Here is a 144179-nt window from a genome sequence, read left to right as displayed (position 1 = left end):
TGTAGACATAGATTTAATTTTGAGATTTGTTCTCCACTTTTTAATACAGTGTCTTTATTCTATTTTTCATCGTACAAAAACAAAATAAAAAAATATTTTATATTAAAATAAAAAAGCTCTTAAAATTGAATCAACAACCACCACTCAATTAGACACGTCCATACATTAACAATAACAAGAATGACATCACATGACATCCGTTCTATATAATTTATTAAATATATCTTAATATATTAAATATACACATATATATATATATATATATAACGGTTTTTGGGGGGAACGTTAAGCTGTCAGACCTCACTGTTCTAATGTACACAATCTCATAATGGATTGGTTGGTACATGTATATATGTCTAAAAGGTACATACATAATTACGTAACTTAGGGATAAAGCTATATGTATATCTCAAAGGAAATATCAAATATGTTAGATTTAGCAAGAATTATTTTTAATTTTGTAAATAATAATCCAAATAAATTAAATAATATATATTACTTATTATTATTTATAGTTACAATTATATTGATTTAGTTTAAAGCTATTTTTTCAGCTTCACGCTAAAGCATGCTAGGTAGAGATAGACGCAGTAAGAAGCATAGTAGGTGTTAACACTAGAAGTGCCGAAGATTGAGACCCCCCTTAAACCGCCGTCGTGACAAATTTGTCCCATTCTACTTATTATGTAGATTTTTGGTATAATACAAAAAAAATATTATTAAAATAATTCGTAAAATATGTAGATCATCTTTAATAATCAATTTTTGTTCTTTAACACACATAAAAGTACCAAAAACCCAAACACAGAGAAAGAATCAAATATTTCAAATATGTTCTAAGGTCGTGACAACTAACTGAATAACTCTTACAAAATTATAAGTTATTGAAATTAGTTAATATTATTATTAGGCCAAGTAATGCATTAATATATTCTTCATCAGTGATACATCACAGATGATTTATAACATTGCATAGTAATGGCTCCAGAATTCGGCGGAAAATGCCAGCGGAGTGCATAGCACTAGGTTCCCAGGTTCCCTATACCTACCTTACAATTGCCCACATTTGGTATCGAATGTTTTTCTAAAATTCAAGCCTAGCTTAGTCATCCTTTCATCTGATATCTCACTTGAACTAGCGGCAAAATTTAGTATTGACACCAATTTTACCCCACTTTTCAGGCTATTATTTTTTAAGATTTATGCATAAATGTATAGTTTTCAGATTTTTTCCTGTACTAGTACTACATGTAGATGCTAACTGCCAAATTTCATAATTCTAAGTTAACTGAAAGTACCTTATTAATTTGATTCCCTTTATAGTGTCGAAATACACGTTTTTTACTATATAAATGGTCATATCTTTTTTTAAGGGTGCTTTTTCAGGAAATCAAGGGACTGTAGATCGTCATATAGTTGATATTCATATACTCATATGAATATCAACTCGATTTCTCCAAGCGTTCCTGAGATAAAGGCAAAGACAGCCGGATGGACAAAAAATGATTTTATAAGGGTTTTTTTTCCCTTAAAAGGTACAGAACCCTAAAAACTTAGGTATTGACTGCTAAACCTACTATTAATTTTTTTTCCGCCCCCGCATCGTCCTTTCACCTCCACCTCGTCCCCGAGGCATGAAAATATGTCAAATTATACCCTCAAATAATAAAATAATAATGGCGGGACAAAAATGACCCAGCGGCAGTTCTAGGTAAATCTCATTTTTTTTCAAAAAGTATGACTGCTATAATTTTTTTTATATTTTTAATTAAATAAAGGTGTAAAATTGGTAATAGTCAAAAAGTTTCATCTACATACATTACCAAACAAAAAAGTTATAAACAATCAACCTTGCGTTTGGGACAAAAATGGGACGGCGGCGCTTCTAGTGTTAAGACACTCCACTCTCTATTTTTTTCTTTTTTTCGTGTTGAGTGGCGGAATTCGAGGCCGCGATTGTAAAGCAATTTTTTATGTTGTTTTATTTTTGCCTATACTACATTATACTTAATATATGTAACATTTTACTCATAGTGTAATCGTATAAGCCAAATTTGGAACTTTTCTGAACCAAAAATGTATAATTATTTCATTTAAAAAATACATATAATACAAAAATATTAACATTTCTTTTTCTTTTATTTATTTTTGTCCATTTGATCTAGTTTTAATATCTAGATTCAATCCTAGGCATAAAAATATTATAATCTATTGTAACTTCTTGGAATACGAAGCTCTCATTGCCAGAGCCATCGCTGTGAATGAATTTTTCCACACAAAAGATCTTGTCACCAAAGGAACCCGTATCACGGACACGTCAAAATGTCTTTCAGAAACTTATACGCCATATTTACTTTTATTACATAGTAAATAAATTCTATTTATTGATGTTTTTTGTTATGTTTATATTATATATTTTTGTTATGTTTTAAAATTTATAATGTGTTATTAAAACGTATAAAGATTTGAACGTCCGTACGGATTTGAAGCCAACGTATGGCTTAGTTGTTTGGCGCGGGTTCAAATCCCGCTGCCTTAAAATTTTTATACGTTTTCTTCATAAGTATTAAAAAAATTACTTGAAAAAAAATATTACTTGACTGCGGCGAAGGTGTTCCTTTGTTTACTTGTCAATAATAAGCCAATAAACCAATTTTGATAAATTATACTTTGTTTTGATGGCAACAGTATATATTCGATATATTACTTTAGTTTATGTAGTTTTCTTTATAATTCACTTGTTTCATATATGTATTTCATATATATATACCCACCTACACGAAAGCGCGTAGGATTCGTACATTGCAGATTTAAAAAAAGGATCGAGCTCATTTGTTTTTGCCTCATAAATCAACACATTTCCCTGAAAGCCTATAGTCGATATCTCACGAGTATTAACAACACCCGCGTAAAAGAAGTACAAAAATCTCATTTTGATATACGAAAATGTTTCAATTTCTTTTAAGCTATTTATTGAAATTTTATTATTGAAAATAAAACTTGATTTCGCCATCCCAATTTCAATAAATATATTATTTTACATTTATTACAAACGTCATTCGTAACGAGTTTTCACTTCTGTAAGATGTGATTATTGTCATAACATTTAGCAGTTATACGTAGTTGAAGTGACAATATCCAAAACCTTAATAGTGAAATTCTTTAGAGGTTTCTAGTGAACCCTTGAAGGTGAAGCTTATGTCATCATTTATATTTTCAAGCACCTTCTTTTGTAATCGTATGGCTTAGTATAGAAAAGTGTGTTTCTTAGTTTTTTTTGGAACCTGAGACCTACCTAAGGTTAAGACCCGAATTCTAGAACAGAGTTGCGAAACTCAGCAACGCGCTTTGCCTTGTTACCAGAGCGAGAAAATTATAATATTAAATATTTTATTTCCTCGAATGGAATTTTATTTCCACAACCTGTCACACGTGTGCGTCCCTAGGCCACGGCTGGCCTCATATACATACACACATATATTGTACATCAAATTAAAAAAAAATCTTTATTCTAACAATGTATTTTATATACTACTTTACGTATATAAGTTGCAAAACCGCAATATAGCCGCAAAGTACCTGCCAGTATGCCAGTCGGAATGGAAAAAAAGTTACTGTGAAACTTGTATAAGCGGAAGTAGAGACGATTGTGTCCGTACACGTCCATAGACGTCCGACAAGAAACAGTATAAAGTAGAGCTTCGAGAATACATTTCTACATAATATATGTATGTAGAAATTATTATAAGAATTTAGTTAGTTTTTTCTTGAATTTTATTTTATTATTATATTCTATAAATTGGAATATTTACTTATTACAAAAAATAAGTTTGTAGACGTAATATTTATTATTAAAATATTTTGATATTAGTTAATTTCTAAAGAATTTATATTCTATATTAGTTTTTTAATACAGATCCGTTTGTATTCGTGACAATTATAAAAGAAAGTAATAGCCCGCATTGCGATACTTTGCTGGTACTAAAAAAGATAGAGACAACAAATATACAGAAGATAAAGAAGATATAATATAAATCCATTAAATAGTATGTTTTTATACACAAGTTTTCTCACAAAGTAAATATAATTTTTCTAATGGATTTTTATTTACAATAAGGTATTGTCAACATTTATAACAATACAATCAATTATTTTAAATATTAATGTTCAATACATTAAAAAACCATTTCTTAACTTCAATATTGTCATATTTCATACATACATTCTTAATTTTTCATACATTACAGTCTCACAATCTAGTTATAATGCCACCATTTGAAAAAGGCAAAAGAATCCTAGGAAAGTCAAGTATTTGATGTATTATCTAATATAACTGATTTATAGGCATGGCGCAATGTAAATTCTTGGTCAAGTAATGATTCATTTTTAAAAGAAAATCGTAGTTCAGAAAAAATACATAATATATTATTATTGAGTTTAGTTTAACTGTATATTATTATTGAGTGTAGTGTAACTTTTGTTACTAAATATGTAGAGATTTTTTTCTAGAAATTGTGAAAAAATCTCAATTTTCTTATCTGATGAGAATCTTGCCTTACAATGCCACAATTGAAATGAAAAGTTATCTTAGATTCGTTCTACCTTTGGTAGGTAGAAAGTGTTAAAGAGAGAATGTGAAAGAGTTTAAAATCCGGAAGTCGCAAACATATAAAAAATATATTTTATACAAACTTAAAAATATTTTCTTAATAATATATCTAATTATATTACGAGGATTCAAAATTAAAATACTCATCTACATGTTAAAAGAGCTATAATTACATTATGCAATGCATGTCCAACGACACGATAAGCTATGGACATGTCACGACAAGTTATGCCACTTTACAGTATAAATTAATTAAAATTTTATCCTTATATGCCTTAAATGTATATAACGTATAGCATATTGGTATTCTATATGTAAATATAAGTATTTGTAGCTAGTGAGCTTAGTTGAAATATAAATGTAATACAAGAGAATTTCTAGTAAAGTAGAGTAAGGAGTTCACACATTACTTTTATACTTTTAAGAATAACTAAGACGTTCCGTGCTCTCATTAATTATTTTAAAGGTATTGGGATTATTTATTTAAAAAAACAGCTTAATCTGTATCCCTCATATGGCAACGTAGACGGGAAGCCTAGTGTTAAGATACTCCACTTGCCGCCTAATTCTGTAGAGATCGCGTAGAGGCACTCAATGACGTGCCTTGTGTTGATACTAAAGAAAAGCGAGCTACAGTAAGCAAATGAATATAATTCATTCCTACGAGTGGGAATCGAAACTACAACCGTTACGGTTTAACATATGAATGCCGCTGCGCCACGATGGTCTTAAACAGAGAAATTTAACGATGCCTTTTGTAAATACCTAAAAATACCATGAATCAAAAAAATCCTAACTGCACCCCGACGAATCAAGAAACTTTTACCTAAGACTAATTAATAAGGCTGAACTAAATTTAGATTATATGTTATTACCCAAGTTAATTACTAATGAAGAAATAACGATTTGTTTCTCATTTATAAAAATAACTTTAACGCAACTCTGAAGCTGCACTTAATTAAAGCGTCGTAATGAAGTTTTCATAAGTTGAGTACGTTTCCAATATTTGAAACTTTATTCGATTTTACAGTATTGATTATCATGGCGCGGGGGCACAAAGGGGGCTGTGAACGTAAACGCCACTGGTTGTGGATTCGGTTCCACTCGAGGAAATAAAATATTAAAATTAATTTTGTGAAGCTGATTTAATTTATTTTAAAATAATATTCAACAAGTGTGTTTCAATCTCCCTGCTCATTCACAAAACTAATAAAAAAAACTTTAAAATGGTTTCCTGATGTTTAAATAAAATAAATATTTGAAATGTAATTTCATCTAATGATCAAAAATCTGTATTATACAAACTCTTCAATTATTTAGTCACAAGCAAGAACAGACGAAACGACTGAACTTAGAAAATTGACGCTTGGCTTTTAAGTAGGTTAGGAGTGTATGAGTGCTTCCCACTAAGAGAGGATCTCTTGAAATTCCTATGGGAACGGGAAAACATGGGGTTTTCAAATTAACGTCAGTTCACACAAACAAAGTTGCGGGCAACCAATAACTTAAAAATAAAGAGGTAGAGGGAGAGGCAGAGGGAACCCAGTGTTAAAACACTCCATTTCCCACTTTCCGCCGAATTCTGGAGGCATTGTTCAGGGGCGGAAGTCGACGCCGCCATTTGCTTTGACACCAGATCGAAGAAATGGAAATATAAATTTAAATAAATATTTTATTTCCTCGAGTGAGGATCGAACCCACAATCAGTCAGCTTACAGGCACACTTTGTGCCCCTGCGCCACGACTGGCATCAAATAAAGATGCTAACAGGAAAAATCAAAGTAATTTAAATATAACATTTCCTCCAAATAACTTTCGGACCCACGATCATCACGTTTATAATCAGTATTAACTACTTGCTATTTTGTTTGATTATGTAAGCTTTACACGCAAGTAACCTTTAATAGTATTTTAAAAGTTAGTTTAGGGTAAGGTTGAGAGTATAACAATAATCACACTGGATCTGCAAAATTACTTGATACAGAGTTAAAGTTTGGTATAAGTAGATATGGTAAATTATAAGCCTTTTAAGCCAAATTTATTAAAAGTAAAAAAAAATGCAAAATTTTAATGCTTTTAAAGTATGTCATAAGTATTAATTGTAAAAACAAAAAGAAATGGTTTAATGAAATCCTTATATAATAGTAATTCAGGGATATGGACTTGAGAGAGTTCTTAGATACCAGATAATATATTAATTATTATAATTAGTATTAATTATGATATTTAATATAAAAAAACTGTCATAAAAAAATTAAAACCAAACCAAATTACATTTGAATGTCACGAACCTTATTTTAAGCTTCGTAAGCACATACAACTATAGTATACTATATCTATAATTGTGGATAGGCATTGTAAAATGAGGCCTTTGTGCTATAGTAATAGCTAAAGTTCTAACTATTATATCTTATAAGTGCTTCTTTGTATTCTGATTACGAGTATTACTTGACATAAGAATAAATAAAAATAAGGTAGGTTTTTCTTTTGGGGTATTCTTTGTTAGTATATCGAAGTAAACTCTGTTTACTAGTCCAAAAATAAATGAAACGAAAAAACAAATATAAAACCTTATTTGTCTTTGTGTCATAAAATACATAAAATCCGAAGTAGTAATTCGATCAATTTACTTTTTTTTTTTTGAAGCCATTGTTTTTAATTGAAAAAAGAATAAATACTAAAATTGAATAATTATCTACTTGTTTATCAATTTAAATATCTATTCATTAAATATTACGTAATAATTTTAATATTTTATCATTATGGAAATCATATACTTATGTAGATACGTATCATTATTTTAATTATATTATTTAACGCATATTAGCTTAAAAATGTTAAATACTAAATAAAATAAATGGTATGGTGTAAAAAAAATCACTGAATATCCATAGAGATTAACTAAAACGAGGAAACATTTTGACGTTAAAAGCTAACTAAGAATGGGGCTAAAATAGCCTGACGTTATCTTAACACACCATTAGACTCAAACGCTTTACCGTCGAAAAAAAGGAAATAAAACTGTGGGCACTGCTTAGTAATTTGCGGCTCACTTTTTATACTCTCCCGATTTACCTGAGCTAAGAGATAATTAAATCTTTACATATATATTTTTATATATCGAATATATAATTATATTTTTAATTAAAGCAAACACAGTCTAGCACAGCACGGACACTTATATTTTCAACGAACACGACTTCTACGTTCTACGCTCAAACACGGGTGCTACGGGCGTAGCACGTCCTCGTAACGCACGTCTGACCCGCTACGACGTCGCGGTGGTACTGCCTACGGAGTGCTACAATACGGTGCCACATTTTAGATTACTCGCTGTACAGATTTTACAATCAATAGATATTCAATTTAAATGGTATTTTGTTGAATTGTATTTTACATTTTAATTAATTTATTGTTTTACCACAATTCTTTGTAGTATATGTTAGTAAAATATTTATTGCTATATATAAAATGTATGATATTTAATAATATAAAGGCAATATCTACTACTATTTATACTGTATATATGTAATGCTACTAAATATTTTTGTTAGGTAGACATAAAATGAGCAGAAAGTAAGATGACAGGCAGGTGTTTAGACATCGCACCTTCTCATGACCGACAGCAAATCTAAAGCCCGTCAGATTCTTTCTTATATTAAATATATGATATTATTGAGATATAATACAAATGTTATATATGTAATTGTTGTTCCCGATTGTCGCTACCTGTACGAGTACCTGCAGGTATAACAAAGAGTTCGTCCCGACTGTCGTGTTTTGTGCAACTACCTCGATCTGAAATATACACTCGTGTTAAATTAAACTGTTGTGTCGCTTTCATTGAAAGTATCCGGCGGTTGCGTATGCATTGACAGATAGAACTTCTCAGAGATTTAGAGTACAATAGTATTGCATGGCATCTAAATATATAGCTCTAATAGTACAATATATTTTATTTTCATTTTATTATATACTAGCGACCCTTTTGCGGCTTCGCCCGCTTTTACTACTGGATTATTCATATAATGTATGTTTGCAAAGCACTTCAGATAATGTGAAAATTAATTAAACCCTAATGCAACCCGCATTTTCGTAGTTTCAATAAGGATTTTCCAAGAATTTTTTAGTAGGTACCGTAATTTTAAATCTGTGCTACTAATCTTTTCAAGTACTTACTAAAATATATTTAAATGATTATTATTAGATAGTTAAATGACTATTTTTAAACGGAAGAAATTATAAACAAAAACTTTAGGTAAGTACTAATAAATACTATAAAAAATATGAAACCAAATATATCGCGCTGAAATAATACATTTAACTCCAATTATCCAATACGTGCAAACGCATCTGAATCTTCGTAGCTATAAAGGCAGGCGGGTTTTTTTTTCGAGCTTGTGGTTGATGCTGAAGAGGGTATTCTGTCCCTGATGAAAAGCAAGCACTACGTGGCTGCCTGTAAGGAAAATTAAATAGAATGCATCGGCCGGGAATCGAACCCGGGCCGCCCGCGTTGCAGGCGCGCATTCTACCACTGAACCACCGATGCGTGTAAGGCAGGCGGGCGTGGCGGACGCATGGCGAGTGGCGAGCCGTTTCGCAGCAAGGATTTTTTGATATTGTAACAACTTCTAAAGTACTAATTAAAATGAAAAACAGTAAAAGACAGTTTTGATCTACATTAAATGGCAAACGTAACTAATATACTTATTTATATGCTGAGAGTAAGGGTAAGGGGTAACTTGAGTAACATACAGCTGATGTGTCAATGGCGGGATGTGTCAACAATTAAATGCATTTTTCTGTAAAACTATTCGCAATTTCAAAATAGTGTAAAAAGCAAATTTTATTTTCGTTTAACGTGGAAAATTAATAAAGTATTTTAAAGGATAAGGATTAATACCATTATGGAAAAATATAACTCACAATAAAAAATATATTGAAATTATTATTTTTAGACAGAAATATGATCACTACACGTTATTCTTAAAAGATACGAATATGCCGTCGGGGACTTTTTTGTAGATCTTATTAAGAGGAACAATACTCCAGTACATTATTTTCATGTAGTACTTACCATTAAAGCAGCGCATGTGCGAAAGTGTCTCAACGGGTAGGACTTTATACACATTTATCGTATTTATGTTAATTTACATAAAAATGTACAAATAATAAACTATATATAAACCTTCTATGAAAAATACTCGACCTAATGGTGAAAACCGCATCAAAATCCGTTGGGTGGTTTAGAAGAAGAAGAGTTAGAAACAACAGACAGACACGAAAAGCGACTTTGTTTTATAAGATATAGGATTTTATATATATAGAAATATACCCATATTTATCTATATATATAAAATCGAGAGGTCACTCACTCATCACGAAATCTCAGAAACTACATGTCTCAGGAATCTCAAATTTTGCATAGGAGTTACTTATAGGACGTAGGTGCTCGCTAAGACGGGAATTTGCAATATTCGACTTCTAAGGGGTTGTTTTTGGGGTCGAAAGTTTGTATGAAACTTCGTTACTACAAATGCTAGGAGTCTCAAATTTTGCATAGACGTCACTAGGACATAGTCATGGAGACAGAAATTAATGATAACATAGTTCACGCGGGTGAAACCGCGAGCGGGCTGCTAGTATATATATAAAATCGAAAGGTCACTCACTCATCACGAAATCTCAGAAACTACAAGTGCTAGGAATCTCAAATTTTGCATAGAAGTTACTTATAGGACGTAGGTGCTCGCTAAGACGGGAATTTGCAATATTCGACTTCTAAGGGGTTGTTTTTGGGGACGAAAGTTTGTATGAAACTTCGTTACTACAAATGCTACGAGTCTCAAATTTTGCATAGACGTCACTAGGACGTAGTCATGGAGACAGAAATTAATGATAACATAGTTCACGCGGGTGAAACCGCGAGCGGGCTGCTAGTATATATATAAAATCGAAAGGTCACTCACTCATCACGAAATCTCAGAAACTACAAGTGCTAGGAATCTCAAATTTTGCATAGGAGTTACTTATAGGACGTAGGTGCTCGCTAAGACGGGAATTTGCAATATTCGACTTCTAAGGGGTTGTTTTTGGGGACGAAAGTTTGTATGAAACTTCGTTACTACAAATGCTACGAGTCTCAAATTTTGCATAGACGTCACTAGGACGTAGTCATGGAGACAGAAATTAATGATAACATAGTTAGTTAGATACCGCGAGCGGGCTGCTAGTATACGTATATATTGGAATGTTTATATTTTAATATTGATGTATGTATCATAAGCTGTAAATCATTAACACGCACATGATATAATGAGAATAGACTTATAGGTATCCGTTTTTACATATTCATTTAGTATTGTAAAATATTTGTTAATTTCAGTTAGGTAAGTTCTACTTTAAACATGAGATCTCTCGGAGGGGCAGCGATCGGGAAGCTACGACAGATCTTCGCATCTAAAAGAACTCAGTTGTCTCAAGACGAAAGTCTTCCATTGTGTGTTGCAAGTGATAAAAATTCGGATATGGCCGCAAAATATATGTCTCGACATACTGGCACCGACTTCAAAAATAACTATTTTAAATAGTAAATACTATATAGGTATATAACTATCAGCAATATCGTTAGTTGGTCTTTAAATTACTCTACTTTGAAATAATTAAAAAAATATTTTCTACTTTTTAGTTTTAGTTCGTCCATAATATAAATATTATTACATACAGTAGCTAGTATTATCAAATCTCTTTATTATATTTTAATTAATTTCCCATAATATCTAGAAAATAATGGAACAATAGCATTTAAACCAGGTCACGATTATATAAAGAAGGCAAAATATACTAAAATCCGCTGAAACCCCTAACGTTCCATAGCAGTATTGAATTGCTAATGGCAATTCAAAAATAATTAACCCAATTGACAGTCGAGAGTGCATCAAATACAAAGTAGTTTCAAGATCCTTTATCATTTGTATTGAACTTATCTGATGGGATGTAAGGTACTCTATGTTGGGTAGCTAAGTACATCATTATTTATGTAGTGCAACAGTGGTTCCAGGTTTGATTTTTATGTAAAATTCGGATGGATTATTTTTAATTAATGAATGAAAAGATCTACAATTATAAGTTTATCAAATACCCATAAATTTTAATTTTTAAAATATTAGATAATATATTTTTTAACCGATTAAATAATCTAATTATATTCATTATAAATATATTTGGCCATCACAATCACGAAAGCGAAGAGCCGTGGTGTATTTATATAAATAAATATGTTTGTTTTCGAAGTCCTCGCTGATATCTTAATACCACAAGCTCGAATACAAATAGATTTCGTAATGGAAATGGCGTCCGAATAATTTTTATTCATGAAAAAGTTAGTTTTTTCCCCCAAGTATGAATTTAAATAATATTACTTCATCGAGTGGAAAACCAAAGTCAAGGAAATAAGTAAAATCAATTTCAAACTGGCTAACAAAAGAAAGTAAGTCTATTTTCAATTTAATATTAAGTTTTCAATTTCTCCGGTCTCCTATTTCAATCAGTCATTACATAGATACGTACCGACTAATAATATATGAAGTTTTGTTACTTTTATAATCATAATGAATAAATTAAATACTTCACAAGAGTACAAATTATTGCTAGGAATATACGTTTATAAAATGTAATATTAATATGTAATATTAAGTAAATTAATAATCCTATAATTCAGTTGTTGTTGTTGTTCTTTAATTATGGCGATAAACCTATAATTCAGACTAGACGTGAAAAGCCGCGGGCAGGCCTTATATAGTATATATTAACATACATAATATCACATTCAGAACAATGACATTGTAAGTATTCTGGACCACAAATAAATATTATACATTTTTTGCGTCACGCTGTATCCTGCAGCAGTAGCATAGGAGGGAACCTGGTAACCTAGTATTAGGACATTCCGTTACCATTACGCCACTTAAGTTTCCCACTTTCCGCCATGCCTATTGAGTGGCGGAACTCAACGCCGCAATATGCCTAGTCACCGAAATGAAAAAATGAAAATATTAAATATGTCATTACCCCAAGTAGAAAGTGAACCCACAACTGTCATCTTTTAATTTATTTGAATGGTAAAGAATACAGCAAGTGGGCTGTCCGATTAAAGCGAAATTCAATAAGATCCTGAGAGGTTTCTTTAAATATTTTCAGCCGAATATGTAAATGAGTGGGAAGTTATAATCTGTTCTTAAATAATGAAATTTTATGGAAACCTTATAACTTTTTCCCGTTTTAATTTTTTTTTAATTATAAATTGTATAAAGTTTTATTATTTTTTAATTTAGGATTGCGTGATTAACTAAAAGATGTAATGGTTATGGTTTTAAGTGATAATCTTTATAATATAACAAAAAGATAAAAAAAAGATTATATGTAACAAAATTTAGCCTTCAAGTCGTTATTTAGTTGCTTTCTGCGAAATTTCAGTTTTCTACGCATTTCTCTCTAGTTCTCTTTATCAACCAGACCAATTGTGTTTTTAATTATGTATTACCATCCAGTTTCATGAGGTTTGCCATTCCATTGCACTCTTGTTTCATAAATATTTTTTCCGTTCTTTCTTTTCTCGTTTTCTCGACGTGCCTAAACCATCTCACATCCTTCTATATTCTCACAGTGACATACTCGCTTGTCATATGTATGTATGCATTGGCTAAATGGTATAAGGTGCCTTTTTATTTATACATCAATAATAATAATAAAACCTTTATTAACAATCTAAATAATCATAATACAGAGTTTATATTGACACCGGTGAAGATTGTTTTGCCTTAGCATAGGCCTCCCCCAAAGCGTTCCACCTGTTCCTGTCGTAGGTTTTCCTCATCCACAATGTACCCGCAGTTAATTTTAGGTCCTCATCCCATCTTTTCGGAGGTCTACATACCTATCAATAATAATATAGAATTATAATAACTTGCCAAGTAACATGAATGGAAATTAATTGAACATAAAATCTCCAGATAGCTTGTGTAAAGTCATTGGATTGGGCTATGATTGATGTGTTATTTGCGAACAAAGTGAAAATGTCGCTTCTGTACGAGTCATTTACCCCCCGAGGTAGCGGCCTTAATTTTACTCTTTACGTGAATAGTATAATATAAGGAGGTGATTTATTTAATATAAAAGGACAAATTCGTGTTTACGCAGTTAATATGGGAAAGTAAAACTGGGATAGATGTCCCATTAAAATAGACGCCCAATACAACGCCCATTGTAAAGGACGCCCATCAAACCTAATGACTTTTTAGGGTTCCATGTCTCAAAAGGTAAACACGAAACCCTCGTAAGATCATTTTGATTATTTTTAAGTCGCATGACAGTATTAAGCTACAATTTGTATTAAATATTAAGGTCTACGGTCCCTTAGATCACAGAAAAAGCTTCAAATTAGGCTTCTAAGTCAAAGAAATCCAAACATATGAACAAGAATATATGCATCGATTTTTCGGCATTTTGAATGAAATTCCTCTGAATCTACTAATCTATGAAATCAGTTAAATTTGGTACGAAGTGAGAACTTATAATACGAATAAAAGGAAAAAATCAAGTTAGTAGCTTATATGATACAAAATGAGAGCATAAGCTCGCAAACTAAAATTTGTCTAATTTTATAAATTGTACTTTTCGTTGACCTATAATCCTGAAATTGATATGAAAGCCTCGTTGGGCGAGTCCGACTTGCAATGAACAGTTCTGTTTATTTATAATACTAATTTTTATATATGCACCTTTTAATCATATACTCAATTATTTCATTAATTACTACTGCCCCAATATTCCAAAACTAGAATAGAATAATTCCACTACCACTCCGTATAATCATAAAATAATGACAATAGAAATATAAACTACTACGGAAATGCCTTTGAATATTATCATAAGTACTAATATAATAGAGCGCACTGATTGAATTAATTACGGTATCAACTTGTTAGGTTTCTTTAATATAGTAATAAGATTTTATTGATATTATACTAATATTGAAAATTATATTATAGGTTCTTGACGTTTTGTAGCTTGTAATAATTGTTTCATGGAAAACTTCTGATATTTAATAAAAATCAGACTGCCTCTATAGCAGGAGCATTTTTGAAACACACAATATCTACCAAAGGAGGGAAATGAAAATAATTTAAAGAATAGATAGAAAGTGTACCGACTGTCGTCTTAAATTAAATATATAATACTACCATTTTTTTGTCAAATTAACAAATAGAAACGTTGATTGATTGCTCAATTGATATTATCTGCCAATAAAACCCACATCAAAAATAATAATAATAAAATATTATCGTCGAATACATTGAAATATATTCTAATTGTAACACTATCGTCAATTGCAAGGTGCAAGAGCTGAGAGTAAATTTCATCTCCTGTCTAAGCCTGTCGAACAGTTTTCGATGGAAATCCAGTTGAAGTTAAAGCAAGTCTATACTAAATGTTTAGGTCCGTGATTGGGTCCAGCTTAATGGAACTTCAAAGCGATGTTCGCTTTGTATGTACAAATTATAAAATGGATAATTTTAGCATTTATACTATAATTCTGGCAAGGAAAAGTAGTTATTCCTTGAATCTATGCATTAAAGTACAAATAAAGAAATCCAAGATCGTATGTTAAATGAATGTGCATCATCTTATTTTTAGTAGGATTTTTTGACATTGCCTGTTGATTGGTGTAACTTAACGCCGCTCTTTCACAATTGTTATCACGAACCTACGACCATTGTATTACAGTCTAACTGTTACAGTCAAAATATTCCACTGCGCCACAAGTCTTGACTAATATTATATTGCAGTCATAGTCTTTACTCTATTTCGCTTATTAATAGGACCTCTGCCCTATTGATAAATGATATTCGAACATATTATTTAGTTGATTTGTAGTTCCATGTAGTACGTGCCTAAAAATACATGAAAAAGTTATAAAAAATTCAATAAAACTTTCACTGTGGTCGGGCGCGAATTCAGTGGATCCTGCGAATTCAAACCTTGTTACGTACAAAAAATTTTTACGAAAAAAAAATTAAAAAATATATATACAAGGTTTTTATATATTGGAGAAATATTTAGAATAGAAATAAATAATAAATATTTTGCGATTGTTTGTAATGCAAACGATGTGCATTTGACTATAACTGCATTCGCTTTTGATTCAATTTTTATAAATTAGACATGTCCACTCTGGCACGACAAAACGCGGCGTTGAGTTCAGTGTCTCGAATTCACGTGAAAAGTAGAGAACGAAGTGACTTGACACTAGGTTCTTTCTGCTTACTCTACTATATGTGAAAAAGCGTGAAGCTCTTTTTATAAAAATACATTTTAAATAATTCCTTTAAAGTAACAAATCACTATAAATAGAAGTAGTAATTTCTAAGTATTTTAACGTGTGACCGTTTTGTTAGAAATTCGCGTGAGTAAAAACCGTAAAAATAATTCATGTGCTAATTTTGTACTGGCAACTAGCTATTATAATATTAAGCATTGAACTACTTAATCAGAAAGGACTTAATCAGAAAGGAATTATAAATATAAATAATATAATTTAGAAATAAAAGAAGCATAAGGTCGATTGGTTTTAAGCGACTTCAAAAAGGAGTACCACCAGCCTAAGGAGACACCAGAGTGAAGAAATGAAAATATAAAATATTTAATTTTCTCGAGTGAGTATATTTGGAATTTAATGTAAAATTTTGAAAATTATATTTATGTATTGAAAACATTTTTTCTCAAAAATTTATTTTATAAAACTCATAGAAACTCGTCTGATACAAAACTCGTTCCTTTCAAAGCGGTATAAGAAACTTGGCGAACAGCTGGTTGCTTCTTGGCGAGTAATTATCGGTATTTCACTGGTGCACGCCTTAAAAGTACACTGAAGTTTGCTACGGACAGTTCACACAAATGAAATTAGTTGCGAGGAATTGTAACATATCATTGTTTTATAACAGATATGGAACCTAACTATGTCACGAAATATAATAATTATTAAAAACTCTACTTAAAGTCTTAGACTTATAAAATAAGGTTTTTAAAAAAAGGAATAAGTATTTTTTTAATTTAATTTATTATTATACTGTATATAAAAGAAGTGGGTACTTACAAAATATGCTTGAAATCGTCACTTCTATAATTTTCTAGCAAATTAATATTAAAAATAATTATAATATTCTCCTACTGCTCAAATAATCTGAAATAAACATTCTATAGAATGTTTTTTTTTCTTTCTGCGAACCGGATCAACGATTTAAAAAAAGCGACTTATTTTGAAACTTTTACAAATCTGCTCTGGAAAGTTGTTCCTTTTTCATAAAAACTTCCATTCGTTTGTCTGCTTTGACCCAGATAGCTTACTAATTAGAAATATATTCAGTTTAAAATCTTGTCATTGATATTGTCATGTAAGCGCTTTAACATGAAGCTTAATGACGCAAATTCTTTTCATGTAAAAAGTTAAAATTAACCAAAAATTCCTAAAGGAAAAAAGAACTTTAATTAGCAAAGAATCCTTAATTACTTAATTTTTACGTGTTTTTAAGCTTCTCGTATTGCGAATAACGTATTTAATCTTAAATTATTAATTAAACCTGTTAACTAATGTAATAGATTGTACCATTGATTTTGAAAAGAGCAACTGTTGAGTTTCTTGCCGGCTCTTCTCAGCAGAACTGCCTTCCGAACCGGTGGTAGCTTTTTGTACATATGTTCATTCGACGATTCAAAAGTGCTTATAATAAGTTTATTTGAATAAAGAAAACTTTTAATTTGAATTTTAATTTGAAACTTATATCCTTTCTTTTACTTAAGTTATAATTAATACATATAAGTTAGTAAAGGACGAAGCTACAACACTCAAAGGAGATCTTGGAGATATTTTTTTATTTATTATGTTGGCAACAAGCCACTAGCATTTGCTCATTGTGTTCTGTTCTTAGTTGAATTCGCCGTCAAAGGGTACAAGTTTTATTTTAAGTTTCAAATTAGACTTTTCTTGAAGATTTTTCTTTACTAGACAATGGAAAATGTCAATTTTTGTTTAATTTGGAAAATGCGTAGAAGTCGAAATAAAAAAATCTCTTAAATTTCCCAGTAATCTCTATATAAGTATAATAAAACAGTAAAAATATTTTGTCTGTACATTCCGTATTTTTGACTAAAATGGATAGAGGGACACTTAAAAAGTATAATGGAAAGCAAAAATATTTTTTTTAAATTTCTTGTTTGTCTGTCTGTCCGTCCGTATGTATGGTGACGCTAATCTCCGAAAGTACTGAACCGATTTACTTCAAACTTTCACCATTGCTTTGTTTTAACTCAACTTAACATCTAAAGTTTGTTTCATCAAAATCGGTTCAATAAAAAAAGTTATCGGCTTTTGAATGAACTGAGACTTGAGAGTTTGCCTGCACTCGGCGTTAAGTTCCGCCGCTAAACACGTAACGTCTGGAAAAAATAGACAGAGAATGAGGTACATTGTTAACACTTACCACACAACCTCCCTCCGTCTGCTATAGAACGCATTTTTATAAATAAATTGTTTACGATTTTTCGTTATTTATTTCATTCGTTTCTTACCGTCGCTTCTATTTAGTTATAGAAAAATATTACTAAACATATTTTGATATATTGGGCAACACTTTCATGTTAATTTGAATATTCCTCAGTTTCATTCTCCATTTCCATGAATTATTAGATACGGGCGCAGATGTTTCGTAAGTAAATAATTTACGTTTCCATAAAGATATTTTCAATTAACATGTTATGTTTTTTCAGTGTTGAATACATATAGATCTAATTTTCAATTTCATTTTCACGTTCTCGTTTACGAAGTAAATATAAATTGAATTTGGTGCTTATTCAATAAATTCATTTAAAATTCTATTTATTTTTATAGCAATTTAATTTGGATTTAAAATTAATTATTATAAAACAAAGAATTACAAGAAAATAAGATAATATAGAGGCCGTTGTGGCCCAGTAGTACATGCATGTGACTGTAAACATGACTGATGTGGGTTCAACTCCCCCTCGAGAAAGAAAGCTATTTTATTAAAGAAATAATATAAACAGCACCTAATGATAATTGCCCCAGACTGTAACCGTGATGATTGTGGGTTTGATTCGCACTTGAGGGAATAATGTCATTATTATTATTTTTATTTCCTCTGTAGGTATATGCCGAAAAAGGGAGCTAAAAAATACATTTTGAAATTTGATGAAGTTTCTCTCTCTCTCTCTTTTGATCTTTATTATTATCTAACTTGATAGTGCAGTATAATTATAAAAAAATATATATTTTTTAATTTTTATTTTATTTACAAAAATCGCATACTTCCTATTCATCTTAATATAAGGTAACACGGTAACAGGTTAGTGTTAGATTAGAAATAAGGCACTAATAATATATAACTAATCCTAGTTTAAATCAAGAACTCCCATTATAAAGGAATGAAGCAAAACTGAAGATTTGATGACATGCACGTCTATTCACTCTGCAATATGAAAAGGAAATTGACCCGTTCTCGGAACGCACTGAACATACTAATGCTGGTATCTGGGTTACGAAAATTTCAACAAAGTTTCTCTTAATATCTAATATATATATATAATATATATATATAATATATATATATCTATGTATTTAAATAAAATTGAAGTATCTGTCTGTATTGTTTAACAACGAATAAGTGTATTTTACTAGCTTTATTGTTATTTAGACGATACTAAAACACTAAAAAGGGATTTCAAAATGTTTGTCTATCTTTCCCATCTTTCTATTTGTATGTATGTTTGTATGGGCTCGGATCGATCGGACTCGGAGATCGGGACTAGTATAAGATAACAAAGAAAACATTTTTTCATAAATAAACTTAAAAAAGATCACTTCTCACTACAGTTATGCAATATGTCGGATCTGACGGAAATAGAAAACAGAGTGTCTCGACTTAAAGCTAAGCTAAGCAAATAACCAAGATGCAATTAGGGTAAAATCTATTATTTAACAAAAAATGACATTCGTTTTACTAAAGTTAAAATTATATATATTTTTTAAAGAAACAACTCATAAAACATTGTAAAACTTTACCAAAAAGTTCCAATTTAGGAATGGAAAAATATCCATTTTAATTAAATTGAGACTTTCGCAATATTTGATAATTGAGTTAGACAATCCATGTTTTTACGTATTTCTCTGTTAAAAGGCACTTTGTTTGATGAAACGTAAAAATTGCATTTGATTTATATATGTTTTTTTTATTCCAAAGTTATTAATCGTAAATTTTTTAAATTTAAATTTATAGCCTACTTATCTGCCTGTTAAAGTAAGAACGCCGGTAAATTGTAATATCATAGGTAGTACTAGTAGTAGTCACTAGTAACGCGCCCGCAACTTCGTTTGTTTGAACTATATGATTATTTATTTAATAAACTAATTTTCGTTAAAGCTTTAATATACAGGGAAATTGGTTAATTGATTAACAAATACAGCATGATCTGAAATTTTACAGTTTTGGAGATATTCGCGACTAAATAATTTGTGTTCTTTTGGTTTATTAGGTGATAAAGTTTGAAAGTAGTAGTAGTTTTCAATTCATGTTTTCTCAAAATTTTATATAAATTTGGCACCAAACATCTGATAATCAACCACAACAGTGCAGCTAAACTATAAGATAAGAATAATGAAATGTCGCCTTAATGTGTTAAACAATTTAAATAGACATATAAAAATTAAAGATCTGGAATTTGTGATGAAGAACTATAATAACCAAGCTAAATTATAAGAAATATTAAAATAACGCCACGCTTTGCCTCGTCCCCAGAGCGAGGAAATAAAAATATTAAATATTGTTATTATAGTATTTATGGAATCGATTCCACATTCAACCGACGGCCTCAAATCACATCCTTTTTTCCATATAAACATTTCTACGAATGGGTATCAAACCCTGAACCATCGCGTTTATAGTCAAACGCAACACAGCGCAAGGACGGCATCAGTTTCCATTAGTATTATGAAATATTAATTATTCTCCAAATACAACCAACCAGTATACAACAGTTCTCCTAGTATATGTATTGATAATTCAATTCCCATGGGAGTGTTCAAAATGGAAGAGGTCTCAGAATAAATATGACAAGAAAATAGACGTTATTGTCGACCCATTTTCTTTCGTACGACGAAATCGCAACGATGCAAGAATTTCTTCAATAATAGTCACTATAAATTCAGTTCTTTATCAACATCTGTTCTATGTCATTTACTATCTAAATAACTCGGTTGACTTCTTTGTAAGGAGCGGCATAAATATATGGGAATATTTTAAAACTGCTAAAAATGTTTTTAAATATATTAATTTCAATATACAGACAAAATATCTTTACTGTTTTATTATATATAAAATAAGATAAAGAAATATATTTGTATATGTATCTATCTACATATCAGTTGTATACGATAACTACTTATAATATACAAGATGTAGCTTAATGTAGCCTATATGTTCAAAGATAAACTTATAAAAATAGATGACACTTTAAAATAATAGCTTTACACAGTAAAAAAACAATATATTACGAAGTTGATAAAACACACAGTTGACTTAAATAATAATCCCAATAAAAAAACTTGACGAAGTCGTTAAACAAAAAATATTTCAAAGCATTGTTAACAACGAAAAGTAGATGATATTTTATTTATTTCGAAAGAAGTGACTTTGCTCTTTACAAAGAAGTTTGTTTGAAAAGATGTTGGTATTTTATTTTTTAACCAACTTCACGAGGAGAAGGTTTACGATTAGAATCTTTTTCCTTTTTGGGCCTGTCATATCTGATCTTTCCTTGAAAGAAGAATGCTTGTACGTTATGCGGTTCTTTTGTAAATGAGGTAGATTTTCTTTATCATCTTAGTAATTGTACCGGAGTACCATTTAAATGTATAGACATTTAAGTGGTACTCTGGTACAATTACTACACTACCACAAAAAAAGAACAATCAGAAATGGAAGAAAAATATAGATAGTATCAACAAAATGTTTATGATAATTATAATTATTTTAAAAACAAATAAATTAATATTCGTATAATTTTTTTTTGGTGTTGGTTTAAAAAAACAAGAGACAATTTTATTCAGCTTCACGCTATATCCCGCACACAGCAGGATAAAGTGTTGAGACACTCCATTCCCCATTTTCCGCCGAATTCTGGAGACATTGCGTGTTGAGTGGAGAAACTCAACCTCACGCTTTGCCTCTACACTATAGCGAGGAAATGATTTTGATTTAGTTGGTATTAAAAAAAGAAATATAGATTTTTTTGGTAATTTTCCATAAGTAAATTGAATGGAAGAAAGAAAAAGAATTGAAAGCATAATAGCGAAAGTTTCGTCCAGTAATATTTCTAGTAGTATATGCTTGAAAGGGTGTTACATTAAATCAAACAATAAAAATCAACTGTAGGACCAACTTAGTTGCTCTGGCACGAAAGAGAAAATCACTTCGCAACGAAGTTAGCGGCGCGAATAGCACCGGTGGACCGCGAAATTAGTTTTAACTTTTCCTATACGAGTAAACGTATGAATTGTGAACTTGGTTGGCTTTTTGAATTTAGAAAGGTTAGGCTATTGATAAATTTACATAGTAACTAAATCTACATTAAATAATAAATTAAAATGCTATTTTTCAGTTTCGGTTATAGATACACTAAGTAAATTCACGTCCCATCAAAAATATTAAATGAGAGCCAAGTTAAATGTTGAGTAATGCATCAATTTCCAATTCACTGACAAAAGAATGGGAGATTTATTTTTGTAATTTTTAGTTCTGTAATTTTTTAAAAATATCCCTTGACTTCTAATCCTTGGAAAGCTACATTTCCTGTCATTATCACAGCTCAAGCAATATCATCAGGGGCAGGAATACAAGAAATAAATATCTGATTATTATATGAAATTATATGAAACATAGTATTTAATTATAAAAAGTTTCCTCTATATTTCTGGGCTTCCATAATTAGAAATTGACCTGGTGAGGAAAAAGTAAAAATAAATCGGTTCACAAAACGGACAAATCGATGGTCACGCAAAAAAAAATAGTTATCGAATATCTCCTCTTAGATAAAAAAAATCAGTTTAAAAATTAAACTATAGGTCAAAACAAAACAAAAAGAATATTTCCTAAGAACCTGAAGAAGAAGTAGTAGCATATTTTAATCTTAGTAAACATATAACAGAGAATCTTATTTAAGCCATCAGGTGTATTCATTTCTCGCATGAATCTAGCACGATATTTTAAAAAGAAAAATTGTGTTTCAGTGTAACCTGACACGAAGGCTTGAACTATTACTCAAGATGTCATCTCGTTTCGGAAAACACAGGAGGAAGGCTCGATAGAATAAGTGTATGTTATAGGAGATTAACGATATATTATATATTTTTGGTAATTTTAAATATTCTTGAGGGCGTCGTGGTGCAGACGTAGGGTGTGTAGTGTAACACGACGATTGTTGATTCGTTTCTCACTCTGAGGAATTAATTATAATTTTATGATTATTTTCATATCTCTGGCCCTAAGGCAAAAGCTCGTCGTTAAATTGCGCAACTCCACACGCAATGCCTCGAAAAATTCGGTGGAATGTGGGGAACAGAGTGCCTTAACACTAGGTTTCCTCTGACTTGGTTAAGAAACAAATATCCTAATTAATTAACGCGTTTTAAACAACACCTCTCTTTTCACGATATATTTTTAAAGATACAAAGTTGTACGCTCATTTGACTAGCAAAAGTCTATTTGAATAAAGATATTTTGAAATCAAATACGAATATTTAGATTTTGAATTTTTATAATTTGTGATAAGCTTATTAGTTCTATCACAAAGCATTTGCAAAACCAACGGTTGGTTATTGTAGTGTGAATTTTATATAAACTGGCGAAAGCTTTATTAAGGGAACACCTGTTTTGACTACACTCGCGTAAAAAATCCTATTAGAGTATTACAGTACATGTTAACATTACATTTTGGAACAAAATTATAGTATTTTAAATAGTTTCAGAGATGTAATATTATAAAATATTATAATCTTTATGAATTTTATTAATTGTAATTATCATTGTATATTGATTTAGATATCGAGGCATATGTTATTGAACAGATGTTGTAGATTCAATTTTTACTCGAAGTTAAGTACTATTTACATTTATAAAGGCCTTTCCTTTGTCCACCCATTTACCAATGTCACTAAATTAGACATAAATAGAGGACGATGTAACTTATTGTCAAGTTTTCCTAATTACCATAAAATAGGAGCAATAAATTATTTTTTTTATGCTAAATAAAGATCTTGATGATCTTAATTATTTTGACATATTTCCTGTTATAGTAATATTGTGATAAAAACCTACGAACTCTCAAATTTTAATTGAATCTTTAAACTAAAGGCAGCAGTTCCAATGGTGCATTCGGACATTTTAAATTTTAGAGAAGAAATGCATTCTTGCAAAGTGTTGAGAATTTCCCAATCGAATTGCAAATGAGATCTGTCAACAAAAGAATGCTCTTAGTAGCCGATCGGGCTCCAAATAATCGGAAACGGACCAATGAAATGATGAATTCCAAGTTCGTTTGATTCATCCATTCAATGAATAGTAGAAAATGAAAGTGAAAAATTGCATTTTATTATATCTATTCAGTATTTCTTTTATGTTTTTTTTTTTGAGATTGGTGCTTGATCGACAGTATAATATGGTTATGGGGACCTCACTATCTATGCATTTTATCCTCCTCGTACCTACATATATCTGTAATTTTCAATGGTTCAGCAGATTTTAGAGAATTTGTAATTTCTTTAAAAAAAACCAATTCTTGAATTTCTTTAAAAAATTGTAAAATATGGACTGTTGGGTCTTCCTCCTCGTGAATTTTCAGGCCAGTCATGGCGCAGGTGTGACTGTAAATTCGATTGGTTGCGGGTTCGATCCCCACTCGAGGAAATGAAATATTTAGTTAAGTTTTTATATATTTATAAATATTTTAAATTATCTTATTCATCATCCATATTTACCTATACTTTGTATATTATTTCATATCACCTAATATAACGTGTCAAGTCAAACGTACGTGTTTCTACATAAGTTAGCATATTACGAACTGGAACACTAATCAAATTGCCATATGACATGGCGCCCGTCACTCCCCCCACTGACAGACGGACGTATCAGCAGAAACAGAATGTTGGCACGGCTGAGTTCAATTTAGTTCTGTTGATAACTATTATTTTAGAACTCTTCATAGTATCTATTTATGAATATATTGTGGTAGCTTGTGAGGCCAGTGTGACACTGTGACAGCGTCAGATAAATGTCATGGTGGGGGGCAGATTCTGATTATCAGAAGCTTTCCTTCATGTCTTCTCCATACAACGTGACAGTGACGAAGTGAGATGTGCTCAACTGGCACGCTCGGAACGCCAGATTTAAAGAACCACCACCAACAGAAAAAGCCAGTCGCGGCGCAGGAAATTAAATATTTAAAATTTTCATTCCTTTCCTCTAGTGCCGAGGCAAAGCGCGGTGTTGAGCTCCGCCACTCAGCACGCAATGCCTCCAGAATTCGGCGGAAAGTGGGGAACAGAAGTGTCGTAATGGGAACGGAGTCTCTTAACACTAGATTGCCTATGCTCCTTGCTGAAACTAAAAAAATATACGAGATATAATAATATACGAGATAATTATAAATTCTAATTTTAATGTAACGTTAACAGTTATAAATAAGTCGCTATAGTGGCATGGCAGATGGACATGCCAACCACTAATGGTGCTAAATTCGATCGGATAATAATTATATTATTAGAATTGCCTTTCATTATAAATTCAATTGCAAAAAGATTATTTTTAGAATTACTTACTTAACTCTATTTATATTTTTGATCTAGTGCAACGTTTTTGCTATTCATCATCAGGCACCCCCCACACAGAAGAGGCAGAGGGAGTGTTAGACACTCCGTTCTCCACTTTCTGCCGCATTCTTTTGAGTATTTTAAATAGTCACTTTTCAAACAGTATTACGATTTTATATAATCTCTAAAGATAAAGATATTATTTTCTATAATTTTAATAATTTACAACTTAAAGATCTCAACTTATTCATTTTGAAAAATACGATAAAACTATACTTATAAAAACGATTATAAATTTTCGTCGCAACACTAAATATACTTTATATTCACGAAGCAACTGCAGCAAGATGCGTTTAAACTTAAAATGTGATACACGTACAAGCAGACACTGCACTCGGGAGTCCATTTCAACAAATTCCAAAAACAATATTCTCTTGGAATTGTAATTATTGTTTATTATAGCAAAAAGTATAATCTTTTCATCCGACTTGGTTTCCAAACTTGAGGAGGTAGGAGGTGAAAATTCATATTACAATTTTAATAAAACTATATCAAAATTGCTTTACGCGGCTTGTTTCATATATATTTCAGCTTCGACCATCTCAAGAGCGTTGAATAAGCATAATTTTAAATGTATTAAATGTTAAATAATATATGGAAAAATACAATAAGCAGCCTTATCGTTCAGAGAACAATTGATTAACCTTTGAGTGGAAAAGAAAACCGGCGGTAGAAGAAAGTCATGGCTAAGGAACATCAAGGAATGGACTGGAATTAAAAACGCTGTAGATTTGATTCATTTGGCTAGGGACAGGACTAAGTAAGCGAAGTTGACTGCCAACCTTCACTAGTTGGAGAGGCACATTAAGAAGAAGAAGAGAAAATAAGAGATATTTATATAAATAAACATATTTAAACTTACGTATTTAGTAATTTTAGTTCTTCTATTCTCTTCTTTGATACTTAACAAAACCCATACATTTAGTTACTTAAACCTGAAACTGAACTGAACTTGTATATTAGGTGGTTCAAGAATAGAAAGTCATCATCTGAAGGCAGACATTCTGAGAATACACTTACTTTGAAGGCCCGAGATTGCAGCTAAAGATATAAGTGTTTGAATAACCTTGCCAACTCTTACCATGTATAAAACTGACCGTCCACAATGTGTTACAAAAGGATCGCTTATAAAATGGCATTTGTATTACAGTCAAAACTGTAATAAAAGTACACTATGATAAAATTATAAATGAGGCCAGTCGTGGTGCAGGGGCACAAGCGCGTGACTGAAAACGTGACAGGTTGTGGCTTCGATTCTCACTTGAGGAAATGAAATATTTAATATTTTTATTTCTTCGTTCTGGTGTCGAGGCAAAAGTGTGGTGTTAAATTCCGCCACTTGACACACGATGCCTCTAAAATTAGGCGAAAAGTGAGGAGCGGAGTATAAACATATCATGCTCCCTCAGCCTACCCTGCTACATGCAGGATACAGGGTGAAACTGAAAAAATAATCATTTAGACTTATGAGGGCACTTAGTATATCATAATTAATAAAAATTAATTTTTAACAAAAAGAAAAACCGACTTCTAACAAGGAACTAAAAAGTGAAAAATAATTTTACAAAGATTTTATAATTTTGAAGTCGGTGCCAAGTAAAACAAACAGGCTTAGTAATTAGATATTGTAGTAAGGGTGTTGTAGCATTAGTTTGAAAAAAAATTGTCAAAATCGGTCCACCCAGTTAAAAGTTATGAGGTAACAAACATAGAAAAAAAAAATACAGTCGAATTGATAACCTCCTTTTCTTACAGAAGTCGGTTAAAAATAGATTTTAACTATAAAAATATAATAAAATTTAAAGATGACAATATTATAACTTTCTTTCTACATAATATTATATTTAATTGTTTGTTATATTTATTTAATTGTAACAAAAATTGTGGCTTTTCTCCATCGCCCATTTATAAACTGAATCTATAAAAGAAAATCCACGGGGATGAATTCCGCTGTAGCGATATAATAAACTTTACTTTGTGAAATAAAAAATAATAATACATATTATTGCTATAATTCCAGTGGGCTCCCAGCTTTAGGCTAACATGCGCACTATTTCGTCTATCTCTATTCAAATTCGACATTTTAAAAGATGTCCAAGTCAAGGACCTTAATATAAGACATTTTTAATGAAAATCTAAATTAAATGTCAATATAGACGAATATTTATCGAATGTAATAGGAATTTTAAGTACTAAAACTTCTTTTTCTACTTATTTTTTTTTTAATGAATCAATCTCCAAAGGCATTTTGTCTCTTTTTCTTTACAAATTAAGCACTTTCATTTGATACATTCATTGTCATCAAAATTGAATTCGTAATCCAAATCTCAGGTTAGTCGGATACTGAAAAATGGGAAAATTGAGGTAGTAAGATTTCTAGAATAACTAAAAGTATTTAACTTTTAAAGCTTGTAACAATAATATAAATTATATCTTAAACAAACATAAATCAGTAAAAACCGAATTGGACATCATTTATCCAAACGAAAGTCCGTTTATATCATAAATTGTCAAACTTTCATCGTTTCCTAACATGATGGCTGCAAATTTGTGTTTCCCTTTCATAATTCTGTTCTTCATGAGCCGGTTTTTTTTTCTAATTAGAAAAGTAAGACCAATTAAAACTTTCATAATTGTCGAGATGGGGGATTGCTAAATTTTATTTCACAATGAACAATGAACAGAGACAATAAAAAAGGGAGATTGAGAACTTTCTCAATTAGACACTGAAGTAAGCTTAAAAACATAAAGACCAGTGTATTTGTTAACAGCTTCCGGCTTCGGGAAGAAATCGGTGAAAAAAATCAAGTATTTAACTTGGAGCCAGTCATGTTGCATGGGCACAAGCGTGTAATTGTAAGCGTGAAAGATTGTGGGCTCGAGTAAATAAAATATTTAATATTTTCATTTTTTCGTCAGGACGCCATTCAACACGCAATGCCTCCAGAATTCGGCAGAAAATGGGGAACGGAGTGTCTTAACACTAGGTTCCCTCTGCCTACCCTGCTGTGTGCGGGATACAGCGTGAAATGTGTAAATTCCACATTTAACAGGGCATTAAGACTTTCCCGATAAATTCTCGGGACATTGTGCCCCTGCTCTATTACGGCCTCATATTTAGCAAATAATAAAAATGAAACTATAAATTATTCTGAATAAGTAATTATATGTTTAATCTTAAAAACTACTATAATACTTGAAATTTAAACCCACAAGGTCGAAACTCTCGACAGTCGACTATATGACGTAAAAATCTACGAATATAATAAAAAAAAAAGTGAAAGATATCAAACATAAATCAGGTGAGTAAATGAGAATAAAACGGAAAAATATCCATTAGAGCAGAGAGCAAGTCACACGGAAGATCAGTAAGGTTTGATTCATGAATTCATTTCGCCTCCCGTTCATATAATTATACGGAAGTTATTGCTAATTCTATTGCAACGACTTTATAATGAATGACAATTATTCTATATTATTTCTGTATAAAGTAAATTGGAATTGTCTTTAAAGAACCAAATTAGTGCGATACTTTTTTATGTTTTAGATGTAAAATTGAGGCTAATGTGACGCAGTGACATGAGCTTGTGATGGTTGTGGGGTCGAATCTCGCTCAGGGGAATGAAATATTTATTATTTTAATTTCCTCGCTCTAGCAACAAGGCAAAGCACGGAATAAACACAAGGTTCCTCTGCCTATCCTGCTATTTGGGAGACACAGTACGAATCTAAAAAAAAATATTTATGTCATCCTGAACTCATAATATGAGTAAAAAAGTCAAATCAGGCTTCATGCTATATCCCGCACACAGCAGCGTAGGCAGAGGGAACCTAGTGTTAACTCGGTGTGTGTTGCTTCGACACCAGAGCCAAAAAATAAAAATATTAAATACATCATTTCCTCGAGTAGGGATCAAACCCATAACCCTTCACCACGATTGGCCTCCATTAATTAGTTCACTTACTAAAACTACAAATAATCCACAAATACTTTTAAAACGCTTTAATTACAACATTCGCTACAAATACTATTTACAAAGTAACAAGTGAAAGTAACCTAGGAAACGCTACTTCGTATAGCAAATATTCGTTATTCAGTATTCGTACGCGTATCTCATTTGATAATGAGACCTTCTCCAGTTTCTCCGACCTTCATTTACATAATTGTTCAAACATCATGTTTAATTATATTATCCAGTACCAGATAAGTCCCAGGTTGAGAGAATTTGCTTTGATTATTTTATGTTATAATTAAGTCATTTGAGAAATGAAGTTTAATTGTAGGAGTTCATATGTATATGTAGAGAAATATGTGTATTTTGTGTATTATACTGTACCTATAGGGGAGATGGAGAAAAGGCCGCAGTATTTATTTAAAATAAAGTATTTTAGGCTTAGCTGAGATACGATTGACGGTTTAATCTTACGAATATAGATATATAAATATAGTATTTTCAACTTAATTTCTTTTCTAATAATAGTGAGAGATTTCTCCGAACGGAAATAGAAATGACGACTTTCGAGCGACAGTCAGATAAGATCCCACTGTGTTGCAATGGGCTTAGAATAAATGTTTTGATGTAACGGGCCAAGAGTTTATATGTACTTTACTCTGACTAATTCAATATCTCTATAAATACTTATAAATTTAAAAACATTTTTCTTATAAAAAAATTAAGACAAGGATCGTACTACAAACACTTTGAACTTGCTCTACAATTAAAAATATTAAATAAAAAAATACTTAAAAGTACTAAATGTAGACAATAGGACAATCTCACGTGTAATTCACGGGACTGTTATTATTTTTTCTTGTTAATAATCATGGAACAATAGGCGCATTGTCTCTACCGTGCAAGAAGTGACCTGAGTAAGCTTTGTTTGGAAGAGGTCACCAAAAGAAATCCAGAGAAATAAAATATATCTATATAATATATATATACGAAGTCAGTTATACATTTATTTCTGAAAATACGGGGGTATTTCTGTTTAAAAAGTCAATTCACAATTAACTTTTTTAATAATAGAGTCCCATTCCACCTTGGGTACGGAACCCTAAAAAACCTCTCCAATCGGTGCCATAACAGTGCCCTTAACATATTCTTAAAGTTCTAAAGTTCCCCACTGAAAAGATAGAGAACGATGATGGCATCCTTTTGCGATCCTTAAGATTCACTTCAAAAAAAAAACGAATGAAAAGGAGAGCTGTCTCATTAAAAACAGCTATGCAGGGCTGTAATTTGGTCGCATAAAAGCAAATGGTGTTATTTCGGCTTATAAAATATGAGATATATGTGAAAACGTCATAATTCGAATCCTTCCTTTGAATTTTCTCCTACATGCGATGGGTTGGGTGTTTGAGTACCATTCGTGCTATTTTTTAAATGAAATATTATCGAAAAGACATTTTCAAAACTGATTATCACGCTTTTAAATGTAAATCTATATCAATAATAATTATTTAGCTCTAGAGTTTGTTTCATAGAATACACAAATATTAGGCACCAGTAGGGTTCAGAATTAGTTTTTGGCTAGTCCATCTAGGAAAAAAGGCTATAGTTACAGCATATTAATCGTTAGCGTATATTCTGTACCTGCTATCAGAATTACCTCGTACCATGGACTAATCGAGGACGCAAAAGACCGTGCAAAGTGGAGTAGGTTGAGTAGGAAGGCAGACCCTGGCAATAGCCGGGATTGTTGCCAGGAAGATGAAGAAGAATTAGAGTATGTCGTGTGTGATCCCGGGGGCGGAGCCGTAAGTGCCTTACTCGTATAAGTGTTCGCTAGATGCTTATAAATGCATTAAAAATAGATATTTTATTCGCTTGAAATATTAAAATATTCATCGACTACTGTAGTCGAACTAATGATATAGAACACGAAATCAATTCGATTTATTTAATAAATAATAAATACTCATGTACTTTATTTGCATAAGGCCGCAGGCGGATCACTAGTATAATATAATACCCGTATATATGAGCTTTTTCAACAAAAAATAAAAAAAATCAGCTCCACACTGTATCCTACACACAGCAGGGTAGGCAGAAGGCCTTTAGTGATAAGACGCTCTGTTCCCCAGTTTCCACTGAAATCTGGAGACATTGCGTGTGGAGTGGCAGAACTCAACGCCGCGCTTTGCCTCGACACCTCATTTCCTCGAGTGAAGGATCGAGATCCGAGGGAACCTCGTGCTAAATCACACTAGGCAGTATTTTAAAGGATTTTTCCCTTTCTCTCGAAGGATAATTCTCATAGACGCTTTTTCTTAACTCAAATTTAGAACCTTCAAAATAAATAGAGTTACTTCTTTCGTAACATTGATCTTGAAGGCCCATAATAAAGTCTAATGTTATTTCCTTTTTTTAATTGTGAAAGTTTTGGAAGCGGCCTTTTTTATTGCCGCTATTCATTGCGCGTTGTGAAGCAAATTTTGGCAATTCGCATCTCGACAATTATAAAAGTTTTAATTGTTTGTACTTTTCTAATTATAAAAAAAAGGTCTTATTAATATCGAACGGAACTGAATATATAAATTTAATCGTTGATTTTGGCAAATATTGGATTAATTTAAAATGTTAAATTTCAATTATTACATATTATACGTAATGGGATTTTAAAATTTTTGATATGAGTATGATAAAATTATTGCCTTTATTATTACTCTCAATCCTTTAAAAACTAGGGTTGCATTAATCTATACTAATATAATGAAGCGGAAGAGTTTGTTTATTTGTTTGTTTGAACGCTAAGATTTCTGGATCTACCGGTCCGATTTATATTGTTTTTGTTTTGTATGAAAGCTGCATTCTTCAGAAGTGCTATAGGCTATATAACATTACATTACACATATATACTAATAAATTAAAATACTTTCTAATTTGACATGCGGTTTATTCTGCCATGTTAATAACAACCGTCGTTGCTAAGCAACGGTTTGCACGTCACCCAAAATGAACTAATATTTTGATATTCATCCTTATGAAAATAAATGTAATAGTCACTTTTAGCGTTTTATCTAGATTGAAATTATAGTTTACTATATAACATTCTAATAAATAATTAAGCAGATGTCATTGATTCGAAATGACCTAGCCTTCGGGCGGCACAGTATGAGTATGACCGACGCGAAAATATTCTTATAGTTCAAGCAGGCGTAGCCGCGTCCGGGTCCACTAGTCTATATTAAAAAAGAGTCAAGTGTTATTGCATATCTAATATTTGGCATACAAAGGAATGTGTCCCTTTGCGAAAAAAATCATTATAAAAGTTCCAGAACGATTAAAACATTACAACTGCATTCTAATTACATTAATATTTCATTTAAACAAGGAAAATTATCTTTAATTACTAGAAAATGTTCTCACAAGTCCTAAATCTAGAATTCACTAATTCAACTCGTTGCCATAAACTTCTGTGAACATTTATCTAGGTGCTGCTCCGCTCGCTGACATCTTGGCAAAGAAGACTTTGAAATACCTGCTGCAGTAATTAAGAATAAATTTGATAGTAATTTCCGGTAATTTGATGAATTTTGAATGTTTACTATGGGTGAAGGTTACTAAAACTGTAATTATTATATTTCTGTAATAGACAAATGTAAATACGGATTTAGATTTTAGCATTACGTGTTGAGCGACGTAACTCAACGCCACGTTTTTTCTTGTTACCAAAGCAGGGATATAAATATATGAGAAATTTCTTTCCCCCAAATGGGAATCAAAGCTAAAACCGTTGCGTTACCGTCATACTTTTGTAAGGCAGGTTTTAATAATAAAAGAAACTGTTGCCATTCGTTTCTGTCACTTTAATCTATTCTGTTCTAAAATATTCTATTTGAAAATATCATAAGGCGTTCCCCTAACGTTTAACAACAAGAACAAAGTTTAATTTTTAGTTCTTCCTTGTTATAATAAAATATTTTTGCAACTTACCGCGTATACGCTGAATGCCAACTTTTAATTCGATAAGTACTATAATATCTTCAAAGTTTACTCCATACAAAGTAATTTGGTACAACGTAGAGTGACAGCACTTATAGCCGGTAATAAATCACAGCACTGACATTTTAATACAATTACACGAGTTGCGGCAAAATATTCCGCTTTGAGAAAATGTTTGTTTCATTTCTGTTTAAATGGAGATTGTGTTTTTCCATTAGTTAAATATTATTTTAGCTTGTGGTGCATTTTTTACATGATATTTAACTTTATATATATATATATATATATATATATATATATATATATATATATATATAATAAATTTGAATTTTGTTATTTTTCAGTTATAATACATGATCAAATTGATAAAATTCGATCATTAATATAATTAGGCTCGTAACTGTAGACGCTAGAGTTTGTAGGTTCTATTGAAAGTTCGAGGAAGTGAAATATTTTATATTCTAATTTATTAACTCTGGTGTCGAGGTGAAGCGCGTCGTTGAGTTCCGCCACTCAACACGCAGTGCCTCCAGAATCTGACGGAATATGAGCAACTGTCTTGACACTAGGTTCCCTTTGCCTACGCTGCTGTGTGCGTATGCAACGTTACGCTTAAAAATATATACGAGTAAGAGTCTTAACTCATTACCCTCCAAGACTAAGTTCACAATTTTAAAATATCACAAATCGAGGGTGGTTATAAAACAATTATTAGTTTTCTCTACCTATACAATTCTTTCACTATTCGAATAGTTATAACTATAAAAATATTATAACTTAACATCACGCTGTATCCCTTGCGAGGTAGTCAGAGAGAAGGGAGTGCCAAACACTACGGTCTATATATACATATTTCTTATTTATCTCATTTATCTACAATTTCTTATAATTTTTTCTTACATGAAATAACTAAAAATATCAAAATGATATTACTGCTGAAAGGTAAATAGAATTTTGTTTCAACCAAATTGTAAGGAAGGAATTTTATACTTTTAAATGCTACAAGTTCTACAACCATTTTAATACACTTACTACTGGTTGTCATTTACTCTAAAATGTCGCTTGGAAACCTCTTGGTCCAATGTGTAACTTGAAATTTAAAACCTTAAGCCTTTGAAACTTGGCTCGTACACATTTTTAGCTTGGATATTTTTATTTGAAATAGTTTGAAGTAAAAATATTTATATAAATTGTTTTTAAACATCTGTTTTACTTTATTTTAGATTACATAATATACATAGTAGGGTAGGTAGAGGAAACCTAGTGTTAAAACACTCCGTTCCCGTTAAGACACTTCCGTTCTTTACTTTTTAACGTATGAGATATTAAAATAATATATAAAATTAAAAAAAAACCAATTTCAATTCAATTCATCACCAAAAATAGTTAAGTACTATTTCTATTTTTCTTCTTCCTTTCTACGGCCGACATCAGATTCACACTGACGCAATATCCTTTGTATCATTCAATGTTCCAGTTACTTTGTTATCTTCAAACGGTACAGTCATGTGAGATTTTATGTAGAAAAAGGTTTTCGCCCGATCCATTATTAATACAGCCTTTTGGACGTCAAATGCACGTGTGGTGCCGATATATATTTTTTCTGTATATGGAGAATAAACATTTATAATAAATGATCGGAATTGGCGTTGGGTAGATAAATAATAAATAGACTGTCTTCTTATATATGAAAGTCAATTGAGATTTATTTAAATTAGTATGCAATGTTTTTTCTTCATAGATTTGGTTAATTTATACCTAAGTGTCTTTGAGGTGAAGAGACACAAGAGCACGACTTATGTGGGTTCGATTCCCACTCGATCAAATGAAATATATTTCTTTTTCATTTCTTCGCCCAGACGACAATACACGGCGTTGAAATCCGCCATTGAATGCCTTCAGAATTCGGCGAAAAGTGGGAAGTGGAAGTATCTTAATGGGAACGGAGTGTCTAAAATCTGGGGTTCTACTCTCTGCCGTTTTTTTTTTTTTTTTTTTTAATATGGAATAGGCTTGCGTTTGACCGCATCAAGTCTGGTGAGCATTGATGCGGTCTACGGTGGCCTAGAAGATACCTATTCACCCTATCTTTGAAAACCCCCACATTGTTTGTCACAGGAAATACAGATGCCAGATGCCTACACTGTTATGTGTGAAATCAGCGTGAAGCTATTAAAAAAAGTATTATCTTAGTGGACTTACGTAAAAAAGTGGTAGGTAAATAAATAATATTAATTCATGCGTTTAGCTATAGAGGTACATTGACAAAATATTATATGTATAGATATATTCTGTGAACCTCTTTACAATTTTCTCCAATTACAAATATATATATAGTTTTAAAATCGTACTCTCAAAAGATGATTCAGTGCAGACATAAGAATTTAACTGCCTAAGTTTAGAACATTACTCTAGATATCACTATATCTTAGAATTATATATATGAATTACGGTATTTCATGCATAAATTAATGGATTTCACCTAAACGTAAGGGATGCGAGAAATGGGTTAATTGAGTTTCAAATGATTTTATGTATGTAGTAAATTTCATATTGTTTAGAGGTGATTTAATGCCTAAGATTTATATAATTACTTTCAAGAAAAACTAATACGTGATAAAATTGTGAAATATATTTCTTTTTTCGTATATTAAGATCAGGCAAACGAGCTTAAAAGGCACATGATGAACACTTAGTTGCAGCCCATGAATATTGACAATTCCAAAAATACTATCAATTCCGAGTTTTAAGGATTTTTTTTGATCCCCCCATTAAAAGGTTCAATATCTATGATATTGATGACTGGTATGAAGGTAACGGAGGTAATGTAGAATGAAAATAATTAAATATAATCATTCTCATGAATCAAAGCCACAACTATCGCATTTACTACCAGATGCTGCTCTACTGCACCGCAACGCCTTATAACACATAATTAAATACTGTCATACAGTTAAATGCTAAATTAAGGCATAATAAATCAGAAATGTATAAAAACATCCCCCATTTTCCATCACTCAAAAAAAAATTAGGACCATACAAAAGCAATTCAAATCAACGTTAATGAAGGCGTGTGACAAATTGAATTTGTAGGGCAAACTCAATTGGGCTCAAGATTGACTCTAGAATGGGGGACAAGACGTAAAAAAGAGCAATAGTAATTTTAATCAAAAACAATGATATAAATCGCGACGTAAATAGGTCCTTTATATGAGCGGCACGTTGACTATATAGATGTAATGTTGATGAAAGTATTTTATATAAACGCAAACGTAAATTTTACTTATAAATATATGCATACCTATGTAGGGCAATAAGAAATATATATTTTTTTAATCCCCACAATTAAAAAAACCATTTAAAAAATATAAGTATTTTACGACAGTGAGGAAATGAAAATATTAGATATTTCATTTCTGCTTGCAAACTTGTTGCATCTGTAGAGTTGTGACTGTAACGCGACGGTCGTAGGTTCGATCGCCACTCGAATGATTTAATTATTATTTATTTATACTATTCATATCATCGCTCTCCCTGGCATCAACGCAAATAAGCCTGGCGTTAAGTTCCGTCATTCAACACGCCGAGAAAAATTTAGCGGAAAGTCACCCTCGCGAAAATTTACCCTCTGTCTACCCTAGTATATCCATGATACAGCGTGAAGCATATATTAGCATTGTGCTCTCCTTCTTTATATTAAACTATAGCTTAATCTGTAAGATTATAAAATAATAATTTTATTGTATACAACTATAAGAAAATCTAACATTAATAGCGAAAAGTACAAACAAACAGAAAAGTTTATCAAAGATGAAATGATTAATTTTAGTTTCGATATCAAGTGAGCTTTTCAGCGATACGAAATTACTTCATCGCCTTCCGACGAGGATCCCCATTCGAGGGTCAATAAGTTTCTTATAAAAAATCTAAACGGAACTTGGCACCAACTCAATCTGTAAATTTTGTTGCTATTTCTGTTGAAGTAAAATATTGGAGCTATATTTCGTAGTCATTATTGTTATTATTGTTTCTAGCTTTTTAGCATATAGCACGGTAGGCAGAAGGAACCTTAAATAACTACTCAATTTTGGCGATACATTTCTTAGAGAGCAGGGAGATAAAAAAAATCCTCCATGGGAATTGAACCCAAACCCAAAAAGCAAAACTTATTATATTAAGAATATCATAATTGTGCCAATTTATTGCTAGTGTAAATAGAAATATATGTATGTTTTTACTTTTCGTTTTCTCCTAAACTAATTTAAGTTTATTTATTTAAAAACGTGACTACGACACTGGTACTATTTGAAATATAGCAGGAGGGGTGGTTTACAAAATCAACACTTAAATAAATAGTGACCCCTAACTATTGAATAAATAAATAGACCACAGCAATGAAAAAGTAGAGAAGTGATATCGGTAACATAAAAGTGTTTATATAAAACGCGGATTCGTCCGTTTTGACAATACAATTATATATTTTCTCACATTTTCATTCGGACAAAAATAAAAAAATAATATTTTAGAGTCTATTATATTAATAAATGCTCTTGATAATAGATTTTCTTATGTAGATTCTATGCACAGACAGCGATGAGTTACAATTTTATTATATGTATTGATATAATTTTTCGCTATTTGAACATTACCTACGTAATTATGCGTAGAGTATTAAATTTCAATATTCAGTACGAAAAGTAAGAAAAGTTCATATTCAACTAGTTTAGCTCTTTAAATACGGCGCTTCGAGCGTGCCGGTTCAGCACAAAATGCATATTCAATCACAGTTTTAATTGGTTTCTAGACCTTCGGATGGTATAGCAAATGTGCTCTGTGCTGTGCCATTTCTAAAAAAAATTTTTTTTCTTCTAACCCATGTATCGACATTGAACTTTGTCTGTGTAAATAAAGTTGATATTGAAGAAAATAGATTGCTTGTGAGACGGTTGAGGACGGGGGTAGAGTTTTTTCACTTATTTTCTTGTTTACCCTCGAGACTGACCTGTGACTGGAGACGTTTAAACTAGCTTTGTATAGCTTTTGCGTAGAATTAATGAATGATCTTTATTTTAAAAGCTCTATTGAATTTAGTTTAGAGGCCAGTCGTGACTGTAAACGCGACTAGTTGTGGGTTCGATTCCCACTCGAGGTAATATTTTTTTTATTTAAATGTATATTTTCATTTCTTCGCTCTAGTGTCAAGGCGAAACGACTCCAAAATAAGAAAGTGGGAAACGGAGTGTTTTAACACGTGGTTTCTTTTGACTTCCTCATTTAATATTTGGGATACAGCGTGAAAGTAAAAAATAAAAATAATAATAAAAGTCTTTGTATATTTCATAAAAGTCGTTCTTTATAAATTGTTACTATGGCAACATTCCACTGTCCTATAAAATTAATATATTCTGAACAAAATTTAAATTTTCTTGACGCGTTATTGTTTTATTATTCACCTTAATTTTAACAGGCTCATCTCGTCCTATTCATTTTTCGCGTTGACGCATCACACTGTGAGGTTGGGGGAAATTTATGAAAATGTGACAGGAATATGTAATATGGTATCATAATTTCGAGGTTAAACACGCTTAAAGCCGCCTTAGACTTTTATTTAAAAGTTAATTGTAATTTATTATATGTATGTATTGCGGCGTTGAGTTCCGCCACTCCTTCGGTGGGAAGTGGGGAACATATGTTCCTCAATGGCAACACAGTGTTTTAATTATAGTATTCCAGATGCTATGTGCGGAAGCGTAAAGCTAAAAGCTAAACGCATAAAGATTGTCAGAGGATGTGTTAACCGAGATTAAACGGATGTGTCGATTTTGATCTAACTCTAGCGATTAAAAAAAATGCCAATACCATATTCTGGAAAATCTTTTTAGCTGCTTTTCCATTTTAAGAAAGGATTGAGCGACCTTCTAAGATATGATCGATTCGATGTCCCGTCGCTTTAACAATATTGCTACGAGTAAACGGTACCGGCATGTGGTAACCTTGAACTGTACGAGTACTGCAGTATCATTTAGTATCCAGGAGATACCAAATTCTTTACAGACGAATAAATGAGCATGTAGCAAGTTTTTATATTTTAAATAAATTTCGACTGATGAAGCCTAAACACATATTCATTTTTTTATATATTATTACATTTTACTTATGTGTAATATACAAATGTTTAGTACAAATTTTTAATCAACTATCTTTTCTTAAGAGAAAAAAATATATCAAGAAATCCGTAGTATTAAGTTAAATGGCTCCCTAATGCGATTTGATTCCGTAAGAATCCTGCTAATGTTAAAAGGAATCTGCACAATCAGATTGCTTCAATAACTTTAGAACAGTTTCTTTCACGCTTTAATACTTTGAAATACTTTACCCTTCTCTTTCTTTGTCACTATATTACGAGTGTTTCTACATTTTAAGTTTTTAGAAAGTTATTCTTATCATACTAGAATTGTAATGTAAATATATATATTTGTGGCGGTCACATCCATAGACGGCCAGTTAGTCAGTGTCTGTCTGTAAACGTGAAGTTGTGGGTTCGAGCCCCGCCCAAGAAAATTAATTAAAATATTTTTATTTCTTTTGTCTAACAGACAAAACGCTGTGTTTAGTTTTGCTAGTCAACACTTATGTGTTGACATTATTGTCTCAAAAATTTCAAGTTGAACTCAAATGTGAACTGAACTCAAAATGAACTGAAAAAGCTTAAAAAAATTAAAGATGAACAGATCTACAGGATCTACACCAGTGTCAAAGATATATATTTAAGACAATGACCAAATTGTTACAGAGAAACATTCTGAACAAATAGCAGTCATCAGTTGTGGTGGCGCGTACGTTCCGCTAACTGAAGAACTCGTTTGTATTTCACCGTGTTAATATGGAATGTACCTATACTATATACATATATAATAATATGTATTTAAAATATTTATTTAAAGATGTAAATATATTTATTTTTACTTTCATAATTATCATGTAATTGTTTTATTTGTAAATAATAGAAAACATATTTTATTCGGGCACGTCATATATAGAGATATTTGATCGCTTCTACATACCTCCCTTATTAAATAAATAATTATAGAAAAAAAATTAACAACTAACATGATTTTTAACTTTCATTAGCATTGTTAAGGTCAGTTGTGACGCAGCGGTACAAGTGTGTGACTGTAAAAGCGACTGGTTGCTCACGACGGTTGGTTCGATCCCATTCGAAGAAATGAACTATTTACTTAAATGTATATTTTAATTTCTTCACTCCACTCCAGTTCCATTCTACACGCAATGCATCCAGGTCCATAAAAAGGGGAACAGAGTGTCATAACACTAGATTCCCTCTGCCTTCCTTGCCTGAAGCTGATTTAATTAGCATTATAATTATTTGCCCAAAGTTTAAAGGTTACGATAGTCACTGAACCATTAACATTATGTAAACAAAGTTGCTATTTACTTTATTTGGTTTGAATTTTATTGATGTAAAGTTTGTTGGGTAATTTTGGATAAATAATTTCGATCTGATATCCGTGTTTACTTTACCGGCGCTTTCGTTAGCAGTACTAACTTCCCTTAACTTTTGTTGCAAATAATAATATTATGCCTACTAAATAAGTACATTAAAATTCATAATTTATTTAGAAATTCGTTTCATATTTGTAAGTAATATAAAAATTTCAAATTGTAAAATGTGTTCAGTGGCTACCGTTCCCCATTGTCCGTCAAATTCTCGAGGAATTGCGTGTTGACTGGTGAAACTCAACGCTGCTCTTTGCCTTCACAGATCATATCTGTTAATGAACCATTTCTTCGCCAGAATATACCATAACATATATGCCATAATTATTATATGTAATTTTCCAATTCAATACATAATTGCAACACAATAACCTTATTGGGTACATCAGCTTTATGTACCCTTCAAGTTCTACGATGAGAGCCCGTCTGTCACCGTCGCCTTTGATATCGAACGCTATCTTGTAATTTGATTAATTGCAAACGTCATTGTAGATGTGCATATTCTAACCTATTCTATGATACATCCGATAGGAATTTCTATTTTAGGGCTGTATTAAGTAATTGGGTGCATTAGCTAGCAGTTTCACGCCTTGAACGTTGTGGAAAATATTTCAATTCTCAATTTAGAGGAACTGACGAACTGACAGCCATCGATTGCAATGAAATCTACATAATGCATAATAGTGATATTTTTTTCATCAAGAACAAAGATTAACTTTAGGAAACAATTACAATGAAATAGTAAACATTGAAGTCATAGTGGCATGGTTCTTGTATACAGGCGAAAGGAAACCTCCAGAATTCGGTGAAAAATGGGAAATGGAGTGTACTAACAATAGCCAGCTGAAAAAACCTATACCTATCTACAGTCAATCAGCCACTTAATTAAACGACGACACAAAGAAAACTAAACAAAAAACAAGAACTAAGCAATTTACTAAAACACTAACACTAAAGCAATTCAAACGTATGAGCAAACATCAATAAAATTAACAAGATAACGGCAATAATTTGTTACCTTCTAATTACATTACCATTTGAGTTCGCAGGGCACGCTAATTGCTACCAGAATTTTCTACAAACCTTGTATTCAGATCACGTTTCCGTATAAACTACTGGAAGCATTTAGTTGTACGCGTTTCGCCTCCGAATGATGTTCAGAAATGTGAGCTAAGATGGCAGCACTCAGATTTATTCTCTAGTAATTGTGGTATCGCCTATCCTAGGCTTGTCTTTATCAAGCTTTGTGATAATGGAAAACGATTATGGTAACGTGGTCTCTGCTTTTGTCTGTTTTGGTTTGTTTAGATTTTGCTCTATTGTAATGAAAATCTAAGATTACTGTTCAGTAAAGTATAGTATTTCTTTTTTTGTTCTATAATTTCAATTTCAGTGTTATCCTACATTTCACGAGATAGATGTAAAGGCAAAAAATGTTGGCTTACTCTTAATAGAATCTGCTTATAAATATGTTGTCGTGCGTGTCTTAAAGCGGCCCCTGCGCGGCTTCTCCCCCTTGAACTACAAAAATATGTATTTAATATTATTGAAAAGTATTTAGAGAAAATTGGTTAATTGTTTTGGTATAATTGAAAACTTTGCTAAAATAACATAGGTCTGGAGGTCCTGGGATCTTCAATAGGTAATAGATACGCACGCACGACAAACTTGGTTTTTTCTGCGGAAACATCGATCCCGTGGGAATTTCAGTACTTCAATTTTATTTATATGAATAATCAAATAATTCTGGTATTTATTTAATAATTCAATTACATTTGAAAAACTATTCGAAGTCAAAATATAAAGTATGTGTGAATAATATTTTATAAAATATTTAACATATAAATTAAAACCTATTCGTATAGTGTTTTTGATAAAATGTAAATTGAATTTTCATTCGCAAATAGTCGAATCGGACTTGAATAACGAAACAATTGTGACGCACAAGCGGACAAACCGAATGGACCGTTACTCTTGGAATGTTAATGGAATCACCGAAAAACTGTTACATTGGAATTTCACGAATTCCAAAAGTTATTGAAACGGCTACGTGGAACAACGAATTTAGATGTTTTCAGTATTTACACTTTCATTTTGCACTATTTACTTATGTTTTTACAATAGAAAGAATTTCTGGTAGTAACAAATTTCAAATATTAAGATAAATAAGGCCACATTTTTGCATGTGCCCTGTTCCACTGGGGCACGATGGGGGTTTCACGAGGATTTCGTAAATATAAAAAAAAAAAAAAAATTACAGCAAACATAGAAGCGAAGAAAATAAAACAATAGAAATTTTAAATTATACACCTACCTAGACCATCAAGACCTACTCGTACATACATCCGGAAGATTTACTTCTGCTTTAAAATATTAGTTGACAATGATCCATTCTCGTGCGTATTTCCACAGGGTAGAGCAGGGACCGTGACGCAGTTACGAGGCAACCACAGCTATTAGAGTACACACAATTAAGTCTCCTAGACTTCTGTTGGTTGTATTACAATTTTCATATATGTATATATTTTTATATGTATATATCTTTTGAATTATTGTGTGAGATTGACTGTTGTGGAGAGAAAATGGCGAACGGAGTGTCTTACCACTAGGTTCCCTCTGCCTAACCTGCTGTGTACGACACACAACTTGAAGCTGAAAAAAAAGTTTTTGTGTACTTTGTAAAAGCCTCTTCTGGTATTTTAAAAATTATGACTAACAAAATACTACCTTATTTAATAATTTTAGCCAAAATATAAAAAACAACTTCATTAGAATTATTCCATTTCACATTAGACTACAAAATAAATAAAAAACAGCCTACAATAAATATTCCTATCCAGTATTTTTGTAATTTGAGGCCAGTGTTTTATTTGTCCTATGCAAATACTCGTAAATTACTCTAGTCCAATTAAAGAAGGAAAATGTCCATCACAGTATTCCCCATTCCTTTTAGTCTTAGGCCGTTGGGACAAATAAACAAATATGTGTGTCCTGCCTATCCTTGAATAGGCAAACTGAAAATATTATTCAACCCCTAACCTTTGACTTTTAAAACATAAATAAATTAATTTTGTTCACATCAGCGTATTTATTTAGTCAATCGTTAATTAAATAAACTATTCAACTGTTTCGGTAGAATTTGGCTTTTAAAATTATTATGAAATATTTGTTGGGTATTTACTTTTTAGGGATATAACTATTACAGCGACAGCGGTAGACTGCTTTTGAAAAATCACAATTTCATATTGACTTAGTAACATAGAAAATGTTACACAATTTACATTATAAGTTTCTTGAAACTTGAACTTGAACTACATTTGACGATAACCTCCTTAATATATTGTGTTTATTGTCAAGGCAAAGCGCGGCGTTGAGTTCTGCCACTCAACTCGCAATGAATTCGGCAGAAAGTGGGGAACAGAGTGTCTTAACACTAAATATTTTTCTATAAATATAAATCTATAAATACCATATTTTCTCAGAGCAATATCAAATAAAGTCCTAAAAGATTAAAATTACGATTTCTTAAGTGTATAACAACGGTATAGATAACCAAAAAGAGATAACCAACTATTCTTCCCTAAATACACTTAAATAAAATAAAATAAAAAGTAACGGGCGATGCCGCGTAGGGCCAAAACTTCTGCACACCAAGAAATTTAAAAACGTCTAATGGCGACTCGCGCGCTTAGTTTTTTTTATTGAAGACGACATAGCAAAAAAAATCGTTGTTGGCTAACTAACATCGATGTTTTTCTTTCAATTTTTATCGAACATCGATGAATTTCTAACATCAGGCATCCCTAAAACAGTTCACTCCTTCAAATAGTCGTGAACGATATCAACTACAATACAATACAATATACTTTATTGCACAAAAAAACAAAGTTTTACACAATTTATATGCAAAATTAATAAAAACAACACGTACAATAAGGCGGCCTTATCGCTTGAAGCGATCTCTTCCAGGCAACCTTTGGTTGTTGGAATTGTATAAAAAAAGGTGGTGGGTGCAATAAATTATAATTATAAGGAATTTAATAACAATAATAATACAAATAAATAATTATATATAACTAATATACACTAAAATACACTCAATAAATAACATATACATACATATACGTAGACTAATATACAGTAAAATACACATAATAAACAATTAAAATTAAAATACATAAATAAATAATACATACAGTATTTAAACATTTGTAAAGTTACTAATTCAAAGTTTTTTTACAGCATATCTATGAAGATAGCTGTTAATTCAAAAATAAATATTTTAATTTCCTCGCTCTTTAGGTAAGACAAAGCAACATAACGGCCAAAATCCACGAATAATATGCATCGATATGAACGTAACGATAGCGCGATCTAACTTCGTCCAACGCCATCTATATTACAATTGGCGAAACTTAATGACGCGCTCTACCTTATCAAAGCGGTGAGACGAAAATATCTTAAACTGTTATTTTATCATATATTTTTACAAATTATGACATATTTACTAATTAATTACATATTTCACAATTCAGATGTTGATTTAACTGTTCTATACTTGGTTATTTCTTTCTAAAACATTTACAAGCTTGCATGCGGTAGAAACAACATGAAGTAGAAAAAAAATACCTAAAATATATTAAAATATATAAGCAACAAATACTTGAAGTTATTTTTAAAAATCACCAGAAAATTCAATACACCTCAAATATAATAAATGATGGACCTCGTACACTGTTCCTGTAGGACCGTTTATCTAATTATGCAAAACAAGCGAGAGTTTGTACGTAGTTAACTTAAAGTGTACCGTCCGAAACGAGCAACAACCGTGAAATAATAAACGAAAATCCCAACTGCGAAAACGGTGGAAATTTTAAGATCACAATCAATGAATATTAATGCATCTAAATTTATTTAAAACACCCTCGACCCTAACTTGTTTGAACAAGCACTTCAAATACTTATCTGAATAGTTTATGAATTGAAGTGCTATTAAATAAGCACTTTATGTTTAAATAATATGGTCATGCTAAAATAGAAGCATCACTAGTGATGTACTTATCATCATAATCATAGAGATGTACTCATCACGTTTATAAAAATAGCTCGTGGGTTCTAGCATCATATATTTGCATTTTGTAGTAATCATATGAATATTAGGCTAATAATTCTTAACAACTGGAAGTTAAAAAAATGTTTTAAAAATTATAATCAGCTTCACGTTTCTACACACAGTAGGTTACGCAGAGGGAACCTAGTGTTAAGAGACTCCATTCCCCACTTTCCGATATAAAAATATCTCTGTTATTTTGTTCTTGCCCATATAGTATCAGTCAGTTCGTAAACAGAACAGAATAACAGAAATTTATATAAAGCGCCAAAAATAGAAGTAATTCTGAAGTCCTCTGAGGCTCTGAAGGAGCAGCAAACAATATTTCGTATATCTTTTTTATACACTAAATATGTTTATTCTTATTAAAATTCTAGAACTAAAAGAAAAATATATAAGCAACAATAGGCCATGAAACTAGAACGAGTAGTAATTGGACAAATCCCTGGTTAATACGGCATATAGATTGTTTTACAAATGACGTCTGATACTGTACCTAACTTTGTTACAAAATGACTTTTATCTACATATATATTAAGACTAAAATCGACTGTGTTTGGGTAGTTATTTTTAAAGTAATATAAGTTAGCTTGTAAGATGCTTGCTTTCTGTTTGTTCTATGAAACATTATAATGTAATGTAGGTCACCTGGTGTGTCATTATTTGACTTGGCCACTTCTTCCCTATTGTATTCTGCATGTCACTGTATGCGCAGTGAGATATTTGGAATATATTTGGAGGACCAGGATCCAGGACTGGATTGGAAGATATAGATTGAAATCAGCTTCACGCTGTATCCCGCATGAAGCAGGGTAGGCAGAGGAAACCAAGTGTTAAGACATTCCGTTCTCCACTTTCTGTCAAATTCTTGAGGCATTACGTGTTGAGTGGCAGAACTCAATAGAAATATAAACGTCAATAAATATTTCACTTCCTCGAGTGGAGATCGAACCCATAACCGTCGCGTTAAGTCACACCCTTGTGCCGCTTCGCTACGAACGGCCTCAATTTATACCTTGAAAGAATTTTTATATTTATATAATAACGATAAGTGAAGTTAATACTTATAACAAAACAATGAATAGATGGGTACGTTTATTCTGCTGAAACGACTGTTTCTTAAATTGATTATGAAATGAACTAGGCCACAATTAATTCATCTATTTTAGGTGACTGACAGAGAAAATAATTATGTTTATTTTATTATGTTAAAATTCTATACTAGGTACCTCTCCAATCGACGTAGCTGGTGGTGCAGGCGTCAACGATTTAGAATGAATTAGTTTTATTTTCCCCTTATGATAAGAGCATGGCAAATTGGTCGGAGTGTCTTAACACTAAAAATATTATATTACCTTTTGATTATAACCCTACAAAACTGTAGATTATCAGTATAGTAAATCTTTTACTCTCGACTGTAAGCAAGGTCCGAGGTTATACTCTTACATCCTTATTTTTATCCCATGATTGATGACGTAAATTTATCATCTTATCAATCAATATGAACAGTTTTATATATTTTATCCCAGATTTTACCTGTGTAGAAACTACTTTTACTTTTACCAGTTTTAATTATATCGGCCGATAGTTCTTTCTACAAATAGCGCTTTATGCTTAAATACTTTCGATTCTATCGAATAAATAGATAGATATCTTTTGTTCGAATCTTATACGTTCTTGGTAGTTTTTAGATAAAAACTATATATTAAATAGTCATATACATAATAACATATTCTTTACATACTGTAAATTATTCTATTTATCGTTGTTAAATACATTGATTATTAAAGTCCAACCAATCTATATGCGGACGTTGATTTAGTAAATAAATGTAAGCATTTTTAAAACAGAAATTTGGAACCATTATCTTCAACACCCGTAGTAATAAGAAACTCTTTCAAATACAACTCTTTTTACCCTACTTTACCATTTCATCGCCCAAATCTTTTTATATAAAATAGATTTTATAAAGAAAAAGCTAACATTTAGTAAATACTTAACTAAGATTTTCTTAACCCTTAACTACCGAGGTGGTTTTTTTGAAACATTGGCACCGGACATGGGTTTGAGAAGACGTTTATATAACACTAAATTTTATAGATAAAATATTTGATTTGATATTGGAATTACTAAATTATTACTACAAAATTTATTAACATAGGCACAACTACACTCACAGCTTTATAAGTATGGGTATCACCTACCCCGAAAGGGTTAAATCTAAGAACTTGTCAGCCGGTTGCGGCCTAACAGGCCTTACCTCGGCATATGACGGTTAAAATAACATTTTAATCCTATTATATGAGTTTCCATAACTATAGGACCGAAACCTTTCAGCTTAAGGGTATTTTTATCATGAAACGATTGTATCTGTAGTTACCTTCCATAAAAATTGACCCAGCCGGGATTATATTCGATAAGCATCTATATCAAAGCAATTTTATGACAAAAACCATACATTGATACTATAAAGATAAACGCAAGTACGCATGACAGAATTTTCATTATGTAAGTATTTTTCATAGAATTACATCTTAATTTTATGCTTTTTATCCACTGCTTCTTTTGCTATTTGTACCTAAAATATTCCAATATGTATAGTAAATAAGGGTTTTTATTTATTTTTCGGGTTTTGTTAATTTAAGATTATCAACTTGTATAAATTGTATTTTCCTTTGACCTGCAATCCTGAAATTGATACAAAATCCTCGGTGGGCGAGTTTCCGACTTTATTACTTTATCTGTTTTTTAATTAAAATAATAAAAAAAAACTGTTTAATGCGACAAATACAAAAGAATAAATATAAGATAAATTATTATTTGTTTCACAGCGTAGATAATGTGGTGTGTTATAAAAATTATCTTATAAGGAATAAATAATTAATGATATTACAAATAAAAAAGGAGTAATTAGTCACTTACTTCTATTTAATTATAGTACAAAATAGTGACTTAATTATACATAGGTACAGCAATATAAAAAAATAAGGATTTTTTTATGTTGTCTTACTGTCTGTCAGGGTTAAACGTATGTGGAAATATATTCATGTAAAAACGCCGTCTAAAGCCGCTTCAGTCGCGATGACATGGCAATATAAATCGTGTAAGCGTCAGAGCAAATCAAAATGGATGTGTAAAATAAAATACATATTACATAAGGAACTATTTTTATATAGGAGTGTATGACATTTATTTTTGCTAAAATAATGAATAATATGAATGCTAGTCGTAGTCCGCAACTTTGTTTGTGTAGAGTTTAAGATGTAAAATAGAAATTTTATTATATAATATTTATAGATGAAAACGACATCTCAAAATAGATTGCAGACTTGAGATGGGTTCATAAATACTGGCCTTAATAATAAAACAAATAAGTATGATTTCTTTCCCAATTGTATTAATTGAAAAAAAAGTAGTAAAGTTATATTTCAAAATTCTAAAGAAACCTCGTTACCGATATATTTTATTCATCAGAATTTTATACATCTTAGTATTACATAACATACTTTTTTACTCCCCTTCCGATTTCTAAACGTCACAATTATATTAATACTGGAATTTTTATGTTATTAAAAGAAATATAAGGATTGAGATATTCACAAAGCGATTTAACAACTAGAAAGATTTTAACATTTATTCTCTTAATTTATTTATATTGTAATTAAAAAAAGAATATTAACACTTCAAGAATACATATAAAATTCTTAAAACGAAGCAATATAGAAAAGCACTACCTGTTCCAGAACACGGCCACTTCAAAGTTCAAACACAATATCGCGAGTGCGACTTCGTTCTTTCATGAATTGCAATGCACTGGCTCGACTTATTTATTTGAGGAAGAGGTTAAAATTTGACAGACGAAAAAAAAAATATTTTAGACATTTTAAAATTATCGGTTTTACTTGTGCTTTTTAAACTTATTTATTTTAAAATGTTTTTTTTTTATTTTGTTACGTACCTTATTATTTTTTTTTTTTATGGATGTCAATAAGAAGGTGTAATTATAGGAAATACGTATATGTAAGTTCTGCCAGTTTAGTCTGCTCAGCAGTAGAAATCGTTAAAGCGAAAGAATTCTATGCATATTATACTAGCGTACCACATAATATAAATAAAAAAATACAAAGAAAAATTTATTAAATAAAATTAAAATTCAGTTTAAAAATTTAAATCTTACATCTCTATCACAAAGCTGTAACAATTTAATTAAATGTTCCTCCAAAACCAGATATTACTTCTAACATATAATATATACCTAATATAAAGTCTTTTAAGCCGAACTAAGTGAACGTAAGGACACGGAATTACGTACAAATTTATAGCTTAAATTAGCTGAACGTGTATAACAATAATTTACATGATATTATATCATAAAATAGGGTCCTTCAAATTTACATTTATAATTAAATTTCGATTTTATATAGGCGGGTTTTACTTGAAATGTTGACTTCGGTAACCGCAGTAACAGCTGGAAGTCGTAATATTGATTCATTGTTAGGTATAGAAAATAGTACATATATTAATATATCGGCAAGTTTCACGCCATTACCAATTTTTTGTTTTATTTAATTAATAAAACACTTAATTCTAACATTTGTTAAAAAAAATCTAAAGTACTAGAAAATAACATAAAAATATTCCCATAGTTTATACCCATACATTGAGGCCGGTCGCGGCACAGAAGCACCATAGTGCGACTGTGAACGCGACGATTGTAGGTTTGATTCCTTTCAGGTGTATAGTATATTAAATATTTTCATTTCCGGGAAGTAAAAATGAATTCTTTATAGGTTCACTATGTTGTCTATCTGTCAAGGCCATTTATTGCAAGATCCAGATCGAGTAGAGGCGATCAATCTTTAAAGATTATTTTTACAGATAATCTTTCAGGTAATCTTTACATATAATATAATCTTATATAATCTAACTTCTATCTTTACAATCATAATCTTATAATCTTTACAGATTATATTTATTACTAAAATATCAAGCTGAAATTAATATCAGATGTTATTCAGGTCTAAAATCATTTCAATTTGTTAACTTATTGTACTTACGTATTGTTTTTTTTATATTAATATGAATATAAAATATTTATTTTTATCTACTGCCAAATAGAATATTTAATTTAATTTTGCATAAATTTATAGAAATTGCTATGTGGTTGGCAAATTTGATGAATATTTATATACGTTGCATAAATAGATTCGCACATCAGCTATAGAAGTTAAAGTTAAAAATCAATATATCCGAAATAGCATTTAAATTGATGGCCTATAATAATATGATATTCATAGCTTAATACTTTAAAAACTTTGAATAATTTATAAAAAAGAATTTACTCATAACTTTAAAGTATTTTTCGATATACATATGTGTATTTAGACACTATCAGTAAATATTGTAATGTGAATAACATTAAAGATTCTGCAATAGTTTTGGGCTTGATGAGCGATGAGCATATTTAAATTATTTTCATTTTCTAGCTTTCGTAAATAAAATTTGGCATTGTATTCCAACAGCCAAAGACAGTAAAGAAGATCGTGTCCCTAGGTTTCATTTAAAAAAATATAATTTTGATTAATTAAAAAAAACAAAAAAGCAGATACCTCGATCTCTACATCATCATCTATATATATAAAAGGACTTGTCCTCACTGACTGAGGTAAGACGCACGCACAGCCTTAACCGCTGATGGTGGAAATGTGGAATTTGGACAGATGTTTACTTTCGTAATCTGGACATCCACTAAGAAGGGATTTTGAAAAATTTTAACCTTAAAGGGGTGAAATAGGGGTTAAAAGTTTGTATGGAAAAAAAAATTAATCGGCTCGGGATTTTTGTAAAATTTTAAATTTAGATTTTTAAAAATATTTAATTGAACACGTGTTTCATGGTTTTCTAGAATTCTTCCCCTAAGGGTGCAAATAAGGGGTTGAAAGTTTGTATGGAAAAATCTTTAAAACGCCACCGATTATTATAAAATTTGAAATTTAGACTCTTAAAAATATTTAATTGAACATGTGTTACATAGTGTTCTAGAATTCACCCCCTAAAGGTGCAAATAAGGGGTTGAAAGTTGATATGGAAAAATCTTTAAATTCCCACCGATTTTTATAATATTTGAAATTTAGACTTTTAAAAATATTTCACTGAACACATGTTTCGTGGTTTATACCCCCTACCTACCTACCTTCGCTTGCCTATTCACCCCTAAATAGGCAAGCGAAGCTGCGCGCGTCCGCTAGTCATATATATAAGAACTAGAACAACATAAAAGTTGTTACACTGGCCGCGTAGAACTGACTGCCAATAGAGAATTAACTCGGGCAAAACTCGGCTTAAGCCTAGTTTACTTTATTGTGTAACGAGTTGTTAAGCCGACTAAACGGATCCGAGCGCCGCGTAACATCTTAATTAACGGGAAAATCATACAAATTGACTAGTGTTTGTTTCTGTTATCAACATTTTGTGTACTAAAATATTATTGTTATATTTTATACTGTAATTCACAGTTTAAATTTATTATAGCTAAATATTTCAGATATACTTTTCTATTAGCTAACTAATGTATTCATCATATCCGCCTTACTTTAATGGATATCCCATTGGTGGACTTTGACCTCCGTCAAGGATCTCCATGCCGCCCGGTCCTGTGCTGCATCCGGCAGGTTCTCGTGACCTTCACCACGTCGGTCCACCTGGTGGAGATCCTAACCTACCATACGTCGTCTGGTTCGCACCCATCGCTCGATTGCCTTTCCGCCCCCATGGTTTATTCAATTCTAACTAAACGTGTTCTTCACTACTGATTCCCTCTCCAATATAGATTATTCGATACTCTTAAGTAATTTAAGTCGCTATGTATGTAAGTATGCTATTTTTCCATTACATGAACATGGCTTATTCAACTTCCACATTGAAATTTAAGCCTTTTATCTGAATTACAGAGAAGTAATTAACTTTTCAAAGGGTACTATTAAAGTTAGTTTCAAACATAAAGTCGGTGCTCATTAACTAGCGTTTTAAATACTAGTTGACATTTTCATGTGAATTAGCAAAATACCGAGCCTGGCTTCATTTGGGGTTAATTATTATCTTGGTAAATGTAGATTTACAGAGAATCCTTTAGAAACGATTTTATTTAATACAATTTTAATAGAAAGGTTGAATAGTACAACTTTGGTATTTCATTTCCGTAGTGATTATAATTTAATTTATATTAAGAATACTAAAGCTATATTTACATTATTAGATTTATTATTTAAGGAAATGAAAACATGAGCTTAGGCTTGCGAGTCTCGTTCCGGTCCTTTTTAACAGCCTTATGTACTTGAAAATGTCTATTTAAATAAAAAAGAAAGAATTAATTTTAGAAATAAAATTAAACTTAAAACTTTTTTATTAAAAAAAACTAGGTAATCAGTTTTAACCAAATCTAAACAAGAATAATCTAAATCTTTGGCACGACCACGACCACCACTCACAGTCACAAAGTACACCATTTACGCTTCAATTTACGTTGTCAGCCGTAAATAAACTGTTAAAAGAAAATACAGGGGTGTATTTGAATTTATTTAGTGGTTTTCATGTCGCATGCTAGAGTCGTATTTTGCTAAGAGCGGGCATCGTGCCAATATTTTAATTACTCACCAACTGAGACATATGTTGAAAACTTTGTAATAACTTCATTTTGTTTCGCCATTCGTTAGTTTCCTTTGATATTTGAATAATTATTATTTAATAGAAACTTCTATCTATCTATCTTTTCAATGACACTGAGGAGTCAAGAGTAAAATATTTCATAGAAATCGGTTATGCAAATAACGTATAACTAAAACAATACAGTTTTCGTATCTATTGGGGTAGGTTTTAGGATATAAAATTCAATTTAGTTCTATTCTTTTAAGCATTTCTTGGAAGCTATCAGGATAAATATAAATAGCAACATTACCGCTCGGTTGTTTCTTTATTCGTTACTTAATAATTAAATAACCAAAATCACACCTACCTATACTAAAAACAATTCTTAATCTTCATATGCTGCAAATAACAGAGGAGACAGAGAAAAACTATTAGTAAAACCTTTTTATACTTAAAAAAATCCAGATATTTGTCTACTTTAACTGTAAAAAATATAATATTCCAAACATCTCCAACTGAAAATCGAATCTCTAGTCCTCGTATACATTCAGACAATGAGATTTCCACGATGGTATATCAATTTGTCTAAAGAAACAAATAATTATGTATAAACAACTGTAAAGTACAAAGTTTCTAACGTATTATAATTCGGCTGGATTACGAATCATGTCTAATAGCATTTCGCTGTTCTATTATATAGAATGGAAATTAGATGGATTCGTTCTATTTAACTTCATTAAGTTTATGTCATTGATATCGAGGCGGTAGTGGCGCAGTGGGGCAGAGTCTAACGATATCATCATTAGATGATTATGAGTTCAATCCACATTCTTGGGAATGAATCAAAAAATGCAAGATAAAATGATTTTCACTTCGAAACACGCAATGTGTTAAATAAAAAATCAAATCGGAGTAGTTATTATAGATATTGATATTGTAAATATAGATATTGACGAAATGACGCGTATAAAACTCGTTGCCTTAGCTAAGAGTATGTAACAAACATATAGCAGTGTGTATAATTTTTATTCCTCCGTCCACACAATTTTCGTAAAAATATTAATAATTTAATGTTATTTAATCTTTGTATGGTATCCACTATGACCCATGAGAATATACATACGTTCTTTTAGATAATTTTTGTAATGGAAGCGAAATATCATAATTATTAATTAAAAATGTTGCTCTTATCGAATGAAGTGTTTATAACATATTCATTACAAAAAATATAATTTTATTTGCAATTTTTAAAATGATCTATGCGTTGGCCCTTAAGTTTTATATTTTTTTTTAATAAAATTACTAAAGAAACAAAAATTCAACAACATTCAAATTTTTCTTGAACCCATGACATCTTCCATAAAATGTATGACACATAAACATTATGTCATCCGTATATTATAATAATTTATAGCGCAAAACAGTCGCCTTCTTGAGACTCACATTTTTCCTTGTGAGAGCACGTGTATACAAATTACTTAGTTTAAATTGCATATATGATTACTACGAGGTTCCCTCTGCCTACCCTGCTGTGCGTGAAACTGAACTGAGACGGGAATTTGCAATATTCGACTTCTAAGGGGTTGTTTTTGGGGTTGAAAGTTTGTATGAAACTTCGTTACTACAAATGCTAGGAGTCTCAAATTTAACATGGACGTCACTTTTAGGACGTAGTTACTCATTTACAGAAATTAATAATAGACAGAAATTAATAATAACGTACTTCACGCAGGCGAAGCCGCCGAAAGCCGCCGAAGCGGGCCGATAGTTCTTCATATAAATAAAAACAGCTGACATAGAAATCATTGCCTTTATATTACAACACTTATATACTTCGTCCGCAACTTCTAAACGTATAACATCAATTACAAACGCCAATTATAACTTTGTAAATAAGATATATTGAGTAGATTCATAATCTTCAACTTTCTTGACATTATATTCCAAACAATATTTACTCATATTTCTATAGTAATATAGTTTATATTTGTACGGCCGTTAGTAAAGAGACAATCGATCGTTGATAATTTCTTAATTATATATGAAGGTTTCGTGTAAGCGACACGTAGTAATCCATTAGATGTGGGATAGAAACTATACACATTAGTGTAATTAGATGTCGTTAAAATCTCCTTTGAGCAACGATATATTTGTTTTTTTCAGTTTCACGCTGCATCCCACATGTAGCAGGATAGACAGGGTTAGTGTAGTGTTAAGACACTCAATGAAGACTAATAATAATTTTACTAAATAATTTTCTCTCACTCAAACTCTCACATGTAACTGTCAAATGTCCGTGGTACTTAATTGTGAAATAAAATTAATAATTGCAAACATTGTAAAAAAAAATCTAAATGATGTAATTCTTTATTAGAAAGAAAAATCAACCATCCTTTTTGTTCCATGGCTAGTAATTGTAAAACCTCTCGCTTAAAAGCTTAAAAAATACAATTTTAAATTAATTAAAAAATGAGGCAGAATATACAATTTCAATCATTGAACTTTTCATTTAACATTTTCTTTGGCAAAATATAAAAACCAAAATGTTTATTTTACACTCCCTAAAGAGTTAATTTTTTTATATTTTATTTTTAAAACATTTTTAAACAATAACGATATAGAATTTTTTTCACCAAATTCACCTTTTCTCAACCTCAGAACCAGGCTCAGGTACAAAAACCAAAACGAACCCTTTTAACTTATATCGTAATTAAGCTTTTAGGAACTTTTGGTTAAGTCGAATGCTGACCACATACAAGCTTCAGGAACTTACGTGTTTACTACAAACTAAGATACGACTTAAACTTGACTAGAGCTCGCCTAAAGTCTAACTTGCTTTATTGTGTAATTAGGGAACTACTGCGGAGAAATTAATGAATTAGAACTTAAACTTTATACAATTGCCTTAAATTATTTTATTTAATAGACTAACACAAAAGATAAATTATTTGTCATACTTATTATATCCATAAAATATATATTTAGCTCCAGAACATGCTATATCTCTCACCTTAATTTTGCGCCCGTTCCATTTGGTACACTTTAACAGTATTTGAACCTTTATCGTCTTCCAAGCTGTTAGAGTTATATAAGAAATCTGACTCAAATTTAAATAAATGGAATTAGCTTTATAAATAAACGGAAGGATGAACTGGAAAGTTCTCGACCTTAACTTGAAGATGGCAGTACTCCTAAATAAAAACAAAGTTTCCTTGTTCATCTGTTGATGACTCAATCATGATGAACTCACTCACTCATCAAAGTTTCGCGCATTTTGGACGTGCAGTTGTTACAGTCGTTAATATGAGTCAAAGAGAATGTTTTTCAAAAAAAAAATGGACAAAAACGATAATCTCTCCTTAAATACCCGTATAAATGATTCAGTATGTGCAATTTCACAGCTTATTAAAATGTTAATATCATTTAACAAATTCTGCATATAAAAATGAATATCAAATAAACCAGCATCCAGGACGTCTAGCTCTAACAATGGGATTCAGCTAGTAGAGTGGACTCAAGGAGTTTCTCGGTGCGAAATTTAATAAGCTTTATTAAACTTAGTTGAATGCTACTCGCTCACCAGTTATACTGTATTGTACTATAATATAATATAATACAATACAATGACAAAGTAAAGGATTAGTTGCAGGTTTGAATTAAATTTTCTATGGATATAATGAATAGAAATGGAAGTCATATATAATTTTTGGTAGAGCAGATTTGATTTCTGTCTTTCAATGGTATTAGGTACGTCCTAGTGTTTTCGTCATCGTTTCATGGTGAAATTTTGGACTACGTAACCTTAGAAGGAGCGAACGTCGTAGTTGATTTTGTACATTGCAAATGCACGGTATATGACTAGAAAATGCACGGAATAACTGATTATATATGGGGAAATATTCTAAATATTTATTTTTATTCATATAAAAATTAATAATAATTTGAAAAATGCCAATGTACCGTTTTTAACGAGAACGTTCGATGTTGAATTAGAAGTTGTGCAATTAGTACCCATTACCTCACACGTAAAATAAAAGGGGATCTCTGTGACAATAATTTCTTTGGTAAATTTTGATAAGCAAGTTTTTTTATTTATTTATTTACATGGAGTACTTTATTAATGCAGATATTCTACTTATACTAAATATTATAATTTCAACAAAAAATTAGCAAAATTTACTTATTTAATAAAAAAAATGAAACCCGGCTAACGTTAAAGCGTCATGTAACAGTTATACCTGTCTATATAAACGAGTAAATTGGACTTTAACCGAGTTCCTCCCAGTTTAATCCCCATGTCTTTGTCCGTCGCTGAGAAGTTTCTAGCATTTGGTCGTGTGGTCAACTAAGCGCACAACTTTGTTGAAACTTCCAAGAATGTTACTTTATTCAAAAGTTAATATCTTTTTACATTTTCTTTTATGTTAGCTGTAATAAGAAAAGTAGTTTCGAGAACTTTCTACTTATGCATGTACATAATATATTATATATATTTGTGCATGGGGAGACCGTTGTGCCCAACAAGCGTGCAACTGTAAACACGGCAATTGTGGGTTCGATTTTCAGGGGGAATGAAATATTTAATACTAGCGACACGCGTTCGTAATATAAGTTAATGCTTAACTAATGAACTAGGAATAAATATCAAAAATTAGATAAACCTAACAAATAAAGTAATTTTATACTGTTCAGTACAGTTGCATTATATGTGATTTTAGTTACAATAAAATTAATGGATAAATAGAAAATTAAAATTGTAAATCTAAACAGACATTCAATACAAAATACAGTGCACAATGGATAAAGTTTTGATTCATTTGATATTTAACAAATTGTTGGAAGTGTTGTAATGATTTCACTACAGTACTTCTAGTAAGTTAATAGATTTGTAAACTTAACTTCTATAAATTATAATACTGGTGCAAAGTTTGCATTTTCTCATTTAATTTATGTAGTTATGTTTTAAGATAGTAAAATAGCATGAAAATTATATAAAGAATTTTGAGTTTTTCCATTTGTGTAAGTCCTGTTATTATATTTATTAAGACGGAAGTCCAAAGTCTATGTCATCTAGACAGGAACCATTTAAATGATACAAAAATAGTTAAAAATAGTTGCCATAAATAAAGAACCGAACCGAACCAAAAATAGTAATGGGTTCAATTAATTATCAGTTGAAAGAATAATTTCAATTGTCTTTACCATCTTCTTTTTACCGTTACACCAAGTGACACATTATATGTATGCATGGTTTACGTCTAACATGCATGCATCAGGATCATTGATTCGTACGTTTATGCAAATTGTGTGATAATCTACTTGAGTCATCGCGGCGTTAAGTTCCGCTACTCAGCACTTTACGAAGCACTGCCTCAAAAGTTCGGCGGAAAAGTGAGGCACAGACTGTCTTAATACAAGGTTCCCTCTACCTACTACTATAAATGTAACCTAAATATAAATTACTTAAATACAAAAAACGGTAAACAATACCGCGTAATGGTAAAATAGCGACGCACAATAAATTTCACAATAAAATAGATCAAAAGGAAGTACAAGTTGTTAATTATAGTCGATAGAGGCGTCACTTAGCAACGGTTGCTAATTAATTTATAGCTCGTAATAACACTTAGATTGGACTAAGGACAAGCCAATTTAATTTCATTGTTTGACCAAACATCAAAGACGGTATGAATCTTTCTAAATTATAATGAAAAAGCTATTTATTTTTGCGATATGAATAAAACATTTAAAAATAATAAGTAAAAAAATTATTAGTGAACTTTAACTATTTAATAAATGATAATTAGAGACGGAATGTCTTAACTCTACGTTCACTGTGACTGTACTGTTATTGATGAAACATTTTTGTCAGCTACACGTTGTATCCCGTACATAGCTTATAGCGTTACATCACCTTATTTAAACGAATCATTAAATGTAACGCGTCCGTCTCACAAAATCAAATAAAAATAATAATTTTGAAGAATATAATCATACCAGTCTGACCGCATACGCAAAACATTCATTCGAGGTACTCCTGACTCCGTGACATAGCACATAAGCCCTAGAGCATCACCTAAGATGGAACGAAGTCGCGGGAAGGCCTAGGAACTATGTCGAATGGAAGTGCCTTGCTATGTGAGCCCTGGAGTGAGATCTCCCGGACTCACTCGTTGGATATCGTGATGAAGAACGTGAAAGCCCGTGGATTAACCACCGAGGTTGTTAAAGAAAAGTGCTAAGTAGCGTAGGCTAAGAAGAAGGCAGATCCTGGCAAAATACGCTGGGATTAACGCCATAAGGAAGAAGAAGTCAAATCTAAACTACAGTAAGTTGTTCGAAGATTTATTTTATAAATTATGTAGTATTAATATTTTAATAGATACAATCTCGACTAATGTTTTAGTTATTCATTTTAAAAATATATTCATCAGAAAAGCTATCTAGCACTTAAGAAAACATGAATATGTAAACTGTATTTTAAGTAGAAATATGACTAGCGTTTGAATAATAAAAACAAATAAGTCATAATATAGAGTAACAATACAATGCTTCTAAGTTATTAGTATTTAAGATTTTATAAAAATACTTTTCAGAAGATATCGCGGCGTAATTTATTTTTGTAATCCGCACATAGTAGGGTGGTCAGAAGGAGCCTGGGAACATAGTGTTAAGACACTCCGTTCCCCACTTCCGAAATTCTGAAAGCATTACGTGTTTAGACATATGTAAGGGAAATAAAATTCTTAATATTAGAAAAGCACCTGAGTAATTGAATTTAACAAACAAAATAAGTAAAAGTAACTAAAAAAAATTTAAATAATGAGGCAGACAGACAGAGTTACTTTAGAATTTATAATATAAGTATAAATTGTTGCTGAAATAGAAACTTTTAATAAATATAATTATATTGTTTTTATTTTTCTTGCATTGAAATTTAGTTCTTCCCAGTTCATATCCCATAATATCTCATTATACTATAATTATGTACAGAAATATAAAGTTATTCTTTTTAAACGGTTTTATTTAGCTCACCCCGTTTGTTTATTTATTTGTTTGTTTGGGTCAAATTTAGTAATTGAAATTTAACCCTCTTCCCGTTAACCGATTGATCTGAAATTTGGTATACGCCTTTGATTCTGGTGACAATACAATTATCCATATTCAATATTATTGTGAATCCAAGATGGCCGCCGCTACAAGATGGCGGACAACTTAGTTTTTTTCAATCCCATCAATATGGATATCAAATGAAAGGGCTTGTCAAGTAGAATTCAGTGGACTATACAAAATCAAAATCCAAGATGGCCGCCACTATAAGATGGCGGACAAGTTAGTTTTTTTCAATCCTATCAATACGGGTATCAAATGAAAGGGCTTGTCAAGCAGAATTCAGTGGACTATACAAAATCAAAATCCAAGATGGCCGCCGCTACAAGATGGCGTACAAGTTAGTTTTTTCGATCCCATCAATATGGGTATCAAATGAAAGGGCTTGTCAAGTAGAATTCAGTGCACTATACAAAATCAAAATCAAAGATGGCCACTGCTACAAAATGGCGGATAATGTAGTTTTCAATCCCATCAATATGGGTATCAAAATAAAGGGCTTGGTAAGTATAATACAGTATACTATACACAATTACAATATGAATCTCCCACCTAAGTCAAAATCTGGTATCCTGTCGAGGACTGTGTGGCTATAGGGTGCCTAAAAATGATACGTCGCTAGGGGTACCACCCAAGGTAAAAGGTAAAAGCGCGCCGAGAACTGTATGGCACTAGGTGGATAAAAATGATATGTCGTTAGCGTTTTCCCCTCAAGATTCAGGCACATCTTGTTGTACATAGCCTTGTCCCTCTATTGGACCTCTGGGGGGGTCGTTCGTAACATTCTCCATTAACCTTGCAATAATGAGACATCGAGCCTCATTTCAACGAATTGAATAGCATGAGAAATAAAAACTAAAAACTTAAAAATAAAAAAGTAAAAAAAAAATTTTAAGTTAAACGGTTTTATATTGCAGATAAATGTACTAAAAGTTAAAAAATAATTTCATAGAAATTATGATTACTAAAATAAAATCGTGGGGACACTTGCTACTTACCACTAGGTGGGTGAAGTCTCACGCTATGTCTTTCAATTGTAGATATTGGACGTGCCCCACGATTAAATTTTAGTAATCATAATTTCTATGAAATTATTTTTTAGCTTTTAGTACATTTATCTGCAATATAAAACCGTTTAACTTAAAATTTTTTTTTTACTTTTTTTCAAAGTGAATTTACGTTCTGTTCATATACTTGATTTAAATATTTCCTCTTGGCAAGAAGCCTGCTCGAGTTAGTCACAGCATCACAGGAATACCAGACGTTGTTAACTTGCTTCTATAACTACAACTGCTGCATTGAAATTGCATAAAGGATTTTTTTATTTTCTCAAAAATATTTAAATAAATAAATAAGTTCTTGAAAAAAAAAATCTTAAAACTTTTTTTAGTGGTAATAAATATATTTCTTTATCTTACTCTACAATATTAGCACTACATAAATTTCAAATGTAATATTGTTTAATAACGTATTGTACTTGGAAGATATATAAGAAAAACTGTTATTGGTGGCATAATTTTATTCACGCTTATCTCAAAAACGACTTAACCGATTAATTACAATTTTTCCTAATGTACCCATTGGAATATATTTTGGCAACATTCCCTTAACAAATAGCGTTTTTTTATTTCCATAGCTTTGGTCCTCAAAATGTAAGCTATGCTAAAAAGGCGTAGTTCTGGGGGGCCTGGGACCTCAATCTATCATAATAATTTATTCTATACTTTAATTGCTATAGTAGAGCTGTTTCTTAACATGTTGCAACTTGTGTCACTATTTCAAAGCTGGTACTCAGTTGTAAATTCCATATAGGTTCTCACTTGGCAACGAGCCTACTAGTTAAGATAGTCTACTTAAGGGGCTTTATAGGATGGGAGACAGGCGGGGTAAATTTTATTAAGAAAATAGAATGTGAACATGTTATATGAAAACGAATTTCTTCAAGTAATTATATTAGTATCTGAGTGGTTTAGAGTGTATCCTATATACAGGCTTTATGAGATACTTTATATGTAAATATATGTATGTGCTTCTAGGTACTTAAAAATTTAAATTGAGTGGGAAATGAAAATTCTTATTTTACCTCCTTTAAGCTTAAAGTTTATGATTTAGTTTTCTGCTAACTATACCAGGTATTCTAAATATTATTTAAAGATTAAGATTTATAACAAAAAATATTTTTATTCTCACGTTTATTTAACGAATACGTATATATAACAAGATAACTTAAAGCTTGTTATTGATTGATTTTTTGACATAGTGTTATGACATTCTGTTCACCTTTTTCAGCGAATTCTGCTTTAATAAATATTTTATTGTGGAACTCAACGCGAAAACCAGAAGTAAGAAATGAAAATAATAAATATTTTATTCCGTCGAACCCGCAACCTGTTGCATTTACAATCACACTTTGTACCGCTGCACAACTGGCTTCTATAGCTGTTGTTATTTCATAAGCCAAAATATACATACAAAAATAAATCTAAGTAAAATCTGCAATACTTTGCCTTCCTGGTACAATATTTTCAAGATTGTTTGTCAGCACTTTGTTAGATTGAACTGGAGTTGTATGAAAGTATACTTTCACTCCATCTTATATACAGAATGCTTAGAGATGAAATGCAATCACTCTTTACTTTTTATTTTTTTTATGTGCTAGTCGCACACTAAATGAACAAAAATATATAAAAATAAATAATCTCAAATCGCTATTAAATATATTATACATTTCTAAATATGTTGAGAAAATGAATATATTAAATACTTCATTCCCGAGTGAGAATTGAACACACAACCGTCACGTTTACAGTCCCACGGTTGTGCCCCTGCGCCGCGACTGTCACCTCCAGTTTTGTGTTTCAGAATAAAAACAGAACGGCGTTAAGTTCTGCACCTCGACACACATATTCAGCGTAAAGCGAACTACGGAGTGCCTAAAAAGCATGAAGCAAAAAAAAATATAAACTTATATGCTGTATTTTCAACTTAAATATAATTTATTCGCACGCATGTATGTAATAAATACAAATTACGAAACTATAACCTAGCTAATTGAATTACTGCAATCAATATACAACCATACATACGATAAATTCAAAGATTAACGTAACCGAACACCATTCGCTTTTGTGTTACACTACTGATAAATCACTATTCGGTGGATGTATTGGGGTTTCCAATGGATTTGCCGCTTAACAGAATAGTCAAATATTATATTATAGCTTATATAGTGCAGTGGATCAATATCTGAATGGAAATGGTAGTTGGAAGTTCAATCATGCAGGAGAATAAAAAGTACAGCATTAGTTTCAAGTACAAAACTCATATTGTCTTCATGTTTCATTTTCATGTTCATCATGCCGTCGTAGCCCGATGGCACAAGGGTGTGGCTGTAAACGAGATGGTTGAGGGCCCGATGTCCACTTGGGGAAATTAAATATTTTCATTATTTCGTTCTGGTAACGAATCAAAACACGGCGTTAAGTTTCGCCACTCAACACGCATCACATCAATTTGAAAGTGGGAACAGAAAAGTCTTGGTGGGAACGAAGATTTAGGATTACTTTCATAGGTTCTATCTACCTACTCTGCTATGTGCAGGATACAGAGTGAAGCTTAAAAAAACTAGACGTACATGTTTCTTATGAGATGAGACTCAAACCCAATACCTCAAAAGCTTATAAATTATCTTACATATACATAAATGGACATTTACTCTTAATAGAAAACTAATTTCAATGAATTTAAAATCAATATAAAATACGATTTAGTTCCATTATTAACACGCTGTAGTCAAGCACTCAATGGAGCACGATTTTCACGATTTTCTCAACTGACGCTAATAGCGAATGTCATTAATGCTTTATCACTTCCGGGGAAGTTCCACTTCCTGTATCTAATTCGAATTCCATGCTAAATTAGTCATAAAGGAAATGCCCGTTTATAATCTAACGTTGCCATTTTTCGTTAAATTGCTTTATCGATCGACTAGCGGACGCGCGCAGCTTCGCTAGCTTATTTAAGGTTAAATTATAATAAACCACGAAAAGTGTTCATTGAAATATTTTTAAGTGTCTAAATTTCAAATTTTATAAGAATCGGTGGCGTTTTAAAGATTTTTCCATACAAACTTTCAACCCTTTATTTGCATCCTTAGGGGGAGAATTCTAGAAAACTATGAAACACGTGTTCAATTAAATACTTTTAAAAATCTAAATTTTAAATTTTATAGAAATCGGTGCCGATTTGATTTTTTTTCCATACAAACTTTCAACCACTATTTCGTCCCTTTAGGGTTAAAATTTTTCAAAATCCCTTCTTAGTGGATGTCCAGATTACGAAAGTAAACATCTGTCCAAATTCCACGTTTCTACGCACAGCGGTTACGGCTGTGCGTGCTTCTTACCTCAGTCAGTGAGGACAAGTCCTTTTATATATATAGATTATAAATAATATAGTCTTTTTACCAGCTTGATCCTTGTATCCCGCACATAGTAGGGTAGGCAGAGATAACATAATGTTAAGACACTTCTTTCCGTCGAATTCTAGAGGCATTGGCAGAACATAACGCCACCCTTAAACTCGACTCCAGAGCGAATAAATAATTTATTTACTCAAATGGGGATCGAATCTACAACCATTCGCGTTTAAATTCACACACTTGTACACCTGCGCCACTATTGGGTTTAATTATCAGTATTATCAAATAAATTACATAAAATTAAAATAACTATGAAATATTTGAGATAGTATTTTTTTTTAATACAAACGGAGTGTCTTAACTCTAGATTCCCAAATTCCCTCTGCCGACAGTGATTTGTGCGGAATACAGCGTGAAGCATCTAAGATAGGAAATTAAATATTACCCTTTTGATTCAATTATAAGTTAATGTAACTTATAATTGAATCAAAAATGGTCTGTCGTATATTATAAGATTTGCTAACAAAATTATTTAGGCGTTAACAAAATGAAAAATAATGCCTCCAGAATTCGATGGATTATGGGGAACGGAGTGTTTTAACACTAGTTACCTCTATCTTTGCTTACACTGCTGTGTGTGGAATAAATCGAGAAGCTGATATTTATTTTTCTGCCACGTTTGAATAGTGTAAAGGATATTATGACGTCCTATTTTATATTATATTTTATCGTTCGAGTTCAAATATACACAATGAACTATAATTATGTTAACAAGATATTTATATTAATATATAATTAAGATACTTATTACTTTTTTTTTCTATTATTGCTATATTTACTTTAACATCAATATTATGTTAATTATTAACATACTCATGTCAAGACTTTTAGATATACGACTTCAAATCACAAATTTTGACCTTAACCTCGAGCCGTAAGGTGTGACAAGCAGGTTTAAAAGAAAGCTGTTTTAACGGTTTTACTATGGTATTTATTTTTCCATAGTAAATATCATCACTTTTTGACATGCATTCTAATTTTGCCTCAGTCACTGTCAAGAATCTCTTCCTACATGCCTGATGATGATCATGCCTTTTACGTGACCTTGAAATGTCAATCGTAGTTCCCCCTGCCTCTCTTATCACTCACTCTCTCTTCATAAAACTTTTTTGCCATTCTTTTATCATTCATTTTCTCAATGTGCCATATCAATATAGGTTATATTTTCTTACTGGAATTATGGTAATGTTACATACAAATAACACATATCATATTAGAAATAACCTCAAGAACGCTGCCAACATAAATTAGAACGAGAACATAAATCAGTGTATTTAAATAAATAATCTTGTAATCAAAGCGGGCGAAGCCTACTATTTCTCCGTTGATCTAGATTAAATTGTAAAAAAAAAATTGGTAAAAAAAATGGGTCAGTTGCGAGTATTTTAAAAATATCTCAAGCAAGTAATAAATATTAGTGTGTTATCGTTAGACTAACCATGTTATTTTTAAATATAAGGTGAAGAAAACCGCTATGTACTCAGACAAATTTATATATCCTAAAGAACTAAACTACCAGTACTGCCAGTAAACAAATGAGTCTTTAAATTATATGAAGCTTCATTTAGCTAGAAATTTTAAACTATGAAATAATCGTTTGTATTTCTGTTCAGTTCACTAAAATTAGATATGTTTTTAATATTTTTTTATTATATTCACATTTAAAAAAACAAAAATCCCGAAGAAAATAAACAAGCCCAATAGTTTATTCGGATTAACAGTCGAATATAATAACTTACTTTAAAATAGGTTAACTATTTTATTTACCAGTAGATAAAACTAGTATCATAATCATAATGACAATATGTTAAAGTACCTACATATATCTTATCAAATGAAATTAGGGTAATAAAATCTAGGAGTGTTTGCAAGGAAGAGGTGTGTAATGGAAATGATAAGAAAAGTGTGCAATTTTTATTGATTTTACGTTTTGATAACAAACTTTTTACTAACTTATCTTAAAATGTTAACTTTCGTGAATACGGTCATAAAATGACCCTAATAAAAAAACTTATACAAATATATTATGAAAATGATTCATGCAGTCAAAGTGTGAGTCCAGAAAAATAGATTATAATAAATAAATATCGTAAAATAATTCTACTAATAAAAATAGACCGGATACCCTTTATGATGTTTAAATAAACAATTAATATGGAATCTATAAGCTATAAATATTTATTCTGGACTTCCGGCGTAGCTGTCAGTGTCGTCACACGAAAGTAAGTTAAATTTAATGTTTTCTCTCAGAAATCGAACGTCTAAAAGTTTATTTTCACCATGCGTCTGCCATACGAATCAATTATTCTTCTCGTTAATAAAATAGAAGAGTTCCACGAGTTTCAAAGTTTCTAAATCAATGAGTCGCTCTTATTTAATTCTAATGTACACGCTTAGATAATTCTTATGACCGTTTTGGAAGGTTTTCTATTTGCGAATTAAATATTCTATGAAGTTTGTCACGTAGTGTAATATTTTAAAATAGTATAGTGTCAATAATATTTTAGAGATATATTTATATGTTATATTGGTACCTGTCGTATTGTATGTTAAAGTAGTAAGATATTCCATATTATGCTGCCTTATTATATAATATGTATGTATGAAATAAAAATAGTATGTTCTTTTTTAAAATATATTTAAAAATTTTTATAATATTCATGGTGTTTTTTAAATTACTTGAGATAAATTTCAACATATTCGTTGTCATATTGAATCAGAATCTGTCGTTCAAATGAAATTCGAGGCCTGTCATTTCTGTAAACAAGAAAAGTTGTGGATTCGATCCCCACGCGAGAATGTATATTATTTTATACATTTATTTTCTTCGCTCTAGTGGCTCAAGGCAAATCTCGACGTTGAGTTCCGCCACTCAACACGCAAAACTTCTAGAACTCCGCGAATAATGTGCGGATGGAAGGAACGGAGTGTCTTAACACTAGATTACAACATGACACAAAAAAAATCAATCTGTCATTCAAAATAAAAATAATATGATCCCAAATTCGTAGTGAAATATAAGTAGATATTTGTATAAGCTTAGCTTACATTAACAGATATGGAAAATGAGACTACAAGAGGCCAAAAATGGTTAGCGTTAGCCTATTTAAAACATCTGCTGTCCATGAATGAATACGAAGAAATGATAAGTAGCGGAAGTTATTTATTAGTTCTACTGAATTAGCTGTCATTGTGAAATATGATAGATATACCTACCTGAATGGGGATTTTTAAAGGATTTTAATATAAGTATTGATTTTAAAAATATTTTTTTTTCACGCAAAGTAACCCTATGATTTGACTTTTATATGTATACTAGTGGGCCCGGACGCGGCTACGCCCGCGAAAATATAAGCCTAAATAATTAAAATAAGTTAAAAAATAATAATAAGTGGAGATTTATTATTAAAAAAAATATCTGAGTAACCGAAATGAACAAACAAAAGAAGTAAAAGTAACAAAAGGAAATTCTTAATATTAGAAAAAGTACCTAAAGTTTGCCGTGCGCGCGTACTAAACATTTTTCTATATTATATAATTATTAATTTTTGCGAACATTATTAAATAAAATCTCAAATGATTAAAATTACGACATTTTAAGTATACGAGTATAACATCGGTATAGATAACCGAACTGAGATAAATTAATTATAAGCAGCAAATAATTACATTAAAAATAATAGTAATTCGAAAATATATAAAAATTTACAAAACCATCAAAGTCATCTGCCCGTTCGCGTCGGTCATACTATACCACTCGTAGGCTAGGTCATTTGGAATCAGTGACATCTTAATTATTTATTAGAATGTTACACAGTAAACTATGATTTCCATCAAGATGAAATGCTAAAAGTGACTATTATATTTATTTTCATAAGGATGAATATCAGATTATAGAAATCATCTAATTTTTATTAATGTATACAAATCTATATCGGCGCGCGCCATGTATGCATTAAGCAAACTCACTTTGGGTGACGTTTTCTTAAAACAACAAACTTTGCAAGCCGTTGCTTAGCAACGCGTAGCGACGATTGTTATTAACATGGCGGAATAAATTGCTTGTCAAATTAATTATTTTAATATATTGGTATATATCGAAAATATTACAAATATGAGAAAAAAAAAGTATCCTATGTTCATCCCGAGACCCTCAAGTATCTCTATATGAGTATTTTATCATAATTAAATTGGCAGTTTGGCCCTGATTGCGTAAAAGACAGACAGACAGACAGACAGACAGACAGAGTTACTTTCGAATTTATAATATAGGTATGGATTATGAATATTTTTTTTATAATTAAAAATAAAATAAATTAATAAATAAATCAGCTTCACGTTGTATCCTGCACTTAGTAGGCAGGGGGGGGGGGGGGGGAGGAACCTATTGTTAAGGTACTCCTTTACCGACTTTCCGCCGAATTTTTCGAGGCCTTACGTGTTGAGTGGCGGAACTCAAGGGCAGCAGGACGTGGAGGATGATATAACAGTTTTCAAAACGGAAATTAATGTAAAGACTAACCACTTGTAATAATTATATCATCTAGAAGTCTAACAGCTATAAATGTGTAACTAAGGGGAAAATAAAATAATATGGTACGTATATTTAGAAGTTTCAAGTTTAGTCATATTGGAATAAGAGATTTAATTTTTTTTTCATACTTTATATCTAATTTTTCTATAGTAGGCCTACACTTAGAATCATCGTTAACATGCCAAACGAAAAATAAATGTGTTCGTATTACCTCACCTGGCTCTACAATGTATTTTATGGGACTACGTGACCGTTTCAACAACAAGTTGAAAATGGTTTCGGAAAATTGCAAAGTTCTAAACTCAACTAAGCTTTTTGAGTACACAGTGTGATGTACGAGCTATTTCTAATACATATATATTAAAGAATAAAGTAGACTTGCGTATGTTTATGTTTTCGCATTTACTTTGTTTAATTTCTTTATATTTACTATAGTAAACAGTTATTATTTATTTCCATTTAGAGATAATTTAGATATATGTGATATATGTCACTCCTATATTATATATATTTTTCAATAATAGAGAATATCTTTTACTAAAAATTCTACTGAGTGCTGCTTGTCTCCTTTATATTGTTGTACTCCTTGGGCAGAAATAAGGATAATTGTTTAATTTTCCATATTACTGCCCAAGGGCTATAATATTGTAGAGATATATAAAATATTCGTATAGTGTAATTGCTCCAATTACTATAAATATAGTAGAAATTAACTTACTATAAAAAAAATCTATGCAGCGCAGTTGCTCAGAATAATCGGAGAAATGTTTATAAAATTATAATTCGTTTTAAACGTATTATTATTCCTCTAGTTTCCAGGTCTTTTCTCCATATGTTATAATAGGTAAATAGGTTTGTAAAAGAACATTGTCCTTAGGCTTTTTGGTATCGGTAAGGAAGAGACTTGATAAAGTTGCCTATATGGTGCCCAACCAAGCTGTATTCCTAATATGAGTTTATTGGTCTGTTTTATTATATAAACAACAAAAAAAATGTCGTCTAAGTAATAAAATCTTAGTATGAACATAAACCTTCGAATTTATGAATGTTACACCTCAAATACAAAGCTATTTTATTTCTAGCAGCTACTCTATTAATTCATATCTTATTTAATAATATAACTTGAGAAACAAGGTGTAAAACTTGTTGTAATTCATATGCAAAACCTCAAAGCCAATTTACAAGAGACTCAACAACCTTGTCGTATTGGGATATTTTAGTGAAAATGCTATGGTTAATGCAATAGGTACCCCACTCGGGTAAAAGCCAAGGCGCGGCGTTGAGTTACCAATCAACACGCAATGTCTTAAAGCTCGTTGTTTTCTCCACGTGAAAAATAAAAGAACTCAGAATTTTAAATTAGATCTCTCTCTCTGCTTTCTCTCTCGCTGGATACACCAAATTGATTATGCACAACAGACAAATAGACAGAAAATTAATATAAAATATAATGAACTTGATATTATGTCAGTAAATGAAAAATAATTTTACTTATTAAGCTACGAGCACTCTAATAAATTCATATTTTGATTAAAAAAAATTACTAAGTAGTTAGAATGTTTTCAATATAAATCTGTATTTGCAGCTTGCTCTTAATAAAATGTTTTCAAGGTTAGTGTTGTGGCAGCTTGGGCTGGAACAATGCAGTTTGCCCACGCTTTTGTTTCGCTAAAGGTAGATACGTACTATTAGCCTGATTAAACTGAGTCTATACATTTTTTTTATTTATTATTACTACTACTACTAGTACTATTAATCTCTATAAACTTATTTTATGAGAATATTTATTTTTAATTGTACATGCTGATGGTTTTAATGAAATATATATATTTTTTTCAATTAGACACCTTTGAATCAAGTTATTTAAAAGTGTCAGTAGTGTGAGTTCTATAGTATAAATACAGAATTGTTTTCTCGACAAATAGGAAGGAAAATGGAGAACGGTAGTGTCTTAACAGTATATTCCCAAGATTCTTCTAAGACGGGAAATTTGCAATATTCGACTTCTAAGGGGTTGTTTTTGGGGTTGAAAGTTTGTATGAAACTTCGTTACTACAAATGCTAGGAGACTCAAATTTTGCATGGACGTCACTTATAGGACGTAGGTACTCATGGAGACAGAAATTAATAATAACGTAGATCACGCAGGCGAAGCCGCGGGCGGGCCGCTAGTATAAAATATATAAATATAAGTACTAGCTAACTTCCCGTTATTAATTTACTATATTTATTCTTAAAATCCAGTCTAAGCATTAATAACAAAATGTACAACATACAGACGTACTACATACTCGTATTATCTCATCGGATGCTGGAGTTGCAAATAATTTGTTGAATCGTCGTCCGTAACTCCAGTTTTCATACAAACTCTGGCTGCTGACTAATTTAATATTAAAATATCTGCTCCAAAAGTTATATATTTCGTTTAATTACTTCGAATAAATATCGTTAATTTCTCTTTTATTAAAGTTGGCAAATAACGTTTTATTTATTTATTACTTGGCTAAGTATCTTGTATGGTATAGATAGGTCATTGTATCTAATTAACAATTTTATTCTATTTTAGATTAAATTTAGCATGACCGACGGCGTTGAGTTTCACTAGTCAACACGCCAATCATTCGGTTGGTCTTAATTAATATTTTGACCCAAATTGTATAATGAATATAATTAATTAAATGAATAAAAAAAGGAATAAAGGAATCATTATTCTCTGCGTCTAAATTTAAACAACAAAGAATACAAAACGTAAAGTAGGCTGATGGAACCTTGAGTGAACCTTTTAGTCTGTTCTGCTATCTTATGTTAAAATTAGAGTGGGTAATGGAGAATAGGGAATAGAATGGGAATCGAACCCACAAGCATCGTGTCTAAAGGCAGATACCGACTCACTGCTCCACGATGGTCATATTTTTTTTTTTTTTAAATAAAAATAACATAAAATTTTAAATAATACAATATAATAATACATAAGACAATGATTAATAAATACTATTAAAAAAACAACTGGCGCCTCGTGGTTGGGACATGTGCTCTTTAAATGGATATAATATTGAACGAAACAATTTTAATACTTTTATAGCTAAAATTTTATTTGGAATTTTGATATCGTTTGTTCTTTGTTTGGATGCTTATTATTAAATTTATTTTTTAGATATTTTTTTAATACTTGACAGAGAAAATAGTCTAAATAATATATAATTGTAGCTTTAATGTTTAAAATAATCTCAAAAAAATCATGAAACCAATCATGGCGCAGGGATACAAGCGTGTAACTAACTGTAAGCGCGACAGGTTGTGAGTTCGATTTCCACTTGAGACATCCTCGCTCTGGTAATGAGCAAAGCGTTACGTTGAGTTCCGCCACTCAACAATGCAATGCTTCCAGAATACGGCGGAATGTGGGGAACGGAAATTCCTTAATTCAAAAGAAGTGTTAACGCCAGATTCCCAGGTTACCTCTGCCTACCCTGATATGTATAGAATACTGTAGTTTATATTTAGGAGACAGATATGTGACTTTTACATACATTTTTATGTAATATACCATTTAACTAATACATTAGCTTGATCTATCTAGCGTTTGCAATATAATCGAACTATTTAATCGCATGTGTTTTTACGATTTCCCAAACTTTATACTTTTAAAATAGATTTTAAAATGTTTTAGATAAATATTAAACTTTGTCTCAAATTACTCAGTTGTAAAAACCACATTAAAATCGAAATAATCATGTAATTTAAGTTACAGGGGCGTACTACAGCTAGAAGAAACAGTAATACTAACTGTAGAGTTAACATCAATGCTTTTACTGATCGTTAAAAATCTTGATCTAGATTCAAAACGGTAGGTTTACTTACGAGTATATATAAATGCACTTTGGCTAAAGAACTAAATTACAACTGCTAAGCACTAGTTTACTTTAGCGATTTTTCCTGTTATAAAACTAAGTAAACTTTACTTACATTATTAAGCTTCAGTGCCACACTGTATCCCGCAAACCGCGAGTAAGCAGAGGGAACCTAGTGTTAAAACACTCCGTTCCCCACTTTCCCCCGAAATCTGGAGGCAGTGCTGTTGAGTGGCGAAACTCAACGCGGCTAAATATCATCGATATTTAATGTTTATTAGAATTTGAGAGAGTTACGTGAGAAATACACAGCGTGAATCTAAAAAAATATTAATTTAATATCTAACCTTGCTTAGTGTCGATATAACATCAACAATGAGATCACTAAACAAACTTAGACATTTGATATCAAAGTCATCAAAATTCATCACTTCAGGTGTGACCGTGTGAAATACACTGTGTATTCGCACAGAATTATTATTTAAATGTTTATATTATACCTGTGTCGTATGTACTTTATATTGACTAATATTTACTTATAACAAAGCAAAATATACAATCATAGAATTTGCAAATAATATATTACTAGTATTATAAAGTATAGTTATTTATGAAAGAATGTTTATGACACCAGGCATTGCAGTGTGTGGGTTCGATTCCCACTTGAAATATTAAATATTTTCATTTTCTCGCTCTGGTTCTAGGCAAAGCGCGACTCTGAGTTTCGCTTTTCGCTTTCGCTTTCGTTCACAATGCCATAATATCGTATTAATTGTATTCTGACATAAGAAAATGTATAGTTGTATATATTTTTTCTTAAAACAAATAATGCCATTTTTATTTTAATTAAAATATATAAAGTTTTTATATTTTATTTACTTCTTCTTCTTCGTGTCAATGAATGGAGAATTCATATCACATTTTGCCAGTATTTAGCCACGTCGACTGCGGCATCTGTTGCTTCCATCAGATCGTCATGTGAGCAGGTGAATGGACATTTCGGGCAGGAGAGTAAGTGTGCCATCGTTTGTGGATCGGCGCCACAGTCACAGGGTGACCCATCCCTCAGTTCGTACCCCCATCTCACGAGAAGCTCTTTGCATCGGCCAACCTGGCTCCGTAAACGATTAAGTGACTTCCATGTTGGCCACTGCAAGTTGTAACCTGCGGGTAGGCACTCTTTGGGGGGAACAAAGCCTGAAGGTGGCGAGTACATTGTCTGCCATAACCGTATCCTAGCGCGACTCGGAATGCAATCTAGAGCTTTGGTAGCTTGAATAAAACTGTGGCGACTTTTCAAGCGGGCACGAGGTGCGGTGTAGCCAAAGAGTGGGTGCCGAGGGTCTTTTTCCTGACGCATTTTTTCGACAGAACATGCCACCTCACGTCGAACCTTAGGAGGCGCTATTCCGGCCAGAGGGTAGACCTTGTTTAATGGTGTGGGCTTAAGGCAACCAGTAATTATTCGACAAGTCTCATTTAATGCTATGTCCACCTCCTTTGCATGAGCGGAACGGTGCCAAACTGGACACGCATATTCACCCGCAGAGAAAGATAGAGCAAGGCCTGTTGTACGAAGTACGTGCGGAGATGCCCCCCAATGTGTTCTCGTTAGCCGACGGAGCAGATTATTTCTTGCACATACTTTTTGTTTGGTATACAGGCAGTGAGCTTTAAATGTTAAAGACCTGTCCAGTATAACTCCCAGGTATCGTGGTTGTGGACAGTGTTGAATATGAGCACCTCGCCAAGATATTTGATTTATTTACTATGTTATGATGTTTTTATTTGCGCAAAATAAAAGAAGTCTAACAAAAAAAATCCAATCAAAACTTAACGATTTTGTTTCTAAATTGCAACAATATACGAATAATTTGCAACTGACCTTCATTCTTTGTTTCTAGTAACCATTATATGAACATACAAAAACCGAAGCAATTAGGCGTATGAAGAAAATCGCTATAACGCGTTCAATTTTGTGAAAAAGTCTATTAACAAGATTATATATTACTAGTGGACCCGAACGTGGCTACGCCCGCTTGAACTATACGAATATTTATTAAATATATTTATGAAATTATTTTCAGTTTTCAATAGAGAGATGCGTTAAGCAAGCTCATTTTGGATGACGTTTTCTAATAACAACATTCTTTGCTCTTTCTTTGTTTCTTAGCAACGGTCGCTTAGCGACGGTTGTTATTAACATGTCAGAATAAATTGCATGTCAAATTAATAAGTATTTTAATATATTGGTATATATCGATAATATTAGAAATATGAGAAAAAAAGTATCCTATGTTCATCCCGAGACGCTTCAAGTATCTCTATATGAGTATTTTATCTGATTGCGTAAAAGACAGACAGACAGACAGACAGAGTTACTTTCGAATTTATAATATAGGTATGGATAGTTGGGTTCGCTCGCCGTCACGCAAGTGTGTCAGAGACAGAGAGGTGGACGTCAATCGTGCCTGGGTTTCAAAGTAGAAAATCAGTTTTCCATTCGCCATGTGATTGGAAATAGTATGCATCGATATGCCCTTGATTTTTACCTTTAGCATTTGAAATTGAGAACAGACGTTGCCCAGTGACACAAGCGTGTGATTATAAACGATACGATAGGTTGTGGGATCGATTCCCATTCGAGGAAATGACATATTTACTATTTTCATTTCCTCGCTATAAAATATAACTAGACAAAGCGTGGCGTTGCCGAGTGCCGAGTGCCGCCACTCAACGTGTAGACCGGAAGTGTCTTAATGGAAACATAGTGTCTGAACACTAGGTTCCAAGGTCCCCTTTGCCTACGCTAACATATATAGAAAAACCAAATAATATACGTTAAAAAAATACTTTTTTCTAAAGTGTCCACTTATTTTTGTCGTAGACTATAAATCTAAATACGCAACTTACATCATGTAGATACGATGCGATGAATTCTATCCTACTCTAATCAATTATGACTAACATGGGAAAACACAATTACACACTTAGAGACGTTTAATTGTTTATATGAGGATTGAGACAACCAAATTATAATTCATCCAAATTGATATAGTAGGTACTAAATACAATTGTTATAAGTTTGTAAGTAGTTTTCTGTAAAGACAAACCACGTAGCTGACTAGGCAAAGAGAACCTGGGAACCTAGTGTTAAGATACTCCGTTCCCATAAAGATGCTTCCTTTACCCACTTTCCGCTGAATCCTGACGGCATTGCGTGTTGAGTGATGAAAGTCAACCCCGTGTTTTGCTTCGTTAAAATAGATATTTCGCCAGGAATTTAAAATATTTCATATCTTCGAGTGAAAATGGAAGCCAGAACCTGTCATGTTTACAGTCGGAAGCTTGTGCCCCTGCACCACGACTGGCCTCGTAATGTAACGTGTAATTTAACTGAGTTGCGGTATTCAACGCCGTTGTTTTGTAGCCCCAGAGTGAGGAAATGAAACTTATTTCAATTAGAATTCTCATGGATCAAACAATGTAAAGAAAAAGGTTCCCGCCGATCTATAATAACGAAATTGGTACGTAGATCTGACCTAATATCATGTTACCTCCAAATACCATTTAACTGTCCTAATAAATCTATTTATCGCCTCAGTTCTTAGAGCTGTCATATATCACGCATTTGAAAGATAATAACCGCGTCGTTCAGTTAGTGTTCTAATTTTTTAATCAGACTTCAAATGAATTAACCGTTCGTTATATTTCTTTAAACGTAAACATCTCAAGGACAATATTTCTTGATATATATAATTTTTCTATTATTTCAGCTTTATACATATGAATAGCGAAAGCGAAATTCAAGGCCGCGTTTTACCTTTTTTGTTTCACTAGTGCAGATAAATAAAGATTTCAGAATACTATTTTTTTTTCTATAATAGGAGCATTTTTTTCTATTATTTTAGTTTAAATACTTCCTGCCATACATATGCAGACGGCTAAATAACTTATGAGGATTACTGTATTATAAAAATTTTTTATACTAGATTCTCTCGGTATACCCAGGTAATTAAGAGACTCGTGATTCTGCAGTCAAACTCACAAAAAGTTTTGCAGGACACAGATTGACTTTTTATGTATTGTTAATTGTTACTAATAAAATAAATAAAAAAAAAAAATGTGACAGATGTACATAGATAAAAATAAATATAGGCTAAACTCCCTTTAACTTCTCGATGATTGATGATTCATGATTCTAACCGACGTACATTGAAATCTTCACAGCCACACATTAGATATTATTACTGTCATTAATTAATAGAATAATTGAAGATGGAGTTTTATGTACATAGGTATGTATTAAGACTGCTGTGGACTACCACATAGCAAAACATTCTGTTAGCAAAACATTAGCAATTATATAAATTCGTACATTCGAAGAACCAAACCAAAGAAGAAAGAAATAATAAAAAGAATAAATTAATAGCACTTTCTTAAAGAAATTAATACATTTAATTTTGAAATCTATTTCATATTAAACAAATTATCATAATGTCATTTTAAAGTAATTTTCTCAAGTGTTGATTATGTTATTTATAATTGCTTATTGCTTTTATCGCTTCTGTGGAATCTTGCTCACATTAAATTGACCGACAACGTTGCCTTACGTCATGTTGATTTTATCTACATTCTTAATTGTGTCCATGTTTTCTTTACATAAACAGCAATTGTAAACTAAAATAACGCCTTATATGGTAATAATATAATTATGTATGAAAAATAATTGCTTTATTGTACCCATTACCCATTTCGAGAGAGGTCTGTTGTAAATTAATTTAAAGATATCTTTAAGATTTTCGCCTTTCCTTTTAGAAAAAAAATGTATGTCACTTACTCACTCACTCACAATAATAATAATTAGCAAGTAAATAAATATTGAAATGAATTAAATATTATAAAAACTATATAACAATTTTGTTAGGATTTTTAAAAATATTTAAGAACATTTTTTTTTCATTCAGTAACTAATAATTTATTTTCTTGTACTTTAATCTATGGAAAATATACAGAAAATTAATATTATGAAATTATAATTATATATATTTAAATATCCTGTATTCTATAGAATAATCGAATAGAATTCGTCGAAGCGTTTTCTACGGACACCAATTCGGCGACGCAGTAAACTAGATAATGAGTGAACGGATGCACGCGTCATTAGAGCCACATATCAGCCTATACCCATTTCATCTATTACTTTAAATATTATAATTATGGTTTTTTTTAAGGTAGTGTTTTTTTTTGAGGAGTAGGGAGAGTAGAGGAAGACAGACCCTGCCAATAGCCGGGATTAATACCAGGAGGAAGAAGAGATTATTTTATTATTCATAGATATATATTAATATTATTTTTTGTTGACGCATCTTCCATATATAAATATGCAGTGAGAACATAGTGTAAAATCTCTCCGTTTTCACATAGCTTTTAGAATAAAAGATATAAAACTCACAATCGAGCGGGGAATAAGCTATTGTTAATACATATATACCTTTTGCGTACCGTATATCTCTATTGTTCCGAACTTTCAGCTCAATGATTTCATGAGTTATTAATGATGGTTCTTCCAATGAACAATGATATGTTAGTTGCTAATTATTTAGTCGATATTTGAAGAATAACTGTACTCTAACTAACCTATATTTGTTTTTGTTTATTAAATAAAATTTCAATTTTAAATTATTATTTTTTCTCCTTTTTATTTTTTCCTACCTTTCCTAATTCAATCTCTTTTACAATCTTCAACATACGTCGTTGTTTGTCTATTGACTTTCAATTCCCGTATAACAAAATTCATACATCGCTTTCTTGGGCATCCAGGGATAGAACCTGGCGACGCTCTTGGAGCTTACACGAAAAATAAGTAAAACTGTTTTAAAAAAATAAGTAAAACTGTTTTTTTACATCTTTTAAAATAACAAGCATCCATTTTAAAAGTTTGCTTATTATTCCACTTCGATGAATGATTTTTCTTGTTTGAATTCATATTTTAGCGTCGAATAAAATTCAGAGTAAAATATAAAGTATGTATTTGTTTAAGTATTATATCTCATTGGTGTTACATGAGTATATTTCCCTCTTTACATAACCATCTGATCCATATTTGTTATACAAATATTTATCCCATATTTGAATTGGACTTGAGACACTCTAGGATATGAAAGTGCCTCAAGTCCAAATTCGACTGGAACTATTAACAACAATATTTACAGAAGCTGACATTTAGTTGAATAACCCAATTTCTTCGTAAAAATATTTAATATGTATATAATAAAACTTAGAGTGATGATTTTTTTATTAAAAGGACTTTTTTATAAATTAAAAAAATCATTGAATTATTGTTTATTTAAAAGCTAAAGTAATATGTTAAAAACTGTAATATTTATTTATTACTTCTAATTAACTATTTTTAGTTTTTAAAATTTTATATAACTTTTCTTGGCTTATTTGCTACTGGACTTCATAAAAGATGCCATATGGTGACCAGCTGCGTGTCAACTTTCTCGCTTATTGCTAAAAACATTTCAACGTAAGCAGATAACAAAAAACAATTCTATATAATTTGTCATATTAAATACTGACACCATTCTGACATGCTTGGAATGAACACTAGCTGAATAAATATTTAATTCTTTTACTTTTCTATTTCTTAGAGAGAGAAGAGAGAGAGAGAGAACCTAATACAAAATCTTCTGTTTTCCATTTTTATACCGAATTCGAGTCATTGTTTGTTATGTAGCGTAGTTCAACGCTACACTGTGTCTTGACAGAGAAGAAAAGAAAATAATTAATTCACTCAAATAGGAATCGAACCCACAGTCTTTTATATAAAAACTAGCGGACCCGGACGCGGCTACGCCTGCTTGAAATATAAGAATATAATTTCTATACAAATATAATTTCAATCTAGATGAAATGCTAAAAGTGACTATTATATTTATTTTCATAAGGATAAATATCAAAATGACGCGGTAACGAACGCGGTCGCGTAGCGACGACGGTTGTTATTAACATGGCAGAATAAATTGCATGTCAAATTAGAAAGTATTTTATTTTATTAGTATATATGTGTAATGTAATGTTATATAGCCTATAGCACTTCTGAAGAATGCAGCTTTCATACAAAACAAAAACAAAGTAAATCGATCCAGTAGATCCAGAGATCTTAGCGTTCAAACAAACAAACAAACAAACAAACAAACAAACAAACAAACAAACAAACAAACAAACAAACAAACAAACAAACTCTTCCGCTTTATTATATTAGTATAGATAGGTCTAAGTGCGTCGCGACGTCAATAAAAATAACATTAAAATAAGAACAAATGACGCCAATAATGCGTCAATATTAAAGAATTTATATTCCTATATTATTGTTAGCAAATGATAATTTGCTATGCGGTTAGTTTTTGTGTGTATGTTTTTATAATTATTGTCATGAATCAGTATAATCATAATTAATATACAGTCATACTAGGTATTTTAGTTCTACTTTTGTAGAGTAAAAAAATTAAACAATATACATCGTTGGATATCCTCCATGTGATGTGCCATTGTAAACGCAATAGTTGTGGGTTCGATTCCCGTTTTTCATAACGTGGACAGCTACTAAGAAGGGATTTTGTAAAATTTTAACCCTAAGGGATGAAATAGGAGTTGAAAGTTTGTATGAAAAAATCTATAATTGGCACCGATTTTTATAAAATTTTAAATTTAGCCTCTTAAAAATATTTTATTGAACACGTGTTTCATGGTTTTTTAGAATTCACTCTCTAAACTGAAAATAAGTTCATAAACATATTTAATAAATATACGTATAGTTCAAGCGGGCGAAGTTGCCCAGGTCGGCTAGTTAAATATAAAATATATTTTTTACAAATAATTAAGTTGAAATTATGAAATTCAGAACATTATAGCAATAAATAAAGCTTATATAGAACTTAATTACAGTCTTATAGTATAGAAATAGCTATTTAATTAGTGAGTAAAATCGTAGAAACTGTAACTACCGTACGTATACAGTATGTACTCGCAAGTAAATCTTCAGATAAACACATTTATCGTAACATCAAAGTTAAACAAGACGTAGATTCTTGGAGCTAATTGCTCTAAACAACTTGAAAACGTTAAAGCCAACTCGCAAAGTTTGTATAGTTCATCAGAAATCAAGAGAAAATTGATTTACTATAGAAATTTTGCCAATGAAGTCGTATTTCTTGTTTGTATTTGAAAAATATTAGTTAATTATCCATTACTTATGTCATAAAAGATAAGCTTTCTCTTCAATCCAGAATTGATTTTATCAATTAATTAATATTATAAATAAAATGGTGTGGTGTGTGATAGTAAACGCGACGGATATGGGTTCTCCCACTCGGGGAAATATATTATTTATTAATATTTTAAGTTTTGCTCTCTGGGATCAAGGTAAAGCGAAAATGTCTCGAAAATTCAACGAAAAATGGAAAGCAGAATATGTTAACACTAGAAACTAAAAAAATAATATCAGCAATTTAACACGGCTACTTCAATAGATCACTCAATCGGTTAATAACCCAGGTTATTGTACTCTTTACGCGTTATCTGATAACTAATATATCATAATGTAATTGCAACCACGTTACTACAGTACTAAGTTAATATAAATATATGTTTAAAAATAGATACCGCCGTTATGACGCAGTTGCACAAGTATGCGACTGTAGCGACGGTTTGCGTTCGATTCCCACTCAGAAGAATTAAATATTAAATATTTTCATTTTCTCACTTTAACACAATGAGTTGATATTTTTTATCATTACCCTGATTAGAGATCGAATCTACTGCCATCGTACTTACGTATCGATAAAATGCTTTCCCGTTACGCTACTATAGCCTCAATTTTTTCCATGAAGATAAGGTACCCTATTCTAGGTAGGATCCTATTCTGTTTTTTTAAATAAAATGTAAGTAATAAATACTTTATTTTAATAATATTTCAGACTAAAATTTCAAACAAAATTTCGCTATTCTCTATTAACAATGTCGGATGTGAAATTAGGCAACTGCATTAAATAAATAGGTCTATACATATATAAATATGATTCATAAATATCTACAGAATCATCACAGTTAATAATTCCTGTGTAAGGCTGTGCAAGAAAGCTTTCTTGAAATATATATTTTTTATCTTCCTGGGCATTTAACTATATACATTTCTATCTTACAGTATTAATTTCGTTTACTTTCACGCTGCTTCACGCAAACAGAAGAAACAACATTTTTTAATATATTGCATGTTGAGATGCGGTGCTCAACGTCGCGCTTCTACGGTACCTGTAATATCTATAGAGAGATTAAAAAATTATAATATAAATACATGTGCAAGTTAATAAATCTGTAATCTTCTAACTACTCAACTCTGACGTCATGTAAAGCTCACTTTTGATTTTTCTCGTGCCCACTATCAGTTAATGAACTGGTGTGATCGAGACCGCACGTTGTGCGCCGGCGCAGCTAATAACATCGCGAGTTAAAATGTTTTGTTGATTAATTGTGTTTTTGTAATAATATTTTTATATAGATTTTGTGTTTGAAAAAAAAGGAAAAAAATGAAGAACTTATATTGGAACTTTCCTATATTTGTTTTGTAAGTATTTTTATTTGTTAAGTATTTTTTTATATGTGCAAAATAATCAATTTAATATTTTCAGCACGTTCTATATATATTTTTTAATAATTAAAATATACACATATATTTATGTCACTTAAATGAAAATAAAATTAAGACCGTCATAGCGCAAGTGCATAAATGAATGACTGTAAAGCGACGGTTGAGGGTTCGGTTTCCCACAATCAGTGGAATGGATTATTATTTATTAAGATTTTCTCTTTTTCGCTGTGATACCATGGTAACGCGGCGATGAGCACTCCACACAAAACCCAATGCCTCGAAAATTAGGCAGAATATGAGGAAGAGAGTGTCTCAACACTGGGTTCCCTCTGCCTACCCCTCCAACTCACTGGATGTGTTGTGAAAGTGAAAAAAAAAAACTCTTTCGTCCATACATAATATATACCACACAGCTTACTTTTTTACATAAAAGATCAAGTTACTTAAATATCTTCTGATAGATCTGAACGTGTCTAACATACGATGTCTAAGTGCTTAATTTACTATTCTCTTCGAGACAGACCTCTTAAGCTTTAATACCAAGTGATTTCGTACACAGATTAAATATAACTAAATAAAAATAGTTTAAAATACATACATATATTTATGATTTATTTATTTCTTGCCTTAACGTTGTTTTTCGTAACTACCACGATAGGCATAAGAAACCTGGGTACCTAGTGCTAAGACATTTCGTTCCCCGCTTTCTGCTGAATTCTTGATGTGTTGAGTGACAGAACTCAACGCACGCGTTTTGCCGATAGCTAGAAAATAAAAATATTTCATTCCCCCATATGAGAATCGAACCCACCACCTTCGCGTTTACAGTCGCTTCCTTGTGTCCCACCAAGACGGTTTCATTATATTTTTTATATAAGCCATTGTAGCGCAGCAGGCAACGTTGGACTGTTAACGCGATGGTGATTGGGTCCACTTGGAGTAATAAATTATCTTTTCTTTGCTCTTGTCTGATAATGTCTCGGATGCGTATGGAAAGTAGAGAAAGCAGTGGCCTAACATATATTACACATACATAAAACCGTTCTCGTTGTTGTACCAGGCCATCTTGGCGCAAGGTCACCAGCTGGATGTGGATTCGTTTGCCACGGGGGAATGAAATATCTAACATTTTGATATCTTCACTCTGGTAGTTAGGTTTAGCTATAGATTGCGGTGTTGAGCTCCGTCGCTCAACATGCAGGGCGTTATCAATGAAGTGAAAATTGAGCAGGTTTTATCATTATTAGAAGATTTTTTATTTATTTTCGAACCTGTACTATTAAACTATAGTCGGTACTAATGTAATACATATAATTATACTAAGTAGTTACATACTTAATACAATTGCATTTGCGCTCAATGATAAATCAACATTGGTAGCTGTAATCAATTCTATGACCCTTGCTAGTTAAGACACCAGCCACCAGGTGTTCACTGTAATACATCAATATTAATATTATTAATAAGAGGTAATTAATAATTAGTAAGTTAATTAATAATTAAGCCGTTCGAATCATTAAGGACCCAATGTGCTGTGAAAGGCTTGACACTTTGGGTCTGCGTAGAGATGTCTCCTCGCTGTGCGTTCTCTATCGCATTTTTCATGGTGAGTGTTCTGAGGAACTGTTCGACCTGTTACCTGCCGCCGAATTTTCCAACCGCACAGTACGTCACAAACTTAAATACCATCCACACCACCTGGATACGTGGCACTCCACTACTGTGCGGTTTCGTAGAAATTTCCTTCCACGCGCCACCGAACTGTGGAATGGCCTACCCGCGGCAGTGTTTCCAGGTCGGTACGATATGGGTACCTTCAAGAAGCGCGTCTATCTCCACCTCAAAGGCTGGCAACGCACCTGTAGCTCCTCCGGTGCTGCACGGGTTCGTGGGCGGCGGTGATCATCATCAGGTGACCCGAACGCTCGTTTGCCTTGTCCTTTTTTCCATAAAAAAAAAAAAATATACATTTATCATCTTTAAAATGTGTTTTTTTTTGTTTTAAACTATTTATTATATTGAATTTGGTGACTATAGACGCTTCTTAAGCATAAGCAAATATAATATAGAAAGTAAACATGACTATCCCATTCACTTACTACAACTATATGCTAATAACGCGGCAACCGGTATATTGTTAAATATAAAAATGTACTGTACAGTTTATATTGTTAGGAGATTTTGTTTTCTTCGCGCTTCAAGCCTTATCCTTTATGCGTTATTATAGTTAAGTAGCAAAAAGCTAGTGACAAAACACTAAGTTCTATATTCTTCTGAATTAGAGATAGAGACATATGTAATTTCAAAATCAATTCAATTTCAATTTTACAATTTCAATTTCATCTCTTTGTATTGTTTTTTTTAATTTACTTATATTCTGATTTTACATGAAAAAAAATAGTGATAAATCACTATTTTCTCCAATTTTTTTACAATTACTTTTATTTGTTTTTTTTTGGTTATACATTCTTTTTCAAATCCAACGTAGTAATTTGTCTAGCTACAACAAGTTAAGTAATACGAAACAGGAGTAATTAGCATTTCATACATTTGATGTGCGTGTGCTCATTGCGTTACAGGGTCAGGAGTTCAGAACGATGCTAGACACTTGCGACATAAGTTTAGGTTTAAGGGGGGGTCCCTTTTTCAGTGTGCCTTAACGCTCGTCTTCATTATACAAGAATATCTCTCTATCCAATCAAATTACTATTGAATTGAGGCAAAGCACGGCGTTTAGTTCCGCCACTCAACATGCAATGCCTCAAAAAATCGGCGAAAATTGCAGAACTGATTTTCTTGACACTACGTTCCCTCTGCCTATCCTGCTATATACGGGATATAGCGTGAAGCTCAAAAGAACACGTAAATCGCTATACCTAATATCTATATATATAAAAGGACTTGTCCTCACTGACTGAGGTAAGACGCACGCACAGCCGTACCCGCTGATGGTGGAAACGTGGAATTTGGACAGATGTTTACTTTCGTAACCTGGACATCCACTAAGAAGGGATTTTGAAAAATTGTAACCCTAAAGGGGTAAAATAGGAGCTCAAAGTTTGTATGGAAAAAAAATTAAATCGGCACCGATTCTTATAAAATTTGAAATTTAGATTTTTAAAAGTATTTAATTGAACACGTGTTTCATAGTTTTCTAGAATTCTTCGCCTAAGGGTGCAAATAAGGGGTTGAAAGTTTGTATGGAAAAATTCTTAAATCGCCACCGATTTTTATAAAATTTGATATTTAGACTCTTAAAAATATTTAATTGAACATGTGTTTCATGGTTTTCTAGAATTCACCCCCTAAGGGTGCAAATAAGGGGTTGAAAGTTTGTATGGAAAAATCTTTAAATCGTCACCGATTTTTATAAAATTTGAAATTTAGACTCTTAAAAATATTTCATCGAATACATATTTCATGGGTTATTAGAATTCACCCCTAAATACGCAAGCGAAGCTGCGCGCGTCCGCTAGTTATAATATAAAATAAATGAATATATAAGTATTTAATAACAGACCAAATAAGCGATTCCCAGGTACTGTTGGTGACTATTATCAAAACACACGGTCCATGCTCTTGGGAGCACTCAACTAAACAACGAATAGAGACGATAAATCCTAAATTTGGAAATAGCCTCACGGAATATCTAGTCTTTGTTAGAGGAATTAAACGGTCTTTCTGTCCATTTATCAATTTTAAAGATGCTTTTTTTCTTTCTTTCAAGTTTAATCGTTCTGCATAAATATGATTTTTTAAATTATTTAATAGAAATATGGAAATTTTAATTGTCAAAAAAATATTAAATACTTTAACCATATTTATGCGTGATCTTGAATCAAATAGTATTGACAGACGGACAATAGGACAGTAAAGTGGTTCTATAGGGATTCCGTTGTTTTTCTTTTGAGATACGGAACCCTAAAAATTTTAACTAACTAAAGAAAAGATACCTGTGATAAATAAAAAAATATGTATTATTCTAATGTAATTAAAATGGCTATATATTATTATAAAGAATATTTTTTAAAAAATATTTACTATTATATAAATCTTTATATCATTGTAACATGTACACTTCAGAAATAGATTTCATTTATTCTCCTCGCTATATAAACGTCAGTCCGTCTGTCAGTCTTTAACTTGACGACCCAGACAGATATATTGCGTTAGTATTTATATACAAAAGTGTTACTTGTTGAACTGTTCATGTCATTTCATATGTTAGGTATATTCAGTAGATATTTTATTTGTGTTAACATTATTCGATTACAGTGAAAGTAAAGGATTACGTGTTAAATAATATATGTAGTATAATTTAAACTTCTCATATTTAATTTATATGTAAGATTTTACAGATATTATAGGTTTAAATTTACAATAGTCGTTATTCATCAATTTTAATAAAGTTGTATCTCGTAAGGCATGCATCACTCAGTTTCATAATTAAAATAAAAACAGATTATAAATATAAACAGCCATCCCTTACATATTTAGCTGCAGTGTACACATTCTAACATTTAATTAACAAAAAAACTATAACATAAATATATATCAAATATATATTCAAAAATTCTTTAGATTTGCAATCTCCAACAAAGACTGTTACGATAAGTGCAACAGATGCTTCAAGAATACATGACCGCACGTACAACCCTCGAGCGCGGAATCCGGTCCCAGGACCCATTTTGGTTATAAAATATATTGTTTGAACACTTAGATTTTTTATATAAGCCTCTTTTTGTTTTTTCTATAGCATTATTGTGTAAATTGATGTTTATAGTAATGTCTGTAAGTTTGTTAATTAACATTTTTTTTTACTAAAGTACTAATATATACAGAAATTATTAAAATACCTCGATCAACAAATTAAAAATCATAAGAATTCATGTTTTATAGGTTCACGCTGCATCCCAAGTATAGCAGGGTAGCCACAAAGATATTAGTGTTTAGTCACTCCCTTCTCTGAGTTCCGCCGAATTTTCGAAACTCAACGCCGCGCTTTGTCTTGGTACCAGAGTAGGGAAAAAAGAAATCATACACATAAATATTGGTATTATTATTATAATAATTTGTACTTAATGAGACCAACCAACCCTATATGGTCAAGGGTCATACTATCTTACATTGTAAAGAAACATAATAAATATTTATAATATGAGGCTAGTATTTATTTATATCATAATAAATTGAAGGGTTAAGTATTCTCAGAAAGCGCAGCTCGCATACTTGTCGCTTGAGTTAAGTCATCGAGATATTTAAAGCAAAGTAGGTACCTCAACTTTTAAGCATTTGAATTGTTAATGATTGATATTAGTTTTAAGTAATTTAATTATCTTATTCTATATTAGTTAAGTATATTTACATTAGAGATCAAAAAAGTCGATAACAATAATAAATTACTTGCATTTCCTCCTTTACGTAACGTGTGAAGTGATTGAACCGAATGCTGCATTTTGTTTGTATTAGGAGGTTTATATATATGTTGAAGCTTAATTTAGAGTATATCGAACAATTTTCGTAAGAACTATAAATATTTATTTACAACATACCTACCTACCAGACAACATATAGTTAGACGTCAAACTAGATAGTGCCCCACATAATAAAGAAAATAATAAGAAGAATAAGAAGAAGCTTTCGCGATACTTTTTTAAATAAAACTATATTATAGAAAATAATCTCATATATTTTGCAATACCTAAATATATTTCATATATCAGACATTTTCAACGCTTGTCACGAGGGAATTATTTTCATTTCGCCATTCTAGACAAGTCTGATGATAGTAAGAATAAAAATATTCAAAAGGCTTCAAGCTTTGCGTTATAGGCTTTGTATATTAAGAACCATTTAAAAAGGCTTTAAGATAAATGTTAACAATTACATACTATAAATATACAGGTGATATGATCGACCCAGATTACGTCCTAGATCGACAATGTCCTGAATTAAGTCATGTTTAATTAGTACGCGTCCTAACTCACGGTTAGCAAATGAATAATGCATACCGTTCTTTGTTTCTTAAAGCTGTGATGGTCCAGTCCACGTTAATTTGAGGTTTCTTCTGCAGTAAATATCTACTAAGCTTAATCTTTGTATTTAAACATACGATGGTCAATTATATCTTAAATCACTTTTTAATTGAAATCTGGTGCTTCCATATAGCCCCATTTAATAAGTTATTTTTATTTGGTCCAGTTCTGATACTGTTATCTTAATTGCATTGCATTTATTTGCATGTACATTATGGTACGAATTTAAAAATAAAACATTCTACAAAGTAATTCACAAGTTGCTAGTGAGGTAAGCTACAAAATAAATGTCCAGTCTATTCGTGTTGTAAATATAAATAGCGATGAAGTCAGTTTACACGGTTTGACGACAGAATGTTAGAAAACCTGTTGAATTATAAAATATCACTCAATCCTACTAATAGTATACGCGGATGCTCTGTACATCTGTCTATTAAGGCGAAAGTACTAAACCGATTTTGATAAGATTCTATACAAGAGTGATTTCAAGAAGGCGACGTTTTATCTAAATAATGAAATTGGAATAGGGCATGAAAGTGTTAAGAGAAAGCGCGAACAGAATAAATTTTAGTGCATACATACACGGATTTGTATTTCTTAAAAAGATGTACAAAAAAGTCGATATAATAACCCATAATAACCATTTTTCCTCCAAACAAATGCCCCGGCTTTACACGGGTGCCAGACAGATGCTTATGGTGTTAGTCTTCTCCTCTCCTTTCTATTAATTAAAAAAATAATCAAGTATTCCATTCAAGCAAAGTCGCGGGGGGGTCGTTAGTATGTACTAAGTCGTTTCTTCTGAATTATTAACAAGTGGGTTTTATTTAATAAAGCTTATAATAAATTTGTTTTGTAAAATTTATAGAAGATAAAATTTATCTATATATATAAAATCGAAAGGTCACTCACTCATCACGAAATCTCAGAAACTACATGTGCTAGAAATCTAAAATTTTGCATAGGAGTTATTTATAGGACGTAGGTACTCGCTAAGACGGGAATTTGCAATATTCGATTCTAAGGGGTTGTTTTTGGGGTCGAAAGTTTGTATGAAACTTCGTTACTACAAATGATAGGAGTCTCAAATTTTGCATAGACGTCACTAGGACGTAGTCATGGAGACAGAAATTAATAATAACATAGTTCACGCGGGTGAAACCGCGAGCGGGCCGCTAGTTTATCTATATATATAAAATCGAAAGGTCACTCACTCATCAAGAAATCTCAGAAACTACAAGTGCTAGGAATCTCAAATTTTGCATAGGAGTTACTTATAGGACGTAGGTGCTCGCTAAGACGGGAATTTGCAATATTCGACTTCTAAGGGGTTGTTTTTGGGGTTGAAAGTTTGTATGAAACTTCGTTACTACAAATGCTAGGAGTCTCAAATTTTGCATAGGCGTCACTAAGACGTAGTCATGGAGACAGAAATTAATAATAACATAGTTCACGCGGGTGTAACCGCGAGCGGGCCGCTAGTTTTTTATAAAACTGGCATGTATACATAATATATTAAACGAGAAACTTTTATTTCTCTAATAATATAAAAAAAAAATATTTCCACAAATTCTATATACTTAATTATAATTAATAAATTATTAATTCTGGCTATATCTAAGTTCGTGCTAATAAACTTTATATGTAAATAACAGTTCGCGAAGTCAAAATAAAGGTACCAATTAAAATCCTAATCTATTTTAACCCTTTAGGGAGCTGCAAGTTATTAGCTCGTGACATTATTATCTCTACAATTTACTTGAATTACAATATATAAAGCACCGCCCTACTCCATTACATGAATAATGAATTAGATAATTATTTACACTAGTTTATGGTAAATGTTGTAAAAATACATTGTAATTACTAAGTTAGATTTACATATTATATATACCTACTATTTTTGTGTATCTACTTTTTAGTGTTTGTGGCATGCAAATTCATAAATAAAATGTACTTTCACAGAAATCATTTCTAAATGAAATTTCTTAAACAAAAATATGTGTGTATGTGAAGCTTCTTAGTCGTATTTCATAAATTAGCAGGAAATTAATTAGTGTAGATATAGAAATACTTAAGAGACTACGTTCCAACAAACTACCCACAAGGCATAATTCACGGAAATAATATCATAATACCGCTACTTGTATAGTTAAAAAAAATCAGCCTCAAGCTGTATCACATTAGGGTAGGTAGAGGGAACCTAGTGTTGAGACACTCCGTTCCTCACTTTTAGGTGGATTTTGGCATATCTAACATTATTTACATATATTTATACGGTCAGTTACCGTCTCCACCATCACAACTTGGTTATCCAAATGAATGAGAACAATGGAGTTACAAACAACTTGTATAACTAACTTGCATGTAAAACAGTTAGAACTAAGTTAGGTTAATAGTGCTGAATAGATAATGATTGGATATTGTTGGTGTCGTGCTGTTTATATTGATTTGTGGGTTAGGTTCAAATTATCACACATATGTAGAAGGGTAGGCAGGGGGAACTTGGGAACCTAGCAGTGTTGCCAGATTTTGTCTCTGTTTTTATTAGTAAGTTATTAGAAATTAAAATATTTCAAGACAGATAAAGTAATAAAAACAAATAGTAATTAAAAAAAAATCGGCACGTCCCGCCAAAATTGAGACGTCTGGCAACGCTGGAACATAGTGCTAAAACACTCCGTTCCCTAGTTTCCGGCAAATTCTGTAAAGGCATCACGTAGTGATTGGTGGAACTCAACGCCGGGTTGAGCTTGAACTCGAATATGAAAATATGAAATATTTCTTTTTCTCAAGTAGGAGTTTAACCCATAACCTATTTAAGGTCGCACGCCCCTACGCCGTTTTTGACCTCAATGAATTATATCTATTTATTTATAAAATATATGGATATAATATGCATTAATTGACCATAAATTTTACTTAATATTTAATTACCGACTATCGGTATATCCCATACAAGATGACGAAATCGATTTAATCGATAAATTATTATTATCAATCGCGTTCATCTCTTAGAATTATATATGCAGATAATGTAAATAGGAATGTAATAAAAACACAATAAAAGTAAATAAATATTTATGTGAATAAATTAATAGTTTAGTCCTTATTATTTTATCCAGCTTTATGGTTTATGTCGCTAAGTGCCAGAGTTTCTCTGTCAAGAAAGTTCCACAATTTGCGTTCGAATTCGAGACATTCATTGTGTCTGGTACGAGGAAAAGTTTGATTTTGATGTTTTTTACTTTTTTTTAAAGAGTTATTTCACTCTAAGGAATGAAAATACTTATTCATAACGAGATTTGAAGCCGTGCCTCTTGGAAACCATCCAACAAGCACTCTGACCTAAAGAACGTAAGGAGCTTAAACGGTATTAAATTTTTACACGTTTTCTAAATAAATATTTTTCTTTCCACGGAAATGAAATCAATTCTTTAATCCCTAAGGGGAATAAAGGGGATCGAAACAACGTCTCCAAAATTCGGCGGAAAGTGGAGAATGAAAGTGTTTTAATGGGAACGGAGAGTTTTACTACAACACTAACATCTTGGGTTCCTTCTACTTTACCCTACTATGTGGAGCATATGGAGTGAAACTAAAATATCTCCTGGTACGTTTATCAACAACTATCAGAATAAAACATTAATATTCAAATTCAAAGGTATAAGCTTCGGGAGCACACTTTGATCTATAGTAATTGACAGAGTATCGATATCTTACGTATCTCTAGATAGGGTTGGTAAATGTTAAGTTTATTTAAAAAATAGGTTTATTTATGTAATTAATTTAAATAATATGTTAATTTTAATTTATTAATTTAAATAATATCCCATGATAAAGTCCATTGTGGCAAGGTGGAGTTAGGAGTTACCCTACTTTGATATGCCTGTAAATAAATACTATGGTTGTCGGTTTGATATCCATTCTTCTGATGAGGTATGATTTATTTTCATTTTCCCCCACCAGCAAGACAAAGAGCGGCGTTCAACAATCAATGCTTAGAACTCGGATCAATAATAGAGAATAGTATGTTTTTGACAATAGTTTCTTTCAGTACCTTGCTGTATATGGGACAAAGCTTAAAACCTAAAAAAGTAATTTCATGTTAAATATCTGCAACTCCCACAAATTATTATTTTTGATTCTTTTCTACGCTATTGCAATATCAAAAGACATAGTTTAAAAAGCATATTTGTTCCTTAATTTATAATAATTTAATTTTTCTATGCTCTGGCAACCCTATAACTTCAGTTGTATCAAATTATTATAAAATCGGATGAAGGTTGGAAGGTTTGAAATATCGTGGAATGTTAATAAGTTACTACGGCTATATTTTATTTCGTAAGGGAATGATTTCGAAACGGCGGTGGATATCATCACACAAAATTATGAGGTCTTATAAAAATTTGTAACGATATTATAGTAGCTGGAAGAAGCGTGCTTCATGCATAGCAGGATAGGCGGAGAAAACCCAATGTTAAGACACTCCGACGTTCGCCTGGGCGGACCCAGTTTTAGAGACATATTTTATTGAAGTCTATTATAAAATATAAAATAATATTGATATTTAGTTTCACAACTCCCAAAAGAATTTTAAGTTTTAACGTCCATTAATTTTGCCTGTACCTTCTCTGTCACTTAGTCCTAGAAGAGTCCTACTTAATATAATGAATGTGAAAGTTTCTAAGGATAGATATCTGTTCCATTGTCACTCAAAAAATACTGAACGGATTTACATGAACCTTTTAGAGTACTATAGCTGAGTCAGCATCAGAATAACACATAGGCTACAATTCATATAAATATTTTGTCGTTGTCAACATTGGGTCGCTAGTTTTATATATAGTGGTCTATGACAATAAAAAAATTTCAATAACGAAAAAAAAGCAACTAAATCTTAATCTAATTAGGCTTGAAGATCTCTATATATATAAAAGGACTTGTCCTCACTGACTGAGGTAAGACGCACGCACAGCCGTAACCGCTGTGCGTAGAAACATGAAATTTGGACAGATGTTTACTTTCGTAATCTGGACATCCACTAAGAAGGGATTTTGAAAAATTTTAACCCTAAAGGGACGAAATAGGGGTTGAAAGTTTGTATCGAATAAAATTTAAATCACCACCGATTTTTATAAAATTTTAAATTTAGACTGAAAATATTTCATTGAACACGTGTTTCATTGTTTATTATAATTCACCCCAAAGGGTACAAATAAGCATGCGAAGCTGCGCGCGTCCGTTAGTCTAATATATTTAGAATGATATTTCACAAAAAATCATATTCAAAGAATGCACTATTGCACTTAGCATATGATAACCAAAACGCCAAAAAGATTTCCACCGAAATTCACGAGAGACGTCAAAACCGACTGTATGACAGTTTTCCTATTAGTAATATAGCGATGATAAAGTATATTCAAATATAAGCCTTATTACCAAATTCTTGAATACATTTTTGTGTGTATCGTGAACGATGTTTGGAACCGAGTTGACGCGTTCATGAATATGATATTAGTGAAAATGTCTCTCAGCTATTTTCAGGTGTAATTTTTGTTTGACAAGAATAAGAGTTGAAAAATACGAAGACAGTATTATCATGATGGGGCTAATTGGTGCTTTTTATTGCGTCTGTCAGCATCAACTATGTGCCTACTTTTTTGTATTCTTTCAAATACAAAAGCTTTTGTACACCTTTTTTTATACTTTCTATCAAATTTCATACTATAGCTTGCTGTTGTGCTTCTGAAAACCGATACTAATAATATCAACATTAGAATTTCCCAATCATAAATCAATATAAATAGGTGCCAACCAAAATAAACCTACAATCTTCATGTTTTATTATTTTGGCATCGAATATTACTACTGGACTTACCGCAATGATGACATTTACTGCACTTTCCTTCTATTAACAGAATGGAAAAACCCAGTGGCTATCTTCTAACAATATCCAGGGAACGCCTACACTTTCTCCGAATTTAAATTCATTTACGAGCATCATGAGCAGTTGGGCACTGAAAAATTGGGTGTGACGGTGTCGACGGTAGTCTTAATGGATGAAGCACTTAATATTTTTTGGCCACCATCAGTATGTCTATTTTTTATATAATAAATATATCTAGAAAAAAATATTAATATTTTTTTATTGAAAAAATCGTATGAGGCCGTCATGGCGTAGGGGCACAAGGGTTGCCTTTCTGTCGTATTGAGGATCGACAAACGGAGGGGTTTTAGTGGGTACGAATCCCACATAACTTAGTTTTTACCCCAAGAACTGGGTATCTTTTTGAAGATTTCCCCTACCATATATAAAAAAAAAAAAAAGGGGCACAAGGGTGTGACTGTAACGCGACCGTTGTGGGTTCGATATAAGCATACATTATTCGGAATAAATATAAAGAAATAAAAAAAATAATTAAAATAGGATTAAAATCGAAGCTTCGATCGAACATTTACTGCAGTAAAAATTCAATATTTACAAAATCGAGGCTTATTACTGATGCCAGCGAAATAATTGAAAACATTACAGGGTAGTACAATTGCAAATCTTTTAATCACAATGTCACAGCTTTTTGTGCTTTTAATTAAATTTCGACCACAGACTGCAATGAAGTTTTAATGAAAAACTTTATATCCTGTTAAGCTCTAGTGTTATACTGACTGAGGCCAGTCGTGGGGTACGGGCACAAGTGTGTGATTATAAAGGCGATTGGTTGTAGATTCGAATCCCACTCGAGGCAATAAAAATATGTATTTAAATATATATTGTCGTGCGTGTTGAGTTCCACCACTCAACACGCATTGCCTCCAGAATGCGGTAGAAAGTGGGGAACAAAGTGTATGAACACTAAGGGTTCCCTGCCTACCCTTCTGAGTGCGGGAAGCTGACTTAATTTTAGATTTTGTATTATATATGAGTACGTTACACCGCCCAGTGGAATCTGTCTAAATTCACTAACACAAAACACTCGCTCGTCTTAATTATATGAAATGAGATGCCGACTTTTTATCACCATCTACAAAAATAATAATTCTTGTTTCACTAATTACAATAGTTCAACAAATATGAAGCTCCTATAACGACTGTTCATAATTATATAGTTATAGATATATGAACAAAAAAACTGGACGACCTGAAGATATATTAATTCATTCTCAGAAGGCATTTTCTAAAATATCCTTTGACTTGTGCCGCTGGTCCACACAGACATTACGTGAGATCTAAACTTGTACAAAAATAACTAAAAGCCTAATTAACGAGATAGCTTGGGCAGTATTTAAAAGGGCACAGATTCAAAATCTTGTTTACAACACTTTTTTTTAAACAACACATTTATCATGTTAAACGTAATGCTTTAAAATTTCACAAAATAAAAATTATTATTTACAATTATGCACAGTTTTGTCTATAAATGTTAAATAGCTTCCCTAGTTAAGCTCTTACTTGATATTTGTATGAAATTGTATGAAAAATACATAGAAATATTTATACCTTCATAGAGTAATTTAAATATTCAATTTTACAGTTGCCATACATAACGATTAAAACTATATACATATTACGTATACACATATATTATTAAATTAACGTTATATTTAATTATTTTCACTATCATTCCTCGGCTGCGGTAGATAAAGCACGCCGTTAAGTTACGCCACTCGACACGCAATATCTCGAAACTTAACGCCACACTTTGCCTCGCTATTGCGCCGCTTGCTTGCTATTTCATCCAGAATTATCTTTTATTACAGATAAAAACGTTGTTTCCAATATCTAACAACTAAATCATTTGGATATTACAAACGTACGTATTATGTAGATTTATAATCGACATTTGCATACTATTAACATAATGTTGACAAAACGATAAATAGCGGATATGACGGGATTGATGCACATAGATTATTTATAAAATTATTAATAAGCAATAGGAACTATGGCGCCATTTAAATTTAATATATTTATTTAGAAAACGTATAAAAATTTGAAAGCAGCGGGACTCGAACCCGCGCCTCCCTTCTTACTTTCCAGGTAAATATTTTTCTTTCCTAAGTGTGTATACACTTTAAAAATGTTAAAAAATGAACTTAATATTGTTCTTATTATCTACACGTTTCTTTGTTCTTCGTTTTCAACTTATTTACAAATATAATATGCAAATGTCATCGTGGCGCAGCAGCACAGCCCTTGTCGGTAAACGTGTGGATTCGATTCTCACTCGAGGGAATTATTTATTTTGATTTCCTCTCTCTGGCAAAAAGACCAACAGACTTATTTAGACAAGATACACTAGTAAAAGTATAAAGTCATACTCAAAGGCAATTACATATACCTATATAAGTAAATATTTTTTTCAATTAAACTTAATTACTACTATTTAAAGGTATAGGGTTTTAAATTTGTAAAGGACTAGTAAATATTAAAATCTTTATAATAAATACTATTTTAAGTCTACCTAAGATCAACTCAAAAAAATATAAAATTTCAAGGTGGTTTAAAAGCTTACTCGTATAAGATATTGTATACATAACTATGTTTGACTTATCTTGTGATATAATATTTTTATTTTTGAATTTTTGATACAATTATCGTTAGGAATATCCAAATTTTGTTAAGCTATCATAGGAATAGACATCTGATTTCTAAATTTAAATAAAATGAAAATTATTTAAGATATAAAAAGGTAATCCTTGTTTTTATAACATATATACAGGGTGTCCCAGGAGTCAACGATAAAACGAGACCAGGTGATAGACCAAGTCATGACAGTTATGAGAAAAATATAAAAAAAAAATTCTTTGTCTTGTATTTTTCATATTATATTGATTTTAAAAAATATCGGAATAACCGACACCCTGTGATAGTTTTTCGAGTCCCAGGACTACAAATATTACTCTTTCTTAATTTTTTTTTCTGTAATGTAATCATGAGTAACCCTTCTGTGAATTACAGTTTAAGATTGAATCATATCTGCATCAGTTTTCAATAAAATATCGTGTTTTTGCCAAACATTAAATTCAACATATTTACTACACCCAACTTTAACCGACTGTTCTATAAAAAAAATGTAGCACACTGTTTTTGCAAGTAACTTTAAAAGTTGGCGCATTTAATCTGGATTCCGAAATGGTACGACACTTGCTGGATTACTTCTTTGTCGAAGAGAGACAAATCGAAATACACGATAATCGGGATGACGTTCAGCGTTTTGGTATCTTTTCCGATACATTCTAGCTGCAGCATTAGCATTACGTAAGCACTCTCCATGATTGAAATGAATATTGGCAATGTATCAAAGACCGAGTATATGACCTGCGAGATCGCGGACTCGAACATTATCCTTATAAGTCCTGGGCCAGCCCCTAAGTCAGATAAGCGTTGCCTGGGCTAAGTGGCGGGAGGTCACTGGTGTGGTGTATGATCGCAGGATACCGTCCAAACTGTTATCCGGCCAAGGAGATCGTGATCGATGCCTCGAGACTCATGCATAACGGATCCAAGGTACCTGAACTTTTCCAACTTAGGGGCTGGCCCAGGACTTATAAGGATAGTGCTCGAGTCCGGGCTCTCGCAGGTCATATACTCGGTCTTTGACACATTGCCAATATGCGTTTCATTCATGGAGAGTGGTTATGTAACGCAAATGCTGCAGCTAGAATGTATCGGAAAAGATACCAAAACGCTGAACGTCATCCCGATTATCGTGTACTTCGATTTTTCGCTCTTCAAAAAAGAAGTAATCCAGCAAGTGTCGTACCATTTCAGAATTCAGATTAAATGCGCCAACTTTTAAAGTTACTTGCAAAAACAGTGTAGTACATTTTTTTTATAGTACAGTCGGTTAAAGTTGAGTGTAGTAAATATTTTGAATTTAATGTTTGGCAAAAACACGATATTTTATTGAAAATTGATGCAGGTATGTTTCAATCTTAAACTGTAATTCAAAGAAGGGTTACTCATAATTACATTACAGAAAAAAAAATGAAGAAAGAGTAATATTTGTAGTCCTGGGACTTGAAAAACCATAACAGGGTGTCGGTTTTTCCGATATTTTTTAAAATCAATATAATATGAAAAATACAAGACAAAGATTTTTTTTTATATTTTTCTCATAACTGTCACGACTTGGTCTATCACCTGCTTTCGTTTTATCGTTTACTCCTGGGACACCCTGTATATGTTATACTAATGTCCCAAATTCGAACGGAAAACGTTAAACTTAAATAAATATAGATCTAGAAGACAAAACCTAACTCTCCTCTCTCTGTCTTGGTGGCACAAGATAGTAAGTAGTACATTTATTTTCTTTTACTTGGAATAAAATCTACATATATATATTAAAATAATATTGTATTTACACATTATGAGTTATATCCTACCGGTTTTATGGTTCCGGTTAAAGATAGTGTATATCATCGATATTAATACATATTTTATTCCCATGGCGGAAACTGTTATTTTTTTATTTAAGTTAAATGCATAATTGTTTATGTATTGTTAGTTGCTGTGTAAATTTATGATTTACTAGCGGCCCGCTCGCGGCTTCGCCTGCGTGAACTATGTTATTATTACTTTTTGTCTCCATAGCTACGTCCTAGTGACGTCTATGCAAAATTTGAGACTCCTAGCATTTGTAGTAACGAAGTTTCATACAAACTTTCGACCCCAAAAACAACCCCTTAGAAGTCGAATATTGCAAATTCCCGTCTTAGCGAGCACCTACGTCCTATAAGTAACTCCTATGCAAAATTTCAGATTTCTAGCACATGTACTTTCTGAGATTTCGTGATGAGTGAGTGACCTTTCGATTTTATATATATAGATTTAAGTTTTTTTGATGAATGAAGTACTCAAAACTGCTCTTTGGTTTCTTGCCTATTAATTATATCTGTATGACTGTATCAATAATATACTATTACTACATTTTATGGGAGCCAAAAACAAAAAAAATATATGGGTTACGATTTGAATAAATTTCTGTACTAAAGACCGTCGTGGCAAAGCGGTACAGTGTCTGACAGTAAATGCCATGGATAAGTATTCAAATCCCACTCGAGATAATTTAACATGAATTCCCTCGCTCTGGTATCTAAAAATAGCGCGGCATTGGGATCACTCATTCAACAAGTAATACTTCAATAATATGAGAACCTAGTGTCTTAACACTTAGTTCTATCTGGGCACCATGATGACATGGGATTCATAGCATAGCTAACAAAACTGTAGGTCTACAGTTAAGATAAATATAAGGTTTATGTATAGGTAAAAGTAAAAATATAAATGCAAAACTTATTAAAAACGAAATCTAGTAGTTTAAACACGTAACAAGAATTATTTATTTACACACACAATAAGATAAATATAAATAAACTTTAAAGTATGTAAATACTATCATTAATATGCGAAAGTGAAACACTGCGCCAAGAAATGTTATTATACGGAAGATTAAACTTGAACTTGATATTGTTGAAGGTTATCAACAAAAGAATATATTATAGGTATTTTCTCATTCATCTGAGTAAATGAATTCTTAAATAATATCTATATTCTATTGGGAATTCTATTATATTATTGTACTAGTAGTCGCCCCCATTTTTTCTTACGTGGACTTCAATATATGAAAAAATAAAATTAGCTTCATGCTGTGTCCCAAGCAGCAGCGTAAACAGAGGGAACCTAGAATATTATGTTTCCCAATTCCCGCAGAATTCTGGTGGAAAGTGGCGGATTTCAAAGCTGCACTTTGCCTCGACACCAGAGCGAGAGGTGAAGATATAAATTTAAATAAATATTTTATTTCTTCGAGTAGAGATCGAACTCACAACCAGTCGCGTTTACAGTCACACACTTATGCCTTGGCGCTAGGACTAGACTTTAAAATATGAACTCGTAAATCCCATTTTTTCGTAGAGTTACATTAAACTTTATATGTGTTTTTGTATTTAAATTTAGTACATATAATTTAATGTGAATTTTCTTTAAAATACATTTATGGTAGACTCTATATATAGAGTCCACTTAACAAAAACAGGTAAGCTATTTATTAAATGTTACGTTTAAAATTTCAATTATTCGGTGTTGATATTTACTTCAAGACGTTTTACTCATACATTTATCAACAATATATACTATTAATAATCATATATAATATCAGTTGTCTTATATAATAACAATATATAATATCAGTGTTCTCCTAAAGATTTAAGACGTTATATTTACATATTATATTTTACTATACTAATAATAAATAATAAACATGTAAGAACTCAAGCCCCATTTCTAAAAAAAATAATTATAATTTTCATCGGAATTTTTCTCATTCAAATTCAGGTCAAATACTTAGAAAGTGTCATCGGGATGACGGCAAATCTCTGAAGTGCTCGTGTCAACATTTGCAACATTCGGCCTCTAGAGACGAATGTAAAATATTATTATGCTTTCATTATGAACTTTATGCTATGGTGATAAGATTGAATTTGGTCCAACAGATATTCATGTAATTTTGCAGGAGTCGACACTGCAAGATTGATTAACTAGTCGGTGAATGAACTCAGCAAATATTGTAAATATTTGGAAACGTGGATTTCTACACCGTATACGCGGCTTATACTGCGATACAGTACAATATCTAGATCATCATCATCATCATCATCAACAGCCATCTTTTGTCCACTGCTGGATATAGACCTTCCCCAATTCTCGCCACCACACTCGATCCTCGGCTCTTCGGACACATCCGCGTCCCTAAATATCTAGATATAAATAAATCAGAAGATCTAGAATTCGTCAAAGTTTAAACAAAACTTGAAATCGCGCTTTTTACAAACCGCCCAAGCAGTCGTTGTCAATTAAACCATATTATCTTATAGAGTTTTTATAAGCTAGTATAAATTATTTTCGATTTCAGCATCTCTGTAAAGATATCTTTGTAAAATGTCGCGAGCACTTTGACGGCATCACAAAGGCGTATGTTCCGCTCTAACATTCTTTTTCTTAGTGGAATAACTATTTCAAACTTTAAAACGTTCTAGAGGACAGTAATAGCGCAGGGGCATAAGCGAGCAATGTGACAGGAGTGGGTTCGATTTCCACTCGAGGAAAAAAACTGTTTCATATTTTAATTTCTTCGCTCTGGTATCGAGGCAAAGCTCGGCACTGAATTCTGCCATTCAACACGCTTTTATGAATTCGGCGGAAAGTGAGGAGCGGAGTGTCTCAACACTACCCTGCTACATGTATACTGCGTGAAGCTCTTGTAACTATAAAACATTATGTTCTATAAACATTTTAGTATTTAATTTTAAGAATATTAATAATTTGAAGTAACGACGTAAGCTTATAAACATAAAACAGAAAATTCTTGTAGGATATATTTATGAGATACTAAAACTAATTGAAGTTTTATATAAGAAAATTACATTGGTATTTCTTATATAAGTGAAGATGACCACCTCGTTAGTGCGGTGGAGGCAGATCGTACAGCATAATATTACATTTTGAAATAAGCAGACTTCTGAGAATCATAAATTTTATATCTGGTTTCTTGACATTTAGGTTAATTTTATTTTATAGGTCAGTATTGCTAGTATTTGATTTGAAGATTATTTATTAGAACCATATATATATATATGTGAGATCAGAGACTATAGAAAAATAAATTAATAAGTGAATGCCATATACATAATAGTAGGCGCTTTGTTTCCAAGACTTAATTGGTAAATGACCGATCGATGGCTTTTTTTATATTTAAAAAAGTTTTCCCATTTGAACTTATACACAGTGAAATTATATTCTTTTTTGTGTCATGTTTTCTCTCACAGGAGAGTTAGAGAAAACGAAAAGATTTACGCTCGGATTTTGTCACTAACTACGTTATGTCCTGGATGTCATTCGACGATTCAAAAGTGCTTATTATAAGTTTATTTGAATAAATAATATTTTGAATTTGAATTTGAATTTGAATTTGATAAAGCAGAGAAGTAAAAATAATTCATTACCACGAGACGAAATCGAACCCACGACCGCTCCGCGATATCTTCATAACTATTAGAAAATGGTAAAACCAATAGCAAAATAAAACGAAAAACAAAAGAAAAATTTAAAATTACATATTAAAGTTTAAGAACATAAGAAATTCAACAGTGTTGTTAAAATCATAATTAGATTACATTAGACACGATTTTTGGATATCGTGGCCTAGTAAAATATGGAAAGATGAATTAGATTTTGAACTTTAATTTGTTTTAGTTAAAGTTTGTTTTGGCTTAACTTTCTGTACGTCGCTTGGTAATTGGGTTTACCTCTGGATACTAATAACTGGTGGTCACGGCAACTTTGTAACGGTGGTATGTTTTCTTAAATATGACGTCATGGTACAATGAACCTTTGTGTGGTGCCATCTTCGATTCTATATAAAAACTTTTTTTTACATTTTATAAACTTTACACCCATAAAAATATATGAACATATATTAAAATTTTTTGCATATATTTATAATATCTATAAATGTACATAATATCGCGTAACAGTTAACTTATTACTATTTTTTACAGCTTTAAATGTTTACCTGTATACAGCATTGAAATGTACAGTAGGTGCCTATTCTACGTAACTGCATAAGACGTATACTGATGTAAATTTAACAATAATCAACAACTATCTATCTTATCAATAATATTTAATTCAATGGAGCTTTCCAGAAAGCACACAAAGATCAAATAAAATAAAATAAAACGTTTAATTATTTTACTTATATCAAATACTCGTAGTATAGCAGGTCGTATCGTAGGAGTACAGGTGTGACTGTACACGCGACGGTTGCGCGTTCGATTACCACTCGGGGGTATGAAATATTTCATATTTTCTTTTCCTCGCGGAAGTATGCTAATGAAAACGGATACTAGGTTCCCAGGTTCCCCGTGCATGCCCTGGCAAATGCGGGGTACATCGTGTTGCAATTAAACTATATATTCTACATGATAAACAAACTTTTCTTCCTAGAACTCACAATCACACAAGAACAAGACAGATCGCAAACGATAGCGCCATCGCTGGCAGAATTCCAAAGATTCATTCGATATGTCCCCGTTTTGCCACCGATATTTTTGTCAACGCTAATATAGTTCATTGGTTTTCTTAAATTCTTATGACTTCATCTAAAGGAATGCAAAGATCAAGGGTATCGTCTTACAAAATAAATTTTAAATCGATGTCAAATACTGGAGCAAGACTTCAAAAGACTATAAACGTAGATTGAGAACAAAGGAAAATAGATTTTTTTCTGTTATTTCAAATATACACATTCTTCATCAGTTGTAAATTCTACTAAGAAACGAGAAATTGAAATAGAAAAGATTTCGAAATTTTGAAATCATTTATCTTCTTTTTCAACACTTTTATTTAACCTATATTTCTTTACTCTTATGGCATAGACAATGATATATCACTTCGTTCTCCTAATGGGCCTATGCATAGGAACATTTTGATTTAGGAGAAAGTGCCAGGAGCAGGTGGCGCAATACCGACTGTTGTAGTAACGAGACTTCTCTTTTTAATGTGAAAATATCATACCTGATGGTATTTGAACATGAGGTTAAAATGTTAACCCTATTGGCTTTTACAGCGACACCGGTTGGGTAGGGAAGAGGGTACTCTGTCCCTGAAGAAATGCAAGCTAAGTGGCTGCCTATGAGGAAGTCGACGACTGTAAGGGCGCCCCCTACGGGACTCGAACCTCGGCTTGCGGCCGTCGAGGGGATTGGAAAATAGTAGCTTTCGCGTTTGGAATACTCCTTCGAACAGAAACTATCTAATATAGAATTAAATAAGATATAAAAATTACAATATTATATGTGTTACAATGTTATAAATATGAATTTATTTCTTTAAATGAGATTCAAGCCCCCAAATTGTCATGTATCCTGTTCATGGAACATGTCGTCAATAACACATGGTTTCCATATCGGCACATAAATTGATTATAGAGAAATCGTTTTGTTTTTCTTTACATGTTAATTCAAAACTGAAACAAACGTTTGGGTGTATGCACTAATTTCAAAAATTACATGTTCGTTGATTCGCTTCAAAAATATTTTTATTTGATCGGAGAGGATCGGACTTTACACATTATGTAGCTTACCTACCTTACTTCAGGCACTTTGAACGTCACTTGATACATGATGAACAACTCTTAGCTCTTCTCTTTTTTATTACTGCATTACAAAGCTATCTCGAAGCTTCGCCCGCTTTAACTATTTAATTATTAATTTGCTCATCTGTATTACTTTTGTTTACTTATGTTGAAAAGTAAAGCGTCAGCCAAGTTATTTATAACAATTTTATCAAACAACATTCTTTAAAATGGTATTACTTGTTTATTTATATAAAGCGACTCAAATAAAACAAATACTAAATGTCAAGGAAAGCTTGCCAAAATACAGAAGTGATAAATGCAATAATTAATGTATTTATCGTTAAGCCGTTTCTGAGATTAGCATGAATAAACAACACACAAATAAAAAATAAAAAAAACCCTTTATTTTATTTAATACCACCAATAACATTTCTTCTTCTATATATTCTTCTTCAATGTTGTTATAAGTATAGATAAATAATTCAGTAGTTTAATATAATTATCCAAACCACATCAATTACTACCTTGCTCTTCAAATTCTCCATTCAACCTAAATAGAAGGTCATATATCTCAGCTGGGCCGTAAAGCCGACTGGGGCTGTTGAAGCTAATTTCACTGCATAATGCTGTTTACGTCATACTATTTCGAACGTGGTATACCTATAGACCGAGCTTACCATGCAGTAGTAGGTACCTGCTGTTTTGAATGTTCATAATTAATTTCTTTAAGAGGTCAGTCGTAATGTAGAGGCACAAAGTGGGACAGTAAACGAGAGAGGTGGATTCGATTCCCACTTGAGGCAATGAAATATTTAATATTTTCATTTACTTCCTCTGGTAACGAGGCAAAGCGCGACGTTGAATTCTGCCACCAAACAACGGAACGTCTTAACACTATGTCTGCTTATCCTGCTATGTACGGGCTATGAAACTAAAAATGCTCATAACCCGCTTTCTGGTTAAATAATATTTATCGTTGGGTAACTTTACTTAAAAAATCTATTGAAATTTTAAAGAAATGCCTTTATGTGTCAAGTTTTTATTCCTAGCGCACTAGCCATTGTCATATTTCCTTCCATTCACGACTAATGTTTTTCCGATATCCGTACACTTTAAAATACATTTCAACTTCAATATAAAAGATATGAATTTTCATAGCATTTTTATTACTACAGGCATCATGACACACAGACTCAATTTAATTCTATAAATATAAATATTTATAAAGTCCATATGACATGGACTTTTTAAATATTTATTTTTACATTTTTTAACTTCACACTGTATCCCGGACATAGCAGGGTATACAGAGAGATCCTGGAAGCAAAGTGTTAAGACACTTCCTTCCCTATTAAACTTCCATTCTGCACTTTCCGCCGAATTCTAAAGGAATTTCGTGTTGCGTAACTCAACGGCGCGCTTTGCCTTGTTCGCAAAACGAGTCGGAGTCCCCCGAGAGGGAATAGAAACCCCAACCATTACGTTAACATTTAGACGCCAGCCTCTTCACACCATAACGGCCCCCTTTTAAATTAAAAAAAAGACATTAAGTTAATGCCTTCAAAATACTGGTTACTACACAAAATTACATTGAATATATAAAATCTAATATTTTTGCTGAAAAGTTCGAATGAAGAGACATATATTCTGTTAAAATTAATCATATATATTTTATAATTATTATTTATATATTATTGTATTACTTATCAAACGATAGTTTCTCAGAAAAGGTCATACATGGTTAACTCGGTATTATTATTTACTCATGAATATTAAGTTAATTAGTTTAAGCAATAATAACTTCAGTTATAATTTGATGGATTTTTTTAACGGAGAAGACGAGGCAGAGAGTCTAACGTTGTTTCTCTGGAACGTGATTTCTTTATATGCGCTGCGTGGGAAACGTAGTGTCGTAACACTAGGTTCCCTCTGCCTAGTCTGCTACTTGCAGGATACAGTGTGAAAGAAAAAAAATATCAATGAATCTAAAGTTCCCCCAAAAAAAATGCTTTTTCATGTATATACGTATTCCATACACTAAGAATATTTTCCTCGAATTTCAAGCTTTAGCGTTTCGTTCTAGCACTTAGCTATTTGTCTTAGTCAGATAGTAGAGTAAGCTTTTATGTACTACAGTTTAAATAACTATCTCTTTTAAAGTTGTAAGTATTTTATATTATATTTTTGTTTTATCAAAATGTTTTAACAAAATGGGTGTGACGTCATAGAGGAAGTCCTTGACCAAAGATTGTATAAACTAAACTCGTTTATTAATTGAATTGATTTCAATGTGTATTAATGATTTACTAAATTCTATGGGATTCCTTGCTAAATTCTAACAATATCCTTGCACTTGTGGACACTACAAATTTGAAATCAGATTCGCGATACTATTTAGTTCTATTTACAGCGCCCTGGTTTAATTAACATCTAGATACAGACGCAGTATGGCGCATAACATCGCCAGTTAGCACGAAGGAAGCTATAAACTTAAGTGATACTGCCACCGATTCGACGACGCTTTGGTATAAATAAGCTGTATATAAATTGCTTGGTATAAAAATGTTATATTGTAATTTTGAAAAAAATATAGTACCTAAGAAGTGATTATAAGGAAGGTAATCATGTAGGAAGTCCTACGCCATTACAAAGTTGTAAATTGGTAATATAAAAATTTTAATAAATTAAATTGTAAATTTCAATAATAAATAAATAAAAATGTCTTATAAGTTCAGGCTGTATTCTGCAGAGAGTAGTAGGTAGAGGGAACCTAGGAACCTATCCCATAATAAAGACACACATAGTCCCATAAAGACACTTCAGTACCTACCTAATTTTTCGCCGAATTCTTGAGGAATTGCGTATAACCAATATTCCTTGTTTATTCTGAACCTTACTCAATATAAACAAGAACTAAGCTTATCAGGAATTACACGAACTCGAGCTTAAATAGTTTAAGAATATACCAGATACTTTCCATAATTACATATCACAACCAATATATCATTGTAACCAACACCAACGACTTCCTTATTTCCAAGAGACAAGAGCGACATTCGCTTAACAAAAAAACCACTGTAAGCAGAATGGATTATTCTGGCATATTTATGAAAAATGTTAACAAGATTCTGCTTATTTCGCTTAATTATACGTAACATGAATGACAGTGTCATTATTGGAACCTGATTTTCTCGCTCAATTTGCTGGAGGTGTAGTACATTGCCGTTTCGCGTGTAATGAACAGTGGGATTTACATAATACCGACTATAAACGTTCAAAGCGAATATTAATAAAGTAAAAACCGTTTGTTCTACTAAGTTACTTTAAATTAAATTATTTTACCATATTTAATTAAATTACAACAGTTGTTGAGGACAGTCGAGGCGTACAAGCGTGCTATAGTAAACGCGATAGATGTGGGTTCGAATTCCACTCGAAGAAATTAAGTATTTAATATTTTTGTTTCCTCGCTGTGGTAACGAGGCAAAGCGCGGCGTTGAGTTCCACCACTCAACATGCAATGCCTCCAGAATTCAATTCAGCGTCTGTCTAAAAACGTGTTGGTTGTAGGTTCAAATTCCACTTGGGGGAATGAATTCAATTTAAATTGCACATAATGCCTTGTAAATAAGGTTCCCTCTGTCTACCCTGCTATGCAGTAAAAAATTAAGTGAAAATGCTTATTTACTTAAAAAAAACCCTATGCTCCCATGTTGTAGCCATGTTCTTTCTGAAACTATTATTAGTTTTCTAGATATGTATATGTATCCATAATTAGTAATTCTATATTTAGTGTTTATTTTTGTTGCGGTTATTCCAGTCTAGTTGTCCCCAACCATATAATTAAGGTGTAGTCTGATCAAAAAAGGAACTTAATGAATGTCAACTACAGTTGGACTAGTCACAATTCTATTATTTTTTACAATTATACAGTACAATACAATAAATAACATTTAACGAATTTCTTATATTTTCTAATATATAATCTTGATCTTGTAATTTATATTAATAATTTCTAACATTTTTCAGCATCTCATAGATTAATTGAATTAGTACTCGTCTTTGAAATGTAAAAAATTACTGTTATTTGCTAATAAAATATATTTATTTTTAATTTTAAATGTTAAACATACCTCAATAAACGTTAAAATAAAAGCATTATTTTGCAGTAAATTGAATATAAGTAGTTCAACCGATAATAAAAACTTGAAAGTCTTAAAAAAAAAAGATTTGTCTTACTTTTTTCTCTGCATTTTCTCTGCTAAACGAGTCGTCAATTGAACTTCGGTAGCTCCAATACGATACAATATTCCTATTCCTTGTAGAATTGCTGCCAGATCATTTGTATCTAGGTCAGTTTTGTTCACGACCTAGGACAGTCGTTCTTACTGAAAAATTCAAATGTTTTCAAAAAATGTTTGTAAATAATATGAGGATTGGGTTTTGGAATTAGGCCAAATTATTTGATTTTAATATTTATAAATAATTCTGTTTAAAAAGTTATTTAGTTTTGTTAAATAATACAGTTTTATGTTAGAGTAAAGTCCTAAAGAATAAGGAGTAAGGTTAAAGCATATTACAAAACCCTTTCAAAATCACTTTAATAAATCTCTTCTCAGGCTATTTTTTGTATATATAGTAAATTGTAATTGAAAGAGCACCTGTTGATTTTTTCACAAACTTATAGATTGCCTTCGAAGCCGGTCGCTGTTTGCCATTGAAAAGAAATCATAAATGTATAAAATAATTACTATATTCGTATATTTTTGTAGATTATATTGAAATTTTCTTACACATATACCAAGTTTGATTCGTCATTCATATATAATAAAATATAATAAAAATGTAGATTCTGTCCAATACTAAACTAATTTCGCGTTTATTATATTTTTATGACAAACAATAATGGCGCCTTTAGACGTATTATTACTATAATCATTAATAACAACGCAGCAACGACTTTCTCAAAAAATCGTCGAAAGGCGAGGAACAAAGTGTCTTATCACTTAGACTCTACCACAATAGATTCACACTTGCACTCATTGCTAATCCAATAGAATAATAATAAAAAACATCCTTTTAACATCAATATTAACATTCAATATGTGAGGTCTATTAAATAAATAATTACACCAGGCTTATACACTTAAAATGATTTATTATCGTAGCGGCGCCACACAGTCATTGTCTAATTCGCATGTGTATAATATGGTGTTAGTAAATGAATTCAAATTAGATATTGTAGAACATTAAAATATTCCTGTTCTCATATATTTTCTTGAATAAATGTGACTTGAGAATTAAACATTTATAGCATTCAGTATGTAAATCGTAAAAAAACCGCCTTTTTTAATCTAGAAATCTCCTGTATAAAAATATAACAATGTAGGTAGAGACCACCTAGTGTTTGGACACTACTCTGCTCACGTGTTTATCGTACAAAAGCAGATATGTAAAAATAAATTAAATATAGTACTATTAAATATTATAATAATACCGCGAGTGGGCTGCAAATCCAACCCATAATATTATTTAATTACCGCGTTTACAATCTGGCACCGTATTTCTGTGGCTAATAATAGCCAACCGTCTCTGCAAGATTCTCTTGTGGCTTATTATCTTATGCAAATATCACGTTTAGTTCGTTGATAAGTATTTAAATACGATAATATGATATTAATAGGTAGCCTATAAAAATATTTCTTAAAGTAAATTTTATTCATATATAAGTTTTTTTATACTTTTAAGATCCTGTTGACATAATTTGTCTCTACTATACAACTTTTGTTATTAACATTGGAATTATTATAAAATGTATTTATTGTGTAATGGATATTCTCATAATTCATTTAAAACAAATATTGAATATTGAAAGAAGTTTATTATTTTTGAAAGCGAAGAGTCGAAGAGAAGTGAGAAGATCGATTTTAGTGGCGTGTCATTGAAAAAACGTGCGCCAAGCAGTTTACATAGACAGACTAATAATGATGATCATTATAAGTTTTTTACGAGTTTACAGGTAAAACAGAAAGAACCTAGACTTACCTATGTACAGTCTATGTTTTTTTTTTATTTTTGAATTGTGTTAAGTGGCTCGACACCAGACCGAAGAAATTTAATTCTTAAATATTTCATCATTAAATCGTTTTATTATACTACAATATATTATAAAATAACACTTAAATTAACTTTATATTAATTTATTTAATTTCCCTTATGTATCATTCATTCAGTCATTGCTTTATTGCAATCTGTTAGGCCTTGCTCGTCCGCTCCATTCGTTCTTTTTAGTGGTTCTCTAAACCTTTCAACTGAATGACACTATCGTCAGTGACGCCCACAAAGTGAAAAGTGTAATCAAAGCAAAGACATAGAACAGAGATTAAATAAATGAAAAATGTCATCTAGTGTGAGAATTAATTCTTTAAAATTATCATAAAACTACCCACCTGAACGCGGCTTCGTCTGCTTGTATTAAAGCCAGATTAATAATTCTGTACCTAATTTTTAGCCTATATGTTATTCTAACACAGTTACTGTAAAGTTTCATCCAAATCTGTTCAGTAGTTTTTGCGTGAAAGTGGAACAACTATTATTTATTTATTTATTTATTTATTTATAAACACTTTATTGCACAAAGAAAATACTATTAAATTATCTATTATTATTATATTATTATTATTATTATAAGTATCCATCCTTACAAACTTTCACATTTATAATATTAATAGGATTTATTTATTAACTCACAAAATTATTACCGTTAAGGGAAATGAATATGAAGTTATTATTCTTTTTTACAATATTAAATTTAATGTAAAGGAAAAACGACGTAGAACATTGCTTCCAATATTCCATACTAACATATTTAGCAAATATGGACTAATGTAAAACAGAATAATCCACTACTTACCTTTGTGCCTCATCGAGAGAGGTAACTTAAAAAGATTTCATTTCAATTTACAACATATTACAGTGATGTTCTTTTATTTTTAATTCTATGAAAAAAAATAGTCATTGTATGACAATTATACTTATGTCGACATAGTTTTGTGTGCCTTTGTCCAAAGGCTATTTAGTATTTAGGTCATAATGTAGGCGTTCTTTTTTAAAATGTTGTTAAGAAAACTTAAACGATAGCCCAAAATTACTTTTAAGCTGTAAATTCGTAGCTTATTTGAGCTTGATATTTGGTACTATTATTATAAAGACATCTGTCTATATTTTTTATGGTAAAAAAAATGTTTTTATACCAATTGCAGCAAAATCTATGCATGCTATTAGCTTTCAAGGGCGTTGATTAAGAAGCTTAATTTTTGTTGTGCTTTGAGAAATCATAGACTTGAATATTTAATATGTATTTCAGTTTGATATCTTTTGAGGTACGGTTAACCATAAAAAGAAATGAAAAGAGATTAATTTCGTTTGGTTGAATTTAAATATTATATGGAAAATATTTTTTTTATTTCCATTTGAAATAATTCAATCGCACTACAAACAAACAAAAAGGAAAGGAAGGAGAAAAGTGACATTTTTCACCAAAATCTCTCTCCTAAAACACTAACATCTTCGTATATTAATTACAATGTTCTGATTGCACACTGTGTAAAGTTCAAAAGCTTCCTAGAGACCGTTCATTTATCTTAACTCGTACGTTAAATGAAACTAAAACAGAGTTTAATTACCCACATGATTCATCAAAGCTCTTACGAATATATATTCATTATTCATGTGTAATTCAATATTTAAACTTAAGTAAATTTTCTCAGATTCACGTGACATTCCGTATATAGAAAAGTAGGCAGGGGAAATATATTGTTAAAACACTCCGTTCCCTGCTTTTCGCCGAATTCGTGTTTGAGTGAGTGGTGGAAAATGAAAATATTAATATTTTTGTCTAGGCCAACGTCAACTCTCTCTCTCTCTCTCTGATATTTAATAGATATTACTAATACTACTTTGTGAAACTTTTTGGCGCAATTGCGAAACTGCACTTGATATAGCTATAGCAATAAACAGAAGTTGCATAATAAATATTCACTAGAGTGGGAGTAAAACCCACGGTGCTGTCAATTTTCAAATTCAACTTAGTGCTTACAATCTCCTCAATGTTTTGTTAGAATATTGCGCAAATTTAACATGTAAATAATACAATGATATATAAATTCAAAGAGATTCGATTATCATATTTTATTTTCTTGATTATAGTAAATCAACAACTCTATAAATATCATATTTTTAGCACACAAGTGGGTAGACAGAACAAAGTGTTAAGACACTCTGTTCTCCATGTGACGTATTGAGTGGCGAAACTCAACTACTTTGCCTCAGTATCAGGGCGGAGAAAATGGAATTATTAAATATTTCATTTCCACGAGTGGGAATCGAACCCACAACCTGTCGCGCTTACAATCCACTGTACCACGGCCTCATACAGAAATCAGAAATATATATCTTAGTTATTCATAATATAAGCAACACTGATACAAATTGAACTATATTATGCAAATATTTGAATGTATAACAAAATCGGCACAATCTCAAACGACAACCCCGTTTAATTAAGACGTGCTTTGAATTTCATACATTTCTGACACAAAATCGTAATTTCACGTGAAAATACTCATGAATGTTATGGTAATAAATTGAAGTAGGTACATTTGGCAAGGAAAGTCATTAAGTTTTCAATAGTATGTTGTTTTTACTTATTTATGCAAGTAGACGCAAATTTAGGAAATCGACACCTAATATAATTTTACCTGATTTCTAAAAAGGAGGTTATCAGTTTTATATAGTACTAACGGCCCGCTCGCGGTTACACCCGCGTGAACTATGTTATTATTAATTTCTGTCTTCATGACTACGTCCTAGTGACGTCTATGCAAAATTTGAGACTCCTAGCATTTGTAGTAACGAAGTTTCATACAAACTTTCGACCCCAAAAACAACCCCGTAGAAGTCGAATATTGCAAATTCCCGTCTTAGCGAGCACCTATGTCCTATAAGTAACTCCTATGCAAAATTTCAGATTCCTAGCACTTGTAGTTTCTGAGATTTCGTGATGAGTGAGTGACCTTTCGATTTTATATATGTACGTGAGATATTATTGATTCGGACAATATTTGAAGTAAGTTTATATATTCAGATTTCCAAACACATGTTCTTGTGTCTAGTTTGTTTGTTGTTTATTTGTTCACAATTTATTTGTTCACAATTTTTTTGACCTAAGTCGTATCGAGATCCTTTATCTTTTTTTTTCCTTTACATATTTCAAGTTAGGAAAACGTCCAAGATTTATTATATTGGGTAGAGTAGGTAGTGAGTTGAGTAGTAGGTTGAGATATGGATGCCAAGAATCCACGCGATTCAGGAAAGCAAAGGTTAAAGAATTAAGTATTTTAACACTCCATTTACACTTAAAGAACAGAACTTTTTAAATTTTGAGTTGAGCGGCGGAACTTAACACCGCACTTTGCTTTGTTACCAGACCGAAGAAATGAAAATAATAAATATTTCATACCCAAGAACGGGAATCGAACCACCAACCGTCAAGTTTACAGTACATGTACTACGACAAATTTGCCATTACATTACGACAGCTACGACTCTGATATTGAAATAATATATTTCTTTAGTGTTTTGTATATTAATATCTGTATATAAATTTTATTATCCTATTTTATGTTTCTTTTCAGGTTCTTCACGAAGCTAACTTTGTATAACGTAGAAGCTGAACTTAGTAAGTAATGAATAAATTATCTTAGTTTTCCTTACGTCACCTCTCAAGTCATTTCATTGTTTTTTCTATATGTTAATTTTTTAAAAACGTAGTCTATTCCAAAATATAAATAATTTATTAATAATTTATTTTATAGTAAAATTAAAACTTACAAATTATCCTAAAAAAGCATTTATTCCAATTTTTATTATTCATATGTATAATTTTTTTTCTTTTTCTTTTACAGCCAAATATGATATACTAGAAAAAGTAATCGACTATGATAAGGAACTGTTTGAATACGTCGACGAGAATAAAACAATCATCCAATTGACACACCGACGTGCCATGTCTATACCAATAAAATTGCTTAATTTTAAAGAACTTAAACCTACCTTGGAAATAGTTGTATTTATTAAATTAGATACAAAAAAATCTTGTTTATTTTCTATCAAAAATTATGAAAATGACATATTCCTTGAGTTAAGTTTCACACCAAGCGGCAACGACTCAATGAGAGCCTCTCTAGAGATTACCGGCGTGACGCGTACACGAGTAACATTTGAACACGAGAAATATGAATGGACAAATATAATATTACAAATAGATAAAGATAATCTTAGTTTATATAAGAATTGCAAGCTGTCTGAAATGCAAAAATTAGATACGCCGCTTTCGACTATTGAAATGCCTGACGACGCTTATCTTATTTTTGGGCAATCTGAGTTCGATTCTTCTTTGGATGACTCGAAATTTGAAGTAAGTGTAACTTGTTTATTACTTAGTATAAGAAATAATTAAATATTTAAATATTTATTATAATTTAAGGAATTAATGTGATTATTATTTTTTTAATATTAAATCACTTTCCGCCGAATTCTTACTTATAATATTTCCTCGAGTGGGAATCGAAACCACAACCTGTTACCTTTTTACAGTCTCGCGTTTGTGCCACTACGCCAGAACTGACCTCATTGAAGTCCTTAATCCCTTGGATGAGGTACCATTTGATTCTTGAGTATGGATAAAATTTAAATGCATGAGAGCACACGTCCAATTTCTTTAAATAACTGTGTTAATTTTAAAATCTCTTGTGAATTCTCATTTAATTAAATTCTAATTAGAAGCTTAAAATAATGATAGTGTTTATAAACTGAACGACTGGTAAGTTCCTATAGGTTTAACGAAGTTAACCATTTCACAATTTATTTTATGTCGCTAAAATGAGTAACTACATAGGACAAGGAAAAGCGTAAATAATAAGCTATCTAATATGTAAATATAGAAAAATAAAACACTGAGACAGTTCCCTTTCCTGGAAGCTAACACTATGCGGGATCCATGCATCTCCACGTTCTTCCATCTACCATGAACTCTTTCACATTATATAGTAGAATTCACACGGACCATTTATAGCGGTTAATACTAAACACCTAGAAATCAAACCTATCATTAATAATTAACAGATATTCCCAGGTCTACATGAGTCATACTAATCGGCTTGTGTCGCATAAGCTGGCGTGGGCAGTGACAACAATTGTAGGCAGAGAGGCAGTAGGTTTCAATTTCCAGTATTACATAAGTACTTGAACAGTAATCACGACGGATTACACGGAATGCGCAGGTTTCATCTGAATAGCGCTGTGTGGACAAACAGATTTGGAAATGTACTGTATAGATGTTTCAAGATAACAATAGTCTATTGCATTTTAAATAATATTTATGGTTGCTTTTCTCTGTTCTGTTATTTTTATGGAAAGAAATGTAGATTTTCTCTTTTTTTAGCTTCACATTATGTAAAAACATAACTCTATATTATAATATAGTGTTAAGACATATCGTTCTCTACTTTTCGCACAGTTTTTAAGACTATGTAAAAGACGAAAGCTTTTATGATTACATTAATTGCGTATAATGGTTAGGTAAGGTTATGAGTTGATAGTTCAAATTTGAAAGAAAAAAATAATTTTCTCCTTTTTAGAGCGTTTAAATAAAAGCTTCTTCTAAAAAAATATTTTTGCTTTGAATTTATTTTAGACTAGACTAACTTCAGATAGAAATGTCAGTTACTCCTAGAGTTAACAACATAAGGACAGCTACCTGAACAATTCATATATTGGCTCTGTCTGGCGTCTAAATCTCTTGAGAATTACAGTAAACTGTCTTAAACAAATGAGCTACCTAGACACCTTACAAGAAAAAGGAATGACTTGAACGAATTTTCTTATTTCCAAGCTACTTTATTTTTGTATCCATATTTATACGACATTTCCATTTATTAAAAAAACTAGAATTTTTGAATAAAAAATTAAAATTCCATCCTGTTTTAAAATCTCTCTGTTAAAAAAAAACGTTACCAATTATTGTTTATAACACTATGACGAAGAATGGAATGTCTTGACACTACTAGTTTATCTCTACCTAATTCCTGCAGAAATCACCTGAAAAAAAAAACTCTTCTGAATCGCTTTCTGAAAAACCGATTTTTTTTCCAGTGTTACTTAACCGAGATTCATTTTGTATAACTTTTTGGTTGCTTCAGTTTGCCTGAACTTTGGCGTAGCATCCATTAAACTAAGTGGACTCTATGAAAATGATTTAAAAGCGAGACGTTATTTGGTCGAAAGTATTTTATGATTATTTTTCTCAAATTTATATATGAAATGAGTTTAGTTTGCATGAAAATTGGAATATTTAGATAGCGCATAAAGCCCGTATTAAATTTGAATATGCAACGAAAATATATTTGCCTGTCTTTTTGATCTTAATAAAGTTAATTTTCATATAAAAAAATAACGTTTTTGATCATTAGAATAAAAAATTTAAAAATATATATAATGATTTAAAGCACACAGCAGGGTAGGCGCAGAGGGAACCTAGTGTTAGGACACTCCATTCCCCATTTTTTTACATAAAGATAAAACATAATTTTAATAGTAATTTATGCAATTTTTTTATTATAATATATTTTTAATATTCTATTCCTAAGGCAGATTAATCTATGATTTTATTCTATTCAAAATAATTCTCAATATTATTAATTTACCCCAAACCATTCATACTATGATGCATGTCACAATAATTTATTTCGCCTTAGTGAAGAAATCCCCAACATATAAACGGCGGACCCTCATCAAACTTTTCTTAGGATAAAAGAGAAATGTTTGCCAAACTTTACCAGCCCGTCACCTCTAAGCCCGCAGATAAATCGTCTGTTGCATATTCAAGTGAGAACTTACCTTAACGAATGTTATAAAAAAAAGCTAAGAATATTTCATGAAAAACGTGACAGATTTTTTTAAATTTCCTGTCTACGGCGTTGTGTTTAATATGTTATTTTCTGTTTGAAATTGTTCCTTTGGCATATGGTTTGATGAATAGATAGAAATAAGGGGTACTTGAATCGTAAAAAAAAATAAAAATATTAAAAAAAACGTAAAATCTTTCAACTTACGATAAGATTTTTAACAAATATTTTAATAACCAAAAACTTATAGAAAAAACTAAAAATTATGAACATCAATGGTTTAATGCTTTAATCATTATCAATGCTTTAATGTGAATACTATTTATAGAATTCCCCTACATAAAGTTATTATCTAGAAAATCGATATAGAGTTCTAAAGCTCTTCGGTGAAGAAGTTGAAAAACGAAACGGGCTTACAGGTAGACCTCGGTGAAATCTATATATAAAAAATGTTTAATAATTTTGTTATAATTCCTTTGTAAAATTGGTGTTGCGTATTTCTTTATAATTATTATATACAGCTTCACGCTATATCGCACATATAGCATGGAAGACAGAGCGAATCTAGTGTTAGAACACTCCGTTCCCCATTTAGTCCCCCGAGTCGGTAGAGATCCCACAACCATCACGTTACAGTCACACCCTTGGGCCTCTCCGCAACGACGACTTTATTTTATTTATAGTTTTTTTTCTCTCTTTAAATTAAGACATCATGTATATTACTATAGTTCTTAATAAAATATATACGCTTATATCTTGCATACCACAAAAAAAAAGAACTTCGCGGCGGAGAGACATAGTGGACATAGTTTATAGTTTACTTTAAGCTAGTACGTGAATTCTAACTCCAAAATACAACTTGTTAAGATAAATTACAATTTAATTAAAAATATACAAGAATTGGTACCCAAAGTAAGCATGCTGGAAATTTTCGTAATTTTTTGGCCAAATTTCTGTCATAAGTAAAAACAATATCATTAGAAATCAAATATTGTGAACGAAGAGTAAAATTTTTACTATCGGAATACTCAAGTCGTGCATCTACTGAATCCAAAACACAGATTATATGTAATATTGTTCCATTCAAACTGGAACCACAAATAAGAAAGGAATCAGAGTATTCTAAATTAGATTTCTATATGCGAAGCTCAAATAAATGAATGCTTGTACTTATATACATATACTAGCGACCAGCTCGCAGCTTCGCCCGCTGATACTTGTGAATTATTTGTTTAAACAAGTACACGGAATTAGGTTACGTAAAATATTATTACTTCTATTTACAATTGAATTTTAATAAAGATTTCCTCGAAATCGTCCACTCATTTTAGTAATTATCATAGATTATAACTTTGTATTTATAGAAAAAGATATTTCGCTCCTTTTAATAAAATAAGTACTACAACGTTTCCTTTCTTAATATTCACAAATATTCAATAGAATGAGTAAAATGATAGCAATTATTATAGATATTAGTCAGATTTTAAATTTCAAATATCTTACAATTTACGCCAATCTTATATTCGATTATTTCTTAATTTTTACAAATATTAAAACTTTTGCCAGAACTGTATTATTATTATTTTCTGCTGAAATTTTCTTTATTTGCGTATCAGATTTGTAAGCTCTTTGTAAATTTACATTTATTAAAAAAAATATATTATTATTTTTTGTTTATTCGCCTAAACATAGTTTAAACTATTAGGAATTATGTGGATAGTTGTAATAATCGAAATAACGGCCTAGCATTTATCAGATTCAAAATGCTATTAGGCACGCTGTGTAAACAAGGCGAACGTAAATTATAATAAATGCTACCGAATTTGTTAAAACCTTTGTACACTTTTGATATTTTATTAATTATTTTGAATACTAGAGTAAGCATTGAAGAGTATATAATTATTTTAAAATATCTATAATTCAGATATTTGTATGAGGCCGTCATGGCGCAGTGGCATAAAGGTGTGACTGTAACGCAACTTTTTATTTCCATTTCTTCGCTCTGTTGTCGAGGCAAAGCGCTAAGGCTATATTTAAATTATTAATTATTAAATATACATACATACACAGCTTCACGCTTTAACCCTAGCGGGGTAGTCAGAGAAGACGGAGCGCCAAATGCTACGGCCTCTACGTACCTCTTTCGCCTCGTCTACTGTCATCAACCTCTTCATACATGCCCTCTGAAGGATCCTCATGCTTTTTACTTGAGGTTCCTCCAGTATCTTTGATAATATGTTTTCGAAGGTCAACCAAGGTCTCCCCCTACCTCTCTTACTGCTATTTACACTTTTCCATCAAAGATGAAAGAATGGCATTCTTTCATCACTCATTCGTTCGACGTGCCCAAACCACCTGAGCATGTTCTTCTTCATTCTCACCGTGACACCCTCGCTAGTATCTGCCATTCTGTGTATCTCTTCATTGCGGATTCGATCAGTTAAGCTGACTTCGACAATGACGATGATGATGGTGATTATTAAATATAATAATAAATTTTCTTTATATCCTTTCAATATTCACATACTATCTAGTAATTTACTTTAAAATACAACATTTCAATGTTACAACCCTTTACATACATACATTATATAAAGATCCTTAAATTTGCTTCAGTTCTCAAGCAGAAAATCCGATGATATACTGAGCTCAAAGCCTTATCATAATCTCGCACGTCTCTCATATTTCATACTGTAAGTGGTGAGGCCAACTATTTGGCCCATTCAGATATTTAGACACCTTTGATAAATATAATCTTCATAATGTATATTAGAAGGCATATGTTTATTATGAAAAAATATATATATTTTACATAGAGTTATTAGTGGGGATGGTTCTAGTTCAAATACCACTGAAGAGTAGTTTTATCTTATTTTTGGTTTATAGTACGGCGTTAGGTTCCGTTAATTAAGCAAAAAAGTAAAGCTATACTCGAAGTGTATTTAATAAATATAAAAATAGACGGTGCTCTAGTTTTGTCAAGTAGACAAGTAGTTAAACAATAAGAATTAAAAGTGTTCTTTAATATCTACAGTTATAATCTTGCTGAACGAAATTAAGTGAAACACAAAATGTTAGTGGACAAAAAATCTAATATCATTCCCTAATTAAAATTTAAATAGATATTATATTTTTTTAAGTTAACTTTAAATACTACTAAAGATATAAAAAATATATAATATAATACAACCATAAAATAATTATACTACAATTTATAATCTCCAAGCATTTTCAAGCTTAGCAGAGATTATTAATACTATAAAGAAGTTTTCTTGCGTTTAAAAGAAATTTAATTAAGTTTTCACCATTATGTAGTAGGTGCCACCTCGTAATTAAGCCTAGAGCCGTCTTTTATCTTCGTAATATTCTCATTTTACAACAAAAATAATGCTGATTTTATTACAAAGAAGTAAGGAAGTTAAATAGGAAGCGATTCAATTAATATATAGATTAATTATTATACAGGTGATAAAGGAATTCATTTTCAACTATTTTTTACCCCATATAGTAAAACATATCTGAATGAGATATGTGCAATCCAACTTGTATTTATTACACAATATTCTTTTTCACGAAAACAAGACAATGTGAAGTTATTTTGAAAGTATAATTGAAAAACAACCCAAAAATTTTCAATAGATTTTTAAGAAAATATTAATTGAGGCCATTTGTGTGACTGTAAAACCGACTGATTGTGGGTTCGATCCCCACTCGAGGATATGAAATATTTATTTACGCTTATATTTCCATTTCTTCGCTCTGGTATCGAGGCAAAGCGCGGCGTTGATTTCTGCCACTCAACGCAATGCCTCCAGGATTCGGCAGAAAGTGGGGAACGGAATGTTAAACTGGGTTCACTCTGCCCACCCTGCTGTGTGCGGGATACAGTGTGAAGCAGATTTTTACAATATTATGCAAAAGTATAAATTCATATACACGCCATTTAAGCGCTTGCCTCGATATTTGGTACACGCTACACGAAATGCAACTAAAATCTATAACTGATGGCTTTCAGTTCATTTGTATGATTAACAGAGCAAGTTGGGCGGCACAGCTAAATACATTACATTAGTACCGAGGTCGCTGCAGTTCAGTTTTGGTTCAAAACGGTTTCCTTGCCTGCGACTTGCGGTTCGCCAGATTGTTAATAGTTGACAAATATTTTTATGTTAGACTAAATAATATAAAATAGTACTAATATTGGCCAATGGTCGCGCAGGGGCACAAAGATGTGACTCTAACCATGGGCGTAGGCCGTGCCCACCCCAGAAATTTGCCCCGAAATATTAAAATAAACTACATTTACATCAACATAGCTGTTCAAATCTAAGGTCTAGTCCATGATTCCCTTATCTATTCTGTTAAATGCAGTATATTTACTACGGGCTTACGAATTAATTAACTTTGCGTACTGCACAAATCTAAACTCACTTAATAAAAAAAAAATTAAATCAGCTTCACGCTGTATCCCTCACACAGCACGGTAGGCAGAGGGAACCTAGTGTTAAGACACTACGTCCCCACTTTCTACCCAATTCTGGAGGCTTTGCGTGTTGAGTGGCAGAACTCAACGCCGCGCTTCGCCTCGACTTAATAAAAAATTTTAATAAACCATAAATTTATTAATAATATGATTAATCACAAATCTAACTAACATAATAATATATTACAGTACAAATTCAAATTAAACTTCTAAAATTACAAATTATTTGAACAGTGAAGCTGTACTAGCGAGCGAGCCAGGTAAAAACTTTGGCATCTGGCGCTCTGTGTGTAACGTAGGTTAGGTAATATCCGTTATGTCGTAACTTCGCAGCTGTTAGGGATTTACTTCCGCTGTACAAGGATTTCAGCTATATACAAGTATCTGATTTTGACGTGAAACTTGCAATGGTAAATAAATAAATCCCGCACACAGCAGGGTAGTAACGGGAACGGAGTGTTAAGATACTCCGTTCCCCAGTTTCCGCCGAATTCTGGAAGCATTACGTGTTAACGGTGGTGTTAAGTGGCGGAATTGGGTTCCGAAGGCCAGCAAGAATGAAGTGAATTATGGGGCTATCGCGGTGTCGAATTCCGCTGATCTGTAAAAAAAGGCTTCCCCATTTGTTATAAAAATTATCATTCAAATTGATGTATGTTTTCCTGATAATCTATATATATAAAATCGAAAGGTCACTCACTCATCACGAAATCTCAGAAACTACATGTACTAGGAATCTAGAATTTTGCATAGGAGTTACTTATAGGACGTAGGTGCTCGCTAAGACGGGAAATTGCAATATTCGACTCCTAAGGCGATGAAATAGGGGTTGAAAGTTTGTATGGATTTTTTTTTAAATCGCCACCGATTTTTATAAGATTTGAAATTTAAACTCTTAAAATTATTTCATTGAACACGTGTTTCATGGTTTATTAGGATTCACCCCTAAAAGTGCAAATAAGCGGGCGAAGCTGCGCGCGTCCGCTAGTAAATTATAAAACTATTCAATAGATAGTTTACTTAGTATTGTTGTAAGAGGGGGAAAGGGGGAGAGAATGTGTCATACAATTTTCGTCTTATTTCAATTTGAAGTGGGGAAACGTATGTACAAACGAAAGTGGAAATTTTCCAAAAAATTTTACTAAAAGTGTTCCATTCGACTTTATAACTTTTTCCTTTTAAGCTTAAGATATTACGCACCACATAAGCCTTGGTATGAGTTATACCTAGAATTCCCTGAGATTACTTCACCGAATGAATTTCATCTTTTTAGTAAAATTTCATAATATGAATTTTCTTCTCAGAAATGTAGTCTAGATGGTTAAGTCTCTGAAATATATATTTAGAGCACGTACGTGGTTTCCTATAAAACGCCTTCAATCAAAAATAAATTAATTACAAAATAAAAAATATTTATAAGAAATAAATCCAAAATATTTTTTTAATTTCAAGTAAATTGAAGAACAAGAAATAATAAATAAACAGCTTCAGGTACAAAGGAGAAGATGCTTCTTAACTGTTAAAGGTATTTTTATTGGACGAAAATATTAAAGGAAAGAATAAGATTTGATACCCACTGGTAGATGCGCGTATGGAATGCTGTAATATTAATTTAACGCAGCAGTGTATGCGAAGTGAACCTACCCCAGACATCCATTTGCAATTTAATATCCACTATTAACGCAGCAAACTTTGTTGTTATATACATTATTTACGATATCTATTAATTTTTTTTATAAAAAATAGGTAAATAAAATTAGTAATTGTCAAATCTAATGTAGCCTACATAATTTTTAGTTTTGTTGCGAGGCCGTTGAGACGCAGTGGCGTACAACTGAAAATGTGACGGCTTTGGGTTCAATTCCCACTCGGAGAAAAAAAAATTAATAAGTGTATTAAGCGTGAAACTGATAAGTGATTAACACCAGTTTCTTAGATTCCCTCTCCCTACCGGGCTAGCGCGGGATACATCGTGAAACATCGTGAAACATCGTGAATTCGGTGGTCAACATACCATATCACAAAGGTTGTTCTCACAAAAATATGTATCTTGAATGCACGACCTAATCTGTGAGTGAGACTCGTAAATATGCTAACTTCCACAAAAAGTACCCCCAAAGCCATACATCCCAATGATAAATCACGTGACGTCTGAACACTTCCCAGTGTTGCGATTTTAATACTTAACTTCGCCTAAAGGAGAAGGGAAGTACGAATTTTGAGCTATTCCACTTACTCGACTGTGAAGTTTTGAATTTATGATTTAAAGTTTTTATTGCTTTTTGTGTTACTTTCCATGGTGGGAATTTTAAAAGGAGTGGTTTTGTTTCTAGTTGTTTTTATTATTGAAAGTGATACTGGTGAACAAAAATTTTTTTCATATATAAAAATGTTTCGAATAATATAAATGATTAAATCTTATTCAAATTTAGTATGGATAATCCGTCCGGGTCTTCCACTTAGTGAACTAGATTTGTAATTTTATAGTAACGTGAATAATTTAGAGATATTTTATTCTATGCTATGCTATGCTATTTACTTCCATTTAACTTTTAAGATATCTTTAATTATTAAATTACTATCTGAAACTTTATTCGTAACCGGTGAAACTGGCCTTAAATATTTCATTCCCCTCAGTAGGAATTGAATCTACAACCATTGCGTTTACCGTCACATACTTGAGCCCTTACGTATAGTGGATCAGCATCATAAGTTCCATATTGTAAAACCCTAACCATTATTATTACGAAACCACCCTACTATGTAAGCAAGTTGAAACACCGCAACGTTTAATACTCGTTTCATATAAAAATTGCTGCTTCCAAATTCTATAAATAATATAACTTTCATCCGAGGCTTCAATTACCTTCCTCGTGTTTGCGACGGTTGTTGCTATTTGCATATACGCTTGTGAGGCACTCACTGTATTTCAAAATTACAACTTGTGAGTCATTGTTTCTGATTGCTTAGATATTTTTTTTTATAAATATATGGAAAATTTCATAGAATTGCGCGAATTAATGGTTAGATTTTATGCTAGAATACAGTGCTTTACGCGCACAAATGTGCGGTAGAATGATGACGTGATTGTAGTGGATTCTATTCCCATTCGATGAAATTAAATATTTAATATTTTCATTTGTTCGTTCTGGTAGCAAGGCAAAAGCGCGGCATTGAGCTCTGCTACTCAACACGCAATGCTTCCAGAATTTGGCGGAGAGTGAGAAACGGAAGTGTCATGCTGCATATTCTTTGCTGTTAATGTGAAAGAAATATTTATGAAAAGCAGCAGACTAAATTTGCACACCAGAGCAGAGAAATGAATAATTTTTAAGTATATAAAATTATGAACTACCGGTTTGCAATCAAAACAAAATAAAAAGTAAATATTAATATTCATAATTTGTAAGAAGATTTAATTTCCTATGAAATATATTTTTACCACTTTATATCCAAGAAACGGATATTAAGCTTCGGTTATATTTGGTATCTGCTACGTAACTTTAAAAATTGACTGTGTAACCATTCTTTATGCTGTAAAATTTTAAAATACATTTTATATATAATATCTTGACACTTAGAAGAATACTATTTGGGTGGTGGGAATCGAACTTCTGACAATGAAAACACTTAAATCCTACGTACTATTAGAAAAATAAACAATATTTTGTAAACATATAAAATCGAAAAGAAAATTAAAAAGAAAATCAAATATAACATAAATTTTAAGATTTACTAAATTTATTTTCGGCCTTGGAAAGAATTAAGTTCGTCATATATTTAATCTTCTAAAAGAATAATAAAAGCGGCGTCATTGCAGACAAAATAAACAAAATGAAGAATTTTATAGACTCAACTATTCTTATTCTTATAAAACCACAGACTAAAAACGCTGTACGAGCAAAAATATCGATAAAAGCAGAAACAAAGTTATGCAATACGAACTCCAATGAAGCTGTGATCACACAATTGATACATAGTTTATTGCTCTGAGAAAATATTTTTCATAAAATGTCGTCTGAAATAACTTAGGCTGCGGTTTTATATTATGAGTTTGTGGAATTTCTTATTGATAGTATATTGTTATTTTTATAATACTTTCATTTGACTTTCTCGTGGTTTTCAACTTTTGTGGTTTAACCTAATTTTAATTATTCAGGGCCTAACAGCCTTATTTATCTGCTATTATTTCCCTGATCTGAAAGTACAAAGTTGAATTCTGCTAATGTCATTGCGGGTGTTGGAACGACCTATACCGATAGTACATTTTTTATATTTTTATCTAGGTGATTTTAAATAAGAAAAAAAAATATGTTTAAATCTTAATTAATATTTATATTTTATTTTCAGGGTGAAATAAAGCAAGTTCAAATTTATTCAAACTCAGGATCAAGTGACCTTTACAGATTGGATACCTGCGACGATGTAAGTTTCTTGCAAAAAATAATAATACATAATATATTTGAAGACATACATATTAATATGAACGAAATTGCATTGAATGTTTTAATTAAATATATATATTTTAGTAAATGATAATTATTAGTGATTATTTATCTATATATTTTTCTATTTGGAATGAAAATTAACTTATATAATTCCCATAAAATTTATACATAGATACATAAGTATTTTATCTTACAGGGCTTAAAGCTTCCAGATAGTGTAAGTTATATAAATTGGCAAGACTCTTGTATTGGCTTTCGTTGTTTTGAACTGCACTTTCCTATCTATTTTAATCTTATTTTCTTATCTATTTTTTGCCTTTCGAAATTTTAAAATAGGTATATTATTATTTTTATTTATATATAAGTATATATAAAGAAGTATATCTTAAGTAAATATACTATAATTATAATATCGATATGTAGGCTGTAATAAATAAGGCTTGTTATATTCTATGGGGCACTGTAGTGTAAGTAACATTTATTTCTTTCGTAGATTGACCATGAAGGGGGCGATATGAATGACGTAAGTCGCTTTTTACTAATTATACTAAAAAAACAAAATATAGTACACACCTTCTTTCTATTCTTCATAATAAGTTTTATGAAATAATATCTTTTTTTACCATATATTTAATTAAACTTTTTAACAGGTTTAATCGCGTATTAATTACAAGTGAACCCGTGACCACGTGCTACTACAAAGTTTACTAAGCTTCGAGTTTGAGCTTTTTTTAGTATCATTCCACACTTAGGAAAAATATTTTTTTTGAAAACTTATAGAAGTTTGAACGTCTTAGCGATGTTCAAGAGGTGCATGTTCAAATCTCTCTACGTTCAAAGTTTTATTTGTTTTCTAAAAACTATCTGTAATACTTAAATACTAGTATACAATTAATCTGTTTAAAGAGTTTAATGTTAAAAGTTACACGATTAAAAACGAATATAGGTATGTCAATTATAACTATTTCTTCTATTTTTTTAGAAAAAACACTGTCCCTTGTAGTGCTTTAGTTTAAATAATCTAGCTTAATGTCTAACCTAATTAACGTTAACCGATTCTAGGCATCTTCCAAACCAGAAAATCTCGAGAAGGTATGTTGAATGTATTTAGTAAGCTGCTAGTTATATGCTTTTTTATATAAATATTATTAAAATTTATTTCATGCATGAAAGATATATTTCAGATAAAATTATAATAAAATCCTGCCTTTTGTACATGTAATTTTATTTAAATTGTATACAATTAAGAATAAAGAAATAAATATAAATAAATCAATCCTTTATTTAATGAAATTTAATAAATTTAAATTTTAATAAAAAAAATTTGATATATAATTTTTATTATTTAATAAAATCGTTCAAAATTTCAGTTCTTCAAAGACGATTACGGTGATGATTACGACAAAGGGGATAGTTCTGGTAATTAGTTTCTTTTTATGTAATAATTAATTAATGATAAAAAAATCAGGATACACCCCACGGTGTTTAATATTTTCTATTTAATATTTTCATTTTCTCGCTCTGCTATATGCGTGATATAGTGTGCAACTAAAACAACCAAAAAAATCTTTATTTCATTTTCAGAATCAGACACTACCGATGCCAGTATACCAGAGAAAGGAGAAAAAGGAGACAAGGGTGAAAAGGTATAATAAAAATAATTATATTTTAGATAGAGTACTGTTAACTATTATTGTACAGTGAGACAGCATTGGACTATAAACGCGAGTTATGGGTTCAGTCTACACTTATAATATCGAATACGTAAACTGAAGAACAAAGTATCTTAAAACTAGGTTCTTCAGGATCACACTATGAGAAAAAAAAGCGTAAATTAAAATACGTGAAATTTATAGCAGTGGTGGTGTTAGTGTAAGTGCCTCAATTTTTTTATAGGGAAAAAAGGGTGATACAATAAAAGGAGCTATCGGTCCACAAGGTCCACCAGGTCCTGGAGGCCGAGAGGGTCCACGTGGAGAAAAAGGATCTGAAGGGGTAATATATTATGTATTATTTATATATATTTTTTAGGTATAAAGTATCTATGTTAGATAAATTGATATGTGTTTTAATTTAATAGGAAACAAAATTAAAACTTGTAAACAAATTTAGTAGGAAAAAGATTGAGAGTCAATATGCATGCGATAGAGGCGTAGGGGCGAGAAATGTGCCTATATAATCTACTCAAGGGCCTTGTTTTGTCTAAAACCATGATAAAATCTAGGCTTCATCAGAATATTAAAAATCGTCAATGTGTATTTTAAGAAGCGAACTGAACCAAACCTACACTTTGGTCGCTAGTCTCCAGTGAATGCTGAGAAATTTCTCCGTATTATAAAACGTTTAAATTAATGTGCTTTCTCGCTTGGGAAAGTATAAAAAAATACAAATAAAAAATATGTAATTGTTTTACAGTCATGTACATGTTCTGGGGATACAATTTCGAAATATCTTTCGACAATACCAAAAATGAGAGGACCTCCGGGCCCACCCGGTCCTCAAGGAGAAGATGGATCACAAGGAATACAAGGTTTAACAGTAAGTGTTGATAAACCAATTATGTAGAAATTAGTATTTGTGAAAATAAAAACCATTTCAATTTTACTAGGAGCAGGAAAACAAGTAAAATTGTATTTTATATAATTATTACTAATAATGAAGATACTTACACACATAGATACATTATATTTTTTAAAATAGATTTTTATTTTTAAATAGATTTTATTTTTATTAATATGAATGTCAAATTGGAATAGTATATTTTTTAAGGGTCGGACAGGAAAAGAAGGGCCAAAAGGGTTGGACGGTGAACCAGGACGACCTGGAGATATTGGTTCACCAGGGAAAGATGGAGAAAAGGGACAAAAAGGAGAATCAGGTAGAGATGGATACCTTGGTCCTCCAGGACCTCCAGGGCCCACGGGTCCTCCTGGACCACCCGGGCCTGTTTTTAAGGTGATTTAAAAATATATGTTTTTACTATATACGTACTATCTAAACATATTAACATTTAACATATACAAGACTTCCAATGTCGATCTTCATCTATCGTGGTGTAGTGGGACAGAGTACCTCGATACTAAGTTATGTCTATATAAATACAAGGTAAATCTGAAAAAAAAACATTTTAAATAAGTTTAATTTTATATTATGAAACAAATAGTGTCAGAAGTATGTTGACAGGAAATAGAAGAGGCAAAAGTTCCAATTTCTGGTGAAAAGGGTGAACCAGGTCCAGTAGGACCCCAAGGGCCCCCTGGGCCTTTAGGTCCGTATGGACCACAAGGAGAAAAAGGAGACCAAGGACAGAAAGGCGATAAGGGTGAAGAAATTATTCATAAAATTTACGTAAGAAAAAAGTCTAATGCTTATAATATATACGTTTAAATTTATTTGTAATATAATATTGTTGCAAATCTATAAATGTAATGACCAATAAACTTCACAAAATATAGTCTTTTTCATATTTTTAGGGACTTGATGGTAAACCAGGTCCACCTGGAAGTACTGGGGATCCAGGAGAAAATGGAGTACCCGGACAACCAGGTAACCACGGTCGACACGGAGATAAGGGATTGAAAGGTAAATTTCAAATTAATAAATAGTTAAGAAAAGTAAAAATATTTTTTCATCTATCATTATTTCTTTATAGGAGATAAAGGGGACAAAGGTGATCTCGGCCCACCCGGCAAAGCAGCAAAGCTATCCGACATACTATATGAAGATATGGACGATATTGAAAGTTTGTAAATAGTTAAAAAAATTAAATAACTTATAACAAATAACAGATGATGATATATATGCATTTATAAAATATTTTCAGATGAAGCTGTAATAGATAAATTAAGAGGTTACAAAGGAGATAAAGGATCACAAGGTCAAAAGGTATTAAATTTAAATGATATTTAAACTCATGATTCGTAGGTGTTTAGTTTTTAAATATAAAATATATAATATCATGGTGTTTTTACACCTTTCATACAAGATTTGGTTATGTTTTGTTTATTTTAATTACTAATATATACTAAAATAAAAATTATACAAATATTTCATCATGCTGTAGGGTGATATGGGTGATGTCGGACCTATTGGCCCTAAGGGTTCTGAAGGAAATGATGGCCAACAAGGGCCACCTGGCGAAAAAGGTTCTCACGGTCACAAAGGTGACCTTGGCCCTGAAGGTCCTAAAGGTGGAAAAGGCGAAATAGGAGAACCAGGCCCACCTGGTAACGTTCCTACTTCAGCAATCAGTTTAATGAAGGTATTTTATCAAAACAAATATTATTAATAAATATTGAGTCCCTCGTAGAGTAGTCACTTTGACTGCAAACACGGTGGTTATGTATCCTATTTCTACTGACGTAAAGATAACAGTTAAATTACTTTCATCTTTGGGAAACGAAGTATCTTAACACAGTGTAAAGCTGATTTTTATTTCATTTTAAATTATTTTCATACAATTTTGTTTTATAGACAAAGTGCAGGGTTGTGTTCCATTATTCAAAACACAATGACTCATAAATTAAACAGGAAGTGAGGCATGGAGTGTCTTGACACTAGGTCCCCACTGCCTATGCAGTTGTACTGGAAAAGGCGTGAAGCTACAATTTATTTTTAATATGTATTCAAACAAAAATAATTTCTAATTTAATAAATATTATAGGGGCCGAAAGGAGACCCAGGTGAAACGGGTAAAACAGGCCCACGTGGACCAACTGGGAACGCTGGTAAAAAAGGTCCTCCTGGGCCTCGTGGTTACAAAGGTGCCAAAGGTGAACTCGGAGACCACGGACAAAAGGTAATCATTACAGCCGCAGAAAACTTAATGAGTTCTGTTAGCAACTATTTACAAAATACTAAGCTGTTCTTCTTGATTTATGTTGCTAGTTAAATCATTTTAGACGAACACGTAGACTGTATATCTATTATAAAATAAATAAATTACGATACAGTACTTGCTTTTATATTTAATTATATATTTAAAATAAATTTTAATTTAAAGGGCGCTACAGGGTCTAAGGGCGAAGAAGGAGTAATGGGGCCTAAGGGAGAAAGAGGGGAAACTCCATTTGTTGACATTGCAAAGGTATAGCTGATCTGTATAAATTGCCGGTGATATGATAAAGAATAGAGTTGATTTCTAATAAGTAAAACTCATGTAGCTTAAAGGTGAAAAAGGCGATAGGGGTGAAACTGGAGAACCAGGAGAGGCAGGGACACCTGGAGCACCAGGTGTTTGTAAAGAAGCCAGTACATTAACAGTTACTGGGCCACCTGGTCCTCCTGGTCCGCCCGGACCTCCCGGTGTATCCATAATTGGTCCAAAGGGAGAACCTGGTGGAATAATCTCTAAAAGAACTTTACTTACTTTTAATGAAGTCAATGACAGTGCAGGTACGTAACATTCCATTTTATAAAACAAACGCATTTTTTTCTTTATTGCGAAAATAATAAAAACATTTTCTATTAGAATCCTTATGATTACAAATTTTTATTAAGGTGTTAAATTTATTTATATGCTATAAAATTACTACAAATTTCTAATATGCACAGTAGCTGAGAATCTCGTAATACAAAAACTATTGAAGCATTATGCTATCAGTACGAAATAAACATAATATAATATGTATTTTCATAATGTAATTATAAAACTATACTTTATAGGTGGTTCTAACGAAGACGAATTTTATTCGGCAGAAACAGTTATATACAAAACAAGTACAGCTCTTTTTAAGGTATTTATTTTTGGATTTACATTTTTTTTTAACCATGGAATAGTAAGGCCAGGTAAATCAAGGTAATTTATATATGATCCATACCCCCGAGTGTGGATCGAGCTTAATCGTTACATTTATAATATTGTAGGTTTGATTCTCACTCTGAGGAATCAATTATTTTCATTTCCTTCCTCTTGCAATGCAATATTGAGTTCCACTACTTTACAGGAAATATCTCGGAGTGTATTAACACTCCATTCTACTGCCTACCCCAATGTGTGAAGAATTTAGACCAACGATCACAATGTCCGTTCAGGCCTATCTCGGCAACTTACATTTTCTTTGTAGAAACCTAATTTTATTCATACATTTCTTTTGTATTTGTCTTTTATTTTTTTTTATATATCTTTTACTAATGCTTCAGTACATATATTATTAAACTTCTATTTCCGTTTCAGAGAACTTCCGTGACGCCATTGGGAACATTAGCTTATATATTACAGGAAAAAATATTATTATTACGTGTCGAGAATGGATGGCAATATGTAATAGTAAGTTATATTTTTGTTATTATTTTAGTTATCAATTTTCATAATATATCTAAAGTATTTTATATATTCTGTATGAATTTCTTCTATATGCAGAGTAGGCAGAGTACCAAGGAACCTAGTGTTAAGATACTTCGTTCTTCAATTATTCTTAAGACTTTTTTAAGTACATACTAAATATTCTATTATATTGCTATAAAAATATATAATATTTTCTTATAGAGCAATTTGTTTATGATTCATTAATTAATAATTTTGTCAATAGATGGGTTCTTTCTTACAAACAAGAGATTCTCACACCAGCACGACGCCAAAGCCTAATTATCATAGCACTAGCCCACCGGAAAATCCTTCACCCGCTGTTACAACACCGGATAGTTACGTAAGTTTTTTAAATTAATTTTTATAATTTACGCCGTATCTCGCATATAGCAGGGTTAGGATAGGATATTTAGTGTTAAGGCACTCCGTTCCTACTTTCTGCCATATATAGAATGGCAAAACTCAACGCTTTGTATACCAGAGTATATCAGCATAGCATATTCTCCTATTTTGTTTTTCTTTGTGTGTTCTCCAATCAACGTGACATTGTCGAAATGATTAGTGTTCAACTAGCACGCCGGAACCCCATAAAGAATTAATAACAACTAAAATAGCAATATTAATAAAATTTAGTTATAATATATTTAGAAATATCAATATTTACATTTGTGGTCTATTAAAATATTTTAACTAAAATGTACATATTTATTATGTAAATGTTATTAGTTTGTTCGATGATCCACATTTACATTTATAACAGTTAGCATAATTTACGTTACATAGTATTTTATAATGAGATATAATATTCTTTGCTCCGTTGAGTTTCATCACTCGGCACTTAATGTCTCGAATTCGGGCGAAAAACGGAGAATGAACGGAGTATCTTTATAGAGTAACTAGCGGACGCGCGCAGCTTCGCTTGCGTATATAGGGGTGAATTCTAATAACCCATGAAACATGTGTTCAATGAAATATTTTTAAGAGTCTAAATATAAAATTTTATAACAATCGGTGGCGATTTAAGAGTTTTTCCATACAAACTTTCAACCCCTTATTTGCACCCTTAGGGGGAGAATTCTAGAAAACGATGATACACGTGTTCAATTAAATACTTTTAAAAATCTAAATTTCAAATTTTATAAAAATCGGTGCCGATTTAAATTTTTTTCCATACAAACTTTCAACCCCTATTTCACCCCTTTAGGGTTAAAATTTTTCAAAATCCCTTCTTAGTGGATGTCCAGATAACGAAAGTAAACATCTGTCCAAATTTCAAGTTTCTACGCACAGCGGTTACGGCTGTGCGTGCGTCTTACCTCAGTCAGTGAGGACAAGTCCTTTTATATATATAGATTAAAACCTTCAAGTCTTAAAATAGCAAATACAAAACATTTATATTGTAATAACATACACAATGTAATAGAAAAAGCTAAAAATGTTTAGTTATATTTTTTAAGATAGTTGTATGATATTTATTTTATTCACAAGAGAGCTTTACGTTTTATTTCGTAAATACTAAGACCTGAGCTGTTAACAATAAACCTTTTAAAACAGTCTTAACACAACGACGTCCTTGGGCCCTACAATCTCTAAAACCTTAATCTTCTTGTAATTCGCCACTCGAGTTACAGTTAAATTTGAGAGAAATTATTTACAGTAAGTAATACTCGTATTCTATTATTTGTGGGGCAGCGTGTGAGTAGCCCCGGTGATTGGGGGTTCAATCTCCACTAGAGGATTGAACTATTTACAAAACCTCGCTTTGGTAAGATATAGCTTGATGTTTCCTTCTGAAACTTAATACGTAATGTCTTAAATTTAGGCGGAAAGTAGAGAACGGAGTGTTTAGACACTAATTTCTTACTCTGTTGTGTTCGGGATAAAGTTTGAAGCTGAAATAATATATTTTCTATTAAATTATTTACTGAAAAAAGATGTACATGCATACTACACACAATTTCCTATATATTTATAACATTTTCAAATTATTTATTTCTGTTTATAGATTCGGTTGGTAGCATTGAATGAACCATATCCAGGGAATATGCTGACGCCAAGTAATAGGACTGGACGAAACGCGGCAGCTCAAGAATGCTACAAACAGGCCCAGAAATTGCATCTGAAGAGTAGTTTCGTACCTTTTCTATCTAATAGGTAAAATGTTTAATATTTTATTTGGTTTCATTTCATGTCAATGTGACACCGATGAAATAGCCTCACTACAAACTATGGTTGAAATAATAAATAATTTAAATGTATACCGACTGCTAATCCTAGGCAGTCCAGTTAATGCAAATATTTTTATTATATTTAAAAATACTTTTTCTTATAAATTTCTTGGCAAAATGTTCGACTGGAAGCGCGACGGTTCTGGTTTCGGATCCGACTCAGAGAATTAATCTTTAATTTATTTACTCTGGCAACAAGACAAAGCACAGCTTGAGTTCCACCTCTCAACACCTGGGAAAAAGAGTGTATTAATAGTAAATCTCTCTGCCTATCCTGCTATAAGCGAAAAAAATCTTTATTAATAAAAATAAATACAGCAAAATCAGTTACATATTTTATATTTTTGGTAAGCGCGATCGTGGCTGCCGAGTGCTGGCTAATATAAAATACTCTCAGATCTGCACTATTGAAAATAGCGCTTCGCCCTGAATAACAAACACACGAATGTCGAGCCAAACGGTAACAGTAACACTGGCTGAAGATATATTGATGAAATTGGTTATGTCAGCCCTGAAAAAAATCTTTACACAACTATAACATTTATTTTTTTTAGGAATCACTACGTATTAAAAATTCGGCTCTAAAAATATTTTACGTACGCCCTTGACTTTATTTTTGTGCAATATAATATGCTTTTATTAAATCGGCCATACCATCAAAGTCGATGGTATCTGAGCTGTACCTGTCGTCATCGAGCTGATGATGAAGTAAAAATGTGAAACAGTTTGAGCTCGTTGGATTTCTCTCACATATAAACGGACATACAACTTCATATACTTATTAATTTATTAGTTTAAAATGAAGTATCTACAATTTAAATCTTAAAAAACCTAATAATTTTCTATATTAAACGCGCTTATATAAAACATTTTACAAATTTAAAATATCTCCTTTAATTGCAGGATAGACGATCTAAGATCGATAGTGCAGCAGGAGAGGACCAGAAATGTACCTGTAGTTAATTTACACGGTACAGTTTTATTCGAGTCGTGGTCGTCCATGTTCAATGGGTCTGGTTCACCGCTGCTGTCGTCAGCAAGTATTTATAGTTTTAATGGGAAAAATGTACTGACTGACCCTACTTGGTAAGTTGTTTAGACTTTTTTCCATAAACAATATTTATTTATAAGAGGGGTGGTGTGGCGTTTTTCTTTAAAAATGACGATTTTAGGTTTTAGGTATACTTTCATTAGGGGAAATAAATGATTTTGACTTCGTCATTAAGTTTTTATTATAGCATTTCATGAAACTAAGACAAATTGGACTTTATTGTTTTAGAGTATAAAACTTGACAATATTTTATTATGATGATTGGCCTTTAATCTTTTACAGTGCTGTAAATAATAAAAAAATATTAGTTACATTAATATTTTTTTATACGACAATAATTTTTATGAGGAGTCTTTTTCTTCATCATGCATACTTGTCAGATGAAGAGAACTCCTCAAGAAGACTCCTCGCTTTCCTTTGAAGCATTTTTTACGTTAGGCAACTACCCGCCACAATAGGCAAATATTATTTCTTCGAGAGTTCGAATAAAACAGGATTCACTCCAAACCATTATTTATTATATTCAAAGAATAGGCTTACACAATAGATAAAATTGTGATATTGATGTATATTTCCATATGTATTCTGCATTATTCTTAAATACATATATTTTTTTATACTATTTCTTTTGAAAAGTGGAACCTGCCGTAAATTCGTAACATTTTTTATTTTTTTAGTAATTTAACAACTTAATAAATTATATTTTCTTATAAATTCTATACACCATAGTACAAAATTATATAATACCAGACCAAAAGTTTCTATAAAACTATTTATATCCTAGGCCAAACAAAGCGGTATGGCACGGAAGTAACTCATTCGGTATTCGTGAGAGGCGGGCGTTCTGCAACGAGTGGACGATTGACAGCCCTGACAGATATGGTGCAGCATCCTCATTGTACAGCAGTCGACTGTTGGAACAGGAACAGTGAGTGATTATTATTCACCCCCCAACCCTATTCCTCCCCTCTATTTCCTATGGCCATCTTAAAAAGTGGAAGAAATCGTTGTTTTAGTTATAAAGTCGTCTCTTGCACAATTCTATTGTTATCAATTTTATTGTAGTCTTATTTATAGATGTAAAATAAAGATTAGTAATTAGAAAGAACAGAGGTCAGTCGTAGCGCAACAAAGTGTGAATGTATGATATAATGGGGAACGTAATGTCTAACACACGTTTTCAGGTTCCTTCCGCCTAAAAAAATATAATTAGTTCATATAATAAAATTCCTGTAACAATATATGTAATACTAAAAATAATTTTATAAATATCATTCAACAAACAAATGGCATTAAACAAACATCATTCGTACAAGATAAAACGTTGTTTCAAAATAACACTCAAATGTCTAACTCAGACAAGTCATTAATTTAAACGGCCTTTGTTTACCATACTGAAGACGTGAATGGACATGGACAGGGGTAAACCGTTAAAACTTGGATATTAAACCCTCTACTGGCCCAGGCCCAGGCTCGAAATGTATCTATTATTGGATACCATTAATAATAGTCATAACTTTGATATGTGTGTTGTTATAACAGTTTATTTTCATATTGCATGGTAGGCACAGTGTTGAGGCACTCTGTTCTCCACTTTCTGCTGAAATTGGTGGCATTGCGTATATTTTGCAGGCTAACTTGACGCCTTGCTTTATCTTGTTGAAATATTGCAGGAGATACAATCAAAGTTTCTAAATAGTCTTTCTGCATTTATTGACATATTTGACTTTTTTAAAAAAAAAAGTGCAATTTCGTCATTAATGCACCAAATCAGCGATTTTAAAATTATATTTTTATCATAATCTATATCATAATCAAACCAGTGCTCTTCTACGTAGTTGCAAGAGTAATTCATTTTACAACTGTGCTATAATCACCAAAAGGTATCCATGCATAACAATTTTTTACTTCCAAATAAAGTTAAATCTTCTCATGCTGTTAATAACGTTGAGCTTATTTAGTTCTAATTACAGTAAGTAGATTAAAAGGGATGAGCGCGCTCATCTCGATAAATATTTGAGGTCGGCGATCGATAATCCGGCATCTCTTTATATTAACACGTATTTAATAAATGGTTATAGTTTTTTTAAAATAAATATAGAAAGCAATGGAATAGTATCTGATTGTAAACACTATTGCTTTTGTTTCAATGAAATAATTCGCTTTTTTAAGATATACTATACAAATATTTTTCAACCCTGTACCTTAAAAATTTAAAAAGTAATAAAACCTATTTTTAATGATTATTTTCATTAATGGGTCATAATCAGAAAAAGTGTACATTTTGTGTCTTTTCTTGTCCCGCTACTTTGAATGCGTTTTAAAAATACAATTTTAAAGATAATTTAAATATTTTGCCATTTACGATAAATTTACTTATTAACTTAAAGATTTTTGTAATATTTTAAATGTATTATGGCTATTAATAGTATTTTTTGTTAGTTGCAAAAAACTTTTCAAAATGCTTCCATACAATTTTTCGTGTCCCATTCACCACTTTACTTTTTAAAAATTGATTTGTTACGAATGTTTATGGTTTTATTTGATTTCAGATATGTTTATATTACTTTACTTTATGGAAAATATTAAACAAAAGTACTTTTATTGATATATTATTTAATAAATAATATATATGAATTAAGTAAATTTGTCCCAAAATATTGTCTTTTTTGTTACTCAGGGCTAGTAACGTACAATTAAATTATGAATGCAATTATTTTGGATGGTGTTTAATATTAGTTTTTATTGTGGCACCATAATTCTAAAAGTCAATGCTGTCGTAGCTACAACAAGTATTGTTCTCGCAGCAGTTGAGGGGTTCAAATGTTTTAGAGGGAATATGTAAAATTACATCTCAGGGTTATAAACGGCTTTTATTTTGGTAAGTATTCTATAATTTCGTTTTCTTGTTTATTGTTATTTGCTTCTTTTTACAAAATCTCAAAAAAGAACTTCAGTGCTTACACATGCAACACGTGGCTTATGAGCAAATATTTAAAAAGGTTAGAATTTCTCAGACTTTATTCTCAAATGCGTTATATTTCGTTACGTAACGAAACTGAGAAAATATGAAGCCTAGTTCATAATTACGTTACCATCGGAAGATATGTATATAAAAAAAAATTGCTGGCATATGAAAAAAATAATTGGTGACTTTTGATAACGTAAAGTAACCAAAAATAATGATTTTTAAGTTTTTTACCTGTTTGCTTGTTTGTCTAATGTGTTTGTGCACGCTTATCTCAGAAACGGCTTAACCGATTTAGTTAAAAACATTTTTTTATTCTTCCTGAAATTAGTTGTGATTTTGTAATTACTATTTTTTTCTCTGGAGATAGTGAATTAATAAATATGTAGTTCAAGTGGGTGAAGCTTTTATTTAAAAACAAATACGTTCTGTACTAGCGTTGTTAAAGATCTAAACAATAAACATAAAATATTATTAAATATCTATTGATAAATATTTTTTTATTTTCAGTAAGCGTCATGGCTCCTATATCAAATGCTGAAACACATAAAAGATATAGAGAACGTCTTAAAAAGACCAATCCTATTAAATATGAAGATATGCGGAATAAACACTTACAAAGAATTAAACTTAATTCCAGTGATAACGACTCAAATTTTGATATATTTTAAAGTGGATTTAATTTTATCATTAACTTTGTGATCTCTAACTAGAAATAGAAGTTTATTACGTTACGAACTAGCATTATTATATTGTTAATATTGTCACTTTGTTATGTTTTCTTACATTTATAATCTGTTAATTCAACGATTGAATCTTTAAAATTTTAATTTGTGTCTCATTAAATAAAAACAACAGTAGTTTTATTCGTATAATATCCTTACTTTGTTGTGTATAATGCCTTATATCATCAGTTTCGTAACAAACATTATCAGTGTTGTTACTTATCAGTTACGTTACAAATTCGAAAATGTCCACTTTTCTGATTATGACCCTAATGTGTATAATATTTCTTTCAGATACTCCTGTGACAAAAAACTCATAGTTTTATGTGTAGAGGCTACCTCGAAAGAGCATAGAAGATTTAGACATCTCCGTCCTAGGTAAGTTTTACTTTTGAATTCTATCCTAGTAAATATATTATTAAAAAAATATTTATTTAAACTGAGTTTTTAGTAACTATTAAATTTTATGCAGAAAAGAGAAAAAACGCTTTATTTTCTACGTTCACAGTGTCTTATTTTAGTCTGTTACTGCCTCATGTTAATTTTTAAATGTTTTATATATACTATGTTTTTTTTTAGATATCAAAGGCGGTATCATGATCAAAATAGTGAAACTATTGATAACCGGATATCAGGATTATAGTAAATAAACACAATTGGAAGAACAAATGTTTTCATTGTTGGTACCTCGTCCAGTGGTAATCTTCTTTATATCACATTTTTAAAATAAAATAACATACAATATATTTATTGTATTAAATAAAATTAAGCCTATTTGAGACTTATTCATACTGTCTAAGAAAATCTGACATTAGTAAGAGATGTTAGATGTTAAACTGAACTTACAAACATATACAATTATATACAATATAAAAGATATATTAGACAAATGGTATTTTTGCTCTTGTAAGCACTATAAAATAATTTTAAAATATATAAAAATTGTATTTACATACATTTTTTTTGCTGACGCTATTTTTATATAATTGTGATTACTTATTTTTGTTTGTTTGTAAGTTTAGTTTTAATATGAATCATTTATAACTACTAGTAAGTTAACTTTTTAAATATGCTTTTAAATCAATATTGCAGTCAAACATTGACATGGAATATTCTTTTTTATTTTTATTTTAAATATGAGTAATTGAGTACACTAAAATGTTTTTGAATAATTAAAATATAGTATTATTACTATAAGTTTTGCAAAAAGTATATTTTTAATGAACATTTAAGTTAAAAGTATATATTAATGAAATTAAGTTAACACGCTTACTAAGTTTAATTTTCACTTTATACTCATAAGTTTATTAGTTATTATTGTTATTTTTAATTTATATCATTTATGTGTTTATAGGCAATAACTAATTACTGAGTGACTGACAGACAACGCACAGTTGAAATTACTAAGCTTAGAAAAATCAAATTTGGCTTGTATATGTAGTTTGAAGAGTGTAGGGGAGCACGGGAACAGAAACGTTAGTTTCGATTAGTTATGAGTTCGATTCCACACGAGGCAATTAAATATTTAGTTTCAAAGCGCGGCGTTGAGTTCCGCCACCCAACATGCAATGCCTCCAGAATTCTATAAAAAACAAATTAATATGATGAATCGCCCTCATTACTTCCTATCGTTCCTATTAGTACTTTCCTACACTTCACAATTGGCATATCTCTACTTTTTCTGTGAAATAAGAAAAAAGTTACAGTATAATTACAGTGCTATAATGGTTTTATTTATTTTATTGAAATGATAATGTTTTTTTTTGTATAAACTGAAAACCTACTATTTTAGAATAACTAATACGACCTGCACATTAGCATATAAATAGTCTTAGACAAAAATATTGAAAGAATATCATTTACCTGTATGTTACATTTACCCAGAATTGGCAAAGAAAATTGAAAATATTTTATTTCTTATGAATAATGTATTTGTACAAAACTATTACTATATATTAACTAAAAATACCTGTAATAATAAGTTTTTATAAAAAAAAATAGATAATTTAGTGCTTTATTGTATATTTATTATTATTTTTGATATTTAAGTATAATACTTCATGCGATTCATTAAGTCAAAGTACGATTGGTTATTTAATTCATGTTTTATCATTATTACTGACTAATATTGACTGTTTTTGACTATTGCTGACTATTTTTGACTATTTTAGCATAAACATTATATAAAATAAGTTTCATTTAATTTTAAAAGTAACTTGCGCTGTCAGTGTTATTATTATTTTGTTTGCGTATGTACGTTATTAATTAAAAAAAAACTAAAGCTTTTCGTATATTTAAGTTTTTAGTCGTAAGCTATAAACTGTAAGGACTATTTTTATTTGTTAATCTAATTTTTGTTTTAATTAAAATTGATATTTCTTAAAGTAGTTAATCGAAAAAACTGTTAGTGCCATCACTATTTTTTGTACTGTTTGAATAAATATTTGAAAAAACACTGTCGTTTTATTTATTAAAAAAATGAAAAAAGTTATTTAAGCGTCTATAAATTATATTTTTGATATAGAAATTGAATTTATTCCTAAAATAATATTGATCCGTAGATGAAAACCTTAAAAAAGTAACCCATTTTCTAAAGTTTCCTTTAATATATAACAATAGTGCCAATCTAAAATCCTTAACTACAACATGTATAACACTTTAAATGAATATTTTTGTATGAAACTGACGTGAAAATACGTAAATTTTGCATGCACCGTAAAAAATCCGGATCCATTACAGCGAACTCTACAAACTCATTTGCAATAACAGTCGGAACTCTTAATGCCCCTGAATAACTGGCGCAAGATTGTAATAACTGGAGTTTTAAAATTGCCAGATTTTCTTTACTCTTTTTAAATTGAACTTGAAATTAGGTTGATTCTGTAAAATGAAAAATGTTCATTTAAAATAGATATTTTATTAGTGAAATGTGTGAATTCTTATGTTATTTATTTTGTGGGTATATGGTTTTTGTTTGATTCACGCTGTATCCCGCACGTATCAAAGTAAGCTCAAAGAACTTAGTGTTTGCTTCAATTAAATATTTCATTTCCTCGACTGGGAATCGACCCCAAGCCCCTATAGCCTCTACACCAGGACTACCCTCAAATGTATATCTAATTACACGATACAAACCAATGTTATAAAAGTGGAATATGAAGAAGGTTAGGGGTTGCTATATTATCTACGAGATGATAAAATATATTTATAATAGATATTGTAGAGTGCTTGAACAATATTTTGGCGTTCCTCCAAACTGTACTCGAGCGTAGAAGTGAAAAATCTAACTTATATTGCATGGTAATTCTTTATACAGCTTACCTCTTTTATTCCTAGATTGTTTTAAACTTTCTGTTTTCTGCTTTTCGCCTT

General features: G+C 31.3%; 1 protein-coding gene and 1 non-coding gene across 7 annotated transcripts; one reads left to right on the top strand and one right to left on the bottom strand.

Annotated features, from left to right (window-relative positions):
* Positions 1 to 9090: 9090 nt before the first annotated feature.
* TRNAC-GCA (transfer RNA cysteine (anticodon GCA)) lies at positions 9091 to 9161 on the bottom strand. The gene has a single exon. It is a non-coding gene; the product is annotated as a tRNA-Cys (tRNA).
* Positions 9162 to 83269: 74108 nt separating this feature from the next.
* LOC146537813 (uncharacterized) lies at positions 83270 to 143255 on the top strand. 6 transcript variants are annotated; one of them, XM_085187944.1, is made up of 28 exons: positions 83270 to 83434; positions 115328 to 115371; positions 115598 to 116109; positions 127431 to 127505; positions 127725 to 127745; positions 128022 to 128051; positions 128591 to 128620; positions 128899 to 128947; positions 129113 to 129174; positions 129425 to 129523; positions 129944 to 130066; positions 130298 to 130483; positions 130712 to 130876; positions 131002 to 131110; positions 131181 to 131270; positions 131352 to 131413; positions 131592 to 131789; positions 132192 to 132326; positions 132531 to 132614; positions 132691 to 132922; positions 133193 to 133263; positions 133704 to 133796; positions 134059 to 134175; positions 135841 to 135989; positions 136967 to 137149; positions 137899 to 138042; positions 141102 to 141185; positions 141387 to 143255. In XM_085187944.1, exons 1-28 carry the CDS (start codon positions 83397 to 83399, stop codon positions 141448 to 141450), a joined length of 3249 nt encoding a protein of 1082 aa, XP_085044070.1. In that variant the 5' UTR covers positions 83270 to 83396; the 3' UTR covers positions 141451 to 143255. The 6 variants fall into 6 exon arrangements, with proteins under 6 accessions (XP_085044070.1, XP_085044071.1, XP_085044072.1 ...); XM_085187945.1 differs by lacking the exon at positions 127725 to 127745; XM_085187946.1 differs by lacking the exon at positions 128591 to 128620.
* The last annotated feature ends 924 nt before the right edge of the window (positions 143256 to 144179 follow it).

Source organism: Heliconius melpomene, chromosome 7, assembly GCF_056956725.1.
Source record: "Heliconius melpomene rosina isolate 202511_hmr_F chromosome 7, ASM5695672v1, whole genome shotgun sequence".
Lineage (NCBI taxonomy): Eukaryota > Metazoa > Arthropoda > Insecta > Lepidoptera > Nymphalidae > Heliconius > Heliconius melpomene.
This window is presented reverse-complemented; position numbering and strand designations above follow the sequence as displayed.

Bases quoted from the DNA above. Each gene is read 5' to 3' on its own strand.
- LOC146537813 (XM_085187944.1), top strand. From the start codon at position 83,397: ATGAAGAACTTATATTGGAACTTTCCTATATTTGTTTT. The intron at 116,110-127,430 runs GTAAGTGTAACT...TTTTATTTTCAG, and splicing joins TGGATGACTCGAAATTTGAA to GGTGAAATAAAGCAAGTTCA. The intron at 128,621-128,898 runs GTATGTTGAATG...TCAAAATTTCAG, and splicing joins AACCAGAAAATCTCGAGAAG to TTCTTCAAAGACGATTACGG.